Raw genomic sequence first — 123,319 nt, 5'->3', positions numbered from 1 at the left:
AATTTTTAAAGTTTTTGATCTGGCAAACTTTGCCAAAAATTCCAAATCTCAGAGCTAAGGAGTTAGCAAACTAGTGGTTTCTGAAAGCTGTGAGTTATAGGAGTTGGTTATGGGATTGCAGGTAAATACCATCACAAGAGAGTGTGGAACATTATATAAGTAACCTAAGCACACTGAAATGAGAAGCTATGCCTCCATAGGCTAAGCACACTGAGTTAAGCCAATTGCTTAACTGTGAAGAGTTTTAAAACTATCAAACAAACACATAAATATGTTACTGCTTATCAACGGTTTCAACAGGAATTCCCTAGAGAGAGAATGACCATGGATCTCAGTGTTTGGAGCCAAATGTAAAGTCCATTTCTTCAAATTAGCATTCCATCAACAACTCTTTTCTTACACACACACACAGAGTCATCTTTCAACACAAACATACTGAAACTTACTAAAAAAAATCACTACTATTTATGTTTATTCCTATAGGCAGGAGGGGATGAGGTTTTTATATTGTTTAATTAAGATGGGCTCAGATCATATGATGAGAGCCATATAACAGTATATGCACGAGGCAGGTCATGAACAGCAGAGGGCAGGAGAATGAAATAGAATTTTGTAAAAATTTTCTAGTAGTTAACTCAAACATTTCACTTTTAAAGCATTTGGTTTTATTTTTAACTTACCTTATGAACAACTGAAGTATTGAGATTGTTAGTGACTTCTTAAATACTCCAGGCTACGGTAGTCCAATCTGCTTCATCTCAAGCCTCACTAAGCATCTGAACAAAACTGTACAGAAGACCTGAACACTTGCAGTGATAGTGCATCTCAGAATCTATATTCTTGTTTATTTAAGCAATAAGTGCCCCAAAACCTAAGTACAACCATCTTTAAATCTACAGCACAAAAATAGAAAATATTCAAAATGCACAGAAAAAAACACACACAAAAAGTCATCTTAAATGTGATTAAAACGTCACATGAGATTTTGCAATTAAGTAGCAATTATGGATGTGCTTCACAACACAATGTATAGAAATCTGCAAGTTTCCAGTACAGAAAGGTAGAATTCTCATGCTTGAGCAAGTCGTTCTAGGACCCTTCGGTAATCTGAAACAAGTTGCTGGAAGCTCTCTTCTAACTGTTCATGCTGCATATTTAGGTCTATTTGGTTCAACTGGTTCGTCAACTCCTCTGGTCTCAGACATCTTCTCATCTTGGCAAGTTCTCTTTGCTTTTTCTAAACAATTAAATAAACAGGTTTAAAAACAATGTCATCACCTTTATTGGCAGATATTTGTATTTTCAAAATGAAGTGAACAGCAGTAGAGTCTAAAGATTTATCCAAAAGGTGTTTATTGATTAAATATATTCCTTTTATTAGTACGTATTTCTTTCCACAATGTCCCTACTTTTAAACAAGAGCAGTGGGAGGCTGGGTAAATACTCCTGATAAAACACCTTTTTTTTTTGAAAGTCTAAACAAAGAGGTCAATAATAAACTAAAAGAAAGTAATATCCAGATTTCTGTATTTTTTCCTGAAGCTAAGAGACTGGGAGTAGTACTACTCATTTGGTGGGTTTTTTGTGTGCGTGTTGTTGGTTTGATTTTGAAAAAAATGTTATATTGACCTTAATTTTGGTAACCATCTGAACTGATACTACTTTATATATTACTCCTCTACCAGTGTTAACCACACCTATGTACTACTATGCTGATCTTCTGCCAAATTTTTATATTTCCCACATAATCTATTTAACAGCTACTAAAAACTAACTTTAACCACCCTTCCTTCACTACTTAGAAAATAATCCAAGAATAAGGAAGGAAGGCCTAATAATTTATCTGATGCAAAAAAAATCATATGCGGATGATCAATATTTGGGAACAGCAGTAAAACAGACCCACCCACACAAACACTAGCAGAGGAGAATTATTAGTGGAAACACATAACGGGTCACTTGTTGCACAATATAACAGACAAGAATGCATCTCAAAAATGTTTCCTCACTAACTGGTAAGCTCCTCCACATACCCCCACCCCATTACCCATCAATAAATTATACCTAACTACTACCAAACCCCCCTCCCCAAAACCTATTAGGAATTTAAAATACTGATTAAAGATAATATGGGACTAAGTACTTAGTTATGAAAGTCAGGGAAATAAAGGAATTGCTATAGAGGAAGAGAGGTGTCATGTAATCCAGTACTCTTTGGCCAAAGTGGTGTGCTTCAGAGCAAGTGATAAACCCTCACAAAATGGACCTAATTTTGTAATTATGGCATGAATGCAGACAAAAGAGAATTTCTGCCCCCAGCTGGTGGTCAGTTTGTGCCTAAACTGTACTTAAAGATTGAAATGCCTTTTGTTTTTTAAATTGCAGATGATATTCCTATGAATGTTTGTCTGTTCCTTTTATGAATATTAGTAAGCTAATGTCTCAGTGCTACCAAGAGGCAGTCTATTTCCACAAGTTAATTATATGTTGAGAAAAAAAGTATTGCATTTTAATTTAGAATGGCCTCTTGTTCTCGTATTATAGGGAAAGGGTAAAAAGGAGCACTCAGCTGGCTCACTCTAGACCACTTGCTGTTTTACATACATCTCCTTTCTTGTACTTTCGCCAACTTAACAGAAAAAATATTAAAGAGAAGGAATTCTTTAGGCTGACCTCAAGAGTAAATAGCCTGAAATGATGGGATGAAAATGAGCAATGGAAACTATAGGCTGAGTAGCAGGAAAAATAAGAGGTCTGGAACAGTTTCCCAAAGAAAGCCCACAACACTTGTGTTATTTAAAAACTAGACTGGACAAAGCACCCGCTAATAGACCAAGAACAGTTCAGCATCAGCAGGGAGGTTGGACAAAGTGACCTCCCATTTTCCCAGCTCTGACTTCTAATTCATCTTTTTAGTCTCTCCTTCTATGGAAGCCCTAAACTAGATTTTCACTGCCTCTCTCTGGACCTTTTCCATTAGCGTCTGGGTGATGAAGACCAAAACTGAACATAGCACTGAAAGTGAGGCTGTATTATCAAATATATACTAGCATGATTTCTAGCCTATTCTTAAAAACAGCCTAACATTATTTGAGCACAGCTGTGCAGTAAGAGGACTTCATTGAGCAGTACACATGTAGCCTAAGGCTGTTTTCTGAGATGTTAACTAATTCAAAACTAGTAGCAGACAAGAGTATTCTTGTTACTTACAATATGTTTTGTCCTACCAATGACTACTTTGTACTTCATCAAAAGTTGGCCGATTCCTTAGTTTTGTTTGCTTCTTTCCAAGTTCTTCAAGTCCTTCCTAGTTTTGACTCATGTCATCTACAGATGTTATCACTTCACTATTACCACGCCACTTCTTCCACCATTGTCCCCACCCGCTTAAAAATTAAATAGTGACCACCACTAGTCCTATTCATGATCTCTGTTCCTATTAACCTCTTCTCCATCAAGACTTGGCTATTTATTTTCCTATCTCAATGAGTTCTTAATCTGTAATAGGGCTTTACCTCTTTCATAGTGGTTATCAAATTTTCTTACTGTCCCTTGGGGACGGTCTTTATCAGAAAACCTTTTAAAGTAAAGATTACAGTACCGTTTTTGCTATCACCATGAGAAGTTACCAATTCTGTAGAAAATGCACTTTCTCTAAATGAAAAGGAGCAGTAAGAAAAAGCTTAGTTTCCTGAACTTTTCACCTAAATGATCTTCTCCCAGACTATCCTAATAGAAACAAACTGCAAGTATGTCAGATTCATCAGTACTGTCACCTGTGCATTACATTTGGCTAGGCAAGTAGGTCTAAAGTGGCACAAATGGGTCATCATCTTCTCATGCTGCCACTCTGTTCTTCCTGGTAATACATTTTACAGACTAAAAGTTCTTACTTGGAAGCAGGAGTTAAACTGGGGGATTAAGTTTCATTCAGTGTTGAAAAAAGGGGTATCACTATTTTGGTCAGCTGAGCTCACTTACTACAAAACTTCCACTGATATAAAGTGGCAGCATGTTGTGTCAAAGACACCCTTTCTGAGTAGGTTTTGAGTGTAGCTGTAGTAAGTTTTGGATAGATCATCCACAGTGAGAGAGACAGTGTTCAATATATGGCATGTTAATATTCTAGTATTTGTGCCACCTGGCATTTGTTTTTCCAGTGGAACAGCACCATTATTTGTTTTTTTGTTCCTCATATTACCTCCCTACCACTACCAATACTTTCACCTCTGGGATGGGAATAATTTTGTTTGTTAATGGAAGAGTTTGCTAGTACCACACACTCCTTGTACTGGCTTCTCCTCCCAAAATACTCTTTAGGACACTTTTCAGGTTTACTATATCCCATTCCTGTTTTTAAGATGTAATTGCTCATATGCACGGACCAATAAAGAGATAAATAATCAATATATGTCAGAGTGAGAGAACCCCTGCAACAATTTGACTCCATTATACTTCCATAATTACTTTCCCACCGCACTATCACTATAGAATTCTGATTTTCACTTATTCCCCCTTTTTCTGTATCTGTTGTCAATTAATCTAAGATTTTTGCACACCGCTTTTGCACACCCTCCTATTTAGTGGATTGAACCAGTATTCCTGGCCTTTCCACAGTATCTAATGGCCCACCACTTGGGTCATAGCAGGGTTTGTATACATTTTTCATAAAGGAACTAGCTACTGCAGTACATGTTAGAATATGAATAAGTACATACATCATGATTCCACAGGTCTGTGTCCTAACGTCCAATATGAAAATACCAAGAAAAACAAGCATGTATTGCTGTTCTTGTCTTTTCCTCAGCTCTAAATGGAAGTATATCAATTAGCAATTTTCTTCTAATCGAATGTATATAGTTCAAAATCTAAATGCTACCAGAAGTGAAATTATTGAAATGTCAATTATTTAAATATTCATGTCTGTAGTTCAAGTTTGGTCAGTCTTCATGAGCCAATATTTTTACGTTAGTCGACAACAGCTCTGTAAGGGCTGAGAAGTCAGAGACAGCTGTTCTATATAAAAGTTTCATGTGAGAAAAATATGTTTTGTTGAAAGCAAGTCATTCAGAATTGCAATACTTTTAAGAGATGTGCTCAATGTCTTTATCTCTCCATTTGTGTGCATATGCACTTCTCATTTCTGCTTCAGACAGGACCACTGCTTTGTCTCTCCACCTCACAGTATCACCATTGGTACTTCTACAACAATAGTATCTATCTGAAAAGAAGGTATTCATGCATCACCAGCACTACAATCATCGTCCTACATGCCGAGTACATTAGCAATGAATCACCCTTTGTGATGTCTATGTAATTATACCGTCTCTGGTAAAACACAGAAGAAAAATTGTTAAGAAATTTCAGTCCCAAAGCCAGTCTCAAAGTAAAAGCCACCACATATTGCTTTTACACTCATTTCCCAGAACGCAGAGAAAAACAACAATATTTTGGATTGTAGAGCCTTTCAAGTAGACCTGGGCTCCCATTCAATGAGAATTTTCAAGATTTCAAAAATTTTTCCCCACACCAAATCAAGATGAAAAGTCAGAATCGTGAAAATTTCTGTGAACCAAAAAAATCAGGAAAAAAATTCAGATCAGAACAACTGAAACATTTCATTTTCATAATCTTGAAATGTTTTGATTTGATTTAGATCTTTACATTTTACTATAAGGTAACAAATTTTTAAACAAAAAGTCATTTTGAACATAAAAATGGAACTTTCATTTCAAAAACATCAAAATGCGGTTTCAACATTTTTGAAATTTTCAAAAAAAAATCTGAAATGGAAAATTCATTGAAACCATCTCTTTCCTGCAAAGAGTTTAGGTTTTGACAATTTGGCATTTTCAGATGAAAAATGTTTAGCTGAAAAATTCCAGACCAGCTGCACTTTCAAGTAATCTTGTCTTTTTTTTTTTTTTTTAAAGAAAGGAAAGAGGGAAAACATCACCAGTCTCACTCTTCGCACTATTCTTTGCAGCCTTCAGGAAGCTGCTGTCAAAAAAAATTAAATCTCCCCTCACACCTACATATCCAATTTCTTTGAAAGGTATTTAATTGGAACAGTATCACCTATGAATTTAAGCCTATTACTCATTCTTAAAACATCATTTTTTCAGAAAGGCAGGAAGGTACCTTTAAAGTCTAGTTTTACTTGGAAATAGTGACTTTGTTAAAGTGGCATCACAAGGGTCCATGTTAGTTGAAGTTATTTTAAGGTCAAATTTATCCACATTTTTTATTTCTCTTTAAAAGCTATCAAACTGAGATATTACCCTCAAGTTAAACTCTTTCTTTTCTCATGGTCACCTGTAAGATTCTGCATGCCAAATTCTACCTTCACTTATACCTGTGCAACTGGTTACACCTGTGCAATTCCACTATGTTCACTGGCATTACACAGGTGTGAGTGAAGGGACAATTAGGACTGCAACTGAATATGTGTAATGTGACATTTTTGCTCCTAAACTTGCAAGCTGGCAGTTTCCTACCAGTATAAATCTAATCCAGCTCATAGCTGTTGTCACAAAAGCAATTCTCAAGAAGATTCAAGACACCAATTTCCAATCTATAAAGGCAAGAGGGACCTCAACATACTCCCAGTAGATACTTCAAAAGCTTAAGCAAAACATATCCACAACTAAAAATAAATGCCCAGCAACAGCAATCAATAATAACTTCAAGGAGAGAATAAAATAATTGCTGGACTGGGTAGATGATCAATTTATAGTGAAAGGAATTGTTCAATTCTCCTATCATCAATCCACCAGTCCTGGCCCAAATGGAAATTAAACAGTAAGGAAAAGAATACAGGGTCATCTTGCAGGACCCAGTAACAGAAAGCAGCATCCAACACAGCTACGATATCAGTTTTGTAATGCTTAGTAAAAATAGCAGAAACAATCCAGTCACAGCCATGAAAAGCTTCGAAGATGCTGTTTCTGACACTATCACGGGTATAGTTGGCTGTGCTCTCGAAGTGGAAGTTTCCTGTTGATTGTGAGACCCAAACAATAGCAGAACGAACTCATCTTGCTATACTGGTCTTGATGCTTTGAGGCTTTTCATGATCTCCATAAAAAATGAAAAGGCAATTCTATCTGCAGAAAGATTTTTGTTCTGTCCAGATAGTACTTTTTAGCCTTCTTAACATCCAGAAGGTGATGGTGAAGCTCCAAAGGGCAACATGGATAGTTGGAACATAAGCCTTTGTGAACCCAACATCCTTGGGAGTGGGGGAGGAATGGGACAACCACCACCCTGCAAGACCTTGACAAAAGCTTTTTTTAAAATAATATTTTAGGGTTAATGCTGAAGGGGGCACACCAGGCTGCAAGTGAAGAACAATTCAGCGGTAAATCTTAGTTTTAGAGTCTCATCCAGATTTCAGGATAAACTTCCCTGATCCCTTGAGTAGGCAAGAGTCCAGAAAGTTCAGCTTCTTGAGGTGGGATATTCTAATCTAAAGTGCTCAGTACTAGCCTAAAATTTGCATGGACTTCAATGAGAGCAGAGTTAAGCTAATACAGAGAGCTTTGGAAAATACCACCCTTCATCTCCAGGTTTAGAGACAAGCACCTCTGGATTGGGTGCAGGATTAAGCCCAAGTCAGGAGATCTCTGGTTGCTGGGCAGCTTTAAGAGATCTTGCCTCGACATATGAAAGCCAAGATCTTTGTGGCCCTGTTCAGGCCACTTTTCATGGCAACTCTGGCTAATGATGATGGATGGGATGAAGGCATAGAACTTTCCACTTGAAGGAAAAGGTGTCCATCTTCCAAGAAGACTTCTGTCAGTGCTGGGAGTAGACACAAGAACTTCATTGTTGTAGAAAAAGTTCCATCTCGGGGACCGCACAGGCCAGGGTGGGGTGGGGGGGGGTAGGGGGAGAAGAGGCGGTAAGGTGTGTAAAACATGTTGGTTTAACTTAATTACTATTCTTTGGCAGGGGCACTTACTGAGACATAACTGTCTGCTTCCTATGACGGCCTTTCAATACAAGACACAATCCTGATCACCTCTACACAAAGAGGAACTCCAAAGTGCCCCCACATTTGGCAACACTGCTTAGGGTCATTCTGTTGTCACAATTTGTAAGAATTTATAGATTCCAGGGAAAGAGTAAATTTCTTCAACAAAGACCAGATGAACCCAAATTCTAGTCAACTGATACTCCATTGATCATTTTCCTGGGAACACTTTGGCCAGCACATCAGGGAGCCTAGGTGGGCACACCAGCTTCTGAAGCTTGCTGCTTTGGAGATCCTGATATGTCAGTTCCAAGAGTGGGTTCCCTTGGAACAAGTTGTTTGGGGAAGTAAATCATTGAGGAACAAACTATTTCTGTTGAAATGGGAGACAACAGTAGAAATTATTTTCTTATTGGTCTCATAACAAGAGCATTGATTGATGGATCCTGTTGCCATCAGGCATGGGTGGAAGGAGAATTGAAGAGATGAAGGGAACAATTCCCAGGAGAGAAGAAGCCTGCTAATGAGCCTGAAGTAGAGAGTAAACATCCACAATGAAGCTGTATATGCAATGTACTGGGACTATGCTGATACACTCCATGTCTACACATGCTGGGAAGTTGACTCCAAGAAACTTTTATAAAGCTGCTACCATAACAGCAGCTGTGGGCTGTACCTCCCTGCAGTTGGTGGATTGGGTACAGTATGAGAACAATTCCACTGATGTCTGGGAAGAAACACAATTCCAGCTCACTATTGCATGCTGTGTGTTAGTTCCGCAGGGCAAATAAGAGTTAAAACAAACAAAAAATTATTCTTTTGACCAAAGTAAGCTGATCTTACTTTGAATACTCACATGGAGCACCTCAGCTGAGAACATACTGTTTTTAGATAGTCACCTTTCACAGCAGAATCATATTTTAAGGCACAAAACAAATCCTCTGCTTATTTTGCTGACTTCCATGCTCTTTTATTATCCTAAATAGAACACTTTAAAAAAAAAAGTTATGATTGAGTCATCAGCCCACTCTCTATGATCTCTCTTGGACAAAGTTTTCTTCCCCCTTTTGATGCCCTACACGACTTCATAAGTAATCCACAGCATCAACTTCAAACAATTATATTCTCCTGTTCATTTTCATACCAAATCTTTTGCTTTTTAAAAGAATTGTTATGAAAAACACAAAATCTTTAATTATAGCAATTACATTCATCACAACATTCTCAACTTCAGCAGTCCCTTCAATTCATGGACCAGTAAGAACAGATGTAGTATCTTAGTTCAGTATTTTCAACAATGATCTTTCGTTAACAAGGACAGTTCTAAAGGAGTGAAAGTGTTACAAAATTTTTGGTTTTAATTTTCTGCACTCACTTCATTAATCTAGGAGAGAGCTATAGGATGGAATAGGTCTATCATGAGATTGAGAGTTGCAGATAGTTTGCAATATTCTGCATTTATACAGCCCTATTCAACTGAAGATCTCAAAGTGCTTTATAAATATCAGACCTTACCATCAGTACAAGAAAGATATTAAGAGTGTAAGTACATCTCTGTGATGTAAAGATGAGAAAATGTTTGACAATATGAAAAGCTGTTTCACAACAGGTTATAATTTGGAAAGTGAGGTAAGTACAAATGAGTTAGTTTAATTGCAATTGTTTTGAGAAGCAGTTTTTGAAAATAGCATGGCTGGAATTTATTTATCCAACCACAGAAGTAATGCGCTTGTTATTTCAAACTATACTTATGACTGTAAGATATACAGCAAAACCTCAACCTCAATATTTAGTGAAAAATGGGTATGCAAGGTGCTCATGTTTCAAGAAAGTGAAATGTGAAAACTAACTTAAAACAAAACTTATGTTAATTCAGTACAGAAAAGGTATATGAACCCCAGCACACGGATTTAGTGAATACATGAGGTGCTGCTTATACGCCGAAAGACAGCACTGTGAATTGGTGGCTCTGGTTAATTGCCATGTGAAAGTATGTGTCTTCTAATTCAAGAGCAGCGTACCAGACCCTGGTATCTAAGGAAGGGATAACAGATGCTAGACTAACCATCTGGAATTTTGTTTTCTTTAGGAACTCATTTAGCTCCCTTTGATCTAAAATAGTCCCAAGATCCCCCTTTGCTTTTGGGATTAACAAGTATCTGAACGACATGGGAAACTTCCTGTATGTCCCCCATGAGGAGAAACTGGACTTCCTGAAGTAGCACGCTTTCATGAGAGTGGTCTCTGAAGAGGGATGGGGAAGGAGGGGGATTGAAATAAATTGAAGGGTGTATCACAGTTCCACCGTGCTTAGGACCCACTGATCTGTGGTGATTACCTTAGTATCATTGGAACTGGGGAGACTGGCTCTGAGTCTGGAGATGGGGGTACCAGTGAGATCATTGCTGACTTCCTTCTGGATGGAACCCTACAGAGAGGTGCAGCAACTGTAGCAGCCCGCAGTATTGAATGGCGGATTGGGGCTGAAGCTGGGACTGTAAGGATGTGCACTTCCAATCCTGGTACCAGGCAGGAGTTCTACACCATGGGGGAAGCCAGCACTAACAAGTTCAGTAACTCAAGCTGCCTCAGAAGCCTCGGGTGTAGATGGTACTGGAAGAGGCTCCTGACTGTGGTATCGAAAGGTGCGCCAACATTTCAGGGATTGGTCTCAGTGGACCCTTCTTGGGCTCGAGTCAGCAATCCTTGCTGGCTTACGGAGTGTGTCTGGTGGTGCCTCTTCTTTGTCACATCTCTGAATCCTTGCCTCCACTCGGTGCCTTCACTGTAGATTTTGAAGGGTTCGGTACTGAGTCTTTGGGAGACTTGCATTGTTTCTTCTTAGGTACTGGTGACAAGGATCTGTTCCGAGTGGGGAGGTTCCAATGGTGGGCGAAGCACAGACTCCATAAGCAGGTACTTGATTGTGGCAGCCCTGTCCTTTTTTGATCAGGGCTTGAACCCTCTACAAATGTGACGTTTGACACTCACATGGGCCTCTCCTACACATTTAAGGCAGCTGGTATGGGGGTTGCTCACTGGCATAGACTTTTATATGAGCAACAGGCCTTGGTGCCAGTAGAACAAGGCATTAGTCCAGTACCAAGCCTCGTACACAAATGGGAACTGGTGACCCAATTCTAGAAAAAAAGACTCTGAATTTACTCTTATATCTAACTATGTACAAACACACTATGCTAGACTAAAAACTAATAGTGCACATACTATATACGCTAAAAGGGGGAAGATTTGTAAATGCAAGCATCGAAGCGCCAATAATTGTCATTGGCAGTAGGAAGGAACTGAAGGGGTGTCGGGGAGCAATGTTGCCCTTTATACCTGCGTGCAGTGGCGCAAGGCACCAGAGGATGCTCACGCTACCCTGATGGATGACACTGAGGGAAAAATCTCTGACAAACGTGCCCATAGCATGCACACACTCACAGTGGAATGGATATGTGCAATCACTTGAAGAAGAAACATATTATTTAAATAATGCAATACAACTAAATGTTAGGTAAGAAATACCGCTGGAAATTTCAATGTTGTGGGTATCTCAGATTTTAGCATATAAAGTAAAATGGGATCTTCAGCATGGCAGTGTAAAAACATACCACTAGACAATACAAAAATGCTCTATATTTGTGTATAGATCACTTTCATGCTGCATAACTAGCAACAGTTGATTGGCAAAGTAACTGGCATCAGCTGTATTGATAGAAACGAAAGCAAAAACCATGTTTGTTTAGTTCTGGAGTAAGTTTTAAAAGGTACTGAAGTCATATACACCTTATATGGGCCAATCAATCTTTTTTTGATGTCCAACCTATAGCCTCTGGACTGTTCTGGATCACCCATGTCTGTTGCACGCAATCGGAGAATTTCATAAACCCGTCTTGTGTGTTGCTAATCAAAGAAAAAAAAGAAAAAAACAGTATGAATAATAATGTTATAATTTGCAATCTTATTGCTGAATGATTTAAGAAATGAAAAGATGTGCAAATGCTACATGTTCAATTATTTTGCTCAGGATGTTACATGTATCATGAGAGATTCAAAGGGCATTGACAGAGACTTGATTCTCCTCCTCCCATCACTTCCTTACTTCTATGGTACTTCGTAACTGACAAGTCTGGCAGCTCACTCAGTCTTCTACCAATGTTTCTTCTAAAATAATCCCCCTTGTGCAACCAATGCCTTTAATGCACCCCAGAATCCTTTGTACCAGCTGCAATGGTACTTCAGAAGCAGCAATGCTCAGTTGCAAAGGATTCTAGAGTCACAAAGGCATGAGCTGCACAGGAGTTTATCTAATTAATTGGCAGAAACCCTGCAGCCAGAGTTGAAAGACAGTTTGGGACTGGTCTGTTGGTGGGTAATTCATAATACTGTGGTTCCACTGCTAATTTGGAGCTGCTCCACCTGCTGCTTTCCTTAAAGCCACTTCCTCACAGTTCTGTATCTAAGCATGGAACAGCCGTTTTAAAATTAAACTATTTAGGAGATGGGGAGGGACGATCGGACAAAAACCCCAAACCAGTAAAGTGGGGCAAGTCAAAGTAGTGATGCAATTGTATTTAGCAAAATTCACAAATCTGGAAAAAAAAAAAAGATTCCTGTTGCCATTACACCATTCCATTTCTGTTGCATCTATTCTATAGCTTTTGGGAACATTGTTCTAGAGGAAAATGTTTCCGTCAGCCTCTAGAAATAATGGGCAATGAAACATTATTTAGAGGAATACAGCAAATTTCTGGTTATGTTAACGGGTTTTATTAACTCAATTTATTAACTTAAGAAATGAGTTAAGAAATTTCTTTACTCAAAATGAATAGTTTAACAAAATTGCCTACTACCTCTGAAAGCCTCCAAATCTACAACAAAATATATGAAATCAAGTCACATATTTTCAGCATTTAAAAAGAATTTATTCTGCCTTTATTGTATGTTCTTTAAATAGAGATGGAGCCTTTGATACACTTATTATTTCTACATGTTTATCTAAGTTTTCATTTAAATATTAAATATTTATCCATTCAAATGTAATGTTCCATAGACATACAAGAGGTCTGCACTCGGCTCTCCCCTTACACCACTATGTAGTTTTCATATGTAAAATATGGGTACACTTTTCTTTTTTATTTAGGTCTCAGTATTTTCAAAGACTTCATAAAAATCAGAAGTTCAAATAAATCAGAGTATCCAGAACAAGTTAAGGGAAGAAGCAGAGCTCCTAAGCAACTCCACAGCTCCGCTCCTGCAGTTTAAACACTCCGTAAGGAGCTTACCTTCAGTTTTCAGTTCTGTAGCAGCTTAGAATCTGCCTTTTAGCAGTTTTCCCCTACATTTTCGTATTCTATTATATATCCAATTAAAACATATTTTATCTGTATAAACACACTGTTCCTCCTAGTCAAGTCTTATGCCAAAATACTAATGGTACCATATCAAAGCATTCTAGGAAAGAAAAGTATTTTTCTAAAACCATAGTAAGCTAGGAAATGTTTCATTTCCAAATGCACTCCAGAAATATGCTGCATGTAGACCAGGAGGTGTGTGTTAGAAACTTGAAGAGCAGAGCACCGGTATTTGTGAAAACTTTTGAATACTAAGCACTAGATTTGATTAGATTAGGCCTGAGTATACCTGTACAAATTTTAAAATACCTTATTTATTTTCAGTTTCTGTTGAGCCTCTGTCACCATTTCTTGATTGAATCCTTGCATTAACTTCTCTGAGGAAAAGCAAGGCAGATCTTGGCAGAGCTTCACAAGTACAAAGTCTCTGAGTTTCACATAGTTTTCAGATGGATCTTCAGCTGGAAAGAATATAGAACTATACAGTAACTATGAACTTTCTGTAATCTGTTCTTTCTTCAAGCATCTAATTATCTGATACTTTGGGAAACTTATTAAAAGTAAGGACAGACAACATCCTTAAAACACAGAAACAAAAGTATACATAACCGTACTTCATTATTCACCCATATTTTGGGTACTGCCATAACATAAACAAACCTAAATAAGACAAGTTTAAAAAAGATCACAGTGGGCCACAAATTCTTAAAATGTATCTAAAAGACCTAACACACAATGTCCTTACACATTCAGCTACTGTCCAACATAAATTCTCAGTTTCTTTTTTGTTGGTTAAGACTAATTTTATATCTAACTCTCCTTCTATCCCACAGAACCTATATTGTATGAGTTCAGTGGGTGATTTTTCTTATAAAATCTGTTGTAATATGTAAGGCACTAAAAGGTGGGTTGGACCAAATATTAACCTCTGTTCTTCCTTGCTTTAAACTCAGTGGCTTCTGCCTTCCAATGCCTGGAGTATGCCCATTTTTTGTGATTTAAAGGTGGTTCTTATAGTACAAATCATAAGAATTGGATAACACTGAGTGAAAATAACCTCCAAAATATATCAATTATAAAATGTCAGCTATAGAAAAATAATAAAAGCTGCACGGAGATGAGAACCGTGAAATGGCCAAGACACCCAACAGCCGGTGTAAGGAACGCAGTGTCTGCAGAGACACCGTCGCCCTAACCGCTCGTGGAGCTGGAGTTACGATGTTGGTGTAGTAGAGCACTTACATCGGCAGGACAGAGCTGTAGTGTGTACACTGACATGATTAGGTTGACGTATGATGCCTTATGTTGACATAACTGTGTAGTTTAGACCAGGCCTCAAGTTGTCAAAAAAAAAAAAAAAATTAAAAAGCTCTCTCAACTTTTTAGATATTTATTAATCTACCTAACAACAACAAATATAATCATAACAGCATTGGGTTTGTTTTTATTATACCTCAGGATATGACAGGGTATTCAGGCAACTATCGTGGTATAGACAGGAACACACCTACTCCATTTCAATGAAGGATAGCAAACGGAAAAAACTCCTGTGAGATTCGAATTTAAAAATGACTCACTATTAGTGATATTTTATTTGGAATCTGATAGTCTATCATCACACATGCTTCTCTGTAAGCAAAAGGAGTTAACTCTATTCAAATCACAGCTCTGGAGAGCTACTAGGAGTGGGAAGGAAACTTAAAAAAGACATGTATCAGCTACAATGCAAACCAGCATGGAGTCATTTGTGCAGACTTATTTCCACCTATGAACTACTCAGCAGGAAACGTTTACAAAACCATTGCAAGCAGCTTTTACTCCCTTACTAAACCTTCATAGACAGATCTCTGACAAAAAGTTTATCTGAAAGAAACACTGGGCTCCCCAGAGCCTGGGAGCTGCTTTTGATCTCTAACCTGTGGAATTCAGTGCTACAGGCAGCCAGATTCACATAATACTTGGATTTTTAAAAGGGTTGGTAAATGTCTGACATTAACACTTGTGATTTAAGGATAATCAGGTGTCATGCTTCAGGGCATAAACTGACCACATAAACAAGGTTAAGACAGAATTTTTCCATCACACATACAGTACTGCACAATTGGCTAGTTATTTTCTTGGCGCAGGAGAGGAGAAGGCTTCTGATCATTACCAGGGAAAGTATATCAACTTGGTGGACTAATGGTCTACACTTGTATGGTGAGCCTTTTGAGCCTATCTTGAAAGGAAGGCACGAGGATATGCACCAGAATTAATTTTGATGAAAAGGAAAAACTGGGGACTGATTTCTGAAAGGACAGTAAAGGTGAAACTGGTGAATTAGAGCAAGACAAAAAGAGGTGGGCAATTCCTCTGTAATGAGCACTGTTGAAGTACATTTAACTGACATGAACTTAGAATCAGGCTTCTGTGACTCAAACTAAATGTAGGAATGGACTATTCACAAAAAATGCCAAACCCAAGTAAAATATATATGTGCAAACTGAAGACAAGTTAACTGCTTTCAACTCACTCCAACCAAGCAACAATTTTATAAATCCACATTATCTTGTACTTCTCACTGAGTTTGATGCCCCTTCCTTACCCACCTTGTAACTTTAGATGACATCTAATTTTCATAATTTCCTACCCATCTTACGCCTATCCAGCCCAACTTTTCCCCAGCAGTGGCAATGAGAAATGAATGAAAAGATGATTTTCTCTCCATATACCCTTTAAACTCCGTGTAGAAAACACCATGGTTCCTAGCTGATTATTCCACAGGCCAATTTAAACTCTTTTTTGGAACAGTTTTACTGGGTCAGAACATATACCACATTGTGCACTGAGGGACAGACTGGTCACCTGCCTTTTACATCCTGGTTCCATCTCTTGTTTAACACTATGCTAAACACTTTTTGTCAAATGTTTCATTTGCTTTGCCATAATCAGATTTACTGGATCATATGAAAGGTGTTGTTGTATAACTAGAAACCACAGCATTTTACATTAACAGGAAATTAGATATACATTTTATAATGTAAAATATTCCACTTCATTTCACATAACAGTAAAAAAAAAAAAAAAAAAAGTGTTTGTGATGCTTCAGTGAGGTTTCTGTAACTTGTATTGAAGTTCAGAGACCAGATATCCTGTATGTATTAGTTGATAATCCTACAGCACTGTGTAGAAGAAATCAAACATGTCTTATTGTACTTAATGTTTCTCTTTGAATAATTTTTTTAAAATATCACAATTGGATGTTATTTGTACATAGGTAGCACCTAGGGTGGAGTGTTATTCTACTTGACATTGTTCTCACAGTTGTTTATCATACTGTGGACTAATATGTGGGCTCCAGATACAATATCTCTCCTGTGGTTTCAGATGCCAATTCCTTTCCCTGTTATAAGCAGCACATACCTCTTCTTTTTATATTCTTTTTCTTTCTTCTCCACCCTACAATCCCATTAATATTTTTCAGGTATTCATGCAAGGTCAACTTCATGCAGATCTTCAGTCAGTCTACTACCCATGCTCCTGGGACACCAGACTGCTGTATATGTTTCCAGTAGTTGAAAGACTCTGGCCTTCACATTAACATGAATATTTTACCATCAGTATATTTTCTGATTTGCTGTTTTGTTTAAAAGGAGCAAGCTCATCAAGGAGTTTGAGAAAGCTCAATCTCTCGGCAAACTCAGCTGTGTACCTCACAATAAAATAGCTAATTAACTGGTAATCCTTTCATGCCAGGGATTTGATTTTCCTGGTGTGCTGTTCTCTGTAAGTACAGGATTTAAAGAGCTGCATTATATGCAGTTCTTCTGTAAAACAGGGTAATATTAACCCTGAAGTAAACTGAAGCTAAATCTTCAAAAGACCATTTAATTCTGACAGATGAATACAAAAGTTAGGCTGCAGGCTAACAGGCAGCAAATGCTCCAAGATTTGTCTAATTGAATTCACATATCTAATAAAATGACCATTCACATACCTGTTATATCAAGCACCGTTGGAGAAGACATATAGTATCTATGAACAGTTTCAAAAAGCTGAGCACCATGGCCTTCTCCTTGGAATGGTGGCAATATCAGCATCTGGCTGCAGACAGAAAGGATTTTTTTTTTTTTTAAATTAAAAAGGGACTCAACAAGGAAACAACACAACTTAAACATTTAAATATGTTGTGTTATGATCAACATTTTATTTAAGGATTAAAGCTAATTCATGGCAATTTGAGGGCTAAAACATGCAACAATTTTTTTAAAAATTGCTAAAATATTGAAAACTGGGTTGAGATTCCACCCTGCTACAGAGGGCAACAATGAAACAAATCAGTGCAAAGCCAGCTAATAATGGGGACTTTTTTTTTTTTAAACAAATCAACACCATTATAAACAAGTATTGGGAACTTCAGCAGTTCCCTCTTCTGAAATAAAAGGGAAGGCACGTGTTATGCTGCCAATTACCTTACACGTGGCCGGGTTTTGTCTGGGTACACATAGTAATTATAGACTGTCATGTAGCCTACGGTCGCAAAGAGCGTAGCTCCATCCTTATTATACTTCTCAAATCTGCAGATAAAACAGAAAGCCAAGCAGGTCAATTACAGTCGCGCTCCCATGCAGTGTCCATTTTCTTTTCCATTCTCCAACTGAATTTTCAGTGTCAGCAAGCTACTCTGTGAGGGCCCAATGGGTACACCTGCTATGTTCTGAATGTACAATTCACTTAATTGGTGTGCAGCAACTTGGATAAATCAGGCCTCTTTACAGCAGTTTAGTGCACTTGCCTATTATAAAGATGAATAGGTGGCAAGTAAAAGAAAACACAGGCAAAGCTCATTTTACTGTTTAAGCCTACATTCAGGGTTCTAACTGACAACAGCATTTAATTCAGCTCTATTCTCAAGGTCTCCTAAAGCATAATGGAGAAAAACTCAAGCCTGATAAACAATGATTTTTCTTTCCTGGGAAAAATATCATTATACTGTCCCAATAATTGGCCAGCCACAATTAAAATGCAGGCTTTGTGGAGGTAATAAGTTCCACTGTTGCTTTAGAACTGTACTTACACTAGAAAGTAGTTCCATCTTTCATCATCCACGTCAATAAAGCTAGCAGTTTCAATAAACCACATCAAGAAGGTCTGAAGCCTTTCATGATATTCTCGAAAGCCTGGACATGTCATGTCAGCCTAGGGAAAAAGCCAGGAGAAGTCAGGTGAAACTCATCACCAAGGTCAAAGAGAAAGCCTGCAGAATACAATTAAATACTCCTGTGGGAAAATATTTATAAGCAGAATACTCTGGTTCAACTAGACACATACTGAAAAAAGATTTGGTAAAATAATGATGTTTATACGCTGCAGTTATAACAGATTACTAAAAATACATCACTACAAAAGCAAGCTATATCTGTCCTAAAGGATCTATTAGACTTTTTCATACCTGATATATCTGATACGTTATGTCTTCTCCTGCCTCCTCATTATGAACTGAATATGTGTGTAGTAACGTTCCAAAGGGCTTAAAATTAACCTCCTTTTCCAGCAAGGACACAAAGTCATCTGTGCTTGTGCAAAACCCAGGAGGGATGATTTTTCTAATTTTGCTTTCTACATCATCTGCCTACAGAATAAAAGAGTGAGAAAGAGAGACAAAAAAATCAAAAGCTAGCATTCCACACACAATATTATGAAAGCATAGTTCTACTGGGAAAAACAAATTATTGTAAAAAGTACCCAGATACCAAAAAAAAAAGTCACTAAGGCCTGTCTAATTTCAGGAGGAGTGCTCAGTACCAGGGTGAAGGAAGGCAATGCCTTTCATTGCTTAACAATAACCCTTCTGGTTGAAGAAGCAGCAGCATTAAAGGGCTCCAAAGGAAATTTGGTCCAGTCACTGTTTCATGGTAGCTATACTGTATGCCCAAAGGGTAATGATGTGAAACGGGGAAAGACTGGAAGTGTTGGGGGGATAGTCCTCAAAGCTGTCAACTAGTAAGGGTTTTTTTTGATAGGCCAATTTTGAACATTTACTCCGTTAAGAGAGAAGATACTGTGTTGATAAACACCAATGAAGATGATGGGATAAAAGGGAGGCTGTGAACTCAGAGACGCATAGGAATTCCTGCTTTCCCATTTGCCAGCGTGTGATGGATGTGGTGCAATTACTCTTCAAAGTAAGATGCTGGCTCCACTTACTGTTCCTTAAGACTCTCTTCAGCTGGCAAATCTTTGAAACTGCACTGATTGTGGTGTGCTCTTCCATGATACTGCTTTTTCCAAGCCAAGCAATGGCAGCTAGCAAAAGGCATAGGGGAGGTAACTGAGAAAATGGCAGTCCTAGTAAGAGAGAGTGGCAGCTAGCGCTCTTGTTCTCTCTTACACACACACACTTGAAATGCATGCCTAAAGGACCAACCACAATAAACATTACAAATGCAAAGAAGGAGAGCCTACCTCCTAACCAAAATATTCTTTGAAAATTGAATTTGAGACAAAATGATATTACACAGAAATGTAACAGGACAATTTTCAACAACTTGGATTTGTAACCTCAAAATGGGGGAAGGGAAGAGACATGAGTCTTCAGAGCAAATTTTAATTCAGAGATTAAAATTACCTTTGTCAAATGACCACAGTGAATGTTAGAGGCTATCAGCTGAGCAGACTTCATAATCCTTTTCAAACTCCCAAAGACCACTTGATTGAATACATTTACTACTTCTCTTTAACCATGAATATTTGATGAAGTTTCACAATAACGTATTACTGCTTCTCACCAGGCAATAAAACTTAATGAATTGGTCTCAACTTAACAAAAACCTAACCCCTCAATACAACCCCTAAAAGCCTGACATTACATTCAACAAAATGAGCTTACATTCTATTCAACCTTTCCTCTGAACAATGAGCCCAGGTTTTTACTTAATGGAGTTTGCCATGAGTTCAGCTGTAATGTTTGTATTGTATCTATTTCCACAAGGACTGACACAAGAACACTGTGTTAACTTACTAAGCAGCTCTTTCACACCGTTTACATGCATGATGGGTATTAGTTCTAAACCAAGACCCTTGCTACTTAGCATTCAAAACAGGGAAATTAAGATGCTTAGGACAAAATACACTACAAAAGGCTAATACAACATGCTACTAATTCCTGTCCTTTCAACCACAGTCCCCTAAGTAGAAGTAATGCACCTGCAAATGAATAGCACTTTATCATCATTCAGTTAGATTTTTAGGACAGAAAACCATGGATGGAGTTCAGCACAAACAAGTTTTATTCTCAATGGTTTGGTACTACCAACATTTATATTTAAACTTGCTTTATATCTATAAAAAGAGCTATTAACTGGTTAAGATATAGCTCTACAATACTTTGTCTAAGAGCCTATTTTAAATCCATACATCAGTCTTTGCATCCATTTCATTCTCAGGACAAAGAAGGTGCATTTACTAGAACCTTTTCTGTTCTCTCTAAAGCAGTATTTGATAAATATTTTTTTCCCTGGAACCATTAATTCAACTGAATAATGGATCAGGCAAAACAAAAATTATGCATTTTTTAAAGATCAACGCAATGTAGTTACTAACGAAAGAACAATACAACAGAGTGAATGTGTGTATTAACATTAACGTTATTTTTCACAACCTATTTATCTAGCCATAAAATGGTAGTCATGCCTTGTGAACTATTATATGTATTAAAGTACTTATGCTTGCACAAACTGACAAAATTGAAGAAAACGGCAAATCAACATTTACCATAAAATTTATTTTGTATTTCTGGAAAAATACCACAAAATAGAAACGCAATCATCCATTCAGTGAACGCTTACAGTAACTCCTCACAGTATACATACAGAAAATCTAGAAATAGGAGAAATTATGTTCAGTATGATCCATTAGTTATTTGTTAATTCATTGTGCTTAAACATGTACATTTGAGAGTGTGAATTCCCTCCAGTGTACTGCACAGAACAGCAGCAGCAAACTTTCTCATGTGGCTAGGCTAGTGGTGGTGGTGAGGACATTGCAACTCTTTCCCATACTGAAATTAAGAAGATACACCAAGCTGTTTGAATATGATCAACACTTCCTATGGGAGCCCTCATTAGCTACTGCCATAGTGGGGAAAAAGCTACAGAAAAATCTAAAGCAACCTCTGCATAACAAAAGATTTACAGTCATGGCTATAAAAGCTTTATTTTGTTTGCAGAAGACAGAATTGGTAATTCTTTATAAAAAGTTGTATTCCTCACACTGCTTAGGAGTTTGCGAGGTTACCTCTTACAAGGAAAAACCCAGAATCCTCAATTTGGGGAGGTGGTAGATGTATAAAGTCCTGATTTTCAACTACTTTGTTTTACTATATTTGAATATGAACTGCCTGAAAGCACAGGTATAATCACATCTGGGATTTTGGTTCTAGAACATGGCTAGTACCACATGGCTACTAGCAAATGGCTAGTAATTTAAATCTGCACATATATTTTACTAATTTTTGTATTCATTTATGGCAGCACCCATATTCAAGAACTTAAATAATCATTTCCCCCTTGTCATGGACTGCCCTTTGCTTCCTTAATTTCAGGGTAGGAGTCAGCTCCCTGAAATCCTTCCATTTGAGACTATCCCACCAGACTTTTAACTCCTATAAATGTGTGCAACCACCAAAATGTGTTATGTTAAAAAAAAAACAAAACCAAAACACACCTTTGAAAAATATCCAGAAAAACTGAAAAAATCCCAGAATTTTCTGTAAATTTTAGTTTTCCTCCTGCCCTTACTCATGACTAAGCTTTTAGCATGCATTCTTCTTGAAGACCAAGAACATTACGTGGAAGGGAAATAAGGATCAAATCCTTTTAATAAAGAATAATAAGGGAGTTACTGCAATTCCCACAAGAAATATTTTCCTATTAAAATTGAAAGAGGGCCATCGTGTGGGCTTCCACACTGGCACTCAGGAGACCTGGATCCAATTCCCCATCCAATATATATTATTCTTTGGGATAGGAGAGATTATGGCTGTCTAGTCTAGTGAACTGAAACTTTGTCAGTTAATCCAATGGTGCAGCATGTATATACTGGCTATGCCATCCTGCTTCATATTCACATGTCACCTATATGATGCAGTTGCACAGCATTTTGGGTATTAATCCCATGGTTCCTGGCATAGCTCCCTACTACAGTTGTTTCATTGAGATTTTAAAAGGTGTTTGGTGAGCTCAGAAGAATTATGGGAGAGAATAAATTCTCAGGCTCTGAACACTCAATTATCAGTCCCTGTTCGAGACTGAAGACATCTGCCAGAACTTCTGGAAAAGCAACTGCAAGGTGGTAGAGTGGGGGCTTCATCTCTGTGCAGGAAGCAAGGTTTACAGTTGATGGATTTTTTGCTTTAATTCCTCTTCCCCTGCAGAGACATTGTCTCTGTGCTGGTTTCAGAGTAACAGCCGTGTTAGTCTGTATTCGCAAAGAGAAAAGGAGTACTTGTGGCACCTTAGAGACTAACAAATTTATCTGAGCATAAGCCTTCGTGAGCTACATCTCACTTTGGAATGCGTCCGATGAAGTGAGCTGTAGCTCACGAAAGCTTATGCCCAAATAAATTTGTTAGTCTCTAAGGTGCCACAAGTACTCCTTTTCTTTTTGTCTCTGTACCATGCTTAATAAGGATTACTGTGTGAAGTGATGCTTTTATTTTTGGATCATGACTACAGGCAGCTGGGACAGAGCTGTTCTCAGCACCTAGTATGAACAGCTACGGCTGCCTAACTTCAGAAGGGGGAGACTTCTGTACCTCTGTGGTAAGTTAGTACCAACACTGCAGCACCAGGGCAAGAACAGAAAAGAGTGACTAGCTACTCTTGACAGTTATGGTTAAATTTTGTTAAGTTATGGTTACCAAGTCCACATTACACCTACTGCTACACTTAACAACAGAGATATGAATAATTAGAGAACTCTAGAACTATTCCAGAACACGTGATGGAACTCAAGTGCCCGTTCTTAGTCAGTCCAGGAGCACATCAGCCTTAGTGACAGTGAAAGTGATCAACATAGCAGTTACAAACAAGGACCAAGCAAAGTGCATGATGTGACTCTTCAACAGGGATTATTCCCAAATATTTATCTTAATTTATCTGTCCCCAGAGATTTTGAATGACCACATACGTCAATTTTAATCAGCTATTGCAAAAATGATTACCCGATGAATCAGTATCTCTCTGGGTTTGTTTAAACAAATTCTGCAAATGCATGATAATGGTGGACTCTGCCTTTGACAGATCTCCATCTTTATATCATTCTCCCAATCTCAATGACAGTTCAGCCAACTAATATAGTAATTATAAAAATCTGCCTGCTACATCTTGTATAACAGACAAAATCAAGCGTAAGGTATTCAATAAACAAGAGTGAGACAATGAAATAACCTATGCACAGCCACACAGAAAAGCTGTTGAACCTGGTGCTGTTACCTACATAGGCATCACCTGCAGTCTGTATGCTGCCACATAAGAAATGCCATGTGCACTTAATTTCAAATTGATGATGGGGAACTGGGAATGGACTAGTGAACTAAACCCTACTTTTATTAGGAGATATGCCAAATTGATGTTGGATTTCTCCTTGTGTATTAAAACTTTACCTTAATTAGTAACCTTATTCTCTTATTTTCTGTGGTGGAGGTGATTTATGGAGAAGTGCTTAGTTGTATTGACGGGTAGTTGCTAATATGAAGTTCCTTTATGTGGCTTGCATGCCACTATTAAGTAGCTTCTTATAAACAGGATTATACTTTTGTTTAGATACATAAAATGTAGCTCCTGCTTTAGAAATTATTTGTATTAGTTTTGATGAGGGAGTATATGAAGAAGCGATCTGAGGTATGTAATTAAATAACATGCCAGATGTTAAGTTACACACACTTTTCATACAATTTCTTTATTAAAAGCAAAAGAGAGGTCACAGGCCAGTTGCACTGGCACAACAAGGTAACATTTACAGTACAAAGAGCAAAAGTTGTCTAAGAGGCTACAATGCCTCATTTAGATTCCATGTAAAAGAGTGCAATATCTAGGGAATGGCAGTGAGCAAGCGGTAGAGCAGAAGGAAGTCCAATAGGTAATACTGTTCCGATTTAAACTGTGGAATGGGGGGAGAAAGAGAAGAGAAATAGTGTTTTTTTCTAATCTCTCTTTGAAAAACAAGCTAAATTCTGCCCACTTGTAATGCCAAAATGAAGTACTACTCTCAGAAGAGTATGTAGATGTTCAAAATATATCACGTGCTCCATTGGGCTCCTCAGGCTTGGCTCTCTCTCAATGGGATTTAGATACACTTATGGGCAGTGCAGATTAGGCATATGCCTATGCCTTAGGTCCTAGCTTTTAAAGTCAGGTGATGTCAGAATCTCATCTTTAAAAAAAAAAAAAAATTAGGTTTCTTGCCCTGATGGTTTTTTCCCCTCAAGATCTTTTTCACATGATCCAAGAAACTATGGCAGAAATGTCTGCTCAGATTTGCGGACAGCCTCCTTCAGAGGAAAGGGCAGCAACCCCTGTCACCAGAAAAGCAGCAGCATGGCTCCCTTTCCACAATCAAAGCAGATCATGGCCCTCTGGATGCCTTACTGGGCTCTGAAGGATTGACTCCCCCTGAGTAAGGTTTGTCTCACATTTTTGGCTAAATGGATCAGTTTGAGGCGAGAAGTTGTGGTCTCCTCCAAAGCATCATCTATTCATAGCACCAAAGTTAGCCATCACTCTCAGTAGACTGCACAGACCTTAATACAATCAGCCTTCTTTCTTATGTGCTTTGATCAACACTAAAATAGTTAACATAAAAAAAAAATCTGTTGTTGGGCATCTGAATAATACCCCTTTGAGTTGATAACTCGTGTTTCAGTTTCTCTGCAAACATCACCATATTGTTTACTCCTCTGTTTATGTATTTGAAATTTCTCTCCACAACCATAAAGGGTAGAGGTGCTTTTTTTTTTTTTTAAATAAACGAAAGATGAGATTCTGGAGAACAAGATGACAGCCTCAGACAAAAAGTGCCTGATCATCAATTTAGCTCAATCTGGTCCAATTCAAGCCCTGACACTTCTCTCTCAAAAGTGACCTTATTTGTTTGTCCTTAAACCTATATATGCAATCTGAGCATGCTGAGGAATAGGTTTTCCTTGCTCTTCCTTTTCCTGGACCTGTGATCTGGGAGCCTTTCCTCTGGTAAGGATTCAGTCTATTTGCCTGGCACCTACTCTGGGATGTCCATACTATCGAAGCAGTCACTGAAGTGAAAAAACAAGAAATGAAAGATAAGGGACAGATTTGCTAATGCTATGTTAACACACCATGGAATAAAATAAAAGTAACAATTAGAGTTCATTTTGAATTCCAGTGCTTTCTTGCAAGCCATTTCATCCTTGGACCAGATATGATAAAGACTTATTAAAACTAACATAACCCTTTTAAGAATAAAGGTGATTAGCTATGGTCAACGAGTGCAATAATAATGAGAATGAGAGGTGCTCATAACAGTTTATTACTTAGTGCAGACAATATAGGACCTTCAAATATCTAAGGAGTGTCCTCCATCCAGGGAAAGACTGATATGCTTGCAGTGTGTTGTTTACATGGAAAACAGAGGACCAGCTTCAGGAAGGAAAAAGTTGTGTGTGCTTCTGTGGGGATGGAGGAAGATATGCGTTGTCCCAAAATCCGACTGTAAGGCAAGAGGCCTTGTTTTGAGAGTTTTCCCCCCAGATACAAATCGCAAGGATGGAGGAAAATAGAGGGGTAAGATTAACTTACATCTCTTCTTGATTTAGAGAAATGTATAAAACAACAGGGAATAGGCAATATTTTATCTAGTCCCATGGCCTGTGTCACTGGTGCATCATGTGGGCTCAGTCAGCTGCTCTGCATGCTGAGTAAGACTGCCCTGGCCAGCAACAGCAGCCAATGCAGTCAAAAGGGAAGGAGGTATGCAAGGGGGAGAAACATCACAGGAAGTAATGAGGAAACCAAATCAGCTGGACTACAAGGGACTTGGCAGCTAAGTGGAGAGGTATATGGGAGAAACACTACTAGGGGAACCAGGAGATGTTTGCCACATCTGTCCTCAGGTGACACTATAAAAAAAACCAACAAAAAGACCACCAACAAAAAACCTTTTGCAAACTTATAACAACGTTCATAAAAACCTAGGAAAAAACCATAAAACCTGCAGAACCAGTAAATTTTACAATTAAAGAAATTACATATCTGCTACAGAGGATACCAAGTCTCCAGAGTCCTTTATTTTCTAACTACCTCAACCATAGTCTCCAGATCCTGGGATCCCAGTGTATCTAGCATTTCCTGGTCTGTCACCACTTCTCACTTGTCTACCTAGTTCACAGAGCGGGCGTTTTCTTTCACATCCTCCTTGTCCTTCACCAACTCACTGTATGGTGCCAGAGTGATATCCAGAAGTCCACTGGGCTTGGTAGAGTCCTGAGAATTTGGCCCAGTTTGTCATTAAAAAGGTAATATTTCCTCTGAGTCAGACAGACTTCTTATTCTGGACCTGGAGATCTTCCTGAAGCACTGCTTGCTGCTCCAAGTGATGTATGTCCCCAGTCAGCTGTTTGGACACCTAGTCATACACTGAAGTACTGTGTATAGTAAAGCACAACTGGCACTAGGTCTCCCCCTCTCTGAATCGTGATAGTGCTTGGAGGTCCCAGCCCCATTGTGCCGGACAGTATACAAAAAAATCAAGAAGATGGTCACTGCTCCGAACATTTTATAATTTAAGTAGATGGCTGCCTGCACATCTGTTTCAGCCCAGCTGGCACCATGCTCATAGGAAGGCCTCCTCTAAGGCAAATATAAATAATTAAGTTTGTGTCTGAAAGCAGCACACAAATGAGCTCAATTGTGTGCACAGTACTATTTGTACAGGTAAATGTCTTCCAGTCAATTTGATCCAGGTACAGTAGAATGCAGGAAGTAGATCTAAACAGTGACTGGTATGATGGCAAAAGGAGGAATATTTTTTCTACTAGGGCTATAATGTACATGTGGTATGTTGCAGTCATGCAAAGGTAAGAACAAGCTATCTGCCGCATCTCTCTCATGCGGACAAGGTGCATGAGTATTTCACAGTAGGAAAGGGTGTGCTTTCATAGTGGATAACGACACCTCTAGCTGATTAAAGATTGTTCCTTCAGGCTCTGAATGAGTCCTGATCAGTCTTCCTCTGCCAGAAAGATGGTAGATATCACCATGGGGATTTGAGAGAAAGTTGAGAGCTTTGAATGAGCAAAAAAGTTGGAGGATCGCAGGGACTACAAAGGTGAACAAGGACTCTCCCATCATGAATAGAGAGGGAAGGAAGCCGTGTTGGTGGTGGTATATGAATCAGGATGCTCATGGAAGTTTGCTATGGTGTTCTACACCTCGCTCTCCATTTTACCACAGCTCTGAAATTACATTGTTGAGAAGGGCTGAACCCATTCAACTGTGTCATCTAGATAATCCTGATTTTGGAGACTGCCATTTCTCATCTCTTTTCAGCTCTAGAAAACTAACAAGATTACAAAGCATGACCTTTAGGTGTCTTGATCTGTTGCCTTAGTCTTGATACCATTTTAATCATAGGGTAAATGATTGAATATGACTTCATGCAACTTTAGAGAAGAAATGGCAAATCCCCCACCAAAAAAATTAATCCAATTTTTCTCTTTAGAAAAATTAAATGTGTCTTTTCTTGAACATATTTAAATTTTCTCCACTTTTGAAATGGGGAACTTTAAACTCAGTTTGAAATCATAGAAAGGAAGGCTGCTTACTGGTAAAAATATTTCTAAATGGTAAACCTTGTTTTCAGGCTCAGTACAATGAGAAGTCAATACAAATGCATAGCTATTTTTCACTCTATGCAGTGTTATAAAGATTCAGCAATAACCAAATCAATAGCACTTTTGCAAAGAAATCAATACAAACTTTTTCTTCCTTGTAACCAAGTAATAACCAAACAATGGTGAATTTTCTTAATCCATCAGGAACCACCAGCAAGATCTTAGTCTTTTTCTAAACAACTAGGTAGACTCTTATTCAAATATTTAATATCTAGTTGTATAAACATGACTAAAAACTTCATTATTAATATTCTATGTCTATGGTATACTTTAGCCTACTGAAGGGAAAAGCAGGACTATCAAAAGTTGACTGTTCAGCTTCAGTTTTCATATCTGAATAATTCAGCTAAAAGGCTTTATAAATGGATTCAAAAACTGAGGTTAGCTCACAAAAAGAAGTCAACCTGATAATGAATGATATGAGGGGTGGAAAAATTAGTCTACTAAATTTTTAAAAGGATATAAACGGAAGGGAAAGATACCTTCCTATAAAAATGTTTCGTAAGCACAGGAAGTGTGTGTAGTAAAATATAAATACTGACAATATCCCTTTAAAATGAGATCAGAGAGTAACCGATACATAACTGGGATGGGAAACTAGGATAGCTCTATTTCTAAAACAAAATTCTGTATCGGTTGCTTTCTGCACCTCCCATTTAAAAAGATATTCTTAAATATTCCTATTTTACCATACACATTTTATTTACAAGAACCTCTTTACGGTCTAATGGGATTATTTTAAATCTGGAAAACTCAACACCACCTATCTTCTAATTAACATGAAATTTCAGCCTTACTTTATTTTTGAACACTAGGCTTGATGTCAGCTCATCTCTGGAAACAGCTTGCATTAATTTGACTACTGTAGTCAGAGGATGCACAAGGGCACACCACACAGGTGGGTTCAATGCTTTTTCTTCTTTTTTTAAATTAGCTACAGTATGAAGAGAATATATTTTTAAAAACTGATAGTTTAACTATGAAGTAGATAAGTGTGGGGCCTAAACCTCTTGATTATGGCCCTTTTAAGAATTTTGAATATTCTACAAAGATTTGAACATGTAAGTTTGACTCTGACTTTACCTCCACACAGTCAAAGTTTTCATTAACTTTAGATGTATACTGGATGCGGAAAAGTGTTGACAGGTTACCAGCATTGTAGTACAAAAGGATCTTCAGACCCTTGTAACCGAAGGCAACTTCACTGGGGGAGGAAAAAAAAATAAAGCAATCAGGAACCCTAGACTCTACTAAACAATCATCACAGTAAACTGTAATCTGTATAAAGCTTTGAAATTCATGTCTACTTTCCAAGTTAAGTGTACAAACCTGCTCATATATAAAAAGAGAAATAGAATTGCCATATACTACATCAGAATATATACAATGAAGGTAACTCCTTACAATATTTTATCATGAATATACCACTCATATTCCTTCATCTGTCAATATGAAACAAAGAACTGAAGTGACTAGTTATCTGTGGAATTTATCATAAAGGAATAAAGACAACTCATAAAAAGAGTCTTAGACCACGCACACACCCCCGACCTTAAAGGACAATGTATACACGCGTAAAACAACCTCTATTTCAAAGGTCAAGAAGTTAGGAGACATGATACAACTATGCATTCCATTTATTTTATAAGATCTTTTAGAAATAAATTTTTAAATCAATCACTTGTAATTTAACCTTTTAATACAGACAGATACTGAGGCAGATTGCATTTACTGGGATCCTTGTTTCAGAATGTGGATTTTATATTCAGGTAGACTACTGCAAATGACACTTGCATATTTAAAAAAAATAATAATAATTTTATAGCAACCTCAAGTAGGTTCTCTTTTGGTTGATGGTTCTGATGAAACATACCAGACTTAGGACAGAACTGAAGGAAATACAGGGAAGTCTAATATTGAAAACAGAAATGGGGTTATGTGAAAGGGAGGGAAGGAAGCGAAGAGGTTTTTGAGCCTTCTACTACCTATTCAAGGAATAGAACATACCCAGAAGATCACTGGCACAAGGTCTATGAGAATTTCTATTCATGAATAGAGAAATACACTTTGTTTCTGGAAAACAGTTCTACTTACAGTGGCACAAGTGTTACTGGATTACTTACAAACCAATATTGACAGTTTTTATTTTCCCATGTTTATTTAGGAAAAAGTGACATTTCATTCATATTTTCCCTGAAAGGTAACAGGCCTTCAAAATTGATAGCAGCAGTTTTGGAAATAATATTACTAGTGCAAGGGAATCACTTTAAATGGACAGATTGGAAAGTTCTCATAACAGCATTGAGAAGTGAGATTGTTAGTAATAAACTGAAACAGTTAATAGTTGTAAAGTTGATAACTCATTATGGTTGGTTAATGTATAGAGACCATTTCAAAATCTGATCTTTTTAAGGATGTTCTTTAAGGAATCTCAGAAATTAGAAAAGAAAAATCCTTACTACATCTAGTACACCACTATGTCAATACAGGATTATTACACATAATACATTTTTATTTATAATGGACAGACTGGTAATCAGTACTGTATTAAAAATAATGAGTGAAATCCTGGCCCTATTGAAGTAAATAACAAAACTCCTGCTGACTCTTTTGGGGCTAAAAATTCATCTAATGCAGAAGCTTTTTTATTTTTAAACTGAAATATACAGACACGCATTAGGACACAGACTACGGTTTCTATATTTTGTGTAGGTATAAGTTGACATACAGTAGATTCCACTTAATAGCAGCCTAGATATTTACAACTTCTGGTTAATAGTAACATTTTGCCAGAAACCAATCCCATCCCACTGACTAATTTTAATGGGATTTGGATTATTGGCCAATTATTATGCCACTTATTAAAACAATATTTTTGGAAGAAAGGCCCAAGTTGCAGACAGGTTTGCAAGAGTGAAGCCGGGGAAGGAAGTGCTGGGACATGCCTTCCTTGTTTGCAGCCCCACTAAGCTGGCTGAAGCCGGTGCTCAGCCTGTCCCGCTGTTTCTTTCTGGGGCAGCAACCTTGCAAAATCTGCCTGCACATAGGAACTGCAGAGGAGGTAAGGGACTGCAGGCTGAGAGGGGAGGCTATGGCCAGGGCAGTAGCAGCAAGGAGAGGCTACAGCCCAGATACCAGAGCTGCATGGTACCTCTCCCCATGCTCTTAGGGCTGCACCCAGGGAAGAAAGCACTGGGACTTTTCAAGCCCTGACCTCTGGAATGCAGGGAGAAGTACCATGTGGCGCCATGTCCCTCCAGAACCCTCACAGATAGCCCAGACATCTGAGCTACAGCCCCACACCCCACAGGCAGGTTTTTCAGGACTGCAGCCAGGGAAGCCAGATCCCAGTGCTTCATTCTCTGACTGCAGCCTCACAAACCTGCCTTCCACTTATCAGCAATTAACAGATAATGGGAACTTTTTCCTAGCAACCCAGCAGTAGCTAATAAGGGGAATCTACTGTATTTGAGAAAATACTCTCCTGAATTTTAACAGTCCATGTGTTAAAAGGAGGGATCTGGATTGAAACAAAAACCTAATGTGTACAGATGTGATTTAAAAAAAAAAAATTAAGAAACTAAAATGTAGTTAGCTAGCAGTGGTCCACAAGTACCTATATGAGTTTGGCACACACTAATGTGGAAGTCACCTAATAGGATTTGGAACTGTTCTATGAACAGAATTCCCTTTGAAGTAAATGGCAATTTTGATTGCAGAATCAGACCCAGCATTCTTCAACAATCTGACAAAATTTCTACAAAAAAAAAAAAGCGACTACAGTCCCAAACTGTCAGATGACCATTGAGGTATCTTTCTTACCACATGTTCATCAAGACATTTAAGTATTTTCTTGTATGATTTTAAAAAGTGATTTAAAAAAAATACATTTCCTATTTTCTAAAACTAGAACAAAAATGACCTCTTCCTTCAAGTCCTATTCATTTGTCCTGACATTTGATTAGATAACTTACTCATCCCCGAACACTTGATGGCTGTACTCTGGATTAAATGTTGTGCTGTCATCTTCCAGATCCTCAGGAAAACGAACTGAAAAGAAAATGGGCATAATTTTACTGTAAGCAACATTTTTTACTGTAAGCAACAAGATTTGTCAACGCAATTTTTTTTGTAATTTGTTTTAAAATACTGTAGATGCCACACCAGTTTAACACCCATTTTCTCATTGTGGTCAGACAACTTTATTTGCCGTGGTGCGCAAGAAAAATTCTAACAGTTCTGAGAATTCTTTGTGGTTCTGTTCATAATTTAAAAATATCTACAGGCAGGGTGGATAAAAATAATCAATGATTTAAAAAAAACTGGATTTTTTTCAATCGGATTTTTTTAATTTAAATTGGATTATTTTGGTAAAATGCTTTTTGAGGACAAACCTATCGAAAAATAGTTTTAATTAAAATATCTTTGAGCTATAATGTATCTCATCATGGAATAGGGATTATAAATTTTAATTCAATAGTATGAGACAATATATTCATGTAACGGTTGAGATAAGTTTTGTAAATGAGTTCCAATAGTTCATGGATTAAGGATCCAATCTTATGGAGTTCCAGGGGCTTCTGTATAGATTATTTAGGGTAATCTTGCTATCTACTCAATGGGACTCAGTGCTCAATCTAGAAGATACCATCAGAGATGCTTAGTTTTGCAGTTATCACACTGTGGATTTGGGGCTCCAGAAATAGACAGACAAAAAAATAAGTAGAGAGGTTAGAAATAACAGACCTCAACCCTATTGTCCCCCCACAAATTTGTGTACACAGTCAATCCCTTACCTCTCTCTAAAAGTGCGAAGTTTCAAAAAGTCCAGTGAATAGAAGATTGCTGGGAATGGAATAGATCCGGAGAAGTCCGGAGATAAATGTGAAAAGGGAGGGACAGGCAATAGAAACAAAAATTAAACTGAGCAGCATATTCCAGAAGTGTTGAGGTCTTTCTGAGTGTAGTCTTCACTGATTTGAGATCTACCATACCGTTCTCTCACTAGAAGGGAAAACATATAATGGCAGCAGGCCATAAGAGACCCAGTTTGGGAATATTTTAACGAAGTTCCTCTACCTGTGGGTAAGACAGGCATACGTGCAAAATGCAAACACTGCAACAAAGAAATGCAAGGCCTGGTCGCCCACATGAAACAAACGTCATGAGAAGTGTTCCTTCTCAGGAGGAAGCTGTGTTGAAGATGATGAAAGGAACATGTCTGAACATACAGGATCTTCAGGTTGGTAAACTTTTTTATTTCATACTTCTTTCTTAAGGACTGGCAGCCTTCCTTCTGGACTATTTTTGAATTCTCACGTTTGAGCAAAAAAATATAGTTGTTACTCTATGGTACTATCAGTTTAGATGCAGTTGTGATACAAAATAAATAGCTGAAATAGACATATCTTCCTTTTACAATTTCACCTTTGAAGTAGTACAGAGTGTCAGTGAATGCAATGAGTAATACTAAATGAGCAGTATAGTTATCACCAAATAACTGCATTGACTTATTTTGTTTAGGAGAATCCATCCTCAACAAACAGGATTCTGAAGACTATCCACCTTCAAGATCACCATCATTTTCTATAGTTTCAGAGTTATCTGCCAATTATAGTGTTTCAGTCACATCATGTATGTCACATAGCCACAGTATATATCACCTGTGGCAAAAAGGAAAAAAAAAATGTCCATCATCCAGAAACAACCATAGATAAGTTTGTGATAAGAACCAGCAGATTGCCCAGTTTGTTTATGCAACAAACTCTCCTTTCTGTATGACAGAGAACCTACACGTCATTAACATGGTTCAGTCATTAAGACCAGGATACAGTCCACACAACAGAGCAGATGGCGCAGGCAAATTGCTGGATAATGTGTATGAAAAAGAAATTGAGCAGTGTACAAAAGGTCTAGAGGGTGAAATGGTTAACCTGAGTCTTGATGGGTGGAGCAACGTCCACAATGATCCTGTTGTACGTACTTGTGTGGCAACAGAAGAAGGGAATGTCTTCCTTACAGAAACAACTGATACATCAGGAAATGCAGACAGACAGCAGAATACTTACAAGTAGCAGCAGTAAAAGCTATAACAAACTGTGGGGGAAAAAAAAGATTTAAATGTCTAGTACACAGCTTGGTCACAGACAATGCTGAAAACGTATCCAAGATGAGAAGAAATTTAGAAGAGAGTCCCAAGCTAACATATAGTTGCAGTGCTCACTTGATGCCCCTCCTAGCCAAAGACTTCAGTATTCCAGAAATAAAGGCTAATGTTGTTGAAATTGCAAAATAATTCCAAAATAAACCACTTTGCAGCAGCTGCTCTGAAAAAAGTGGGAGGAACCAAGCTAACTCTCCCACAAGACATGCAAAACTCAGTAGTGTTTTCAGCACTATATCAAGAACTGACCTAATCTGATGACAGTTTGTGAAGAAAATCATGACAAAATAGATGGCACTGTCACAGGCAAAGTTCTCAACATTGGTCTTCAGAGAAATGTTGAACACATCCTGAGTAACCTGAAGCCTATTTCTGTAGCCTTGAACAAAATGCAGGGAAATTGCTGATGGTGTTGAAATTTGGAAGGAACTGAGTGAGATCTTAAAAAGAGAAATATGCAATGACAGAGTTAAATTACAAGCATTAAACAAACGAATGGGACAAGCACTATCTCTAGCTCATTTTCTTGCAAATATTCTCAATACTCAATACCAGGGTCAAACCTTAACTGCTGAAGAAGAGGAGTTGGCGGCTCTGACATGGACATCCAGTAATCATCCCTCCATAATGCCAACTACAATAAACTTCAGAGCTGAGGGTGAACCATTCAAGACATATATGTTTGCTGATGATGTTTTAAAGAAAGTCACACCAGTGACCTAGTGGAAGTCACTTAAGCACTTGGATTCAGAGACTGTTGAAGTGATAATCTCACTTTTAACAGCAGAAGCTTCTTCTGCCAGTATAGAAAGAATATTCATTCCAAACTGAAAAATTGTTTGGGACCTGAAAAAGCAGGAAAGCTTGTTTTTCTTTTCCAGATTACGAACAAACAGGAAAATGAAGGTGAAGACAACTGAGTTAACTGCAGAAGCCAGTATTTTTAGTTTCTCATGTTGACCTGGCTGACATAGCCAATTTTTTTTTTTTTAATATTTCATTTAACTATTTTAGTTAAACAATTTTAACAAAAACAGATCTGATTTTAAAAAACTTGAATGTTTAACTAAATTCAAAATCATATGCTTGTTTTGTTAAAATATTATATGTTTTAAGTGTCTGTCTGGTGATGTTCTTATCCTAATACAGCATGGCAAGAAAATCCTCCAAATTATTACTGATTAACCTGTTGAATTAGAGATGGTTCACCTCCCAATGACTTCATAAATATCTGCTTCAATTACCTTTGGTAAATGAAATAACCAAACAATGATTCATTTTCTGACATAGCTGTAAAACTAATCTGAAAAGTTTTCAAAATAAATCACTTAAAAATGTATAGTGTGTACCTTCTAAAAATGAAACTTACATCTGAGTTGTGAAGAATATGTATTAACGTTATAACAACCAACAAGAATGCACTTTTATCTAGAAATCTTCCTGACTAGCGATTTAAATCAAATCCACCCTGTCTACAGGCAAGCTGTAACACCATTAAAGCTGGAAAGAAGAAGTTAGTTTACACAACCATTTGTTTGTAGTATATTTTCATAAGGGCAATATTCAGAAGATTTTTTCATCTAGTGGTAGTTCTAGAATGCTAGTAAACCTTGCTAATGCTACACTAACAATTTCCCAGGAGGCCTGTTATTCACTGATTTCCTACCCCGCAACAATTAGCAAGCAAAGACAATACAAAACAAGGACACCACATTAAAATATGAACAATGCACATTTCGTATCATTTGTAGTTCAGTTGTATTTATGCTTCATACTGTCCATGAGAAAAGAAATCTTTGCACTGTGAATCTTCACTACATCTGCTTTTACATTTTTATTAAGAGCAGCACAATCACTGCTTTGCATAGATAAGTTTTGCAGGTCACCAATGTTCTGTAGTACCAAAGTACACACAATCAAAATTATACCTCTAGGTTTTTACTGTACTTTCAGGACATATGGTTAAGTGACAAAGTTTCATTTTCATCCGTTAATAGTGTTATGCATTCAAAATAAATCTGTTATTTAAAATGTTTAACAAATTGAGATCTCTACTGAGAAATTGATATATTTTCAAACTTATGTATGTAGATCATTAAAATAGAACATCACTGTGGTCACTATATAAAATTACAGATGGGGACAATCCCATAGAAGCCAAATCAATCTACCGATCTCTTTGCACATATAAGCATATATGTAACATTGCTCCCCCACTCTGTCAGTCTTCTCTGTACTTGTGAATAAGCAAAGTATACAGTCAGTTGCAGGTGATTCAAATAATGCAGCAAGGAGTAGAGAGATCCTGTTATGTGCTAGGTCTAATGCTTCTATCACTTAATGACATGAAAACCAGAACACACATGTAAGCAAAAAAATTGCACCAGTCCTGAGACTATTTTAACTGATTATACTGACTTTGTTAATCTCAATAAACAGGTTACTTATTTATTTTTCAGCAATATAAAAACGTTCACCATAGATGCATCTACACAAATGCAATAGCTTACTAAAGCTGTGTTTTATTCACACTGTGGAGTAATTGCAGTTACTCTATAGTTAAGGTTACAACAGTGTTTCCACCATAAGCCTGCTTCGCCTTAATATCAGTAGGCGAAGTCTAAGGTTGAGGTAGAATTTTTCTGGAAAATTGTGAATGATTAGGATAAGGGGCTTCTGATTTTCAACACCTCAAAAACAATAGTCTTTTCAGAGTTCTAGAAGTCAACACATTTTGCATCACTTTACTGCCCCCTTTTTAGACATTTAACAATATCTTCTATGATGGAAAAACATGTAATAGGGCATAATGTGAAAAGCTAGCAATTGCAGAAATCATTGTAAAAATAAGTTTATATCCAGTGTGTCAAAATATATACTTGTACAGTAAAATATGATAAAGATGTAACTGACGGGAAAAAAATAAGTTCTTGCCTCATCCAATTTCGGATTCCTGTGACTTCCATGGAAGTTCTTTCCTACATTTCTGAAAACTCTACAAGTATCTACTACACTCACATTAAAAAAAATAATAATCAGTTAAATGAAGTTTTGTAACAGTATAAAGTGTGCAGTGGTCAATATATGCATTACAATGGCAGTTTGCCTATACCTTTAATTAAGGGGAGGCCGTTCAAGACATTATAAATTGTATATTTGATTGGTGTATGATAATGAATACACGTTTAGTGTTTACACATGTATGCAATGTTGCAGAGTTAAGCTTGTTATTGGAACCTTCATTTTTGCATTTCCTGCCTGCTGTCAAATATATAACTTTACAGCTGCTTAATGCATCTTTCTACATTTAAAATGAGAAAACTAAGGTGTAAACAAAGAAGGAAGAAATGCAAACGAGGAGTTTCCAGATAGAGAAAGCAGTCCCCGCACCTACAATAGCAAAAAGGGACAGAAAGGCAACCATTGCTAGATTCAGAAAGCAAATACGCAGAACTTGCCTGAGGCAAGCCCATGAAGAGTTTTAATAAGACAAAGCACTTTTGAAATGAGTGAGGGTCCATAAAAGGTGATGTACTCCTACTTCTTTGTACACATGCAGGAAAAACAAACTACATTTTCGAGGAGGAGGGAGACGCTGCAAAGACATGCAAGGAATAGAAGTGGTTGATCCTTAGTGGTTGATCAATCCTCTTCAGTCTCAAGTTGGAAGAGGAGAATAAAACAGAAAAGGAAGACTAGAATATGGAGATATTAATTAATTTTAGGGGGACGATTTGAGATTTTTTCATATTAATGTAATAGCTCATTTAATTGGTAGCCAAAATTCAAATACACCCCATTATTTCCATCCCTTTTGAAAAATGTAAGAGGAAATGACAGATTGTCTCAAAACACAAAAGTGAAAATTAAATCCCTGTAAAACATGATATTTTCAAGAAAGTATATGTAAAACAATATTTTTTTAATCTGAGGAAAATGGTTTTACAAATCCAATATTTAAAGCTTTAAACTACTTCAATTAGAACAAAATTTTGGCTTTTTAAAACTAAGTTCATATTTTTAAATTGAGTTCATATTATGAATTCAATTTTAATTATAGATGAAATCAGCTTATTAAACGCTCATCTTCTCCAAAAGAGAGAGAGAATGAATGTTTCTTTATTGTTTAATTTTTCTACTTTAGATTAAGCGTTCTCTTTTCTTTCCCACTAACCTGGAGTATTACACATACTCTTGGTCTTCAAAGCAATACTCTCCTACCCTGAAAGTCAAACACTAGTTTGATATTAGCTCTCTTTCAGTATTCTGAAGATTGCTGTTGCTCCTCTTCCAAACTTAGGCCCCCCTCTTAGTACCTTTCAACTATGCAATTCGGTCATATCAGAGGAGCACTTACTCGCAGGTGGAAAAATTTAAAGTTACAAAGATATGGTTTATTCTTCTCCTATTGCAAAACTTTTATTGACACTGATAGGCTTGTTCAAGTTAAATTATGTTGCATCCACATCCAGCAGAGTTCTAAAGTTCTTTTTTGCATTTTAGATGTTGTTTAGGTAAATTCACTACGGTGAAACCCAGAATTGCAGATATTTTCATTCAGATTTCCCCTCCCCCCAAAAGTTCTCATTAAAAACTCTTAAACCATCAAGAAAGTCAATGAAAATGAGAGAGACTATTTATGGAGTATTTTCTTTCAGACCACAACCAGGATTTCATACTATTTTACTAAGTAGCAAGAATGCAAGATCCCTTTTCTGGAAAAAGTAATTTAAAGAATTAATAGATAGTACAAAATTAATGCATAATTGGATATTTGATACGGTGCAACTGAAAAAATACACAGTTGAGTAATACTAATTTTTTCACTAAATCCACTGAGAGGTCAAAGGTACCCTCAAGAGAGCTGAATACCAAAGACATGGAAGGAAAGGAAGAACTAGAAGAACAGAACTGCTGTGTCCCTTCCCTCCCAGTATTATCAGCATGTACTGAATGCCACATAAAAATAAGGGATGGGGCAATTTCAGCATATCACTAATTTTAATGTAGGTTTACTGAAGTGCCGAAACCAACTAAAGGATCATTCAACACACATTATGGGGAGGTGGGACTCACTTTATTTGCATGAGTCCTTCAATGACTATTTCTATACTGGTGTACTTTATCTCCACTGAGCCAAGGGAACTAGACATTGTTAAACTACACTTATATTTACACTTCATGCAGTGTATGGTGAATAGAAGAAAGCGAACAAACTTTTACTGGACAAACTTTAAATATCAAGCAATGGTTCTAAAATACTTGGTAACATACTGCAGTATCAAATGCAAAGACTTGAAAACAAATTACCTAATTTCAGTTGAATTGCTTCATTTGTATTACACTTGAACTCAGCCAACTTCTTCTCCATAGCACTGAGCCCTGGGAAAAAAAGTTTATGCAAATCATTATTTAAACTACATACTGCCACAATCCAAGGGAACATGTTTAAAACAATAAGGTTCTCATTTAAACTTTACAGAAGTAAAGAAATAAATACACATCAAAAACACTTCAATTTGTCTCTTTTCATATGTGGGTTCTCATTTTCAAACAGGACCCTTTAGAGATGTAACTAAATGTTATGTAAATCTACAATATATAGAGAGTAATTACACACAGAATTACTCTGTGCATCAGAGTGGCAAGAACCATTTAGAGGGTACAGAAATACCCTAGTTCATATTTTTTGAATGAGGGGCTACCATTTTTTACAATTAAAAATACAGTCCTCTTAGTAATGCAAACAAGTCAGCTAAAATATTTCTGGTTTTGTTTGTTTGTGTTTAAACAATAAAGAGAACTGACATTTTGTAAAAATTAAAAAAAAAAATTCCTGGCAAAGAACTTGTATGTTAAATTTCATCCAGTAGTAAATATGCTACTGGCTGAAATTTAAAATACTGTACAAGTTCTTTGCCAAGAATTATTTTATAGTGACAGACTCAAGGAACTCAGTCTATTTAGCTAAACAAAGAGAAAACGGAGGGGTGACTTGATTACAATTTGTAAGTACCTACAGGAACAAATATTTGATGATGGGCTCTTCAATTTCACAGAGAAGGGTATAACATGATCTGATGGGTGGAAGCCGAAGATAGATAAATTCAGACTGGAAATAAGAAGTTAAGTTTTATCACTGAAGGTACTTAATCACTGGAACAATTTACCAAGGGTCATGGTGGAGTCTCCATCACTGGCAATTTTAAAATCAAGATTGGATATTTTTCTGAAAGCTATGCTCTAGGAATTATTTGGAGGAAGTACTATGGCCTGTGTTACACAGGAGGTCAGACTACATGATTGCAGTGGTCCCTTCTGGCATTGGAATCTATGACTTCAGTAACTCTGCCACAGGTTATGGGTCTATTACAGGAGCAGGTGGGTGAGGTTATTTAGCCTGCAACGTGTAGGTAGTCAGATTAGATCAGTGGTCCTCAACCTGTGGCCCAATCAGCACATAGCTGCAGTCCACGTGACGTCCTCAGGGCCATACAGGTAGCATTGGATATGGCCAACAATGGTAAATAGGTTGAGAACCACTGGACTAGATGATCATGGTGGTCTCTTCTGGCCATAAAGGCTATGAGTTATATATTTCAGAACCTAATGCTGTTATGAGATAGTGGGTGGCTTTTCTTCCTCCTAGTTTTTAAGTCTGTGCATCACATTGCACTAGTGTTAATAAAATGACCCAATATTATAGAGACAGAGGATATGAACCTCTCCAGGGTGGACTGATTTAAAATCACCAATTTCAAAATTTCATCTTTTTCTGCATTTGTACTATTTTGAGGAAAAATAATTCAAGATGTCAATTTTCATTGGTTTATAATCATTAATACATAATATAGCCTCTACACTAAACCCTGGTGCTGCTTTTCACTAGCTCGGAGGATACACTCTATTACAAAACTTACATACATTTTTCAGATTCTTAATGTTTACATTTTTATTGTGTGAGCAAATGAGGAGTTTCTTATCTATTTGATTTTTTGTTTTTCCACTTATGATTTGTGTCAAGCTAAATTTGGATGGAAACTATAATTAAAAATGCACAAAAACATATTCAAGTTTTTTATTAGTTCAGTAGAGCTACCTTAAATGTGCTGAATACATAAGAAATAAATTTATCAAACCTTGCCTTTAAACTAATATATTAAACAAAGGCAGTATTGTCTGTACTTAGTGAACTGAACTGATCTGTGGTCTCCATGATCTTCAATATTTTAAAACAAGTAAGTCTCAGTCTCTCACACCTCATTTTTATTTAGACTGAAAGAAGAAAACTGCTGTTTTTCCGACTCCCAATCAATGTCTCAACGTTGCATGGACTACTCATTCAGCTGAACAAACAGAAATGAAGAAAATATTCTCTCCACACCTGGAGAAGAGGCTATTGCTGTCCAGAGCAGGTTTAACACTTCACAAACTGTTTCCAGGTGGTTAGCTATTGACTTCCACCAGTTCAGTGGCTTTACTTTCTTTACAACTTCAGAAGCAAACGTACTGCTTGAATATGATTTTTTTAAATTTAAATTATTTTAATAGATTGTACTAAGTTTAGGCATAAGCTGTCAATTTCAAATTTAATTTTAAATAGTTTTTTTTAAATGTACTTATTGTAAATTTAAAAAATCAAAAATAAATCAGTTTAAGTTACCATTTTTCTCCACTCCACCTAACAGGAGCAAATCTACACACACTAATCTCAGTCAATAGGGCACGGACAAAGATGCCCACTCCCACTGAAACGTGTTGAAAAAGTTGAGAGAAGGTAACACACAGGAGAGAAGCTATTGGACAAAAGGATGAGGAGAGAGGTGCTGGTAGGCTAAACAATTAACAAAAACAATTTAAGTGATTAAAAAAGCTTCTCCATCTCAATAAATCAGGGTTTTACTACCTTGCACTTTGAAAAACTAGTAGGGCTATGATATCACGTTGTTCAAAGAGTCCTAATACAGACCAGCCCTTAATTTCTAATGTAAAGTACAAGCTGACACATTTGAAAAAAGGTGTCATGCATTCAGAAAAATCATGAAGAAAAAAGGGCACAAGTGCAATTGTTTTTCTTTTGCAAGTCACCACTAACCTTGAACTGAGTAGTTTACCAATAGAACTTCAGAAAAGTCTGCCTAACTCTCAAAGCATTCAATAATGTGCAAAAAATAATTCCCAAACATTAGTTAACTTCTGATATCTAGTTACCTATGCATCTCACACATTTCTAGTGCACCCATCATAGTATCTAGTCAAATGCACTTGACTTTATATAGGACAATGGACTAAAACAAAGGAAGTTTCTAAACCACATTATTTACAGGCCACAGCTTTACAAAGTTTAAAAAGTAAATTTTTGAAGTTTTTTAGACCCATCTCATAAATCAGCTGAAGTTTGCACAAAAGATTTTGCAGTTTAATTCGTTTCTGGGGATCCATAAAATTAGCATAAGCATGTACAAAGGAGAGTTGGTACTTAAAGGAAAAATTTGCTACTATCCTATCCAGACCATCTGTAAAGTTGTTTTTTATTGACTTAAACAGGCTGCTGTGTATTTAAGAATTGGGCAGACACCTGAAACTGGACATAGCTCACAGGTGCGAATGTATCCTTGGCCGGGACCTATAGAGCAGAGCCACTGCGGAGTCATGTTCCCTTGTTCTTCCCCAGAAGCTGGGTGCAGACACCCCGTGAAGAGTCTCATCGGCTCGTAATGAGAAAAGGAGTACTTGTGGCACTTTAGAGACTAACCAATTTATTTGAGCATAAGCTTTCGTGAGCTACAGCTCACTTCATCGGATCTGTAGCTGTAGCTCACGAAAGCTTATGATGCATCCGATGAAGTGAGCTGTGGCTCACGAAGCTCATGCTCAAATAAATTGGTTAGTCTCTAAGGTGCCACAAGTACTCCTCTTCTTTTTGCAAATACAGACTAACACGGCTGTGGCTCGTAATGAGAGAGTCTTCTGGGCTCTGCTTCGCGATAAGCGCGTCCCTTCCCACGCCTCCTTACCACACTGCGATCCGGATCCCCTCGGAGCGGCCAAGCCAGGCCGGGTCGCAGCGAGGGGAAGAGACAGGAGCAGCAGGACACAAGGAGCCGCTTTCCGGAAGACCCAAGCTCCGAGGGACGGGGCAGGCGGCGTGACAGGCACTAGGCACCGCACCCCGGGGACTGGCAAACACGCCGTTGGCAGCTCCCCCAAACAGCGGGGTGAGGGCGGACGGCGGGAGCTGCCGGTCCCCCCCTTCCCCGCGGGGAGCAGGAAGCCCCTCCACAGCCGCAAGCAGCGGCACCGGGGAGGCCCCTATACTCCTGGGCCGCAGGACAGGCCGAGGGAAAGCCAGGGTCCCTCCCTGCACCGCGCTCGGCGAAGCCGCGACAGAGCCTAGGGCCACAGCTCGCTTCCGCCGCCACAACTTACCCGCCATTTGGGAGCAGCGGCAGCAGCCAAGTCACCCGGACACAGACCGAATCAACCCGCGCGCCCACACACCGGACGTGAGCACATAGCCACGCACTTCCGCTCGCCGACAGCTACGGTGCGCAAAGGGGGGAAGGAAACAGGCGGCTACAGATAGTGCGCATGCTCTGTACACTCCAGTGGCATGGTAACGAACTGTCCCTTGTTATTGGAGACGCTGTGTTTTTTACAGAGTTAGTGGCTCATTTGCATAAGCCCGCCTCCCTCTAGTCTCCATCTTCCCCCTCCTCCCCCCGATTCAAGTCCTCCAGCTCCCTGCCAGCCCAGGGCCTGTTGCCTAATCCCTGTGGCTTGGCCTGCTCCCAGCTCCCTTCGTCCCTGTGGCTTCAGCTCCATGCTAGGGGACGCTCATGTAGAGAAGGGCTGCCAGCTGTCTAATGGCACAAACCCAAACCCCCCTGCCCCACCCCTGCCCCGAGGCCACGCCCCTTCACCGCCCCCTCTCTGACGTCCCGCCCCCATTCTCTCCATCCTTCCTCCCTCTGCAGCGTGCTCTCGCCCATCCTCACTGGGTTGGGGGTTGGAGTGTGGGAGGGGGTGCAGGCTCTGGGCTGGGGGGAGGGGTGTAGGAGGCAGTGCGGGCTCAGGGAGGGAGTTTGGGTACAGGAGAGGCTCCGGGTTGGGGCCAAGGGGTTTGGAGTGTGGGAGGGAGTGTGGGGTGTGGAAGGAGGCTCAGGACCGGGGCAGCAGGTTGGGCTGCAGGAGGGGTTTGGGATGCAGGCTCTGGGAGGGAGTTTGGGCATGGGAGGGGGCTCAGGGCTGGGGTAGAGGGATGGGGTGTGGGAAGGGGAATGGGGTGCAGGCTCTGCCCAGTTGGTGCTTACCTCGGACAGCTCCCGGAAGCGACCAGCATGTCTGGCTTCTAGGCTCGGGGTGACCAGACAGCTCTGCGTGCTGCCCCTGCCAGCAGGCACTGCCCCCCGCAGCTCCCATTATCTCTGGTGACTGGCCAATGGGAGCTGCAGAGTCACTGCTCCAGATGGGGGCAGTGCACAGAGACCCTTGGCTGCCCCTGTGCCTAGGAGCCAGAGGGATGTGCTGGTCGCTTCCAGGAACCTGCCTTACACCCACCGCGCTATCGACTGGACTTTTAGCGGCCTATTAAAATCTCCCGGATTGGTTTCAGTAGCCACTGGGAGATTGATTCCGATTCCAGGAGACTCCTGGACAATCTGGGAGGGTTGGCAGCCCTAATGTACAGTGCTCAGCCCTATACAGCCCTGGTTTTGGCTGGAGATGCTGTAGTACAGATATGGTGTCTAGCTGGTTCTGCCTCTTTGTGCCTGTCACTCCCTCAGGCTGTCTCCACACTTACACCAACATCCTAGTGTGTTTTCTTCCTCTCTCGGTAGTCTTCTCCAAACATGGTTCTCTCAATTCCCATTCTCTCCACCCTATGCCCTCTGATTTGGAACCTCTTTTTGATGCTCTTTGTTTTCTCCTTTCCTCTTTCTTATTGTGGACACCAGACTCCCCTTCCAATACCTTCTATTCCTAACAGTTTCACACCCTTCCACTAAGGCTGTTTTTCTAGGCTGCTTATTCACTACCTTCTGTTCCCGTTCTGTCACTGCTGAGACATTCGTGAAATACACTACCTCTATTTAAAGAAATGTTTTTTAAAAAGTTATGGCACAGTTTTTCTATTATTTAATATTTCTATATTCAAAACCTGCATATTCAGGTGAAAAAAAATTACTTAACAGATATGCCATGGTCACAGTGTTAGTTACACCTCTGCCCCCTTCCTGATCTTTGAATGTACCCCCTCAGATGTTAGGTTTCATGCCTTTACCTATCCTGGGGTGGATTTGCATAGTTTTCCCACTCCTACACTGGATCTTGGGCTACACAGTGTCCTGTGCACAACTCCTCACATGGAACAGACATCTCTTATATGTGTTTCCACCAATTCTTACCCTGAGGTCTGACTGAGTTCGGGCACCTATAGTCTTCGTTTCAGGAGTGTATGACCAGTGGTACACATTGATCAGGCAAGTCTTCTTAAAATCAAAGTACTGGTTATTTTAGCAAAAGGAATAGAGCTTTTAGGGGAAGAAAAAGGATTTTTAATATAAAAAAAGTATTCATGCATCTATTCTTAACTAAAGTCTTATCACCCTCTGATGGTAACCTAGTCAGGCCTAACTTCTTCAGGCACCCTCAGCAGCGTGTTGTGTGTCTCAGTCAGGTTCCTCTGAACAAGTTTCCCTCTCCTCAGAGACGGTCCTGTCTCATACTGCCAGAGTTCTTCTGTGTTCATGGACCTATCCTGGCTAAAACCAGTTTTGTAGGTTGGTTGGAAAGGAGGCAAAACTCAAGCTAACAGTTCTTCAAATAGTGACCCTATAGGTGCATGTCCCTGTGCTTCAGATTGGAGATTTTTGGTAGTAGTATCCATTTGGCCTGCATGTGCACTCTCCCCATCTCACGCTGTGCTCTGTTGCTAAATAGTGTTTTGCGGGCAAATCGTCCTCAGTTCCTTCTCAACTACCCTTGGCCTGAGACTGAGCCTTAGCAAGCCCATTGATAGAGATTCTTCTTAATAATTTTTTTCCTTAGTAGTAATACAACTTCAGTTAGTTAATGTTAGTGTTAATAATTTCTTTTTTTAATTTTATTCATATATATTATTATTTTGCTTATAGAATAGTATAAATTATATTTCCCTAGTTCTTCCCATTCAGAAAGTGAGCCCTAAAAAGGGTATGCGCAGCTCTCCCCAAGTTTAAACATTGTCTCTTCTGTTGGGAAGCCATTCCTGTCAGCAACGGCAATTCCTGCTGCATTCGCTGCCTCAGAGACGGACACCTGCCTCAGAAGTACATGTTTTGTCTCAAACTAAAGGCAAGAACAGAAAGAGTCATGAGCTGAAATTAAGACTACTCATGATGGAAATTCAGTCTGACCTGCCTCTGACCAGAGCCCGGGACCCCCCTTTTGACAGCAGTCGCCATTGAGACCGATCCCATCAACATCGTCCATTCAACACTCTCCAGTGGCTTCATAGAGGAAATCCTTAGACTTCTCTCAGAAAGTCTCAAAGAAGTGGGCCACAAGCTCCCCAAGCAGGAAATCGGCCAAGAGAAAGAGGTCTTAGGCATGGTCAATAACTTCAGTACCGACTGACACACAGTTAGGTACTTATGAAGCTGCAGAATCCTCCGGTACCGATACCACCAGTAAGCCCAAAGACCCTATGAGGGCAGGCTCAGGCAGAATAGTCCCATCAGTGGAAAGGAGCAGCAAAGAAAGACGCAGCTCCTCTAAAAACAGCACTGATGGAGGCTTATAGACAATCAGTGCCAAGTACATCAGCACCGTAAAAGACTTACGACAATGCCTGTTGGCCATTCCTCGGAGTGCAGAGGGCCTCCAGTACAGATGGCTATCTCCATTTCAATGGCACTCTTATGACCTCAATGACACTGATGGCTATTCCAGTACTGCAGGAATTTCAGTTCCCCAAAGACTTGATGGTCTTGGAGATGACTGAATCACCATTACCAGACACCGACATAACTGAGGTACGGATTACACCCAGGTCTCTGGATTTACATGTGGTACCAGGACAGTCTATTCCACCATCCATGACTGCTTCACCCTGATCCGACAACGACAATGATGGGGATGACTTATATTGATTGTCAATCCAGAGCTCTCCATTGCAACACCAGGGAGCTAGCCAGGTGGAAACTCATGTTCCTTCAATCTACTGCCAGAGTAGAAGAGACAGTTGGTATGGACACCCTTGGGTGCCCCTGTCCATGCCATTTCCACAACCTCAGTGGCCACATGGGTGGCATATAGACAACAATTTTCAAGAAACTCTAGCATCATTCAGAGAGAGAGAGAGAGATGATCTACCTCATTCTCAATAGCCAGAGCTCCTGATCCTCAAGAGGAGAGCTTTGAGGAACAGGAGGAGAGACTAGACAAGGAAGCCACTCTGGTGACCAACATTTCCTCATCATCTCCTGACAAGGCAGCCATGTCTCCTCTGCCAACAAAAGCAGATGACTTCAAGCAGTTTCAAGACCTCTTTAAGAGGGTAGTGGATTCCCTTCAAATCCCACTCAAAGAAGTCAAAGAGTCACAGCAGAAACTACTTGACATCCTGCAGACGTTGCCATCAGCCATAATTACACTCCCCATAAATGAGGTGCTGCTTGATCCAGTGAAAACTATATGGCAGACACCAGCCAAATACCCGTGATGTCCAAAACGGCAGACAAGAAATATTATGTGCCCTTTAAACACATGGACTTTTTGTTTTCTCACCCATCCCCAAATTCACTGGTTGTCAAACCTGTTAATGAACATAACAGACAGCACCATGCTAAAATGACACCATATGACAAGGACTGGAAATGTCTGGATTTATTTGGATATAAATCATATTCTTTAGCAACCTTATAATTTAGGGTTGCTAACTATCAAGCCGTCATGGCAAAATATAACCATATCAATGATTCCAATTTAAATGCCTTTATTGAACATCTCCCATTGGATCAGAAAGAGTATAGATAGACCTGTTCACTACAACCACAGCCAAGAACTGTAAGACTAGGGCCACTTGCTTGCTTCTACACCTCTCTATGAAAACTGCATTCCTAGTGGCCATCACATCTGCTCAGAGAGTGGGAGAGATAGGGGCCCTAATGGCATATTCCCCCCACTTTTATGATTTTCTTCAAGGACAAGATCTTTGAGACCACATCCCAAATTCCTACCACAAATACCTTCAGTCTTCCACATAAATCAATGTATTCACCCTTCCAGCATTCTTTCCCAAACAATATGGGATAGAAGGGAGGCAACACTGCACACGCTTGACGTCAGGAGAGCATTAGCCTTCTATTTGGAAAGGAATGAGCCTGTCCGAAAATCTCTCCCTTGCAGACAGATCTAAGGGATCCCAAATAGCTAAGTAGAGACGCTCTAGATGGATATTGGAATGCATTAACTACTGCTATTGCATGCATGATGTACAACCCCCCTCGGGAGACCAAATTCATTCTACAAAATCTTTGTCCGCTTCCATAGCCTTCCTCAATAATGTTCCAGTCACAGAAATATGCAGAGCAGTGACTTGCTCATACATTTGCTAACATTATGCAATCACTCATGATTCAGCATCTGATGTGATATTTGGTTTCACCATATTATCATCAATATTGGACTCAGCTCCAAAGCCCCACCCCTCCATTAGGGACACTGCCCTAGAGTACCTAGAATAAAACACACATAGGGACACTATTCAAAGAAGAAGAAAAGTTTACTCACCTTGTGCAGTAACTGAAGTTCTTGAAGATGTGTGTGTGATGGGTTGGGTCACAGAAACCCCCTTGGGACTGCCACCTGATGTGCTGGGACCTCTGAGCCCATTTTCCCTGCCAGCTTGGGACTTCAGTACCTTGCCTTGTTTGAGCCAGACACACTTGCCTGCTGCAAACACAGATCCAAGTCTGAACCATGTCCCCCGCAAGCTGCAGGCTTAACTGAAAACAGCTTAAGAAGTGCTTCTGTCTCCAGCACTCATACCCAGATACCCAGCTCCCAAACCCCAAATAAATCCATTTTACCCTGTATAAAGCTTATACAGGGTAAACTCATAAATTGTTCGCCCTCTGTAACACTGATAGGGAGATATGCACAGCTGTTTGCCCCTCCCCCCACGTATTAATACTTACTCAGGGTTCATTAATAAATAAAACGTGATTTTATTAAATACAAAAGTAGGATTTAAGTGGTTCCAAGTAATAATAGATAGAACAAAGTAAATTACCGAACAAAATAAAATAAAACACGCAAGTCTAAGCCTAATACAGTAGGAAACAATGCAGGTAAATCTCACCCTCAGAGATGTTCCAATAAGCTTCTTTGACAGACTAGCCTCCTTCTAGTCTGGGCCCAATCCTTTCCCCGGTACAGTCCTTGTTCCAGATCAGGTGGTAGCTAGGGATTTCTCATGACTGCAGCCCCTTTGTTCTGTTCCACCCCCTTATATATCTTTTGCACAACGCGCAAATCCTTTGTCCCTCTCTGGGTTCCCACCCCTCCTTCTAAATGGAAAAGCACCAGGTTTATGATGGATTCCAGTACCAGGTGACATAGTCACATGTCCTGTGAGATCCCAAGCCTTCATTCTTCCCACCTGACTCACAGGAAGGCTTGCAAGTAAACAGAGCCATCTACAGTCAATTGACCTGGTTAATGGGAGCCATCAAGATTCCAAACCACCATTAATGGCCCACACTTTGCATAATTACAATAGGACCTCAGAGTTATATTTCATGTTTCTAGTTTTAGATACAAGAATGATACATTCATACAAACAGGATGAATACATGCAGAAGAACATAACCTTTGCACAGAGATGTTACATGGCATATCTAGCATAAAACATATTCCAGTTATGTCATATTTACATTCATAAGCATATTTCTATAAAGCATTATGGGGTACAACATCACAACGGGTTCCCCCTAGGATGCCACTGGGAACTGGGGTACCACTGAGCCCGCCTGACCCTGCAGCCTGGACTCCCTTTCACACTGTGGTGATGTGATAAATTGCCACGCTCTCTAAGCTTGCTCTTTTACCAACATACACACAGATAGGGACACACCAAACTGCAGCTTCACACATAGATGCTGAGATCAGCTCTGCATCGGATGGCTCAGCTAAGGCACCTCTCAGATGCTAAGGCATGCATCCCCCCTGGAGTGCAAACCCAAAATTATACTGTCTTGTGCTGCACAGGGAACTGTACAGTAAGGTCATAAAATTCACCCCCTCCCTCTATGTGGAGAAAGAGATACAACAGCTTTCTACCCCAAGTTATAATTTCCACACACTGGTTTTAGACAAAACAAACCAAGTTTATTAACTACAAAAGATAGATTTTACATGATTACAAGTGATAGCAAACAGATCAAAGCAAATTACCTTAGAAAATAAAACAACCCACAAACTGAGCTTAACACGCTAGATAGGTAAGATAAGAATTAGCAATTTCTCACCCTGAGTGATAAACAGGCTGGCTGTCTTAAGACACAAACTGCCTTGGTTTTCCCAGGTTTTCAAACACAGACTAAAAATCCCTCTAGCCTGGGACTATCACTTCCCACAGTTCAGTCTTTGCACCTTAGGTGTTTCCAGGTGGGTTGTTGTAGAGAGAGTGAGGTACCATCATGATGTCATTTCCCCCCTTTTATATCTTCTTCCCACTTGCTCAAAAGCTCTTTTGCTGTGACCTGGGTCAAACAGTTCCCATTGTGTAGTGCTGTCTCTGAGAGGTTTCTATCGTACACAGTCCCTGGGGTAATCCTTGAGCTTGTGTACATTTCCTCAATAAACCATTACCATTGTTTGGCCTTTTTACTGTTGTACCTGAAAGGCTCCTTGTGGGTGTTTTCAACCTCAAGACATGTTTCAGTAACACATACATAGCCAAACTTCATAATTTCACATACGACGATAGCACATACAATCCAATGAGATATTACTGTCTAGCAGATCAAGACTTTTAGAGTAATACCTCACAAGGTATACTTTGTACAAAACATATCCTAATTACATTACATTGGTAAATATTGGGGTTCCCAGGTGTCATAGTGTGTCCCTATGGGTGCTCCACTACCCGCATTCCTCCCTTCTGCTTCAGAGTTCTTATATATGAGCTCTGAGGTAGAGAAGGAACTGAGGGCAGTTAGCTTGCACAGCCGGATATAGCAACAGAGCACAGCGTGAGATGGGGAGAGCACATGTGCGAGCCAAACAGACACTGCTACCAAAAATCTCTGATTTGAGGCGCAGGGATCCGAAGACACCCAGAATGGAGCACCCACAGGGACACATCTTGAAGAACCTCAGTTACTGCAAAAAGTGAGTAACCTGTTCTGGCCCTGTCCCTTACAACTCTCAAGTGTTTGCTGAGAAGTGACTATCTATCTTGAGCCATTACTTTCCCTTCTTGACTTGTTCACCTAGATAGCCCTCTTGAGTGATCCTAAAATATTAATACAGTAAACATTCTAATAACTAGGTCAACATACAGTGTTTATAAATTATTACAGAGCAGCTCCAAATCTGACACAAGGTATATTAGCACAACTGATGTGAGGGGGAAAATGTAATGTGCCTACATTATTTTAATCTAATCTAATCTGAGATTACAAAAACTATTATGCATTAAAATAATTATATGGTTATTGCATGGTAATGAACTAAAAGTGGGCTGTGGGAATTTGTCATTGAGCTGTAGCCTGACAAAGTTCCACTCTACCATAAAAGTAAAAGTAAATCTACTTTTTCAATTACCCTTATATCACAGCAGAGGACCTATGGCTTTATCACACTGTTTATAAACCCCAAACTCCTATCTACTGTAGTTGGAAATATTTGCGTGTATCTTATCTGGGGTTAAAAAAGCAGCAGTCATATATGCTTTGCAAAGAGATCTTATTGGTCACTTTGAAATTTTTATATGGCAAAATCAAAAGTGCATTATTCTCAAACATTTGGTTCCCAAAGGCAGATTGTGAACAAGTTGTCCAAACATAGTGCCATTGTCTCCCTCCTTGAGAATGAGAAGCCTGCATATTTCTTTCAAGTTTAAAGATAGCCAGGCAGCATTGCCTAGTATTTAAAGCACAGGACAGCTTCTAACTAGAAGCTTCTGAATTCCAATCACAACTCCACTGATTACTTTGTGTCTCCATTTCCCCATCCATAAAATGGGGATAATAATATTTATCTGCCTTGCATGGATCATGTTGCTAGGATTTATTAGTTTAGGGGCCAAATATACCACTTGACGTAAACAGGTGCAATTACATTGGTCTTCAATGGAGTTGCTGCACCTGGTTATGCCAGTAATGAATCTGTGCAGCATTTTACAGATATGAAATGCTACTAGATATAAGTACTAATTATAATTGCTGGAACTATACATGCAACATAATAACAATAATTAGAGCTGGCAAAAAGATTTTTTGGGGGATGGGCAGTTTTTGTCAAAAGTTCAAGTTTTTTTTACTAGATCTGCTTATACTGTGATTTGTATAGTGCCTTTAATAAGGATCTTCAAGTACTTTACAAACATTATTAAATAATTTATGCAACACCCCTGTGAGAGGGCAATGTTATATCCATTTTACAGATGAAATATATAGGGGTTAGTGACTTGCTAAATCACTGATAGAGCCAGGAATATGACTCCCAGTCAGTTTTTTCTACCTAGTAGACCTTGCTTCCTCTGCACTGCATCTTGCTTAGGTATAAATGACTGTATAAGGTGTAAGGCAGTACAGAGTCAGACCCCTAGAGCAGTTCTCAATCTGGGAGTCATGAACAGATGTCAGGAGGTCAAGACTACCCGGCATCCGATGAAGTGAGCTGTAGCTCACGAAAGCTCATGCTCAAATAAATTGGTTAGTCTCTAAGGTGCCACAAGTACTCCTTTTCTTTTTGCAAAGACTACCCTAATCTTTCTACATTGGTATAAACAGAGGGGCATCCTGGGGTGGTCACTTTATAGAAAAGGTGATCCAGAGCTCTGGTAGGGGAGGAGAGGAGTCACACAGAGATTTTGAGGTTGTGCATTACTGGGCAAGATCCATACCAAGGCCTTTGTAGGAAAGGCTGGCACCCCCCCCCTTCCCCTTCCCCTTCCCTTCCCTTCCCCTAGACCACCAGCATCTGACCTAGGTCAACTTCCTCACAGCCCTGTCTGGCAGGCGCTAGGCGGTCACAACCGTAGGGCTGGCACTCTTGCCTCGCTCGAGACCGGTGTCCTCCTCTGGGAGGTGCCCCCCCGCGTCACTCCGGCCACTCTCCTTCCGTGGGGACCGCTTACTGCGGCCTCAAGGTTCAGGCGGGCGCCCTCTGCCTGGCCAGCCGCCGGCGAGGCCCAGCACCACGGCCCCGTCCCAGCCTGTTGGCGCAGGGTCCCGGCAGGGGGGGCTCATTAGCATAGGGCCGGGCTGCGGCGGCGCGGCTGGCTGGTGGTAGTGCCGGGCTGGCAGCTCCTCCTCCCCCTCCCCGCGCTCAGCATGGCGGTCAAGGTGACTCTGCTCCTCCGTCGCTTGTTGCATAAGGAGCCGGGTGTTTCGGGCGGCCCCTTCGCCGCCAGTTCGGGGCTATGCGGGCAGGCGGGGAGCTGGCGGCGGCGGCTGCTGCTGCTGCAGCCCCTCTGTGGTCCTGGTACCCGGCAGCGGCCCCCAAACAGCAAGGGGGCAATGGGGGGGAGGAGAGCGCCCCACACCCCGGAGGAGGGGAAGGGGAGACCCCCCACCCCGGGGGCAGGGGCGTGTAGTGGGAAGGAAGGAACCCGCTTTGGGGGGAAGGGTCCTGCGGTTGGAGGGTGGGAGGGAGCTCGCGATGGAAAGGTCCTGTGGTGGGGGCAGGGAGCAGCCCTGGGGGAAGGGTCCTGTGGTGGGCAGTGGAGGGTGAGAGCACCTCTGAGGGGTATTGAGGGTGAATAGAGGAGCTCTTTGGGAAGATGGGAGTTTTACAGCAGGAGCTTGCAGAGCAGTCCTCAGCTGGGGGAGCACAGTTGGGGTGGGGGAGTTCTCAGAACAGTGTATCTCACTTGGAAAAATATTGATGATTCTTGTTGTGTGTCAGGTTTCAGAGTAACAGCCGTGTTAGTCTGTATTCGTTGTGTGTGTTGGTTTGTTGTTCTGTTGCACATAGTCAAGCCAAAGGTGTTAAAATGTGTTTGCTTAGTGAGTTTTTAGCCTACAGGTGTAGCCTGGATGCTGGTGCATGTGCTTGAACTTTTAAGTGTCCCAAGGTCTTCCCAACTGTTTGTCTAAACTAGAGTGTGGTCATGTTTTAATTCAAGTTAACTAAGACAATTATAAATGCAAGTGGAGACACTTCACAGGTGTTGGTGATTTACTGCAACTCCTTCTGCTAAGGGCAGTTTCTACCATTTGGGGCACTGGAAATACTGTTGCTTCTGACATTTGAGCCTGTTTCACTGTCTCCCTTATTCTCAGACAACAGTTACTGAGTTTGACAGCTATCACTCCTCCCTGAATTTTTTTAAAGTTAAGCAATAAAAACTTAGATTTTAATGTTTTGGATTCTGTTTATCAGTTAGATAAGAGAGCTGACATTTATTACCCTTATCAGCATAGATTGCATGAGGATTCTTTACACTATAAGTCAATTACCCAGCTAGTAAAGCATTAACTTTCTTTTCTTGGCTTTACAGGTGCAAACAACCAAAAGAGCGGATCCCAATGAGCTACGGAACATATTTTTACAGGTAAACTGATTTATTTGATTGACAGTTTTTTCTTTAAGGGTATGTCTTCACTACCAATGTTAATGTGCCGCCGCGGCAGCGCTTTGACGTGGCTGTGTAGTCACGGCACCAGCGCTGGGAGAGAGCTGTCCCAGCACTGTAAAAAACCACCCCCACAAGGCAAGTAGCTACCACCGCTGGGAGCGTGGCTCCCCAGTGCTGGTGCACTGTTTATACTGCCACTTTACAGCGCTGAAACTTGCATTGCCCAGGGGTGTGTTTTTTCACATCCCTGAGCGAGAAAGTTTCAGAGCTGTAAAGTGGCAGTGTAGACAAGGCCTAACTCTTGATATGCCCTGATATGCTAGGGGGGGGGGGTTGCTGTGGAGAGTGGTTACCATGGAGGGCGGTTGCTATGCGGGGCGGTTGGTATGTCAAATGTATGACACACATTTTATGTCACACTAAGATCTTTAAAGTTCACACTGTTTATATTGTATGTCTAAAGGCCCTTTTAGGTTTGAGTGGCATTAAGGTAAACCGATACTGAAACAAGTTATGGCTTAATACTTCTTTCCTTCAAATATTTTTGAAATAGTTACAACATTTCCTCTACAGCACAAAAACAAAACCCCAAACCCTAAGCCTCATTATTTTTTTAAGTTATACTTTTCAAGATAATAAAAAGCTCTACCTTGAAAGTGGTTTTATACTGTAGATCTTACCTTAAGGATAACTTAAGATTACAACTTGTGTGTGTAAAAAGAAAAGGAGTACTTGTGGCACCTTAGAGACTAACCAATTTATTTGAGCATAAGCTTTCGTGAGCTACAGCTCACTTCATCCGCCAAAAGTACTCCTTTTCTTTTTACACACACAAGTTGCATCCGATGAGGTGAGCTGTAGCTCACGAAAGCTTATGCTCAAATAAATTGGTTAGTCTCTAAGGTGCCACAAGTACTCCTTTTCTTTTTACACACACAAGTTGCATCCGATGAGGTGAGCTGTAGCTCACGAAAGCTTATGCTCAAATAAATTGGTTAGTCTCTAAGGTGCCACAAGTACTCCTTTTCTTTTTGCGAATACAAACTAACACGGCTGTTACTCTGAAACCTGTCAACTTGTGTGTGTGTGTACTAGTCTGTTTACATCATGTCACTTTCTTAGTAAAGGGTGTCCAAATTGGTATGTTTACTTTTTTTCTTCCTTCCTCTCTGATTTCCCTCAAGCCATCAGAAAGATAATTCTAAAAGGAAAACACAAAATTATGAAAGTAAGATTTTGTAACAAGATTGATGTGATCAAATGTGTCTTTGGTGCTTGATTGTGTCCCTTAATATTTTAAATATCTTTCTATGTAAAGATGATATTTCCCTTACATTCAGTAATTCTCAAGTAAAATACTTTAGCTAGAATACAGGAAATGAAAGTAATTTTAAATTAAGGAGTTCCCCTGGAAATAAGACAGTAATAACACAAGTCACCTTTACGTCACCCTTGACATGTGACCTTTGATGCTGTATTATCAAGTTCCCAGATGTGATAAGCAGCCAAGAGACCCTTTTGGCTGAGAGAACTAATTATATCTAACCATCACATTTTTTCATAGATAGTTAATTTGAATACAGGAGTGGATGCTAAAAATTGCAATGTTGTATTCAAATGATTGTCTAATTTTTTAACATCAGATATACCCTGTAAAGATTTTTCCCCAGCATAAAAGCATAAACTGGATGTGTAGTATTTAGTTTTAAAGAATAAAATAGTTAAGTATTAATTTATTGAAATACAAATGAGTCTCAGATATCTAAAAGCTCTTTTATTGGCTTGTGGACTTTGGTAGTTAGACAGTCAAAAAACATTTTGCAAGTCATACAAGACTTGAAACATGATTGGGTTGTTTTCTGACATTTGGCATATTTAACTTTTTGCGTAATCTTATTCTGTTCAACTGGAATGCTTCGCATAATGCAGAGCGTATGTGATTCTTGTCTTATGTTATGTTTTGAAGTAGGAGTTTTTGTTGCCGAAGTGAAGTAAATTATTTGAAGCCCTTGATTTAAGTCATGTATGTAGTATTTTTATGCTTACCATGATGCTAAATCTGTAAATTCTCCATATGAAGTTAAATATTTTACTGTCACGTTGGCAGTTTATTGTTTTTAAAAAGTCTTAATTCCACAAGTTCTACAACAGATATGCAAACTACCTTGTTTTGTGCACATGAGAAATGAAGATATAATGGATGCCGTATTACTTTTCTTGAATAGCTGAGACTTGCAATAAAAAAGCTATAGGAACTTAAACATTTTAAATTGTACGCCTGTTCAGAGGTACACCAAATTAAGAAAAAGTTATGGTCATAGAAAGAGATAATCTCCTGTTTCTTTTTGATAATTTGGTAAATTACACAAGTTTGAAATCCTGTTCATGCTATGTTGGTAGGTTATAAATAAACGTATATTTTTTTATCACAACAGAAACCCTCCGGACAAAAAAGAATAGAACTTTGTTGAGAAATATTGTTAGTGTTACAACACATTTCATGGGTCAAATATGTTGTGCTCTTTGCTGAGGGTGCAAGTCTGTTCCATGTTGTTCAGCTAAAGGGCATGCATTCCTGCCTAAATTTGGCTTCCCTTGAAAATAGACACAAGTAACGATGAGGATCATGAAGAGGAAGAGAGTTCATATGTTCACCTTGCACTGTGGTACAGGGTGTCCTTATCCTTTCTCTTGTTCACGTGATGCATTCTACTAAATGTTACCATCCAATTCACATGAATATATTAGTGTGTATGCTGTGCATATTAGAATTTGTGAAGCTTGGTGTAAGATTTTATTGTTTAAATTATTAAAGTGTTAGCGGAAAATTTTTATTTTTAGAGTATAAAAGCTTAAAGGAGCAAAACAAAGGAGAAGTTGAAATGGAGAGCAGGAGGGATACAGGTCTCTTTAGGACAGTGTTTATTTAATCTCCTGGTGAACCTCCATTTTTTTCCCTAGAGGAGATGCAGTTAAATGTGGGAACTATCCGGTTGAATGAGTCCCTGTCTGCTGAACCCAAAATGGAACTGAACCAGTAAGGAGGAAAAAAGAACATGCTACCCTTTTCCATTTATTTAAAACACAGTACAGTTTTTTCCATTAAAAGTCCATTTTCTCAAATCTATTGCACCTGATTTGATGAGAATGATGAGAGGGATACCTGTGAATTTTTTCTTCTGTCAAGGATAAAGTTTGGAGGAAATATTAATTTAGGCTGAAAACCAGTGTGATGGCATCTAACTGTATGTTAAAAAGACAGACTGTGCTTAGCTTAGACATGTTATGTTATGGTGGTAGAAAACAAGATGTTCAAATTAATCAAATGCTCAATTTTGAATTATCCTTTTTATGTGTGATAAGAATTCTCTTTTGCAAAGAAATAATTTGGAATTGAAGAATCTATTTTTAATTTTAGTATAAAATTTAATGTGTAATGTAAATTTATTTTAATTTTTGGGTAAATTAAATAACTTCTTAATAAAATATAGATAAATATAAAGGAATATATATGTCAGAGTTTAGTCAAACCTTTTATTTTTTTCATGCTAAGAGATCCTTGCCTTATAGGTTGCATCGCAGAAAGGTCACTTGGGGCCAGATACTCTGAATTTATAAATACATGCCAAAAGTGAAAGGCTTACTTACTTTATCACTCCTTATTATGTTGGCTTTTTGCCAGCACCCTTTCTAATTATCATGACTTTCTCATATGGAGCTGAGAATAATCTGTCAGATAATGGTTCATTCATTTGTATCAAAAATAAATTCCAAAACAGATTATTTATTGTAAAATAATTCACAATTTAGTAAAAATAGTTTGATTAGTTTTTAAAGAAATAGGATAATTATGTTTACAGTATTATATGCTTAAATGTTTACTGTCTTCCATGTGTCCTTGACTGCGTGCTTCCTCTTTTATAACTGAATTCTGCTGCTATTGTGGATATTTTCTGTACCCTGTATCTTATGTGATCTTGCATATGCAGCGTTTACTGTGGAATGCACTCCTTACAGCGGAATCACGCTTCATAATCTAAGGTTTTATTATTTTAAAATGGAAAGGGAACCTTAAGAAGGTGTTGCAAGGATGTTTGCCTGACTTTGCCAAATATGCAGGAACCCTGAAACATAGCTCTGATAAAGTTTGAACTATCCTGTTTATTTTAATGGAGTGTTAATTCTTAAATATAAGACAACAGTTTATTGTTTGTCTTATGGTGAGTCCCACGTGCCCCAGTCAAAATAATTGCTAGCTTTCGTAAAATACATAGACAGATGCAGTCCCTGGCCCCAAAACTTTGCAGTCTAAGACAAGACACAAGTAGATGTAACAAACAAATAGGAGATGATTGATATAGATAATAATTATAGGTTTGGAGTCATTTAAAGTTGTTTGTTTTTTTTAATTATAAGGGATAAATATAAATGTTAGCTTTTAACCATGTCACTGTTGATAATTTTAACAGCAGTATACATCTACTATTCTTCTTATTCCACAGTCCCAAACAATTCCTACACTTTCTCTGGAGCCAAAAGCCTTGCCTTCCTCTTTCTCAGATTTTGAAACCCCCAGCTTCTCTGATAACTTCTGTTATGGTTGGTCACGACAAAAATATATTTTCAGTACAAAAAGCTATGAAACATTGAAGACTAAAAATGTGGACCACAGCTTAAAGTACAGGTCAAAAGAACATCCTATCATGTAAATTAATTGTAAAGATGGGATATCTCAGTATTCATCTCTCTTTGAAATGTACTATGAATGGTGGAGGAACAAGCAAATGGCCTTATGTTAATTTATATAGCTAAGTACCCGTGATGGACCTCTTTCAAAGTCATCCTATAACCTTTTTGTTCTCTGAGGAATTCCAACTTGTCAAAAGACATGAAATTTTATAAAAGATCCTGGGTCGTGATTCTGTCATCTCGGATCTGCTTAAGCTTCATCAGGGGAAGTTTGAGTTGCAACACTGAGATCCCAGTTATTCTAGTACTCCCTGAATATGATATTTGTACATTGGAGTATGACCTATGAACTGAATTCTAAAGGAACTCTTTGCAACTACAAAGCTCACCATCTCTACGAGAAAACCTGGATTTGTGCTGGAAATGGCCCAACCTGATGATCACTTTAGATAAGCTATTACCAGCAGGACAGTGGGGTGGGAGGAGGTATTGTTTCATATTCTCTGTGTATATATAAAGTCTGCTGCAGTTTCCACGGTATGCATCCGATGAAGTGAACTGTAGCTCACGAAAGCTCATGCTCAAATAAATTGGTTAGTCTCTAAGGTGCCACAAGTACTCCTTTTCTTTTTGCGAATACAGACTAACACGGCTGTTACTCTGAAACGTTTCATCTCTACTACGAATCTGAACCTCAAGAATTGAACTCATGTCTGTATATATATTAATCTTTTTACCATACTTCCCTCTGTTTTTTAATAAATTTTAGTTTAGTTAATAAGAATTGGCTGTGGTGTGTATTTGAGTAGAATCTGAAGCATTCATTAACCTGGGAGGTAATGTGTCTGATCCTTTGGGACTGGTAGAACCTTTTCTTTTATATGATGAAATAAGATTTACAGAAATGTTCATCATATTTGACGTGGGTCCGTGGATGGAGGCCTGAGGCTGGATCACTTAAAGGGAACTGCGTTGTTTGGACTTCTGAGTAACCAATAAGATAATAAAGAACGTCTTTTATGCTGGCTTGGCGAATCTAAATATTGGAATATCCAGCAGCTTTTTGGGGTTTGGCTGCCCCATTCTTTGCAGTTCACCCTAATTGAGTGACCATAGCAAGCTCCCCACTAGGATCCTGGTCACAGTGGTGTAGTCGTTCTTGGATACACATTACCACAGGTTAATCGGGTTTTTGGATCACAACCACACACTTGTCAAAATTTAATTTTGATATTGGGAGAGTTAAAAATCAGTTACAGTGAGTGACCCATGATCAAGATGCCTGACGGAAAATGCCTGGAAGTATTGTGCTTACAGAGAGGGTTGTATTTTAAGCAAAAGGCCCCAGAGCAGGAACTGGAAGATCTGTTAATTGCCAGTGATAAGGAAGCAGATCCAGCAAAAATGCTTGCAGTGAGAAACCTGCAGCTAGAACTTGTACAAAAGCAAAAAATAGCTAATATGGAAGGAGAAGCTGCTGAAAGAGAGTGCCTGTGTTTTGAACATGAACAAAGAATGGCATATATTTGATTGCAGGAACTAGAAGCTAAGGCAGAAGTGAACAGACTTAAGCTCCATCTCAAGAGAATAAAGGAACAACAGGAACTGTATCATCCTGGAAAGCCAACTCCTCTCAACTGTGAAGACGGGGATAGAATCTATCCAGTTTGTAACAGTGTTGGTGTGTTGTTTGACTCTAAACAGTTGAGTATGTGTAAACAAATTTACCCCACCACTGCCACCTTTTATGTAAATAATTTTACTCTGACCTCGGGTGAAGGTAACCCCATAACTTGTGCAGAGAATGTAAATGTCAATCGTAAAAGCTGTTTAGGGCAAATTACAGCTAACATTACTCTTGTTAAAACAGATTTTGTCAAAGAAGAAGATTATTTACCAAATTAGCGAATGCATATTGTAATCCTCTATGAGTTTACTGTAAGTATGCCTTTAGCCAGAATCCATCTTGAATGGAATGGTGTTAAACATGAAGTTATAGCTGGTGGAAAGAAGTTATTGCCTAAGGATCTTTTGATTGGGGATGATATTAAAACTTTGTTCAGTCAAGTTGATGACATAAACCAGTCACAGGAAAGAAATAATCCTGAACCTGTGTCTACTAGGGGCAAGGATTTGTCTATGGAAGGTTTCTCCAAATGTTTATATGAGGCAGATAGCTGTTTATCTGTGCAAAGAAGCAGTGCATATGTGGAAAAAATTCCTATTTGTCTGTCTGGTATCTCAGGAGTGAATCTAACATTAGATAAGGCTCAGGAAGATGTTTCTCTAGAAAAAATTAAAGTTGGTGATTAGGTTAAAGCCCTAATTGAGGAAGAAAAGGGTAATATTTTTATGGGTGATGGGAATGTTGGCTAATAAAGTTTGGGAAAGTAAGCCTGACCCAGGTAAAAGTGATGTGCTTAAAATAGCTCAGTGTAATAAGACACTATTTGTAGAAAACAGCAGCTTATATGATAAGGGAGGGAAAGGCAAAGAAAGTTTAGATGACCATAGGCAGCCCTCTGAGCTGATAGCTTTGTCTAATCAGCAGTTTGGGAAGGCAAGATTAGTGGAACATGAGTATCCCTACACCTTACCTGTTACCAGTGTGGAGAATTGTGACAGTGAAGGAAATGTTTCTGAGTCTGTGAGGGGTAATGACTTGCCTATGAAGGGAGCTATCCCAGTCTCCAAGCAATTGTCTGTGAACAGCCATGTGTGCTGGGACAAAAGAAAAGATATGCCAAGCTGTTTGTCTGTTAAAGGGGAATGTTTCTCCAGCTCTTTTCTGTCTGTAAAGCAGACAGTAGAAGCCTGTCAGCCTGTGATGGTTGAAAATTTATCAGTTGACCCAGAGTTGATTCTGGATACAACTAAAGCCCAAGAAGGAAATGTTCCTGAATTTGTGTCTTCTAGGGATGCTTTTGTAACTAGGTTGTATCCAGTTAATGTCATAAATCGCTCCCAGAGACCAAGTGATTCTGGTGCTTCTATTTTGCCTGTTGCTAGTATGTTGCTGAGTAAAGATATGACAGCCTTGTCTGATCAGGGTGATATAGCCAGGGCACAAGGAAAGCATGAAAGTAATCTGACTATGTTACCCACAAACATTATTTTAAAATGGAAAGGGAATCTTAAGAAGGTTTTGCAAGGATGTTTGCCTGAGTTTACAGTGTGGAAACTTGTAACAAGGAAGAGAATGCTTCTAATCTTGTGACTATGAAGTCTAGCAGTTTACCTGAAAGGGCGTTTTGTGAAAATCTTTCTGAGGGGACAGAGATGATTCTGGATTTAAGTGAAACCCAGAAAGTCTGTTGTTGCTCAGGAAAATGTTCCTTTAGAGCAAGCCCTAGGTGAAAAGGCTAAGGGCAGAATTCTGTGAAAAATGGGTTGTTGCTTAGAAAGATTCCTGAAGAGAAATCTTCAGGGTAGTTTTTACAAACAGTTCACTGCAACTGATGGGTGTGGAATTGATTTGGTAGAGTTAACTCAGGATGAATCACTGGATAGAGAAAGCAACAATTTGTTTGGGAGACTTGTTCCAGTTCCTAACTGCCAGATTCTTTCCGAGTTATATAGATCCACTGACTTTGATTTAGAAAGGCCCAGTGTGGATAGCTTTGAAAAGATTTCAAATGCAATAAAAATTTTTAGGGAATTTAAACAGCCCTATAAGCTTAACCAGCTTGTTGGGGAGACAATGTTGTTGATTCTTTAAGTAAGCAGTCTGTGACTCAGATACTGAGGAAAGATCTGGTTACTGGATTACAAGGATGCAGGGGAGAGCAGGCAAACTCTTGTCTCCAGATATTTTGGATATGACTTGTAGTCTCTTAGTGGACTTGACATCTGATTCCATGTGGAAGCAGAGTTTGGTAATGGAAAGACAAAAGAGTATAACATGCTAGTGAAAATTGATGGTATCTCTTTAAGATAGAGTGCAGCCTTGGAATTGGTAAAGCTTGAAGATTTGAAAACTAGTAAACAAGCTAAGGTCTGTGTTAATGCAAATGACCAGACTGACGGGGATGGGGGGGGAGAAAGACTTGCCCATAGCCATTAGCAAAGATGATGCACCCAGCCAGCCAATGGATTCTGTTACACAAAAGAGTTCAGATTTTGACCCTAGTGGATAGTGAAGAAAGGAAGGATTAAACCTTGCAAATAAAAGCCACAGGTTAACCCTAAAATACCAAAACCTCAAGGAATTGGTTAAACTGAAAGCCTATGTTAAGGAAGACCTGAGGTCAAGAAAAAGCTACAAAGATTCAAAAGGGATATTGAACAAGCTGACCTAAAGAATGATTTGTCTAAACCAAAGGCTTGGCATGACAAAAATAATTGTAAATGTACACATGATAGAACTGATGTTAATGTTATTGCTAATGGTTGTAACTAATTTGTTGCTGATACAAAGAACTGTAAAAATGTACAATGTGCATGGTCTTTTGGAAAAGCTCTTGAACATGTTAAGAGTGGTACATAATAGAAACCTTTATGATTATGCTGTTTGGTTCAACAAGAACACACTTTGTGTTTAAAAAGCCTAATAATGTTGAGGCTTCACAGCTAATGCATAGGTATATTTCTAAAACTTTCCACAGCAGAAAAACCATGACAAGCTTGAACTGCTGTGCTCAAAGGGAAACTGGGGTACAACACCTCACAGCCTTCAGGGCTGAATACCAGAGTAAGTGCTCTCTGAAGAACATTAATGGATATGTTAATTTAACACATAGACCAAACCCTGGAATCACTAAAGTGTTTCACAAAGTATGGGCTAAGTTTTTGGCTGGGGCCAAAGCAAGCATCGATACTTTGGCCTTACAAAAAATTCAATGTAAACACAGCTCATATCAATGTTGGAAGATCCTTAAGGTGTACCCAGGAGCTCTAATTTCGCCCTTCCACACCAGACTAACGTTGGGGGTGTGACGCATGGCTAGAAAGGGTTAAACATCCTGAAAAATAAATAACCCTCAAAAGACATGTAAGGAGCTAATGTTTGTGTATTTACATATGTATAAGTAGGGTGGACAATGTAATTAATAGTCCCTGTCTATGCTGTATTCTGATAATTCAGAGGTCAAAAGAACATCCTATCATGTAAATGAATTGTAACATGGGATATCTCAGTATTCATCTCTCTTTGAAACGTACTGTGAATGGTGGAGGAACAAGCAAATGGCCTTACATTAATTTGTATAGCTAAGTACCCGTGATGGACCTCCTTCAAAGTCATCCTAATTACCTTTTATTCTCTGAGGAATTCCAACTTGTCAAAAGACATGAAATTTTATAAAAGATCCTTGGGTCGTGATTCTGTCATCTTGGATCTGCTTATGCTTCATTAGGGGATGTTTGAGTCGCAACACTGAGATCCCAGTTATTCTAGTACTCCCTGAATATGATATTTGTACATTGGAGTATGACCTATGAACTGAATTCTAAAGGAACTCTTTTCAACTACAAAGCTCACCATCTCTACTACGAATCTGAACCTCAAGAATTGAACTCATGTCTGTATGTATATTAATCTTTTTACTGTATGTCTCTCTCTCTTGTTTTTTAAATAAATTTTAGTTTAGTTAATAAGAATTGGCTGTAGTGTGCATTTGGGTAGAATCTGAAACATTCATTAACCTGGGAGGTAATGTGTCTGATCCTTTGGGATTGGTAGAACCTTTTCTTTCAAATGATGAAATAAGATTTACAGAAATATTCATCATATTTGACGTGGGTCCGTGGATGGAGGCCTGAGGCTGGATCATTTTAAGGGAACTGTGTGGTTTGGACTTCTCAGTAACCAATAAGGTAATAAAGAAGCTGGTTTGGTGAATCTAAGTTTTGGAATATCCAGCAGCTTTTTGGGGTTTGGCTGCCCCATTCTTTGCAGTTCACCCTAATTGAGTGACCATAGCAAGCTCCCCACTATGACCCCGGTCACAAATACCCAAAAGTCTGAAAACTGTTATATTATGAGCAAGTGTAGTATCACTTTTTAATATCTAATGCTTCTGTAGGAATAGCGGTAGGCCCTACATCCTGCCTTTGCAAGGGGATGGGATGAGACTAGACTAGGTATGCTCTGCCTCAGGTTACTGTAGTCCTAAAACCAGGCATTTCCTCTCCTTTTTTTCTTCAAGAAGTTCTAGAATTATAATAATTAAAGGGATAATGTCAAGTTTGTTAATGTGCCCTGAAAAATGGGTAAACAGTGAGGTGGCAAAATTTGCAGATGGTATGAAACTATTCAAAATAGCTAAGTCCAAAGCAGACTGCACAGAGTTACAAAGGGATCTCACAACACTGGGTGACTGGGCAACAAAATGGCAGATGAAATTTTGTTGATAAATGCAAAGTAATGCACTTTGGAAAACATCATCTCAACTATACATACAAAATGATGGGGTCTAAATTAGCTGTTAACACTCAAGAAAGAGATGTTGGAGTCATTGTGGATCGTTCTCTGAAAATATCCACTCAATGTGCAGCAGCAGTCAACAAAGCAAACAGAATGTTGGGAATCATTAAGAAAGGGATAGATAATAAGACAGAAAATATCGTATCAATTCAGTAGCTGCTAACCTAATCATCCAAATTATGTTATTTTGTTTTCTCTCTTTTTCTTTAGTATGCCACTGTTGAGAAAGATGGAGAGCATTACATGACACCAGGAGATTTTGTACAGAGATACCTAGGACTCTACACAGACCCAAATTATAATCCTAAAACAGTGCAACTGTTGGCGGGAGTAGCAGATCAAACAAAGGATGGGTGAGAACTTTGCTTTCCTTTAAAAGCGTATAATTGGCAAATGATTTAATATGTCTTCTGGTTACTTTATTGCCTTCTAAAACAATACCTTACTATTTGTGTTGAGCTGTATGAGCTTGTTTGTTTACCTAAATAATGAGATTTTTCTCAAATTCAGTAGATAATTTTGTTTCAGATTAGTGAGAATATAGAGTATAACAATTTTTAAGGTGCTTTAACTGCGGGGTTAACATAGTATTTAGGTTATTAATGTCGGGCTTAGCCAGAGGCCATTGTGTATGCCTAACAGAATAGCTACATTTTTGGTTAAAATAAGTACACCCATTTTTTCATGACTGCCTTGAAGAAGTTCATTCTCAATTTATTCAGGTCCATGATCAGCAACTGTAGAGTCTTTAGCAGGGGCGGGCAAACTACGGCCCACAGGCCACATCTGGCCAGCCAGCCATTTTAATCCGGCCCTCGAGCTCCCGCTGGGGAGCAGAGTCTGGGACTTGCCCCGTTCCAGCCGGGGAGCAGGTCGGGGGCCACTCCACGTGGCTCCCGGAAGCAGCAGCATGGCCCCCTTCTGGTTCTTATGCGTAGGGGCAACCAGGGGCCTCCACTCTGTATGCTTTCCCCACCCCAAGTGCAGCCCCTGCAGCTCCCATTGGCTGGGAACCAATGGACGGGGCAGCGTGCAGAGCCACCTGGCCATGCCTCTGTGTAGGAGCCAGAGAGGGACATGCCGCTGCTTCTGGGAGCCACTTGAGTTAAGTGCCACCCAGAGCCCTTCCCCATGCTCCAAGCCCCTGCCCCAGCCCTGATCCCCTTCCCGTCTTCCGAATCCCTTGATTCCAGTCCAGAGCACCCTCCTGCACCCCAATCCCCTCATCCCCAGCCCCACCCCTGAGCCCGCACCCCCAGCCAGAGCCTTCCCCCCCATTCCCGCACCCCAACCCCCACCCCATCCCAGAGGACCCTCCCTCACCGTGAACTCCTCATTTCTGGTCCCACCCCAGAGCTCTCACTCCCTCCTGCACCCCAACTCCAATTTTGTGAGCATTCATGGCCCACCATGCAATTTCTATTCCCAGATGTGGCCCTTGGGCCAAAAAGTTTGCCCACCCCCGGTCTTCAGTATCCATAATTAAACACAGCTTGGAAAAATAAAAAAGATGTCATGCATGTTCTGTAGTGTGTGGTCTTTATAATACCTCACTGCCACCATTCACATACAGATCAAACCACTGAGAACCTCTTGGCAAGAGAGACACCAAACACTTTTTATTTAGGAAGAAAAGTATAACCTAATCAAGATAAGGTTATACTGCACAGAGTTTTTAAATCATTGCTTATGAACAGTAGTCCTTGTTTATAAATTGCTCTCTGAAACTATTTTACAAAATGCCCAGTCTTAAGATGTATGTTATTTTTTTAACCGACTCTGTTCCAAAGTAGCCTTGCCTTCTTGCTCTTTTCCATTGCTGCATGTAGGCATTCCGGTTTGGCATTGTATTGTAGCAAGAAGCATAGATGTTGTTAAAGTGGAGCCAAGAGGTTAAGAAGCATCAGAGCAGAGGTCAAAAATACCATCAGAGAGGAGTGGGCATTTGGTAGAGAAGAGATGGAAGGCTGCTATTAACATAGAATACAATCTGTTTTTCATAGATAAATTTCATTTATTTGAAATTGAAAGCCTCTTATTTTCCTTGGTTCTGTAAGTGTAAATCTGACCCTGGATGGTATTCAGATGGCTTTTGTTTTCCTTTATTGTAGTATTTTAGAACATTTTATTTTATATTTCAAGGACCCTGATCAAGAAGGTTTGGTATCTTCACTTGATAACTAAAATTATCGTTCTATGAAATGCATATAATTTGTGTTAAATAGCAAAGATAGAATTTACTCTGTTATATAGTTACATAATGTTTGTTAAATAAGGTTGCAACATTTCTCCTTGGACTTTTAGGAGGTATTTGATAACCCAAAAAAGTTACATTACTGTCTCTAACATATGGATGTAATGGGATGTATCACCAGCAATATGGCTGAATATACGTATCTTTTTGAAATCATGATCAGTAAACAAGCAAATCTGTCATATTTTGCTTTCTCCCGCAGCTGTTCGTCATCTTTTAGAAGTGTGTTTATTTGAAGAGTGGTTTTATAAAAGGACTTTTTGTACAGTTAGGAGTCAAGAGTGTCTTTCACTTCTTATAGCAGACCCTCCGACTGAGAAATTGCTGGTTTTCTACCACTTTCTGTTTTGTGTGTAGCTTTTTGTTTGGACACTATTGTTCAGAGCGAGATCAGTGTATTCATGCAGGTGATAAAATATGATGAAATAATGTGTAACTTACTATCCAGAGTTTGGATTTTTACAGAGACAGAAGAAGTTGGAAGGCAGCCAAGGTATTTGAGCATTAACTTGTCCAGATTTAGCTTGCCTTCTCAGTTTTTGAGCATTTCTTTGCTCATTGGCTAATGGTAATTTTAGCACCCTCCATGAGTAACGGCCAATATTTCCAGCCTTATATGCCTATTGTGAAAAAGCAAAACCTCCACCACTTGATGCAATAAATGTAGTTTACATCTACTGATCATGAAATCCGCTGCTTAAAATTCAGAAGAGCAAGTACTTATAACATCTTATTATTCCACCTTCACTAGTGTTTGGGTTTTTGTAGTTGAGAGCTTTCATATCAAAACATTCTCAAAATATGAATAGGACTAGTAAAATATGGTTTATATCTTGATTGGTATTTACAAATTAATGCAGTATTCTCTAATTTTCTATTCACTTACGGTTTCATTTTTATGAGGCTTGAGCCTGCTCTCCAGAATATGACAATCTACACCTTGGAAAAAGAGCTCACTGGTTAATTTTTACAAATTACAGAGTGAAGCATGCTGCATATTAGAGGGCAAAAATTACACCTTTACCCCGATATAACGGGACCCAATATAACACAAATTCGGATATAACGCGGTAAAGCAGCGCTCCGGGGGGGAGGGGCTGCGCACTCCGGTGGATCAAAGCAAGTTTATAACGCGATTTCATCTATAAGGCGGTAAGATTTTTTGGCTCCCGAGGACCGCATTATATCGGGGTAGAGGTGTATCTCTAAAATCTATTTTAGATTATTTAACAGGATAGAAAAATGTGATTAAAATAATCTTGATTGCATAAAACTAATCTTTTTTCAAATTTACTAGTAGGCATTTTAACTTTCTTTTTTAATGCTTTCTTTAATACCTCTTTCTCTTCCACTCACAATTTAAGCAATTAATGTTGTGTGCTTGAGATTCTTAGTTGACTGGGTCTAGAAAAGTGTTTCTTTTCTCTTGTTGCTATCATCCAAAATTGGTGGGAGATAGGAACTCAGAGTTGGATTTATTTAGGAGTCATGGGTTCAGATCCTAAAAGAGTCACAAATGAAAATGCATTTGGTTTTGTCCTAGTTTCTAGTTCTGATTCAGATGCAGAATACTGTTTAATCTGATCAGTAGTCTCAGTTCAGGAAAACGCATAACTAAAATAGGATTTCCCTAGGCTAAGATGGAGTTCCATTTTCAGAATTATGTGAGACAATTCACAGAGCACCAGACTGCTGCATGCTTTGTGTCAAAGCATTATTTCCTCACAGTTAAGAACACAAAATTAATCTAGAAATAAATGTGATCAGGGAACAGAAAAAATAAGGATATGATTCTATATCATATTTGCTTGTGAGGGATGTTTGAAATAGTAACTTGGTGTTATAAATAACTTTTTGTTCAAAAGTAGAAGTTATTAGAAAAATAGGATGATGTGAATTGCAACTTAAATGTGAAGTTTTAGTTGTACAATTAAAAATAAAATGACTATGCATTATATGCAAATAACTGATGATGTGATGGGGAACTATTATTGTGTGATCTGGAATACAAAATATTTGGACACTCAGTTGTCTGAAACTGCGCCTTCTGGAATCTTCAGATCTATATTTATCTCTAGTCAGGATTTTCTCATGTGAAAGATTTATTCTGTCCCTATATGGTAACATCATCAGGTTTATCCCTGAATTTTTTTTTCCAGAAGCATAGTCTTTTGTAGCCTTCATTGTGAGTCTTAGCATCTTATACCAAATTTCAGTCTTAGATAACTGTATTATTTCTAGAGGTAGTTTCATTTATAACATTATTAATTACTTTAGTCTACAACTAAATTGTAATAATACATTACGCTTTTCAGAGGATCTAAAATTGCTTTACAATGTTTCGGTAGGTATTAATGTACCTTTTGTGTACACACACACAGAGCTGAAGCGACTACCCATAGTCACACTGCAGATCAATTGCAAAACCTGGGAATAGAACCAAGGTCTTCTGAATAGCCATTAACTAGTCTGCCCCTAAAAATTAAGTTCTCAAGTTTTAAGTAACTCAAGAAGGATTAATAATCCTAGAAAAAATGGTCAAGAATAACCAAAAAGTTTATGACAGTTCTGGAAAAAGATGGAGTATTTGGGTACCTGTTTGCTTTAGGTGCACCTTAGAAAGGCTTTTGTAAAAATAGTTGTTCTGTCCTTTAGTTTGATACGTTTGTCATTTTTCTGGGATTGAACTCAGCAGCAGCAGTGTTTGGCTTTCTTGGTAGAGGGCTCCTTTTCCAAAATCATCACCTTGTGGAAGAAACTCATTTTTGTAAATTGTTAGACTGGTGGTCTATGATAGAAATGTCAAAGTTGAGATTTTTTCTGTTTAGTGGCCCATAATGTTTCTAGAGTCTAGTTCAGTGGGAATATGGAAAGTAAAGGATCTTGTTATAAGGATCTATATTTTGGTTAGTGTGTGTATAAGGGCTAGATGAACTAATGGCTACTATGGCCTAATCCACTAAACTGTTTCATAAAATATGCATCTGTTCAACTGGGGTCTTCAGACATGAACAGTCCCAGTGCAAAATAACTGCTATGAACTGAGTTCATCCTTTAGCACTGAGAGTACTGGAAGGCTATATTTTGTAAATTGAGATCAATAAATATTTTTTTGAGACTTCTTACCTTGACAATCTGCAAAAATGTTATGCATGTTTTTTTATTGCTATAGATGCAGTTCATTTTTGTGGTTTAAACTTATTTTGGAGATTACAATGAAATAAAAAAATACCTAATTGATGTTAAAATAAAGTAGATAAAGAAATTCATGATGGAATGTGAATAAAATGGGCTTCGTGTTATACTGCAACTATTTTTCTAGACACCTGCTAATCTGAAATTCAGAACTGTAGCAGTTATACGCGTTTTGCTTGCTTAATTTGAAGAGTAGTGTATTATTTCAGTGTTCTTAAAAGAATTTCAAGGTTTGTTTATATTCTGCATTTTGCGAGGAAAATCTCATTTTTATCTGTATGTTGGTTCATAAAAAATCCAACTTTTTCTGGTACAGCATGTATATTAGCAGTGGCAACCCTCCAAATTTCATTTCAGCAGAAATGCTTTGTTACTTCACACTTTGTAAATCCAAGTAGAACAGCACTTGAAAAATAATTATGAAGTATTAAATACTAGGCTCACACTGAGAGTTGTGTCCACGGATCTGAATGCAATTGGAAACTGAGTCACAGGGGTTGTGACTTCCCTAAGGCGACACAGCACATTTGTTCCCATTTTTAACATAGAATCGGTTTTCTTGTCACCTGTTCTTAATCACTGGATTGTGAAGCCTTCCAAATTATCAAACCCCAACCTTTATGGCCCTTGTGAATATCTTTTAAAGCCTTTAACTTCTGTTTTTCCTTTGTAGGTTGATCTCCTATCAAGAATTTTTGGCATTTGAGTCAGTTTTGTGTACTCCAGATGCAATGTTCATTGTTGCTTTTCAGTTGTTTGACAAGAGTGGCAATGGAGAAGTGACATTTGGTAAGAATACTCTCAGAAAGCATTTTAACAGATTAAGGTCAATAGTATCGATAGCAAGAATGGCCAAGACTCCCTGGAAATCTAACCGGAAATACGTATAGTTCTGCACATACAGTACTGATTTCCTAAAAGGGTATCTATAGGTAAAATTTGTTTTCATTTTTTCAAAGTGTTGGTTAGAACACAAGCGTAAGAAATCCAAAAATGTAATTACTATACTTTGTTGAATCATTGACTCTTACACATTCCTAAAATAGGTGGTGCAAAACTTGCTTGTGCAGGACCGTCCTGTAACATAGTGAACCATGGGTACTAATTCCTTCATTCCTGAAGGGATTTTTTTAAGAAGTTCAGGATCTCCAGGTACCACCTTTGGAGAACTGTTACTACATTTATTGAGAAGATAATAGGGGTTGCAGGTAGAAATGAAGATGTTCTAATTCATGTTTTAGAAATCCCAATTTAATTTTCCTGTTTTAAGGACAAATTCTACTCTATCTTATATGGGTACAACTCCTGAGCTGAACCCATGTAAGTAAGAGTGGAATTTGGCTTTTAGACTTTTTTATTGTTACAGTCTAATTTTTATCACTGAGTAAGAACTGAACAGGATTCTGTAGGTGAAAGAGTTTCATTTTATCATGTTACTGAATAGGTAAAAGCTTACTGATTATAATAAATTGTAGATTTGTTATTTAATGTTAAGCTAAAATGTATATTTAGATTAGAAAACATTTAATGCTGAGAATTTTAATACATGGAGTGCGAAATGTTAATTTTATCCAAAAGAATAAAGCTTTCAATAAAGATAATGCAGTTTATGCTTGGATTTGTAGCCACTTACTGTCTGTACCAGTAATTTCTGAAAATTTTTGCACCAATTTTTGAGGTAGTGGTGAAACTCAAATCATGCACGAGCCTTTTTCTGAAAAAATATATATAGTATTGCTTGAATCATTACTCGTATACAGTGACATGATTAACAAACAGGGCAAAATATTAAGCACTCAGGGGCTGCCACATCCTAAAGAGAAATAATATGTAAGAACTTTATAAAAAGAAACAGTAAATTCAGGTACTAGCTAGCAGTCAAACTGACAAAGCAATCCATTACATTAATTCTCACCAAAAAAGTGATGATGCCCCGATTTCTCACAAATGTACATGAACATAGTCAAGTTGAAACAGCTGGTTCAAAAAATGAGTTAAAAGTAATGTCACGGAGTACATATGCCCTTGTGTCCCTCTGTGCTGATTTTGGTGGTTTTATGGTCAGAGCTTCCTACTGTTAAATTGTGTTTTCCCTCTTCTGTGGCTGTATTAGAGGATCACAAAACAAGGGAAACTGACTAAACACAAAGTGGTGTCAAATGCACAAGGCAATCTCTAAAAATAGATACAAATTTGTCCTCTTTCAATTATTATAAGGTTAGTTGTAAAAATACAACTAAAACCAATCTTTCAGATAGAATTGTGATTTTTAAGTTGATATTCCTTTTAATATCAGAGTGGTGTAGGGAAGTTTTATACTACTGTCCCCAGTTCATTACTTTTACAAAATATGCCATAGTGCAATTACTTGTATATTTTATAGTTAGTGGCGTACTGTGAAATGTTTTAATTTCTTTATAATATATGTTTTGTGATGTGGTACCCCTGACTTCCTGTTGCTTCTTGCTTGGCAGTTTCCCTTGGCAATTTTCCTACATGCAAAATAGCATACATAACCACCTTCACAGGGTTATTATAAGTGTGTAGAGTATGGGGGAAATATAAAGCACAATATAATTTCATATGAAATACTGACATTTGCTAATCAGCAATTGGTCTCAGATCACTTTTGTGAGTTAAGGAGATGCCTCTGTATTGGTTTATTTCTGGGCTCCCCCCCCCGCCCCATTACATATGTATCAGACAGTAGGTTAGCTTCATATGAGTGCAGGAGACCATTTCAGTTATGTCAAATTAGGAAACTCTCCAAAGACCTCACGAGATGAGATCATGGTGAAGTGTGATATTTCCATTTTGGATCTTTGCTTCAAAGAATCTTACAAGATATTTACTCCTTGTGGGGTGAGGGGAGAAGGCCAGTTTTTTTCGATTTGTAATTTTTGACCTTAGCCAATCAGTGCGAATAAACAAAGGTATTACCCATTGCTTGACTTAAAATACAGACACTTAATAGTGGCATATTGTGTATATTAATCTGTGTAGTGTACAAGGTTCTGTGCATGTATATCATGTCCCGTATGTATAAATATTTTTAATGTAGAGAATTATTAGAAATTATACCGAAATGGAATAGAGCTAGCCAACTAGCGCGCACAATTGGTAGACAGTTGTAGATCTGGAACTGTGGTTACATTTCAAACACACAACAAGTAGTTTCTTTCACTCTGATTTTTTTTTCTTCCCCTTAGGCTTGACCCTGCATATATACCCATGACAAATGTGGCCATCTTGGCTTCTTGCTGGTTTTTTTGCCCTCTTTCTGTCACTTTTCTACTTTTACTAGCTCTTTATAAAATGTTTATATTCTACTCCCAATGAGTAACTTGTTTGTTAAATTATGTGTAAAGCTTTTACACAGAAACACCTAAAATCTCATAGAGGTCAAGGTTAACTTTATATTTATATGGAAACTTTTTGTCGGAAAGATTGATCCATTATCAGTGGATAACATATGTGAGATTATACATTACTGAGAATTATCTAAAATCTAAAGTTTATTGAAATAAAAGAAAAGGGGGGTGGAATGGTTAGCAGTCAATACCTAGTTGAACAAGTAACAACTTCATTTAACAGGTTTCAGAGTGGTAGCCGAGTTAGTCTGTATCAGCAGAAAGAACGAGGAGTACTTGTGGCACCTTGAGACTAACAAATTTATTTGAGCATAAGCTTTCGTGGGCTAAAGCCCACTGTGTTCAAATAAATTTGTTTGTCTCTAAGGTGCCACAAGTACTCCTCGTTCTTTCAACCTCATTTAAACCATTCATTCCTGTTTCAATCTTGGCTATAATAGAAAGAAAACAATTTTTGAGAAAGGGATTTAGCATCCCTGAATAATAAACATGCTAAGGATTTGTGAAATCACAGTTCACCTTTAGAATACTTTCAAGTCAGGACTTTTCCTAATCAGGTAATTCTAAGACCCTGATTATTTTTTTAAACCTTCATTGATGAAGGTAAGTAACTGTCTACTTCATTGATGATAAACCTTCTTAACTTGAAAGAAGTATTTAAAATAAGATATAAAACAAATGCTACAAAGCTGAGAGAATTTACAGATTTTTTTTCTATACATTTTTAGTTGAACTGAAATTGGGTTAGAGCAAATGTTCGTATTGGGTAGTTTTTGCTTTTCAGCTCTGTTTTCTGAGATAACTCAAAGAGCTGTGCCTTTGCTTGATGCTAAGCAGATAATCCCCATCTTGTGGGGTAAAAGTGACTGGAACCTGGGATTGCCAAGACTGCTTAAAATTTCTCTAGAAGTAGGTATTTGACTGGAAATGAAAGGATTCTTCTTGAACTGTCAACTGGGTAAACTTTAAACTGATCTGGATTGTGTCACTTAACTGGTGTGTACAAGTCCAAGCACTTTCTTCCAATTTTGCACCTTCTCATGCAGAGGCTAGAAGGACAGCCATTCTCATGGAATGTTTCAGAGACTGATTTTTAATAAAATACCTGAGCTAACTTAAAATCTTGTAGCTCTGAAGAGCAGAAGAACAGATAAAATAACGAAACTGTATATTGTTTTACAGTTTTCCTGTTCATGATTTCCCTGTGTTCAGTTTTCAAATTCTTTTGGAGCAAGTTGGAAGGTATTTGGATACTTGAACGCTGACTAATGCAAGGCATTTAAATATTGCTGCTCAGAGCAAAAAAAAGACTATCTCCTAATCTCTTAAGAAAGCATTTACAAAAGCTCTGTCTATACTATTATAAATGGATGGGATTATTAACAAATTTCTAATTTTAAACCAGTAAATTTACTCCAACAAATGTAACACATTACTCCTTGGGAAAGAGAGGGTTAAATCTTCCTTAAAATTGAGAAACAGTAGCGGTTTTGAGAGTGTTGGAGGATGGGGAGGGGCTGAGGAAGCGTGAGTGAGAGGTAGTTGAAAATACTTCAGTAGCGGTAAACACCCATTTTTTCATGGTTTGTATGTATAAGAACATCTTCTGTATTTTCCACAGTATGCATCCGATGAAGTGAGCTGTAGCTCACGAAAGCTTATGCTCAAACAAATTGGTTAGTCTCGAAGGTGCCACAAGTACTCCTTTTCTTTTTGCGAATACAGACTAACACGGCTGTTACTCTGAAGCCTTTCAGTCTAACTGTTTACTTCCTATTTTGCTAACCCCCAACGCTCAAAAATCATGAGTCAGGCTCTAAAACTAATTCATGAGATTGGATAAAAAAACCCCAAACTTTAAATACAATACACCTTCATGTTAAACTTAGCGTACATTTATTACCTTACCTGAGGTTGGTTTCTGTTTAACGTGGTATCATAGGTACATGCAGTGAATATGGGAACATGATGTATGCATCAATGCATTTTAGTTATTTATGATAATTCCAGGAGTTCCTGTGAAATTAGAAATGGCACCCTTCCTTTCTTTGGTCCTTCCACATGTTTTTCTGTTTAATCTTCTATCCCACTACCCTTTCTCCTCTCCAATCTCACAACTAGAACCACTCAACATAATCTGTTATCGATATTCAGTTTTAATAGTAAATAGTTTAAAGTCCAGGGACAGTGTTAATTTACAGAACAAGAGCTCAGCAGCGCAGGAAGCAGTGACTTGTACGTGTTTATTTGCACAAAAATGATTAATTCATTACCTTTGTACTTTGGCCACTATTAATGATGGTCCTGACCTTTTAAATAGGAATAGAAATATATTTCCATTCATTTTAGTTCCTTTTTATTCACCTCATGCATCATCCTCTTCCCACTCTCCCACCTCAGCACTAGCAGGCGTACTGCTGCACTTGTTACACTTGGGGTATGGCTATACAGTAGATGGGAGGGTGCTTCCCAGAACGGGTAGATAGACGCGTGCTAGCTGCTCCTGAGTGATTATACTAAAAATAACAGTGTGGCCACAGGCAGCAATGGCAGCAGCTGGGGTGGCTTACTCATGCTGCTGAAGCCGTACAGCTATTTTTAGTATGGTAGTGCATCTGCTGAAGCCGTACAGCTATTTTTAGTATGGTAGTGCATGGCTGTCTACCTGAACTGGGAAGCCGCCTCCCAGTTGCTGTGTAGATATACCATTGGATTCCTTCTTCTGTTATTCCCTAACACACCACTTGCGCAAGGGAGCTTTTCAGACAGTCTTCTGTTTTTTATGTTATTTGCAAATAACAGCAGGTTTTTGTTTTGATTTTTGTTTTGTATCCTGAAGGTGGAAGTGAATGAAATTAGCTTTTTGCAGAAATAGCAAAAGATCATAGCAACACTTTAGAAGTGCATTGCTTACATTAGTGTTTAGACTTTAAGTGATGGGGACCATAAAAGAACCTGGATACACAGATTAAAATCTCACTTAACCCCCCTACCCCAACATTGACGTGCTTATGCTCATATAGCTTATCTGTGGAATGGATTTTGCCTGTAACTTTAGTGTGACCTTTTGCTTCGTGAGAGATGATAGGGAGTTACAAACTCTGCTATGCAGGCTGGCAGAGTGTAGAACTTCTATGAAATCTCAACTGTGGTTTTTGTGTGGGCTGTATTGGAGGCCTCACAAACTATAAGCATTGCCTATATAAAGTGATGAACTTGTACTTACAGTGAGCTTAAAGTTTCAGGCTCACTTACAAGCTTTAATATTCCCAGATCTTAAATTTTGGGAGAGTTTAGAAAGAGAAGAGAGAACTCAGAACCCAGGGTTCCCAGCCAGGATCACTTAAAAGGCTGCTTTGATTCTGTGCACTATCCAATGTATCCAGAAAAGTTGAGACAAAGTTGATAACCCCATCTCATGGACATCTTACAGAATGACTCCCTTCTCCTTGTTCCAAGGAAATGTCTTCAATTTTTGATGAAATGTAATTCATTTGAAGTGTTTTTCAATTTAAAGTACAAGCATTTTGTGTAAGACTTCTTATAGTAGCTATCACCCAAGGGCCAAAAGAAAATGAGTACTTGTGACACCTTAGAGACTAACAAATTTATTTGAGCATAAGCTTTTGTGAGCTACAGCTCACTTCATCGGATGCAACTGTAGCTCACGAAAGCTTATGCTCAAATAAATTTGTTAGTCTCTAAGGTGCCACAAGTACTCATTTTCTTTTTGCGGATACAGACTAACACGGCTGCTACTCTGAAACCTGTCATTACCCAAGGACCAAGACGTCCAACTGCCAGTTTTGCCTCTGTGCTTACCCTCGTGTTAAATTGTTGGTGAGGGCTGCTGCCTTTCCTTTTTTTAATGTATGAGCAATAGCATAGTCTGAGTCCTGAAGTTTACATTCTGCCGAAAACATTTGAAATGCCAAAAATCTGCAGGCTGATCCTAAATTGGTGATGCAACATAGAATTTCCATTGTGTGCATTTCCAGTGGCCTTAGCCATAACTAGAATGTGCTAACTTCCATTCTATCCTAAATTGCTGTACAGTTCAGCTTGTTTAGCCCTCTGCTCAGTGGAAAGCCAAGATTAAAAGATAAGGGCTGTTGGAGATTGTCATGATGTAGGTGCAATGTTAGAGCTACATGGAGCAATTTACATTATTCCTGTTTGCAGCTGATATTCATATTTGTTCACAGTTTAAAAAAATACAGTACAGTATATAAAAGTAAAACAAATATATAAATAGAATACTTTCAGCACTATAGCTCAGATCAAAAGGATTGAGTAGCACTGTTACGATTCTGCGGTAACATAGTCTGTTCCCCCCTTCTGGGTGGGTGGGTTAGGGGGATGATGATTGAGCTCATTTGCACCTGTGTTCTGTTTGGGTTCTTATGCCATGCTCCTCATCTTTGTATCTGCGTGCCTGGAACTCAGATTGGTATTTAGCCTCTTCCCTTGAAATTGAATGTTGTCTGAAAAGGATCTTCTTTTGGAGAAAATTTACTGCGCCTCACAGGTGCTGACTTTGGCCCTATCTTCAAAATATTTGAAGGTGATTGGACAAAATCTGGTGTGCAAAGCCTTCAAAGAAATGCTGTTCAGATACAGCTATAATTTGCTTTAAATGGTCAGGTGGAAAATTTCTGTGGCAGTCATGTAAACATTTTGTCTAAGCACTTGCCTTTAATTTGGAGGTAGTGCACTGGAATGCTGGAGCTATGGGTTTGTATGTGACTTTAGGATTATAACTCCTGGGGCTGATGGTAGATTGGATGCATCACAGGGCTGTGCTCTGGCCATGTCATTTGTGTGGCAGCCCACATCCAAGCTGCATCATGGAGCTACATTGATATCTGCCTTGGAGGAGAGTATCTGTCCAGCAAAAGGTAATTCTACCACAGAAAGATTAGCAAAGACTGGGAAGAGACTTCAGTAAATAAGCAGCATGGATTGATGGGGACAATGAAAAACTTCTATCAGATTGTAATCAAATCGTGTTTTTTACAATTTTTTTTTTAAGTTTAGTGAATTGCTATCTGATCTCTTTCTTATTTGAATGGTTCTATCAGATATGAACTACTTGCAGTTTATCTTGATAATTTGCTGACATCTGTCTCGGGAAATAAAAGGAGTACACGTACCTTAACATTAGCCAATTTTATCAATTTCTGTTGTTATAAATACTCTGTCAGCTTGAACGTAGAAATATAAGTTCCTGCACCTGCTGTGATAGAACAGAGTAAAGAGAAAAATTAGAGCATGGGACAGTGTGACAAATATGCTGGTGGACATCACTTCATTCATAGTCACCAGAGTATGACCATACTTTTGAAATCTCCCTTGCAACTATAATGTGAGGCAAATGATATAACCAAAAACCCAATCTTGTACATTAGTGAATTGATCTGGAACTCTGACCCCTTCCATAGATTTCCATTCGTCCCTCTTTCTTTCCTTCTCACAATGATTTCTCATACACTGAACCAATAAAGCCTCTACAATCATGGAGTAGCATTGATTCATGTAAAGAAGGCAGCTATAGAACTGAAAAGCATATACTTTAAAACATGAACAAACCAGCTGATCGCTTAATGTAAAGAAGGGAACAGATTTCCATCAAAGAAAGAGTCTGTGATGGAAAAATGGACGGAAGATATTGCAGTCCACATCTGTGAATTTCCGCTTAGAAACAGAGTAGATAACTGCTCATAGGGTAAGAGTCCTCTAGTACTATTGATAAATGTAAACTCAAACAATGTTAAATATGCTAGCTAAGTTGTTAACAGAAAAGAGTCCTGTCTTAAAGAAAATATTTTAGCATTTCTCTTTTAACTTAAGCTCTGTGGTGGGCTTTTAAATTAGTTTAGTTTCACAAGGAAATTTAGAATTGATTTAAAATTTTTGAGCTGAATTTAGAAAATTATGTGCTGGTCTAGTTTGCATGTGTCCAATTTGTGTGAACAAATGTCCAGTTGTGTCCCATTGGCCATTTGCATACACATACCAGACTTGTATGCACATAATACCCCATCTAATTTTTCTGTATCGGGCTTTGTATATGCTATAGGTTGATTGGTTGTACAGTACACACAATATAATTCCATACCCTAAAATGTGTTTTTTTCCCTCTCTACTTCATTTAAAAGGTGACATCTTTAATTTCACTTACCTTAAAACATTTTAATAACTGAGACTACCAATCATGTTTTATAGGGTTTAATTTCTGTGTCAGGGCCATATTTTATGACACTATCAGAAGCTTTTAATAAGGTGCTTTCTGCTGAGCTAATGATATGCTTTAGGTGGCATTTCTTATGCCTATCTTCAATAGACATATTCAGGCTAGTGTGAATGTAATAATCAAGTTTCAATCAAACCATACTTAGTATGACAAATATTGCATTAGACAGTGATGCAGGTATTCATGTTTTTGATAAAAGGCTTAATTTGACTCCTTGCAGAAATGGGGAATTACTATTGATTTCTGTATCAGAGTACAAAATAGCAACTATTTATAGTGCTACAAGAGAAATTGCTTCTTAATTAAAATTAAATATGAAATTATTAATTCCATGGCTTTACATAGTAATGTACAATTTTGGGTATTAAATTCTGTAGTAAATGTGTTCTTGCACGTGGCTCTGAATATATAACTTAGAAATTACTCTAAAGTGACCAGACTACAACACTTTCTAAATGGCCTTATAAAACTGCTTATTTTCTACCAGGAACATTTAGGCAGGGGTGAATTATTTTATCCTACAACTCATTTGCTTTTTTTCCCCTCCCAAGAAAATGTCAAAGAAATTTTTGGACAGACCATTATTCATCATCAAATCCCTTTTAATTGGGATTGTGAGTTTATTCGACTGCATTTTGGACATAACAGGAAGAAGAACCTTACCTACTCGGAGTTTACACAGTTTCTGCAGGTCAGTTATTTATTTTTCTTTCTGTGCATAATTGGCCGTCAGCTCTGTCATTTGTGCTGTATTAATGCCATTATAAATTAGTTTTATTACATGGTGGTGAGAAATTTGTTGTCCAGATAGACTAATCAGAACAGAGCTAAACTATCACTGTACCATACAGATTATGTAATAAGATCACATACAGTGCATTAGACTTGGGTCCACCAGCCTGTTGGAGGGCAGGATTAATTTTGTTTCTAAAACATCCCCTCATTGATGAGTGTGGGTGTCTGGTCCTGCTCCCGTTGGAGTTCAGTGGCAAAACTGATTTCAATGGGAAAAGGATTGGGACCTGAATATCTCCACTGGCTGTTACTCCATAGCTTCCCTTGATACTTTGTTGTATTGATTAATTTTTCATTTAGCTTCATAAAGTTTTTCCTATTACATTTCCCCATAATATACACTACTGCACCTCAGAAGTTTAAGACCCTTGTGCCAAACTTGCAGTAAGCCAGAAGTCTTCCTTTCAAAGGTTTGCTGAAGAATCCTGTGGGGAGAGGACTTTAAAAGTATTCACTCCCAGAACCATATTTCACATTAGAGGAGAAAAAGGAGTTGTCAGCTAAGAGAAAAGGAAGGAAGGAGAATGTGGACAGCTGTGCATTGTAATTAAGGGGAAAAGATTTTGCAAATTTATGTAGGTAATTGAATTCTATATAATTTGAAATGATCAACTCGTATTATATTTTTGTTGTGGTTTCTGGCTTTTAGGCCTAAAGAAAATTAAAATTTCATAACTGACGTAATTCCTCGGCTGGCCTGTGAAATTAAATTGCTTTGTTTTTGGAAATAATTGCAGGAAAGTACAGGGTGTTGAATTAGATTGGTTATATGGCTTGTAATGATAGTTTAGGATATAGATACTGAGGGCATTCTACAAAATAAAGAGTTTGGTTAGATAGGTTCTAAAGTCCATGGTGTGTATGGAAGAAATGCAGTAAAATTGTGGGAGGTAAGCAGAAGATAGTGGTACAAGGAATTGTGGGAATGGCAGTGGAGTGCCATCTCAACTCAAGCCCAGATACCTCTGCTGCGCCCACACTGTACAGTAGGTGGTAAGGGAGTGGTGGGTCACAGCTCAGTATACCCTTACACAAACATGTGAGCTGGGGTTCAGTACATCCCTAGATGTGGCTTTAGGGCTTTGAATGTGGATGATAAGGGTTTTGGGCAACAATGCACTGTTCACATATCCTGAGTGGCAATTTTTGTTGAGATAATCCAGAGCAGTATCCTGGGCAGCCCCAAGGAAGCTCTCTTATGGGATACAGCAGGGTTCTGTCCAGTGCTTAATTTGTAATGAAAGGTGTCGTGGCTTAAGCAATTTTTTTACATTCATAACTGATGCAGCAATCCCAGAGGTGCCAGGGCTATGAACTGCCAAGCCTAGAAGTGCCAGGGCTCAGCTCTGGCAAGCCCATGCAAATTATCAGACCTGCTACTGCATTCAGCTGGCTTAGTCTGTGTTGTGCTGAGATCAGAGTCTGGATGAGGGCAAGCTGGTTGCAGCTCAATCTAGACAAGACTGAGGTAGTACTGGTAGGTTGGGGAAACTAACCAGAATATTTAGTTCAGTGGGTATCAGCTGGAAAATTTTGCATGCCTTTTGTTACTCTGGTTAATAACCTGGGAATATTTTGGATTCCCAGCTGCTTCTAGACCTCTAGGAATAATGGGAGTTGAGTGTGTGCTTTATTATTATGCATGACTAGAAGGATGCAGTTTTTTTTATATGGGTCTCACTAGAGTGATCCATGCTTTTGTCACTTTGGGATTAGATTGCTGCAATGTGCTTTATATGAGGCTACTCTTTTTAAATTCATTTGTAAACATTAGATGGTATAAAATGCAGTGACCCACTTGTAAAGAGATGTTTCTCTCAGGGAGCATGCTAAACTTGTATTCTGGAATCTTCACAGGCCTCCAGTTTATTTTCAGGACAATTCAAGGTGATAATTTTAACCTATAAAACCCTAATTGTGTTCAGTCCTGAATACCTGAGAGATCAGCACTCTCCTCTTGGAAGAGGTCTCAAGAGGTGATCTAGTCCAGTCCCCTGAACTCATGGCAGGACTAAGTATTATCTAGACCATCCCTGACAAGCGTTTGTCTAACCTGCTCTTAAAAATCTCCAATTATGGAGATTCCACAACCCTCCTACGAAATTTATTCCAGTGCTTAACTGTCCTGATAGTTAGGAAGTTTTTCTTAATTTCCAACCTAAACTGACCTTGCTGCAATTTAAGCCCATTGCTTTTTGTCCTATCTTGAGAGGTTAAGAAGAACAATTTTTCTCTCTCCTCCTTGTAACAACCTTTTATGTACTGCATAACACATCATTGGAGGAGCATTGGCTAACAGCTCCCTGGTTTAACATTGAGCAGGCTGCAGGCAGGGCATTGGGTTCGAAATGTGAACAGTCCTTTGTGCTTCAGTTCACCAAAGCCCAGATTTGATGACATTTCAAACTCTAATTGTTCTCCTTTGATTTTCTTGTGACAGCAAAGATGAATGGGTGGGAGTGGTGGGAAGACTTTTTGGCTTCCATTTTGGATTGGAGTTTTTTGGGATGAATCAGTTTGTTGAGCGCTTTTACTAAAACTACTGTTGTATTTTTATATAGAGTATAACATTTGCATGCACACTCTTAGGCAGGCTGATGAAGACAGTGGGAGTTCCATGCACAGTGGGTGTACAGACTCATATTCCTAATGTGATATTTCTAATTCGTATTTCAGGAGCTACAGTCAGAACATGCAAGACAAGCCTTTGCACTGAAAGACAAAAACAAAACTGGTATGATTACTGGACTGGACTTTAGTGACATCATGGCTACCATTCGTTCGCATATGCTAAGTCCATTTGTGGAAGAAAATCTAGTTTCAGTAAGTGTAAAGAAAATAATGTCTTAAATATAAGTGCTATTCAAGTGAGAGTTTGTAATTTAATTGATATATATCTAAAATTCTTAACACACGCCTTTTCTTCCTCTTCATTAGCAATACTGACAATGCAGTACCATTCATTGCTCACATAGGGTTTTTATGCAATATAGTGTTTTTATAGAAGTAATACTGATTAGGGCTGTTGATTAATCACAATTAACTCACGTGATTAACTAAAAATATATTAATTGCGATTAATCACAGTTTTGATCACACTGTTAAACAATAGAATACCAATTGAAATTTATTAAATATTTTGGATGTTTTTCTACATTTTCATATTCGTATTCTGTGTTGTAATTGAAATCAAGTGTATATTATTTTTATTATAAATATTTGCATTGCAAACATGATAAACAAAAGAAATAGTATTTTTCAATTCACCTCATAAAAGTAGTGCAGTGCAATCTTTGTTGTGAAAGTGCAACTTTCACATGTAGATTTTTTCGTTGTTACATAACTTCACTCAAAAACAAAACAATGCAAACTTCAGAGCCTAGAAGTCCACTCAGTCCTACTTCTTGTTCAGCCAATCACTAAGACAAACAAGTTTGTTTACATTTATAGGAGATAATGCTGTCCTCTTCTTATTTACAGTGTCACCAGAATACCAAATAAATGGTATTCTATTATTGTTTTAACAGTACGATTAATCACAATTAATTTTTTAATTGCGCGATTAATCATGGTTAATTATTTTTAATTGCTTGACAGCCCTAATAATGATGATAAAGTACAAGTTATTCTGCATTACTGAAAGCAAGATTGTTTGTCATGAATAGCTGAGTATTTTCCTTTTTGTAAGAGTCAGTGAGGTGAGTCACCATAGGTGCACGTTCTTATGGCTTGGCATTTCATAGTAGTGTCTTCTCATTAGATGCCTTCTGCTGACAGTCACTCTAGCCCTGCAGTGGTCTGCTGTTCTCATGACTTGGCCCTCCAGCCAGGGACCTCTGTATGGTCCCACCTCTTTTGGGGTAAACATAATCCTGTATGGCTGTCGCCCAGTGACTTTATGTTGAGTTTTCATCCCAGCTACAGGCTTAAGTCCTTTCCAGCCCTTATATCCAGGGGCCTCCCCACTACTTTTGTTAGTAGGGGAACCCAGGTGCTCCCTGAACTCCAGTTTTCAGCCCAGGGACCTTGTAATAAACAGCTAAGGTCTGCCTATTTGTATCCACTGCTTCCTACTGTGGCCTGCTTCTAGGCCTTTCCACCAGCTCCTTCCTGGGTGCACTCCTTCACAGATCCCAAAAGGAAAAAATCCATAGCTCTGGGTACAGACAACATATATGAGTCCCTTGCCAGGCCTACATACCCCTAGGGAGACTCAGGTCTAACTGTGTCTTGTTATTTTTTGGCTCTGGCCAGGCCTTTTTTTCAATCAGTTCTGGGGTAGGCCCTGGTCCTAATCAGGCCTTCCTTCAAGAGGCCTTCTTCTCTTCCCAGTCAGCCCCTGCACGGAATGTTTCTCCTTTTAAGTTCCTCCAGGCTTGGCACTTCTTGCAAGTGAAGCAGGATGGGGCTAATTGCGCCCACAGGTTCTCATTAACCACTTCCCACCTTGTATGGGGTTTGTATACTCTGTCACAGTAAATAAAAAATTTGAGCTGAAATTTGCAATGTAAACAGTATTATAACTAGTGACATGAAATGTGGTCCAGATCCTGCAAATTCGTACTCATGTGAGTAGTCCTATTTACTGTAATAGGACTATTCATGTGAGTCAGAATTTGCCCATCTTTTGGCTCACTGCTCTTTATAGACAAGTCCCCAGTCCAGCAAACAAATTAAGCATGTGATTAATCTTAAATACATGAGAAGTCCCATTGAAGTCAATGGGGACTATTTATACACTTAAGTATTTTGCTGGATGGGGGAGGTGTCTTAGTTTGGAAAGTAAGGATTTGTGTTAATTTCAACTTCTAAGGTTAATTGTTAACACTGTTAACTATTGCTATAAATTATCTAAAATAAAACATATGCAAATTTCACTGTTGGAAAAATCTAGAACAACGCATTCTACAAAAAAGTTTAACAGTAATTCTACAGTTGTTTCCTGATTATTTTTATTGCATCAAAAACCATAGTACCCTTTCTATGTAATAATGACCCCCTCACTAGTATCACTAAAAAAACAGGATATAACTACTACGATGGAAATATATCTTAATCTTTTCTTGCATGTCCAGATGGATGTTAATTTACAGTAAAGCTCTCTTGGGTTGTCAATGGGTTTAAGGCTATCAGCTGAATCCTAACCACATATCAGGATCTGTGTGTTATCTTTTTTTTTATTTATGTTTTTAAGGTAGCAGGTGGAACTATTTCACATCAGGTCAGCTTCTCCTATTTCAATGCTTTTAATGCCCTGCTGAATAACATGGAACTCGTTAGAAAGATATACAGTATTATAGCAGCTACAAGGAAAGATATTGAGGTCACAAAAGGTAAAATAAATTTACTATATTTTATTAATTTTCAGATCTATAAAGTGTGTCTTTTTTATACTGTATATGGATTAAGACTAGTAAATCTAGTAATATGGAGGTTTAGCACAGCTATGCAAATATTTCAAGTTTGATTCTGAATGTGCTTCTCCTGCTCAACTCCAGACTTTACAGGCCAGCAGAGGGTTCTAGCTGGCTCTTTAAGGAGAAGAGTTGTCAGGGTTCTGACAAGAGCCTTGACTGGTTCTGATATCCTGGGGATACCACTGCAATGTGGACCTTCTTATGGTAGTGATAAGTGTTTACATGGAGCGTAGAAAAGTCTGGGGAATATGGCAACTATGGCAGAATGGGTATGCTTTAACAATAACAAAAATACTTAATCAGAAACTCTCTGTGTCCTGTTGGCTGTTCCTGTGTGCTACTGTAGCTCTTTCCACACAATTTTAGCGGAGTTTGTAACCATTTAATGGCATGGTGTGTGCTAAATATAATTTGTTTCCACACATACAATGAGGCTAATACTGTTAGCAAGCGTGCAAGTTAACTGTGATTCAACCTTGCCACTGGCCTGGATTGATTGGCTTTCTGTAACCATTTCATAACATAGCTATTTCCCATCTGTGGATGGGACCCGCTAACTATATCTTCTGGGTTGGCCCCACCCCTTTTCCTTCCAGTTCTCATGAAGTTAGACATCTAAGAGTGCAATACCCCATGTGTGCTGCTCTATGTTCATATGCTCTGGGCACCCTCTGTCTTTGGATGGTAGGATGGGACACCTGTCCAGATTCTCCAGTTTGCACTGATACATCACTACCTAACTATTTTGGTAAATGTGAATGCACAAACGTGGCTCACATGATTATCTTGTGAAAAACTTGTTTTATAGATACTACTAAACCATGTTTTCTGTAACTGATCAGAGGAGTGTCATGGATGTGTTACAAATTGTATTTGTAGTGTGGATAGGCACTTATCCAAACCTGGGAACAATGAGAGCTAGGGGAGGAAGGAACAGTGAAATGATTGTGCTAGTTTTAATGCTGATTGGTTCATCCATAAATTATACCATTGTCTGCTTTTACAGTAGAGCCCCAAATACTGGATCTGATCTATGGACTTTGCTGATAGGAGAATTGCTATAGATTTCAATGGGGACAACTTGCATAAGTAAGAGTTGCAAGATCAGATTTACTCTGTGATTGAAGCTGCTGTTCTGAAATAGATGTGGTACTAATTCTGGCTCATTTCATTCTATTTAAAGTGAAAATGTGATAAATGATTCAGGATCATTTACCTTATTTTCCCCTTCCTCTTAAATCCAGAGGAGTTTTCCCAGGCTGCAATCAAATTTGGACAAGTGACACCGCTGGAAATCGATATTCTCTATCAACTTTCAGACTTATACAATGCTACAGGGTAATTTATAACTATCATAATCATTCATATTAGTCTTTCCACCCTATTTATATTTACTTTAAAATAGATTTGTTTTACGTATATATTCATATATTACGTATATATGGATTATTTGCTGACTGTGCTGGGGGGTGAGTGGTGTATAAGTATATGTATAGTGCAGTCATCAGATAATCAGTATATGGTGTAAAATAACAAAATACACTCCCTGCTTCAAAAAACTTGTAATACACAGATTGCTGGTGTAAACTTGAAGTGTGAGAGGTGTCTTGACTAGATTGCAGCATGTGAGTTATTATGGGGTACGTGGTGACTGCTCCATTTACAGAGTGCAGACCCTATATTACCAGTATGCAAGGGCCCAAACCTGGGTAATGCTGAGTTCCCTTTATTCCCACTGAGGACAATGAGAACAGAAATGCTTATAACTCCCAAGATTGGATCCTGCAACAGTACTTAGTAAAGTACTTAGGAATACCTGAAATATAACAAGTAAAGCCATAAACTTATAAAGTCATAATCTAGTCTGTTGAGGAAAAGGTGCTTGCTGAGATTTGTTTATGATTTTGGCTAACAATGATTTATTTTCCTTGGGCTTGTCTGAAGGCGTTTAACTTTGTCAGATATTGAGAGAATAACACCACTGGCTGAAGGTGCCTTGCCTTACAACTTGGCAGAACTCCAGCGGCAGGTAGGTAGGAGTGATATCATGTGTACAGTCAATTGTGAAAATGCTAAACTGAAGGAAACATTTAGAAGTTGGCAATTTATAAAACTTCTGAATATTTGCTTATGAAAATTAGATCTATTTGCCTTAAAAAGACTTCTACAAAACTCAAATCTGTGCTTATAGTTTAAAAAGAAAAGAAAAGAAAATCTGTTCCCAGATTTTACAGATTTTCTTTTCTCTCTTGAATATAAAGAAAACATGTTGGATCCCTCTGACATTAGTGATGTTTTTGTTGTCTAGGCACTAGATTTTAAGGGAAGTTCTTATTACATTTTTTTATAATTGGACTGAAATTGTAAGAATGTTTTAAAACATTACTTCCTGAAACAAATCATTCATTGAGTAGATGCTTATAGATTTTAATCAAAATATTAGATATTTTTTGTACTAGAGAAGAAACTTATGAAACCGTTAAACCCTCTGATGAACTGTCTATACACTTGGATTTCCCACTATTGTTAATAAACCAATTAAACACATATCCACTAACTCCTGAAAATATCTGGAATTTTCTGTTAAAATCCATCCTTAAATAAATATTAGTTTGGAAGTACACTTTGAGTTTTATTTCTGTTTTAGTACACTTCCATATTGAGCTCCATAATAAAGCTCTATCTTTATGTTGTGAATATACTTGTGTATACAGCATGTAAGGCTGATAAATGTGTTCTCCTTTGAGAGATTAGTTGGAGTAATCATCTTCCATGGTGATTGACTTGGATGGTTTGTTTAGAATGCTCACTGAATCTTGCTAATGTTATTTGATACTCATTAGCTCTTGTGATTTACATAGCAACAGGAGAATCCTGTTTGTGTGGGGCTGATGAAAAATGTAGAATTGGAGGATGGAAAATACAGCTTCAGAATGTTAACTCTTTACTTCACCTGAGCAGGGCTGGCTCTAGGTTTTTTGCCGCCCCTACCCAAGCCAAAAAAAAGAAAAAAGGGTGGCGGAATGCTGCCCCTGGAATTGTCGCCCCAAGCATGTGCTTGCTTTGCTGGTGCCTAGAGCTGGTCCTGCACCTGAGATCTTTCTTCATAGATTTGTGTGGTTTCGTTTCATGGAAATTTTATATACTTTAGATTTAGGTGTTTTTACAAGTCAGGGCTCTGTATCCTGTGTGGCATGTTACACTCTCTTTGTTGTACTGCTACCTCTTCTAGTATGAGTAAATATATGAAAAGTCAGTAATTGTGTCCTGCCAAGGTGGGGGTGCCATTGCTGTAATGGGAAATAAATGTACAGTCTTACTCAAAGTTCCTTCCTCTGCATCGGTCTTGACCACCGGGACTGGCTGGACTGCTGTGGAGTCACAAACCGATCCTGGCTCGTAGCATAGTTGGAGCACCCCCCGCACCACCACCATGACTCGCATGTCTCCTGTCCTCCTCCTCCTCTCTGTTCCTCCCAAGGGCCGGTGACTTAGACTTCTCTGAGGTATCCATGGAGGTGTGCAGGATGGTGGTGAGGTGTCTAAGTATGGCATGCAACTCTTTGTAAAAGCAGCAAGTCTGTGGCTCGGCACTCAATCAACTGTTGGTCTTCCTGCCTTCTGGTATGTCTGCCGCAGGTTCTTCACTTTCACGGAGCACAGCCACTGATCCATGTCATACCTGTTCTCCCACATCCCCTTGTAGATGTCCACATTACTACGGCAGATCCTTAGCTGTGCCTGCACAGCCTCTTCTCCCCATAAGGTAGATCCAATATCTCCTGTTGACTCTGGGCTGGAGCGCATCTGACGTACATAGCTGGCATGGTCAGCTGGGCAGTTATGCACAACAGTGGAGAATTGCTAGGTGTGCTTGCCAAGGTGGACAACCAGGAAAAGGCATTTAAATTCACAGGGTTTTAAAGGGAACAGGTCTTCTGGTCTCCGTGACCCCTAGGCAGTGGAGTTCACAACTGTGATTGGAGCGGTCAGTGTCAGTCATTGTGGGACATCTGCTAGAGGACTGTTCGGGTCAACATAGATAACGCAGTGTCTACATTTGTGTTGTCTCAACCTGAGTTCATCAACTATGACTCAACACTGCTCAGGTCTTACTATGTCGGCGTAATGGAGTACTTACATCCGTGTGAGACAAATTTAAGTGTAGACACATGCTTAACTAGGTCAACACAAGGCAGCATACGTTGACTTAACTTGGTAGTTCTATACCAGGCCTCAGCTACTTTGTGCTGCTCGTACAGTCACTCTCTGCATCTCCAGTGTTTCTGCAGTGACTGCTGTCACTCGAGCTAGGCTAACTTTGCAGTGAAGACAAGCCCTGAAACATGGTTCGGCAGCAAATTCAGAAAGAAGGACATGTATGTGGCAGATTAAATGATTACATAATCATGCTGCCCTGACTGTGATTATTTACATTGAATACTAACTGTGCTCTGAGCTGAAAAATCAAAGAAAAAATGCAGTACTTGAGCCTAAATGGTTTTATTTATACTTTTAGTCTATAAAGTATAGATAGAAAGTCTATTTCATTCTAGAAATATGGAGCTGTACCTTTAAAAGTAAGTCTTTCAAGAAGGTACAGCTAAATCCAGTGTTTCCCTGAACTCTTGTCTCCATATCCTTTTTCCTTGTTACGTAAAACAGAGATAAATTCTTCAGCTTCTTTATGTGCACAGACACCCATGCTCTGTATTTCTGGCTTAAGTGCTCAGTGGATTACCATCGTTTCCCTTTTCTAGGTCCCCACTTCCTGAAAATCAGAGTGATTTAGCTACTATCTATTAGTGAGCTGTAGCTCACGAAAGCTTACGCTCAAATTAATTTTTTAGTCTCTAAGGTGCCACAAGTCCTCCTTTTCTTTTTGCAGATACGGACTAACACGGCTGCTACTCTGAAACCTGTCTATCCTTTAGTCGACCTTTGGAATTTTTAGAGTGTCTGTCACCACGGTGTCTATGGCCGTGTTGACACTGACAAAGATGGAACCCTAATTCTCCATCATTGTGCAGTGGTGTACCTCCACTCGTGATGGGAAGGGTGGAGTATGTACTAAGTAGAGATAATTAATATGGTGGTTAAAAACACCTGAGCCTTGTCTACCATATGGCTTACACCATTGTTACCATGTTTGGAACTGTGAATCGGAGCACCCTGTTTTTGCCATCCTATATAAAAGACCCAAGAACTGGTGCAGAAAGTGAGAACTGAGAAAGATATATTACTAGTTTCTTTAAGCAGCCAGGATGGATTTGTCAAATGCATACAATGCTGTATAGCTTTCTGCCAGATGAAAAAGAGATGATCCCAGAAATGTGTCCCAGTGACACTGCATTAATGAGTGAGCAGAGCTTTCTTCTCCAGATGCACAGTATGTTGTGAGTGTCTACCCAGTCTAGTGGCCATGTGGGTTACCATCTCCAAAAATACAAAGACTTCCCTGAAATCTCTAGAGCTTTAAGAGTAATCAAGGACTTTATAAAGCCCCTGGCTGGAACTCCTCAGCTCAGTTGGTTTAAAGTATGTGTATTGGAAACAGATTTCTTTGAATCTACAAGAAAGACCATAGGAGTCCAAGCCTTGGATCAGTCCCTGAGGAAATGTTAAACCTATTCAGCTGCTGTGGTTGAGAGATTGTCCCATGGAGGGTATGGTCTTGAGCAGAGTGATTTATGATGAAATTCTGTGCACAACCTGTGGCTCATCATATACATTTTGGTCACCTTCTCTGACATGGATTTGACAGTTGAGCAGAATCAGTTTCTGGAGTGTTCTTCCCTGTTACCACTTTGTTTAAATCCTTATGGGTAAATACGTACCTGAGCTGATGAAATAGGAGTCTACAAAAGTTACGTACAGGTAATGCTTTATTTTGTAGACTTTTGTGGCAATCCATTCCATCTTTCTTTCCCTGCAGAAATCTGTTTCTGTTCATCTGGACTGATAAAAAGGACTTTGAGAGATACTGTACTGTCAAAAACATGCATTGCATTTTATGGTGTCATATTTGGTTTTCATTAATGCCTTCAGACAGAATGCGTAGCTTTTCCTTGGTCAGAATTATTTTTGTAGCTCACCTATGTGGTAAAAGGAATGTGGGGGGAAAAAAAAGTTTTGCTCAGCTGGACCTGTTTTCTTTCCTTTCTTGATGTAGCATCATCCTCCTCCATTCAGAATGCTGTTGCAAAGATTATTTTCTTAACCTGTCACTTTGATTGTTATCCCTGTCTTTGCAGCCCTCCACTGCCTCCCCCTTCACTAGTGCATCAAACATAAGCTGTTTGTATTCACTGTTAAGATCTTGAATCTCACCTCTGATCAGCCCATGATGCCAGCCTCCATTGTCCACTTACTGATTTTGCAGATAAGCACTTTCGTGCTTTCTCCGATGCTGCCCCTCATGCTTGGGAGGGACTCCCCATAAATATCTTGAAAGCTGTCTCATTGTCCACTTTCAGAACCCTCCTGAAAACTCTCCTTTGTCATAATGTCTAAATACACTTGACAATGGTTAGGCTGTGCTGAGATCACTGCTTATTGTGCTGACCAGTAATGTCTCACTGTTTCCTTGTGAGTCTGTCTGTCTATAGCCCTCTGTTATCTCTTGTCTTATACTTAGATTATGCAGTCTTGTTGTAGTCTCTCTCACCAACAGAAGTCGAACCAATAAAAGATATTACCTCACCCGCCTTATCTCTCTTATACTTAGATTGTAAACTCTTTGGGGCAGGGACCGTCTTTTTGGTTCTGTGTTTAAACAGTGCCTAGCACAATGGGGTCCTGGTCCATGACTCGTGTTCCTAGGCACTATGGTAATAATAATAAGCACAGAATGTATTCTCCTTGCACCTTCCCACTTTTGGAATAAGACATTATTCATCCTGCCTGTTCTACTCTGTTTTTAAAAATGCAGATTAGAAGGAATAGTCAATTTTCTTTCTGTTCCTGAATCAGCGGGGGCGGGGGGTGAATTTTGATCTCTGTTGGACTCTATTATCTTATTGAATTCTATGATTTATACTGGGGAAGATATGTTATCAAATCCTAGAGAAGGATAAGAAATTCTATGAGGTCTAAGAAGTATCTACCTTGCAGGGGAGCTATGCTTGGGAAGAAAAATAGAGATGTTTCTACGGTGACTCTAAATGACTCCTAAATTCTGGGGTTTTTTAGAAAAAATTAACAAAATGTAATGTAGAAAAATTAATGTAAATATCTCTTCAGTAAATTTAGCATGAATGAACTTAGGGCTTGTCTACACTACTCCATAGTGCAGACTACGAGATTTTGAGTTGTGCTTAAACTGCCCTGTGTAAATATTGCTGGCAAGAACGAAAAGGTACCAAGTTGTTGTGCAAATCTTTGTGCTCTGCAGTTCACACCCCTGTAGTCAGCACTACAGCTCAGTGTAGACACAGCTTGTCAGACATGTTTGCTGATTATTTGATTAATGTAAGAGTGTGTCTATAGTGCAAAAAAAGGTGTCTTCTGAACTAGGGTATAGCAATGAAGACATGGCAACTTGGCTTTTAACTCAAGTTACCCGCTCAAGTTCAACTCCATGCTCCCCATAGGCTTTAGCTTGAGTTAAAAGCTGAGTTGCTGTGTCTTCACTGCTATTTTAACCCAAGTTCGCTAACCCATGTTAAAAATACTCCTTTTTTTTCAATGTTGACATATCTTAAGACTTTTTTAAACCTAGCAGTTGAATATCAGTATACAGTGGTTATATGGGTATGACAGCTTCAGTAATTTTCTGTTTATAAATATGCATGATCTGAAAGCTATAGCATTAATTATACTTATTTACATTTGAACACAAGTGAACTACAAACTATAGTGAACACTCATTTAATAGGATGAAAGTGACTTTTGTTTCACAAGGAATTTGAGTATTAACATCCGAATTTAAGTCTGAGTATAATATATTGGTTTTGATAAGACTCTGATGCTTACAAGGAAGAGACTAGCTTTAAAAGATTAAAGAGAAGCAAGACAGAAGAAAACTGTGCAGGGATAAAAGAACTAGTCCTTTTTCAAGTCTTTTAGGAGTTCATTGCTTTTATCTATTTTTATCTACATAAATCGAGACACCATTTTACTTTGGGATTTATTTAGTGTTGCTTTTTTCAGTATGAATTTTTTTCTGATTCATGGGGAAATTCTTCAGATTTATCTTTCTTTTCCATTGTACCCATTGGGAAAATATATTTCTGATCTTAACTAAAGGTTTTTCTTCTGATGTAATCTTATGGGTTTTTTTTTATCTATGTGCACAATTGATAAATATCTGAATATTCTCCATTCTTCTCTGTTAGGCTGTATTCCAGTGAGTTATTCTGAACGAAATATCTTGGGGAAGGAAATTCTTGATGGCCGTGTATATTGTGGAAGGCCTTTGTAAAAGTTTCATTATATTTTAAAAGAAGTGAGCTCATCTTAATCTCATAGTTGCCAATCCTATATAGTACCATGTACTTCATGAGCAGCATAAAGCCCTACAAATTTCAGTGGAGCAGTTCAGCAGCATGCTACACATTGCGGGATCAAAGACCTACTGAGACCATTCAGTGGATGGCTGCTAAGATTTTAGTAGAAGCTAACAAAGATCAGTGACATAAAATGTTGTGAGATAAAACTGCACCTTCCCTCTGTTTGGCCTGATCAGAGCCCAGCAATGAGAAGGGTTGCTGCTTGGAACTGTATGCATGATGGAACTTTTAAATGTCTCATTGAAATACACACAGTAATATCCTCCATAAACAAATGAATAAATAAATACATCTGCCCAATCAAAGTGAAAAAGAATAGTGGACCCCAAAATTATATAATCTTTGCAATTTTTGCTGTATTCTCCACACTTATTTAATAAAATCAAGTAAAGCAAGATGTACAATATGTTATAACTTCAAGTTTGTACCTGTGCAATGGAATATCAGTACCAATAGGGCTGCTTAAATGAATTTGCTGCAGTGCCTGCTGCATGGCAATGGCTATTTCGCTCCCCAGTGCTGCAGCAAGCTCAGCACAACTCTTTTAAGGAACCTTAGTGATAGATCCTTTAAAATATACTCCTGTGGATATAGGAACTGTGTTTTCAGTAAAATGCCATATATCTTCTAATGCATATTCATGTGTTCATGTGTGGTCTAAGAGCAAAACCTTTCCGTAACACCCTGGGGCCTCTGCAAGATCTAAATATACTGTCAGGAGTGTTGGGGTCATCTGCCATGGTGCAAATGGCTTCAAAAATGTCGGGGAAATGGAGCAAGGAGATTTATTTAAACACCTTTTGATATTTTCCCTCCTTGCTTGTACAACCAGAGCATAAGCAAGAGGGGACTTTGATGACTAATTTTGATTGTAAGGCCTTGGAGGTGGGGTCTTGGTTTTTGTGTCCATAGAGCACTGTGCATATCTCTGGCAAAGTATAAATATCACCCTTACTATGCCAGACCAGATATTTCCCTGACTTGAACACAGTTAATTCCCAATAATTTCCATTTGATCTCAATTCACAATTTTGAATCATTCACTTTTTTTGGAGTGGGAGGAGGGACTAGTCTTACTGCTATCTTCCTTTCCTTCTGTGTGCAATTCATCTTACACTCAATGAACAAACTCTCCTCTACCCCACTGATTTCTGTTTGGCCCAGTTGGCATACTTTACAGAATGCCTCATCGGTGCAAGTTAGACTAGCTTGCTAGTGGCACCTTTTTTCTAACTAGTCGACACCACAATATCAGTCTCTGTAGGCTTTTCCCCTTGCAGATGTACATTTGTTTAAGTCTATCATTGAAAAATTCCAAGGCCATGTACCGCTTTGTTACTCTAGCGTATGTCAGTGAAATCTGAGGCTCATCATTATAACTTAAAACAAAAGTCAACCCTATAATTATAACTTATTAACCTCTCAGGGGTGTTATGAGGACTAGATCACTTTTTTCCTTGCTTTTGAGACTGTAAAGTGCTGTATGTGCTAAGTATGGATATCTAATGCATGTATAATGATAAAACATAGACTATATTGATGATGCTCTTGATCCTGTGAGGTGCTGAGCTCTGTCTCTGAGGTCCTCAAAGCTTATTGAAATCAGTGGGCGTAGAGGGCACGCCCCATCTCATAGAATCGAGCCCTACAGAAGGGAAAAATCATAAATTAAAAGCATCTCTGCATGCACCTTTCATATAAAGAAATAATTTTTCAAACTGTTTCTTTGGTCAGACAAGGAATATAGGAGGTAGAACTATATGAGAGATTTATTTGAAAATGTGCTATTTCTTTTATGCCAAAGGAGGATTATCCAGTCTTTTTTCCCTTGAACTAAAGCTGCTGTTCTGTCAAATTTTTTCTTTAATTTTACAAAAGCCAGTTCATAGGCTGCTTCAGTTTCTCACATGTTTTCCAAATCATGTCTCCCTTCTCCCCCCACCCTTCACCCCCCCAGCAATCTTACGGCGGTATGGGCAGGCCTATCTGGCTCCACGTAGCAGAGTCTGCTTACAGGTTCACTTTGGGCTCAGTTGCTGGAGGTGAGTGACATGTCTGTGTACTGTTTTCAAGGCTGGGTTAATGTAATATTATCTCACCAGACTAATGGAGATCATCTAAGGTGCAGTTCATTGTTTGAAAGGGTAAGAACTGGAGAGCTTTGTGAAGAGCTCTTTATTTTTACCTATGATCAGAAGACTTGGCAGAACATTGCAGTGGCAACTCTGGCTCCAGACAGTCTTCAAGGCAAAACGTTCATAATGACATCGGCTTTCTGCATGCAGTATTGCACCGCCATTGATTATACTTGGTGGGAGTGATACCAAAAACATAAGAACAAAATTGAGAGGGACAAAACTGAGGATTTTGCTATATCTGTCTACATAATTATAAACAAACTTTTTCTTATTTTGTTAGCTTTTGTCAATTTTCCCCTTAAATATAGTTTTTGAATATTTTAACATGCCTTTAAAAAAAATCCATGATCTACTGGTGTCATAAGGTTTTGTCCTTCATTTTTTGTAATAGCGTTTGAAAGCTTTGTGTTTGTTAATTTCAGCGGCTTTTTGCTTAAGACATATTGTACGTTGGGGTGAAATTCAACCCCTTCTACTCCTACACAGCCTGAGTAAATGATCATTGTGCAGAGAACTACTCAAGGGTTGGGAGGGCCAGAATCCATCACACAACTTGCAGGAAGGGTTCAGAGAGCCACTGAACGTGTGCCCACCAGCCCTGCAGCAGAACAGGTGAAGTTACAGTGCATTCTGAGCTTTCTGCAGTCCTTACAACCTTTGGCAAATTTCAAACAAGGAGAACAGATTATTTTACATATTCACTTTTCTATGGTTCTCATCACTATAATATCTGTGCACCTCACAAATACGAATATTTATTCTTACAACATCCTTGTGAGGTTGGGACGTATCCTGTCCATTTTACAGATGGGGAACTGAGGCATAGGGATTACACTCCTGATCCAGCAAAGACTGGCACATGTTTACTGTTTCACAATGTGAGTAGTCTCATTAACTTCAATTGGTACTATTCACAGTGTATACAGCCTTCTTATGTGGCATCTCCATTACTGGAGGATTGCAACCACAGTAGCCTATTCTGTACCATCCTGTGCTAATCTCTGTGTGGCTGAATAATTCTTTTGATCCACCAAGGATGCCACGTTGTCCATCCAAGATTTCTTTTTCTGCCTCGTGTTCTGCCATCAACTTTCCCTTGCAGTGCCCGTAAACATGAATTACCCTCTGAACCTCATGTTTTGGGTCACTGCTGTAGAAAACTAGTACTTTTTTTAACAGTCAATTGCAACATACACACCTGTGGTACTGTAAAAATAATGTTTTGTAATTTTTGCTTATAGCTGTGGGTGCCACTGCTGTGTACCCCATAGACCTGGTGAAGACACGAATGCAGAATCAGCGCTCTTCTGGTTCAGTTGTGGGAGAATTGATGTATAAAAACAGCTATGACTGTTTTAAAAAAGTTTTGCGTTATGAAGGCTTTTTTGGTCTTTACAGAGGTAAGTGAATAAATCAAAGGTATCTAGTAATTTTCTTCATCCAGTGCATCAACAGCCAACCCCTTATGGGAACACCAAAAAAACTCTTGCTAATCAGAACAATTCTGCTTCTATTTCACATAGCTGAACTGAGTATTTATCTTCCCTTGATCAGTGTCGTTATAAACACTTGCTTGGAAAACAGGATCTTTGTTCCTCTAGTGCTATTTACATTGTTTGAAGTCCTAATTTTCTGGGGCATTATGGGTGCTGTGGACTTGATTGTTATCTTGCAAAAAAAGGATTGTGACTGTAGGTGGGAGATAAACAGCAGGAGCAGATGAGTGTCTAAGGAGCAAAGATCCTATTTTAATGCAAATATTTGTTAGAGAAGGATGAGAAATACATAATACGAGATAGAAACAGAATCATTTGAAGTGTAATGTCTGAACTAAGGGTCAAATCCTGCTCATCATACTCAAGCAAGTAGTCTCATGCTTTTAATGGTTCTGTTCACATGAGTGATAAATGGGATTTGCTCCATGATTTGTAAATGTTTCCTTAGGAAAAACTAAACATCATTCACTAGGTGAAGCCTTCCTTGTTTTTTGTTGCTGTCTACTATTGTATTAGTTCTAAAATATGAATAATATGTCTCATATTTTGTAAAATTGATTATCAGTGTAATACTGATTTTAAAGTCTAAGTTGAGAAATTAAAACTGCTTTTTATCAATCAGGTGCTTCAATATACCCAAATATAGGGGGTCCATCTCATGTTTTTAGCTCGGGCATATTCCAAAGGACTGTTACTATTTCACGTTATATGGTTGGGGCCCTTCTAACTGGTCACCTGCAATCTTTGTGTTTTAACCAACCTCTGTATTCTTATTTACCATTTGGTTTAACTTAATTGTGTTCACAAAAACTTTCTCCAGCTGCCATAGGAGTACTTCTTAAGTTGGTTCTTTTCCCTGGGGTGGAGTCCCTCACCTCCTTGATGCTCCCTGTCTGGGTCATCTGCATTGTGCTGTGTCCATGGAGGCATTGGTAATCTTCCAATTTATTTAAGGGATAACGCCTGAGCAGTTTTTACACTAGAGAATTCAGTTAAAACGAGACTGCTCTGATTAAAGAGGTTTTAATAATCTCATTATTTGTGGTCCGTAGTTAATGTTCGACTTTTACATTGTCTTTCTGGGGGCTTGCAATGAAAGTGAACACAAAGGGAGGGATATATTAGGGATGATATAGTTAGTGTAGCACAGCTTTTGTTATGGCTCTTGCTAGTAATTTATCTTACTGGTAAATAGATTTGCTTTCCCGTGTTGCTAATTATTTCACAAGAACAATTTTACCCCTTAATTCATAATTTAAAATTTCACCTGAAATTTCACCCATCACTTCTCTTCCTTTTCTAGTGTATTTCCTTTTCTAGTCAAATAGCTTTGCATTGCAGCTTTTGGCTTTGATGCTGTCTGAGTTTTGATTGTTGCTAACAGTACCAATGTTGCCTCTTTTTGTAACCTTTGACAAGCACTTTGAAAGCAAAGACTCTCTCTACATGAATGATACACAATGTTTTACATTTTTAATGTATTGCTTAAAATAAACAGTGATCAAATTATTTTTAGGTCTCTTCTATACTTGTTTTTAATTAGATTGTATGGTGGTTTTTAGCATTTTTGTGTCCTTGAAAAACTTAAATCTGTGGAGAGTCTGATACTGAGTTCATAGCGCTAGATTGTTTCCACATCCATGCCAGACTGTCATAATTCAAATTATGTAGAAGTAGAAGTACAGAAACATTTATATTGCATTCACAGAAGAGATGCCCAGTGTATCTGTAGGTGGATTCTTGTGTGCATAAATGTGTTAATTTTAATTGTATTTAGACAGAATAGGACAGTGCAGACGTGACGTGTGTTTTTTACTACATAAATTACATAGAAATAAAGTGATCCCTTACAGGAATTCTTTATTTTTTATCAATATCTGTCATAAGGCTACTGGACTCTGCCACCCAACTCCAGAATTAACTCTGAAATGTTTTGTACATTCCTCTGGCTAGAATCTCAGGCTCTCTGAAATATAGATTTATGGAGTGTGTGTGTGCATGTATTTAACAGCACATAAAAGGCAGTGGGAGGTGTGTCTTGTGGTGTTTTGTCTAGTAGGGTTTTTTTGTTTTTTGTTTTTTTAAACTGTGGGCACTGTAGAGCTGGATTTTCTTTTCACAGTGGATCAGAGATTCAGGCTGGGAGGGCAGTGTTTCTTTTTGTCATTGTCAACTTTTCTTTGTATGTAATAAGTACCTTTCCTCAGTGTAGTAAGCCTGTAAATTGCACAGAAAATACTGGGTTGGAAGAAAACAAGATATTGCATGTATTATTTGTTGATCTTTCTATGTAGGTACATGTTTTCTGTGGGTTCGGTTAGAGGAAGGTACTATGTGAATTAAATGGGCTAAGTGTGGTGGGGGATCTTTATACCTTCTTTATTATTTAAATAGCATAATATTTTCATAGATTTTTTTTTTCCTGCCTTACCCTTGCAAGACAGTAGGAAACCTGTGGTTGTATTGTTTATTGTTGTTGTCTGATATCACCTATAACTGGTGGTCTGTTGTTCTGGCCGTTGAATGACAAAACTCTTGACAGGTTAGCCTAATATTCGTTAAAGCTACAGTGATATCATCAAAGGGACAAATCAATACTTTAACAATTTGTAAGCTTTTATTTATGCAGGTTTTGTAACATATATACTATACTGACATGATTATGCAGAAGATTTAGAATAAAAGTAACAGGAGCTGATCTAATCATGGATGTTAGGAAGTTAAGACTGCCATCTACTGATTTATTCTTTTAAATCAGTCTGCTCCTAGAAACGTGTATGAGTAGGTCATGTGCTTTTGTCATTGATTCGGTTTGACTGATAGTAGTATGTATGCAAGAATATTTGCAGGCTGTCTACAAACAAAACAAAAAAATGTCCATCTCATCAGCCTCTCCAAGGTATGTTTTAGGGGTCCATCAACACACACACTTGACAGAATAGAAAACATTTATTAGTAGCAATTTTTAAAGTGCATGCTACCCTGTTGTACTGAAAGAATGGAAATCCTTTAAAGCCTTAGATAAGCTGTAGCCTCTAGCAAATTGAGCCCCGTGACTCCATATAGAAGTTAATTGTTAGTTTGTCTTAGGCAGCTGCTGCATGCCAAAATGTAGCCTGTAAACAACATTTTTAATGGTTTAAAAGCTAAAGTACTGCATGTGCCACCTCAGGTGGTGCTTGAAGAGAAACTAGTGAATTCGAATTGAATGTTCCTTACAACTAACTTTTTTCCCGAATGCTGATCCTCGATATCCATTCTAACTATGTAAGTTAAGTAATAGGAAAAAAAAAAGAAAACCATACATTTTGAGTAGTACGTTGTCATTTGGGCAAAGGAAACTTGTGTGTGTGTGTTTTGTGTTTTATTAAACAAGTCACCTAAGTAATGGCAACACTTGGCCGTGTGTAACGATGCTTTGCTTAGATGTCTAATACTGTCTCTTATTTCAGAGAAAAGGTGGGTGAGGGAGTATCTTTTTATTGAAGCAGATTTGGTCGGTGCAAGAGACAAGCTTTCAAGCTTACACGTTTTATTTATTTTATGTTGGGAATTTTGACATTTAACAGGTTGTTACCAGACTTGCTTTAGTTATCAAATAGCATGATTATATGTTTAATGTGAATAAATTAAATCAGGTAGGGAACATCCTTCATCAAAAGTACAAGATAAACTTTTGTAGAGGAGAGATCCAAGCTCAGTCTGCTTTCAGTGTACTGCAAGGATGAAAATATTAGACAGACATTCTTCAGCCTTACTCTCTCGTAGAGTAAATCATTCATTTGTATACTTCATGGGAGAGTGGTGCTGAGTAAGGAGGCTAAAATATTCACGAAAATGCTGAATGATCCATTGTGTAAACAAATATTCCAAGCCCCTCCCGTTTTTTACCACTATTTCTGGTTTCACTTGATTATGGAAGGGGGATTCAATTATCCTTTATATTGCCAATTTCAGCAGAAGTATTAAGATGTTCAGTTGCATAAGTACACGTTCAGTAGCCAATGTTACAGCCAGCTCTACATGCAGAACTGGCATTGAGTTCAAAGGAAGTTCCACCTGTGGAGAGGCAGGAGTGTTGGGCTCTTATAAAAGTAATATTTTCTTTGATAGAAAAAAATGCTTCCTAATGATTTTCTCTATCTCTATAGGCTTGTTACCACAGCTTATAGGTGTTGCTCCAGAAAAGGCCATTAAGCTCACAGTAAGTTTCTCCATTTCTAAATTAATTCTGTCTCTTACTAATCTTTGTCTGATTTGTAGTAGTAAAAGACAAGTCTGTTTTCCTGGCATTCCCATGTTTGTAGAAGCAGCTGGGCTTTGTTTCCTTTAAATGCATGAATGATGAACACTTACTAGTGTTCCATTAAGTTTGGTTACAAATGCAATGTGTATTGATCAGAAAAGTTCAAGTAAAAACTGTTTGTGATACATAAATTGTATATTTTTATTAGGTTAATGATTTTGTCAGAGACAAGTTCACTCAGAGAGATGGTTCCATTCCAGTATTTGCAGAGATCCTTGCTGGAAGTTGTGTAAGTATCAGTTCTGTGCTGTTCATACCTATGTTAAAAAAAAAAGAGTGAGAGAATTCCCACCCTTGCACTGGCCAGTCAGAATAACAGATAAAGTATAATGTATATTCCATGACATCAGGTAAACCATCCTCTTCCACACAGAAACATGGGAAAAGTTACTGAAACTCTGTGGTTCTCCATGTGGAGTGCCCAAGCATTATCTACTTGTTTCAGTTCTGTAAGAAAGGGGCAGGAAATATAGAGTGATCCAGTTCCCTAAGATCTATTCACACCCCCTCTTCCAGTCTCATGAATCGTGGAGAGCAGCATGGAATTATGGCCCCTCTGTATTGCTCCTTGCTTCTTTCCACCCTATCAGCACAGCTAACATATGAGATGTGCTGGCATTGCTGACCCAGCCAAAGCTGCTTGTTACGTCCATCCCTCTTCATTGTTACCTTCAGCTGCAGAGATAAAGTGAATACTACTGTCAGCAACACTGATGCTGAGTGAATCTTATACTTTATAATTTGCCATGGAAGCCTGCTTTGTGGAGTGGCTGCTTATCACTGCTCCTATCTTTGACTGACCATACTTTCCCAGCTCAGACAGACTGAGTCCCAGGATGTGGTGTTCATAGGAGGGGCTTCCGCAGTCTCAAAGAGAGGGTGCTCCTCCTCCCTTTCCATAGTTCTTGGCACATTTGGATGGTATTAATACTTTGCGTGAAGAGGACGAGATGGCTCACTGTCAGTCCTTGAGAATACAGTAGAGGGATCATCATCAACTTCCTTTGGTCCTCCCAGAAAAAGTCCCATAGAAGGGGGTTTAAAAACTGACTTGGACAGCCCAGTTCCTGCTGTAAAACTCAAAAGAGAATTAAACCTATGTCTTCACTTGGTATCTTCTGTTTAAAAACAGCAACGACAACAACTCTTAATATATTGTTTACATAAATGTAAGGAGATTGAATAACAGTATTTATTGGCTTTGAGCTAACAGATCTGAGGGAGTTTGTTTAAATTCCTTTATACAAAGTTTTAGAGCTATTTTACTCCATCTTTTAACTAAAAGCAGCATGTAAAAGTAGTAAATATACAAATGGAATTTACGCTGGAAATGAAGTCTATAATTTGGTAGTTCTTTAAGCAATCTGTACTTGGTTTGCATTTTTAATGACAATAGACTTTGGTGTTTGTAACTTGGCTAATTTCATTTGTGGGATTTCACAACATTTGGTAACAGTGTAGAATGTTTAAAGCTGGTTAGGGATACTTTTGTAGCAGAGAACCCTAATAACTTCCAGCTGGAAGTTGGCAAGCTGGAATAAAACCTCCTCAGCTTGCCATACAACCTGGGGCAATAAGGTGGTTGACCTCTGCAAGATTTAAATTCAAAGAAGAAGCCCTGAAGGTAGGCTAATTATAGTTCTCCCTGATTAGATTTGGCAGTATGGTACATACCTGAGTCTTCACCTGTCAGTGTACAAAGTTTACTTTCATGGAAATGGGTAAAAGGAGTTGCAATATGTAGCTAGCAAAAATCAACCACAAACGCTAACCTTCTTCTCGAAGGCTCAGTTGTACAAACAGTATTTGCAGACTGTGTAATTCATTAAGTGTTTTTCTCTCCTGTGACGTGTTAAGTTAAAAATATTTGCAAGATATTTGTAATTTCCATCTGGCTGTGAAATCTGATCATCAGATTTACTATGTTTAGATCCTTTTGTACCAAAATGTTTCATACACAGTAAAACCTGCATTAAAGGCCATATCTTTTCTGATAAGTAGTTCCCTATCTGAAGGATCTTCTTTATCATATATTAAGAGGACATGTGAAAATTTGAGAGAATGTTTGATTTTCATATAAGGGTTCAAAAATTCAGATGCTCCTCTGAAATTGAGGACTCCCCATATTGCTATCCAAACACAACCCTCTCCTCCAATTGGCTGTATTCTCAGTAATTATTTTCTTGGGGGGCAGGCCATTGGCCTAGTACTTCTCTCTGGTGTATTATGGTGTGTCTAGTAGTCCTGTTTCTGCCCTTTTGGCATCTGTAGGGGAGGATGGCATACCTATTCTGCCCCTCCATTCATTTTTAGGAGGTGCAGACAGCAGACCACTTGCCCTCACTTCAGCTACTTCAGAGACCACATTCTCTTCCTTGTAGCCTCTGTCGGTCACGTGATAGCTTACAAATGGGTGACTGCTCTGTTGCTTCATGCCATTTCAGCTTCTTTTATTCTTTTCACAAATACTAGTGTTGAATCTAGGACACACTGCTGGCAACTCATTAAAAGCTAAAGTAGAAAACTGACAGGATTAGGTGGTTGAAACAATGCCAGTTGATTGTCAGTGCTTCCCTCTACATGTTCAGTACCGTTTCCATATGGATCCTGTTCCAAGCAAGGTAGGGCAGGAGAATTCAAAGTGAGGCTATTGTGCTGGCTGAAAGTGGAACCCTGCTGGAGATGCTTCATGAATCCCATCCTGAACGTTGGTTCCCCATCCTCAGTGTGGGTCAGCCTCTGTGCATGTCATCTGCTTTGGGGTATAGAGTGAAAAAGTTCTTCTCACTTCTGATGTTTACAAAGATGTCAGTTTACTGGAGAGTATTATCAAATGTGTTGCTCCCCAGCTGGTACAGGTCTGTCCTCAGTACCTAGGCTTAGTGAGGGCCAGGACATGGCAGGGTTTTCTCAGGACTGCTGTGAACAAATCTGCTGTGAACTCCTTTACTGAGGTGTGTCAGAGTCCCTCATTGTCTGTCTTTAGGACACATTGCAAATCCCACCTGGCTCTTTGGCGTACTGTTGACCATTTTGGGGACCCACCTTTCTCTCCCTGTCCATTAATCCATTTTTATTAATTGGGAGTGGGAGGTTGTTAGTGGGGCTGTTGGATTCTCTCCCATGCCAGACTTATTTGTGTTTTCAGGCTGTGTATTTGGGCTGGTGGGTTATTATTAAGTATTGTAATTTGTTTTTTATTGTATGACTCTTGAACACTTTGCTGATAGTTGCTTTATAAATGGATTAAATAAATAAAATTAATTAATTTCTGGAGACCTATAAGTTACAAGCTTTCCTCCTACTCAGCATCATGGGTTTTGCATTCAGATGAGAATGCTGTGAGAGAGCCCCATAAGCCTGTATAGTTAAATATTGTCTCTGAAACAATCAGTTCATCAGTCAGGAGGAGAGTCCATGTTAAGTCTGTAAAGCCGCATGCACGCCTATTGTGCTGTATAAATGCTTTGAAAGGACTTTCACAGCCTTTCAGAAACAATGTTCTGTGACTTCTAAAATTAAACAGGAAAAAGTTAATACTTCCTAAACAGTGTGGAGACAGTGCAATAGTAAAACTTGGGACAGGGATGCATCCAGTCCCAACTGGAGGAGATTTCTGATTTCTGCTGGAGGGAAGAGGAGGAGGATGTGGGGTGCAAGAGTCGCAGGAAACCCAAGGCCCAAATACTTCCTTTCAGGCAGATGTGGAGCTTCCACTAATGTCTGTAGCTGTCATATGCATCCATCCATCCAAAGGCCAAATATGACCCTAAAAATAATCTTTTTTTTAAACCATTTTGTGTGTTTTTAACTAAAAAACAAATATGATATTGTCTAGTCTCGAAACACTCCTTGGATTTTATTTCAAAAAAAGAATTATTACATTTTAATGGTTTTCTTATGTGCATTTCCTTCTAGCTTGTCAAGGTAGGCATTTGTCAAATATTTTTTTAAAAACTAAAGAAGTTATAAAAAGTTTAAACAATTGTTTTTAATTATCAAAGAGGAAAAATGCAGGAAGTGTAGAATTAGAGATGATTGTTTACCTTTACTTGTGCTGTTGTATGTTTTTGCCTGTTGAAAGTACAAGGAGAGTTAAGGGCAAAGTCAGCTACGATTTGAAATTGCTTTGATTTCTGTTACAATCTTAAACATACGTATTTAAATGGAGAGGGGGTGTATTATTTAGCAATACTGTAGTAGGGTTACTGTAGGTGTATGAACAATGAAAGCTCTGACTTGGGAGTGGAGTGCAAGTTCTTTAAATCAGACCACTTCATAAACATCAAAGAACATATTCTTATTTTAGTTGGTTGAGTGGGGAAATAGTTTTGGTCCAGGATGTGGCAGTTGCAAGGAGGAAGTAAACAAGGGCTTGGAGCAGACATCTCCCACTTTGTAGCGTATGCCTCTGGGGTGGAATTGGAAAGGGCAAGAGGTCTCATGTTGTAGGGTCATTTGTGTATTTCCTTCAGGCTTTGGCATGTCATGAGGTGTTTGCAGTGGGATCTCAAACTACGTCTTTTCTCTCATAACCTTTGCTGTCAATTGTAGTTCCTTCATTTGCTTCTTGTGGAGTTTTTATTTTATGTGACATTAAGGTTAAATAGAAGCTTTTATTATTGTTGTTTCTGATGTGTATGAATAACCTCCATTCAGAAATAAATTTGTCAACCTTTTTTTTTAACGTGTCTGTAATTTAGGTGCAAAAGGACAATTCTATTTTAAAAAGAAATAAATTTTTAATATTAGTACTTGAATTTCCTTTGAGATGTGTGTCTGTTTATATATACACACACACACTCTGTCACAAACACACAAAGAAATAAATAGAAATAGGACTATTTGAAAAAGGAAAAAAGAAGTACGAATATTTGCACAACCAATTTGCAAACAAATATTGAGGATTTACAAGCAGTGCCTGCACTCCACCAATTTCTTTCCATTAACACTTCCTTTCTATCTTTCTGCTTCTGCATTATCTTCAGTACTGTTCCCTATGCATCATTTTACCTCCCTGATCCTATCCAATTTAGTCTCCCCTCTTCCTTATTCCTCAAAATCCTCTTCTTTTCATAATCTTTAAAACAAACAATACATTGATAAAAATAAATTAAAAAATTACAATACATACACTGCCAAAATGTTAACTTGTGCTTCCCATTTTCCGTAAATGCCCTCTGTTTTGCCTTCCCCCCTTCTTCTGTCATACTCATAAATGATATGTTCAAGGAACCAATCTGGCAAAACCCTGCTCATGCAAATAGTCCTATTGAATTCCGTGCAACTACTCACGTGAGTAAAGTTACTCATGTACCGAAGTGTTTGCAGTATCAGGTCTTGGATTGTAAGAACATTTTGGGAAAGTGTGGTGTCTTGTGGGGTATGTCTAAACTGTAGTAAGAGGTGTGATTGCAGCACAAGCTGGCAAATGTGCGCTAGCTATAATTTAGCTATTATTGCTAAAAATAGTAGTGAAGCCAAGATGGCACAGACTGACAATGCGAGTATGTGTCTAGGGTCACCAGCATGCTTGTACAGCCCATGCTGAAGTTGAAGTTGAAGCCCACCGCATCTTTGTGCCTTTTTTTTTTTAAGCCATTTTATGTAGATTTAAGCTAGCATGCAATGCAGACATAACCTTAGAGACCTGCAGAGGTCCAAGCACACCTATAACACTGAATGAAAAATAAAGCTGTGTTGAGAAATCAATGTTTGGGCAAGAGAATTTATTCTTAAAGAGCAGCATTTAAAATGGGTTTTAGTTGTGGTTGTAGTTATTATATTATTATATTTAAAATATTTTGAAACTTCTCAAGTCACCTTTGTGACAAGTGTGTCTGTTATTGGAGTCCGTCAGTATCTTGAATACTGTGCGCGCCAAATGTTAATGAGGTTGGTATGATTAATGCACTTTTCAAAATACTACTTTAATGATGACACACAAGCCCGCACATGCTAGGGCTCCCCTAGTAGATGTGTTTTATGCAGCTATCTGTTGGTCAAAACACACATTTTTAATAGAAAATGGTTAAAGAGTTTTGTATGAATTAGAGTCCTATTTGTCCAACTCTGCCCCTTCAGAAGCAGGCTTTTGTTGGGATTTAACAGAGACCCAGCCACTTTTGCAGATAGAAAAAGAGAATGTTAATTACAGGAAGATTGGATTTTTTGTAGAAAATAGAAATGTTTATGAATTGGTCTGTTTGTGTTTCTCTGCCGCGTGTTAGGCAATGAGGGACAGTTATTTTGCCTGCCCTGCAGGACATTCTAATTTATAGCTGATTAAAAATAAAAACCAGAATTTAATACATGTATACACAGTATGTACATTTAATGAGCAGTTAACAAATTATTGTCTAGCAGAACTGAATTTCTGGTTTCAGCATCTAAATTTGTGGTTTCTTTGAGGATTGTTTTTGTGGTATATTGCATTATAATGCAAGCATTCTGCCTAAGATTATTGCTACCACAATTATTGAAATAAATGAATGTAGGAAAATCATAAAGTTTTCAAATTGGTTTGATGTTTAATACAACATGAAGAAAAATGAATTAGGTGATTATTTAACAAAATTTGCCGGCTGGTAATTTTATAAAATTTGTTTAGATTGAAACTCTGAAATGTTTCTTCTGCAGGGCATCATCCATTGTTGTTTTATTGTTTTAAGTGCATGTGAGGGGGAGAGAGACTGGAAGGAAGGAAACTAGGTCTGAAAAATGGCGTTGGACACTAGTGGCATTATTGCACTGAGACAACTTACTGTATATAGTTCATCACAGAGGAGCTGGGGTCAAATTGAGCTGGCCTGTAGGGGCTCAGCAAGTTGGCACTTTCCCTGATGGCTGCATCAAGTGTTCCAGAAAAAGAAAAATTGAAGACCTAACTCCTCTGTTTGAGATAGATCCTTCAAAAAGTTATCCAGAGGTAAACCAGTATGATGATGACAAATGGGAAATTATGCCATTAAGATAAATGTGAACTGCCCTTATTTGGGTTCAGGGGTTTTGACTCAAAGCATAATGACCATTTAATTGTCAGGGTTGTCATTCTCCTTTATTGCAAACTTTGATCAGTAGAGAAATAATTTACAGTCGGTGCAGTCTGCAGTTGTGATCAGTGGAGAGTTGATGTTTGATTCCCTCTCCAAATAATAGAAGGGGTGAGAGATAAACTGGGGCTCTGCAGTGTTGTCCTGCCCCTGATTTGAAGTAGCCCAGATTTGCCAACTTTCACTCCATGTTGCATGGCCTTTTAATTACATCTGCCTTTGAAGAGAGGTAGGGAGATTGACATATAGGCCAATATATGGGTGTGTCTAGTTCTTAATTTGTAAAGAAATGATGTTGGGGCTCAAATAGAGGGTGCTGTACAGAGGACGCCATTTTGCGTGCTGCTCCCCTCGGCTGGCCTGACCTTGCACAGACAGTGCATGCGAGGTCATGTTGCACAGAAGATGATATTTTGTAGAGTATGCTGCTCCATCCCTGCCAGCATGACTACACATGACAGAAGAGGCTGAGCCCTGGGAAACCCCAACACAGATTTCAATTCTGGGTATGTCGAGATTTGGTTATGAGCTACTGCTTGGCAGGAGGGGTGAGTTGGTTGAACTGCATATTTAGTTTAGTAATTTTAAATCATTAGTAGATGCTCAAAGCCTGGGTTTGGGTGCTTTGTAGGAGACAGGATAGCTGTCCGAAGAAGCAAGTTCCTGCATTTTTCCACTGTGCTCACAAAGTGGGAGTTGAATTCCTGGATGATAAAAAAGAAAGCTGTTTGGGGTAGTCTCCCTTTCCTTAGGTGATGTTTTTGACAGGTTGGAGTGAATGTAAAAGGGTATGAGGAAGGGATTCAGAGTTTTTAAAATGCGAGGAAAATGCTAATTAATATAAGGCTGGGCATGTTCAGTGCCACATGTTTTAAATAGAATTTGTAAATGGTTTTAATTAAAAAATTAAAGAGGGGGAGAGGAGAGAAAGGAACATTGGGGTTGGCAGTAAAGACAAATTATCCGTTTTGTGAGGCACCATGCACTTTGCCAGAAGGGAAGGGTGGTACCTACAGCATACCAAAGAGAAGTCTAAACATGCTACTTGCAAGTACATTTACATGTTTCTTGAATAAACTGTCATGTTGAATCTCTCTAAAATTTGAGATGCAGCTCTGTGAAAGTCTTAGGCTAAAATGCAGAATCTGTAGAACAGTTCATGCAGCAATATTAGATGGGAGAAACGAGCAAGATATGGTGCTTCTGCTTTGCTAATAAAGTAAAAACAATTTGCCAGCTATTAAATCTGTGTCATGCTCAGGTCAGAGAAATGGATGCCAGTCTGTATCTAGCTATCTATTTTCCTTTGTAACAAATTTGGAAATGTTGGTATGTCTATTGTTTAGATTTATTTATTTAATTTTCCAGATAGAACAATTAAAAGCTCCACACAAAAAATATGACCATTCTGCTGATTATTTAAAATTACAACCTCAAATATAAATTTCAGTCAGCTTACTTCCCGCAGGCAGCAGCACTAACTACAAATAACACCTCACCACATTGGCTGGTTTTCATTTATTGAACCCAACTATTCTACTGCATATCAAATACAACTGTACAAAATTTCATAACTTTCAGGTTTGTAGAGTTATGGCAACTAAAATATCCATTTTTCTGAGCTGTCACTGCATATTGTAAACTTCATACATATTCCTCTAATATTGATCAATTAAATATCCCTTTTTAATATTTATTCTTCATCTCTGTGGCAAAACTGTACTTGCTATATACTCTACCTTAGTCTGTGAATGAGAGCAGTTTTCTTTTGTTCCTGTTTTCCTGAGCCTTGGACTGCAGAGCATTATGATTAACTTAACCTGATATCTAATATGGATGAAAGTTGATAAACTTCTAGGCAGTAATGTGGCTGTTTAGAAATATGGATGTCAGAGGGAGAAGAAAAATGGAATGAATTGCTGTAATAGAAATCACAAATACATACAGAACCATGGCAGTCTGCCTTTGTTTCTGTTTCAATTTACTTTAAAACGCACATGCTTTTATGCAGAAGAACGGGAGACTTCAGAACAGGGATTTTACTGAGTGTGTTCCATATTGCAGATACGTAATGTAATAGGGCTCTGTTTTCCCTCAGTGGGAGCCAAAGGTGCTCAGCACCTTGCAGGAGTGGACTCTTACTGGTGTGATATAATGATAGAATTCACTGTAACTCATTTTCTCTGGTCTTGCAGGCAGGAGGTTCGCAGGTCATCTTCACTAATCCACTAGAGATTGTAAAGATTCGGTTGCAGGTAGCAGGAGAAATCGCTACAGGACCCAGAGTCAGTGCCCTTACTGTTCTAAAAGAACTGGGAATTTTTGGTCTTTATAAGGTATGTATTTGGGCATTCCTGGCACACCACTTTTAAACCATTTTATGCTAAATTTAAAAGAACTTTTAAAACAAAAACATTGCTAAAAAACAAAAATCTTTTCAAATTTAAAAATAATCTCTTCCTGCAGGGCAGCCACATGGTGGAAAAGTGGGTGGGGGGGAAACACATTTAGCCCTGGTCTACATTAGAGTTAGTTTAATGTAGGACAGCTTACATCGACTTAAATCTGTAAGTGTCTACAGTAAAATGCAGCTGCCACTGATGTAACTTCCCCACTACACCAACTTAATAACTCCACCTCCATGAGAGGTGTAGCACTTAAGTCAATGTAATTAGGTCGACGCAGTGTGTTGTTGCATTAACTGTTGCTGCCTTTCAGGAGCCATCCCACAGTGCCCCACCCTGACAGTTAAATTGATTCCACCGTTCCTGGTGAGGATGCGCACTACCAACACAAGGATTGTAGGGTTGACATGCAAAAGCAGTTTATTTACTGCAGTGGCTGTATGTCAACATAACTTAGGGCTTGGCTACACTTACATTTTATAGCACTCTAACTTGTTGGCTCAGGGGTGTGAAAAATCACCTTCCTGAGCGTAGAAGTCAGAGTGCTTTAAAGTGCTAGTGTAAACAGGCTCCAAGCGCTGGGAGCCGCGCTCCCAGTGCTCGGAGCTAATCCCTTCGTGGAGGTGGATTACCAGGAGCACTGGGAGAGCTCTCTCCCAGCACTCGCGCGCGACCACACTTGCACTTCAAAGCGCTGCCACGGGAGTGCTTTGAAGTTTCCAGTGTGGCCATACTCTCAGGTCAACTTAATTTTGTAGTGTTCAGAGTAGCAGCCGTGTTAGTCTGTATCCGCAAAAAGAAAAGGAGGACTTGTGGCACCTTAGAGACTAACCAATGTATTTGAGCATAAGCTTTCGTGAGCTGTAGCTCACAAAAGCTCATGCTCAAATAAATTGGTTAGTCTCTAAGGTGCCACAAGTCCTCCTTTTCTTTTTAATTTTGTAGCATAGACTTGCCCTTATACTCATATTAGTGAAAGAGGGAAACATAAAAATACTCTCCTGTTCTATCCTTTGGGCTTTTATATCAGGTTGCAGGGAGTCCTGTACTGCAGACCTGCTGGCTTCTGGCATGGATCATTTCATTTGGAGGCTTTTGTGAAAAGTTTCTTTAGCTTTTCTTTTGTGTTTGTTTAGGAGCCTTACATTTATTTTGAATCTCAGTTATCTCTATTGTTATCCTCACAGCAGCATCTTCTTTTTGTCTTAATAATTTGGCAGCAGTGAAACAGTAGTAGAATTTAGTAGGATTCAGATCTTTAAGAAGTTAAGTGGTGGGATTTGTCAATAATGAATTCCATTTAAAAAAAAAAGCCTGTACTGTACTGTACTTTACCAGAATGCCAGTCAACAGATTCCTTCCCTGCAGGTATACTTACTACCATCATTACAGATCAGATGTAATGGTGCAGAAGCGATTAGTTTTCTTAAACAAGGAAGAGTATTTCTTTCTATATCCTGTGCCAGTGCAAGGAGTAATACGTAAATTCAACAGCTATAGGCAGCTGTGCACTTCCATAATATTGGTTTAGCTGATTTATTTATGGAGCTATGTAGCACTGTAAAAATGTGTAAATTTACGTCCATAGCTGCAGCTTTTATTCTGAATTCACTAGGTTAGATTCACACAGCTATAATGTTTCCCTAAATAGCATCGATGTTTTGGTACATAGGACAAAATTTTAGTGCAGTAATAATTTTTGTGTCTGGTGACTAGAAAGATGGTTTTATTACAAATTTTATCTTTCTTTAAAATTGAACAGTCATCTCAAGGAAGTTTAGGATAATTAAGTTAAAGAAAAAAAGAATACAAAGCTCAGTGGAGTAAATACCAAAAGGGGACTGGTTTTAAAACATGTAATAACGGTGAGTGAAATTCATCCAAGCATAGAGTGTGTCTCCACAAGACCATACATACCACTTAAGCCCCACAGATCCCCTGCGGAGAGCACTCTGTCTGTCTGCTCCAAATAGGTCAGCGTGGAGGGGAACTTTTAGAAATGTGTGACCTCCTAAGGCCCTGGCATCACTCTTATGTGGCCCATGGCCCAGAGCCTCTTATGTAGGGAACTCAGAGAGTCAATGGCCACTATTCTGGCACAGAGTGGACTGAAGTGGTGGGTGGAGGAGATAGTTTTGAAGCCTCCATGGCTCACCCTCAGGATGAGCTCTTTGCAGCAGGAAGTAATTCACCCAATATCAGATGAATAATTGGGGAGTTATTTTAATCAGGATTCTTGACATAACATATTTTAACAGCCCCTTCACAGATATTGTAGCATGTGTCAAGATCTAGAGGGACTCTCTTTAGTTTGCTTTTAGGCCTTGTATGCCAAGTTCATAAGAACATAAGAATGGCCTTACTGGGTCAGACCAAAGGTCCATCCAGCCCAGTATCCTGTCTTCCGACAGTGGCCAATGCCAGGTGCCCCAGAGGGAGTGAACCTAACAGGTAATGATCAAGTGATCTCTCTCCTGCCATCCATCTCCACCCTCTGACAAACAGAGGCTAGGGACACCATCCCTGCCCATCCTGGCTAATAGCCATTAATGGACTTAACCTCCAGGAATTTATCCAGTTCTCTTTTAAACCCTGTTATAGTCCTAGCCTTCACAACCTCCTCAGGCAAGGAGTTCCACAGGTTGACTGTGTGCTGAGTGAAGAAGAACTTCCTTTTATTTGTTTTAAACCTGCTACCCAATAATTTCATTTGGTGGCCCCTAGTTCTTATATTATGGGAACATGTAAATATCTTTTCCTTATTCACTTTCTCCACACCACTCATGATTTTATATAGCTCTATCATATTCCCCCTTAGTCTCCTCTTTTCCAAGCTGAAAAGTCCTAGCCTCTTTAATCTCCCCTCATATGGGACCCGTTCCAAACCCCTAATCATTTCAGTTGCCCTTTTCTGAACCTTTTCTAATGCCCACGTTTCTTTTTTTGAGATGAGGGGACCACATCTGTACGCAGTATTCAAGATGTGGGCGTACCATGGATTTCTATAAGGGCAATAAGATATTCTCCGTCTTATTCTCTATCCCTTTTTTAATGATTCCTAACATCCAGTTTGCTTTTTTGACTGCTGTTGCACACTGCGTGGACGTCTTCAGAGAACAATCCACGATGACGCCAAGATCTTTCTCCTGATTAGTTATAGCTAAATTAGCCCCCATCGTATTGTATGTATAGTTGGGGTTATTTTTTTCAATGTGCATTACTTTACATTTATCCACATTAAATTTAATTTGCCATTTTTTTGCCCAATCACTTAGTTTTGTGAGATCTTTTTGAAGTTCTTCACAGTCTGCTTTTGTTTTAACCAAGAATTACTTTTTTTTCCCAGCAAGGGAGTCATTCAAGTTCCCCATCCTTTATCTCTGTATTACTTTCCCATGCTTTAGTGTTTCCATGTTGTGGCAACTTTCCCATAGGGAAAGAGAACAAACTGTGCTAGCCCTGCAGTGCAGTTTTTTCTGGCAGCCGGAGAGGGTCAGTGGAGATGCTCTCAGCTTCCTGTGGAGCAAGTGGCAAGCAAGGGCCCCAGTCGACTCTCTTATGTGGCAGTACATTCCCTGTCACCAGGCCAGCAGGATCAGCTAAGAGAAGGTTTTTTGTAGGTTAAATTGTCGTGTACATTTCTGTACGAAAAACGATCTATCTAAGGTTTGATGGCAGGCCCTTAATTGTCAAGTGTCATTCTTTTGCTAAAGTTAGAAACCATCGCTGAAGCTGAGAGCTGACCATCGAATGACTAACTGTGCTTCTTTTGATGTTCAAATCTCCATACTACATTCCTTAAGACATATTACATTTACTGGTTACCTGGTAGATCCCCTCAAGAGCCTTGGCTCAGTCTATACCCAGTGGCCTGGGGCTTCTTGCCAGCCTTTAAGTCTAATCCTATTTATATAACGTGTGTATATTATGTTTCCTTTTTGTGTGACAGGGTGCCAAAGCGTGTTTCCTCCGAGACATTCCCTTTTCTGCAATCTATTTTCCTGTTTATGCTCACAGTAAACTGATGCTTGCTGATGAAAATGGCCATGTGGGAGGGCTTAATCTCCTTACAGCTGGTGCCATTGCAGGTAACTTCTCAATATGTTTTCTAGAAATAACCTTTTCCCCCTTAATAGATAATATTTAATATTCGTTCATCAGTCCCATATAAATGAAAGCTAGTATGCCATTGTATCTGATTTAATCTAAATTTGATCACTTTTATCCTTGGTGGGAGGTAGTGTAATTTTGATGAGAGCTAATTACATTTGCATAATGTGGATAAACAGCTTAATGCAGCTCAGCAACTTGTAGCCAAATTTGATCTGTCTGTCTCAATGGGGTTTTAGTTGTTACCAGGCTCTCTGACTTGAAGGCTAATTTGAATCTTTGATGAACATATACTGAGAAGAATTAGAAAGAAAATGATTCATCTAGCTTAGGGCTCCTAAACAACTGGGGAAGAAACTTTCAGTTCAAAGGTAAATGCCAAAACAAGGATTTGAAGGTGCCTTTACTGTTCAATAGCAGGACAGGAGTGGAAATAACATACTCTTCATGTTTTTTTAAAGAATTTCTAATCAAGATTTCCCTTCTAATGATAGTGGGACAAACTCACCCCACTTACGTGAAGTTAGTGTTTAGAAATGACTTCTGTAGGCTTTTATTTTATTTAAAGTGAATTTTGTAATGTGGTATTACACCACCGTGGGTTCGGCTCTGGTGGCTACAGTCTCAGGCTTAATGGAGTGAAAGTCACCTCTGCTACTTGCTTCAAATTTAGAGTCTCTAGGAACACACAAAGGCCTAGAGTAGAGACCTCACATACATTTATAAGTATAATGTCTAGTCTGTTTGACAAGTTTTACTAAAGTTACAATCAAAGTTATGATTACCTAAGCATATAGAAATTCTATACAGACCTATGCACACGTTACTTATATAGTTATACTCACATCCTCCTAGATAGTGTTAGGGTCTGGTGGGTCTCTCATGGATTGATAATAAGTAAAGGAATGGTTCCTGCTGGAGTTTCCCATAGGGAGCTCAATTTTCCTAATCTGGGTACCCTCTCTTTATAATGTGATTCTGACTATACCTCATTAGTATTTATGCATATAGTGCACCCTGCGGTGAGGGTTAGAAAAACGTTAGAAAAATGTGACTAATGAGCATCTTGTAGCGAAAAATGACTCTTACTGTTAATTTTTTTTGCAATATCACCCATTGGTGCATCTTTTCTGGTAATGTTGTGGCATAGGGTCATTCTTTGGTCCCTTACTTTTGTCAAGCTTTTCTTAAGCCTATGGTCTAGTATGGCTAAGCTAAAATCTTACAGGCCTGAGCCTGTAAGCCTTGTCTTACAATCCTACTTACTTAGATATCTAATACATAATTAGTCCTTCTAACTGCTGATCAATCTTATATTTCTATAATCCTACAATTTAACTCTATTTCGCATACGATGATTATATGTAAAATAACATGTTAGTAAATCATAACATTACCCAATGAATAAACAATAAACTAAAATCATTGGCTGCACTTGGTATGAACAGAATGTGTAACTGGTTTGTTGGTAATAATGGCCTCTTATCTCAGTCAGTAGGCTAATAAAATTAGGCCCAGATGTGATGGTGGTGAATAAGCTAAAAATGCACTGCTAGACAAATTAATGGTAGACATCCTGGTGGACAAATTCTCTTTTGCACCCAGTATCTGCTGGGTGTAACACAAGTGGGGTGGAATGCAGAGGAGGTGTTTGCAGTTCCTTGATCCTGGGCCCATTTGGTGCTGGCCTATGTGTAGTTTATTAGACCATCCTTGGAGCTATCCAGGGATCACTAGAGCTCTGTGTGCTCCAGCCTGCCACCTAAACTGGAGTTGGCGTAGGACCTAGTTATGCCCGCTCTTTCCCAATTGGGTATGCCCCCATGGCTGGGGAGATGTGACAGTTTTCTGGGCCCTTTTGCTCTTGAATGGCACAAAGGGACCAGAAATGGGAAGAAAATCTGTTCCATTTTATTCATAGAACTACTGAAAAATACACTGTGGGGGCTAGTATCCTATAATAAGACTTGCCATTTGTGTTTTTTAACCACAGCTTAATTCATTAATGTTTATCAGACACTTGGATATTGATGCGATGCGCTCAGTAGAAATGGCTATAAATCTTGTTTGAGATATAAAATTTAGCCTACAAGAATCCTTCTTTCTGAGCTGCAAATTCATGTTACTGTTTAATGGGAGTGGATCAGATAAGCATAACTGAGAACATTGTGTGTACACATGTGGCTTCAAAAAAAGTTTATAGGGTTGTAATAGTGCATAGTTAGCTTTAGCAAATAGACTGGCTTTGCTGCTCCTGTTCCAAGATAAAACCTCCTGAATTGATCAGCAGGATGTTTTGGGAAGGTTTACTGTAACTTCGTTAAATTTCTGACCTGTCAACTTTATAAATCTTCCTTAAGTGCTATGTAGACAACTGTTAGGCTGTTTTTTTAATTGTATTGAAATCAACAGTAACAATTCAACCAAGACTGAAAGTGAACATTCAAGTTCCAAGTTGGAAGGGAATTCTTGGTTTTGGTTAAGTGATTGAGATGAGTCAGTATTCATTATACTAAAAATGAGAGTTGGATTTTTACATGTAAATTTTATAAATATTCTAACAGCATAGTACTTTACCTGCACAGTTCCCCTTTCATTTGAATAAGAAACCAGTGCTGGTGCTTGGGGTGAGGTACTGTTACTGTACCATCATTGATGGCTGTTACCATAGTGTGTGTGCCCAAAATGCCTTTATTGTCAACCTTTCTTTATAGTTTACTTTTTAAGTAGACTTGTGTTCTTGTGTTCTGCTAATGAACTGGCCAAAGAGCACCATAGAAATCTCACACTGTAGAATAGAAGGCCTCTAAATGATCACTTTGCATATTTACACCTTTAAACAAATGGATCTGTGAAGGATTGGAATGTTAGTACTTGAGAGGTTTTTGCAGAGCAGTTAATCAGCTATACTGTTACAAAGTACTTGGTACATACAATAGGTGAGTAGAACTATTAATATTCACAAAGCACAGTAAGGCTGACAGAGCTCCTAGAATCAGCTGAGAGCACCACTAATTTGTGTCAGGAATATTTAATCCTTTATATTGAAAAAGAGAGAGAGTGAGTTTTAACTATTTATACTTGGAAATATTTGCGTCTCTCTTTAAACAAGGTAAAATAAAAGATATTTGAAATGACTGATAATAGAACTCAAAGGGGAGCTCTTGAGAGAATTGTTCTGTTAATATCGTTGCATAATTTTTGCAGTTCTCTTGGCTGTATTTTCATAGTGTTTTTCTTTCGCATCTGTATTAAAATTAACTTCGTGATGTTGAAGAGACATTTAGAAGGATTGTGCTATGCTAGCTGCAGTAAAAGTCAATTTTGAATACTTTGTTAGTACCAGGGTGTGTGGGTTTACATTTTTAATAAGCTTTGATTTCATAAAAAGATTGACATTTGCAGGTATTTTCTTTGACATTAGAAATATTTCTATCTTTTACAAGATACTTTGTGTGAATTAAATGCTGTTTTCTTCTAAAAGGTGTGCCTGCTGCTTCCTTGGTAACCCCTGCTGATGTCATCAAGACAAGACTGCAAGTGGCAGCTCGCGCTGGTCAGACAACATACAGTGGAGTTATCGACTGTTTTAGAAAGATACTTAGAGAAGAAGGCCCTTCGGCTTTTTGGAAGGGAGCTATGGGTAGGGAATTTTCTTTATATTTTAAGTCAGACCACAATCCTGCAAATTTTTTCAGTGTTGTTTTACTCAGGATTGCTCCCAGCAGTAAAGTTTGCAGGATTGGGCCTTAGTATTGTAGTTCACAGGTTCATTTGAAATTCTCAGACCATCTTTCTTGATCTAACGTTGCTGTATTACAGTATTATTTGTAATATTCAACAGCTCGAGTGTTCAGATCTTCACCTCAGTTTGGTGTTACGTTAGTGACCTATGAACTTCTGCAGCGATGGTTCTATGTTGATTTTGGAGGAATGTAAGTGCAAACATTTGCTCACTAACATGCAAATTGGGTCTGCTAAGTTTGAATTCATACAGAGCCTTCAGAGAACTAAATGGAAAGAATATGTTGAAACAGATGTAGTTAAACTTAATGATATTGATTAGCTGTAAATCAAAGTGCCAGAATTTTGTTTTAAGTGTGCCCTGCACAAAAAATCCCCCAAACAGTGATATTACTATTAACATCTTTGGGTATTAAAACTGAAAGAGCTTAAACAAATCAAATTGCCTTGATTTGTATACTATTTCATTGTCTAAGCAACAGGAAGTATGTCAGTTTCACTTTTTTTAATACACTGCACAAAACTTCTGTATTTGGGTTTCCTACACTGCAAGATGATAATTAAATCCCCCTCAAACTGTTTTAATTAAAATCATTTAAAATATTTTTTTCATGAAAATATTTCTATTTTAAATTATCCAGAAACTAAATTTTAGCCTGAACTACTTGATAGTGGCCTTTAAAGCAAGCTTCCTTTATTTTAAAAACTAATCAGAATAATTAACTTCTAACTATGTTGATTTATATGTTGTAGACAGATGATCATTTTTAGTATTGGCTTACTATAGATTCTGCTCTGTTATTCTGATGCAGGAGAAACATTTTAAATAAAGAATCTTTTCTTTTTTTCTCCTCAAACAGCAAACCCTCTGGATCAGAACCAACCCCCAAATCTCGAATCTCAGACCTGCCTCCTGTTAATCCTGACCACATAGGTGGATACAGACTTGCTACAGCTACATTTGCTGGCATAGAAAACAAGTTTGGGCTTTATCTTCCAAAATTTCGATCTTCTGATGTTGCTTCAGTTCTACCAAAAGTAGCAGCTGAATCCTGAGATGACCTTTCAGCCTAGTATAACGACACAATGAAAAAAAAATTCAAGAGAACAGTACTATATCTATCCAGTCAGCTGCATGTTGCTCTTGCTGAACTGAGAATTTAAGTCAAATCACTCCTTTCTAAATGATATACAATATGCATTTATTTGTTTATAAATTAATCATTTGCACACAGGAAACGGATTGAAGCTTTAGTTCTGCATAGATTTTTTTTTCCCCCCTAACCAGTGGCATGAATCAGTAACCTTTACTTGGCTTTGCACAGCTTGCACTTAATGTTACTGTACATATTGTACATCTTTGTACAGAGACATCATGGCATCCATACACGATTACATTTATATAATGGGTATGCAGTTCTAAGCAGTTTGAAATGTACAGAATGTTTTGAAGGTGTTTTTATTAAGAATCATGGAACAATAAAATATATTTAAAGTCATTTCATTTTCTTATATTTGTGTAATATATAAAAATAAACCATCAGATATTTGGTGTAGTTAGTCATAGATTTTTAAGGCCAGAAAGGTCCCATTATAGTGTAGTATGACTTGTCTTAGAGAATAAATCAAGGTATTAGTTAATAAAGGCAAAAGCATAAACATGCAATGCTGGTAGGAAGTTACAGCACAGGAACTGTGGGTGTGTATGTGGGGAGGAGTGCTTGAAAACTGTAGGAATTACCCAGAAACTCATGGTAATGTTGACTAGTAACGTTTTGCTAATTCTGAATTCCAGCATATCATGTTTAAATGTGGTGAGATTGTATTTACCAGTTATAAGTGGATTTTATTATGAGCACTCTGAATAAATTTATCCTGTAAATGTACATATCTGAGTAGCAAGTAAAATAAGTCCAGGGTTTAGTTTTAGCATATTCGGATGAAATAATTGCCAGGATATGCACTG

At 38.6% G+C, this 123,319-nt stretch overlaps 2 protein-coding genes across 10 annotated transcripts; one reads left to right on the top strand and one right to left on the bottom strand.

Annotated features, from left to right (window-relative positions):
* Nucleotides 1-813: 813 nt before the first annotated feature.
* Nucleotides 814-43,955, bottom strand: HAT1 (histone acetyltransferase 1). Of its 2 annotated transcripts, none has more exons than XM_077830198.1 (11): nt 43,830-43,955; nt 39,711-39,782; nt 32,212-32,287; nt 29,321-29,441; nt 18,764-18,943; nt 18,389-18,510; nt 17,784-17,888; nt 17,309-17,415; nt 13,642-13,793; nt 11,765-11,881; nt 814-1,237 (listed from the first exon to the last, which is right to left on the bottom strand). In XM_077830198.1, exons 1-11 carry the CDS (start codon nt 43,834-43,836, stop codon nt 1,070-1,072), a joined length of 1,227 nt encoding a protein of 408 aa, XP_077686324.1. In that variant the 5' UTR covers nt 43,837-43,955; the 3' UTR covers nt 814-1,069. The 2 variants fall into 2 exon arrangements, with proteins under 2 accessions (XP_077686324.1, XP_077686325.1); XM_077830199.1 differs by lacking the exon at nt 43,830-43,955 and adding an exon at nt 43,418-43,457.
* Nucleotides 43,956-53,858: 9,903 nt separating this feature from the next.
* Nucleotides 53,859-122,852, top strand: SLC25A12 (solute carrier family 25 member 12). 8 transcript variants are annotated; one of them, XM_077829951.1, is made up of 20 exons: nt 53,939-53,959; nt 55,117-55,170; nt 58,156-58,231; nt 61,420-65,406; nt 66,518-66,660; nt 72,430-72,545; nt 81,932-82,071; nt 84,852-84,998; nt 87,370-87,508; nt 88,837-88,930; nt 89,537-89,621; nt 98,060-98,144; nt 99,482-99,640; nt 103,888-103,940; nt 104,191-104,271; nt 113,290-113,430; nt 117,449-117,587; nt 121,094-121,252; nt 121,454-121,544; nt 122,214-122,852. In XM_077829951.1, the coding sequence occupies exons 4-20, from the start codon at nt 65,401-65,403 to the stop codon at nt 122,407-122,409; spliced, it is 1,974 nt and encodes a 657-aa protein (XP_077686077.1). In that variant the 5' UTR covers nt 53,939-53,959; nt 55,117-55,170; nt 58,156-58,231; nt 61,420-65,400; the 3' UTR covers nt 122,410-122,852. The 8 variants fall into 8 exon arrangements, with proteins under 8 accessions (XP_077686083.1, XP_077686075.1, XP_077686077.1 ...); XM_077829952.1 differs by lacking the exon at nt 58,156-58,231; XM_077829955.1 differs by lacking the exon at nt 61,420-65,406.
* The last annotated feature ends 467 nt before the right edge of the window (nt 122,853-123,319 follow it).

Source organism: Eretmochelys imbricata, chromosome 11 (genome assembly GCF_965152235.1).
Source record: "Eretmochelys imbricata isolate rEreImb1 chromosome 11, rEreImb1.hap1, whole genome shotgun sequence".
NCBI classification, from domain to species: domain Eukaryota; kingdom Metazoa; phylum Chordata; order Testudines; family Cheloniidae; genus Eretmochelys; species Eretmochelys imbricata.
The sequence above is the reverse complement of the archived record's forward strand: the minus strand, read 5'-3'. Positions and strand labels throughout refer to the sequence as shown.

Bases quoted from the DNA above. Each gene is read 5' to 3' on its own strand.
- HAT1 (XM_077830198.1), bottom strand. The intron at 17,416-17,783 runs GTAATTGGCAGC...TTCTGTCTGCAG, and splicing joins AAAACCCGGCCACGTGTAAG to CCAGATGCTGATATTGCCAC. The intron at 13,794-17,308 runs GTATGTGAATGG...TATTCTTTCCAG, and splicing joins AACGGTGCTTGATATAACAG to CTGAAGATCCATCTGAAAAC.
- SLC25A12 (XM_077829949.1), top strand. The intron at 87,509-88,836 runs GTAAAATAAATT...TCTTAAATCCAG, and splicing joins AGATATTGAGGTCACAAAAG to AGGAGTTTTCCCAGGCTGCA. The intron at 99,641-103,887 runs GTAAGTGAATAA...CTATCTCTATAG, and splicing joins CTTTTTTGGTCTTTACAGAG to GCTTGTTACCACAGCTTATA.